At 44.8% G+C, this 101,448-nt stretch overlaps 1 long non-coding RNA gene across 1 annotated transcript; it reads left to right on the forward strand.

The window, feature by feature from the left end:
- Positions 1–16,931: 16,931 nt before the first annotated feature.
- On the forward strand, positions 16,932–84,918 carry LOC142600779 (uncharacterized). The gene is made up of 4 exons (XR_012834338.1): positions 16,932–17,001; positions 19,062–19,120; positions 73,739–73,840; positions 82,396–84,918. It is a non-coding gene; the product is annotated as an uncharacterized LOC142600779 (long non-coding RNA).
- The last annotated feature ends 16,530 nt before the right edge of the window (positions 84,919–101,448 follow it).

Raw genomic sequence — 101,448 nt, forward strand, 5'->3', positions numbered from 1 at the left:
CAGCAACGGGAGCAAAGCTGTTGAGAGCACTGCAGAGGGATGCTGCCCCATTTTTACCCCATTTATGCCGGCACTGTAGGTAAGCGTCGGGTGAAGTCCGTCACCACCGGTGGCCCTGGGCTCGGGCACGCTGAGGTGCTCCGTGCATGTGTACTGCGATCACTGAGGTGCTGGAGACAGGAGGTGGCATTGCAGCCCGTTGTGTGACGTTGGTCCCCGGGGACATTTTTAGCCGCTCAGTAGGACAAGTAGTTAGTAAATAGCATTTAGTAGTTAGTTGGGGATAGTAAAAAGCATGTCCTTGACACAAAGGTCTTGGCTGCAAAGGAATTGTCAGCCCCTACCTCGAAGCTTTCAAATTTCAGCTGAGCGATATACATTTTTCCCCAGCTTCATTCTGAGAAAAAAAAAATCAGTGAACAGTAAACATCCAGCACAGAAAGCTTTCCTGCAAATACTTAATACTTTCCTATGTTCAGAAAGGAATGTTTTATCCCAGAAAATACCAGCTCTTTTCAGTAAAAGATAATGACCCCAATGCCGTCTGTAATTCGAATCACTTCTGCAGTCCTAAATAGCCATTTTAAATAATATTTTCCAAGTAATTTTGATTGATTGAATAATGAGCCACATGCAGAAATCTAGAAAGATCAATGAAATAGTTGCTAAAGATTTGATATGCAATCCCGTGCCTGTGAGCAGGCGAGTGTGCCCTGTTTTGCAGCAGGAGGCCAACACCTTCCAGGAGCATCGCCTCAAAGTGATCATTAAAATCCTTTTCATCTGATATTTCATCTTACACCTTTCTTTTTACAAGTGGCTCACTGACCAACAACATTAAGTTGGATTTCCTGTAGACACAAGGCATGGACAGGTGCTGGCTTCATTGACGGGTTCCCTCTTGCCTTCCTAGTCCCCGATTTTCACATGGATTTGTAGAACCTACCTGCAAGATCTCTGGCAGATTTTTACCAGAAAAGGTTCAAAAGTTATCAGAGAGGGTAAATTGACACAGTAAGGTCACATACACTTTTATTAAGGAGATGGAGCTAGGAAGGTGTGTATAATCATCATATACGGAAGGGCACTGTATACAGAGCACAGCTGGAACAGCTGGAGCCGTGCCAGTTAACATGAGTTGAAGATTTTGCACGTATTGTGCATCCTGGCCTTTCATTTGCGTGGTGTGCGGAGAGTCCGAATGGCTTGCTTTGCTTAGAGCAGCGCGCCACTTGAAGTTGATTTCCAGGGCATAATTGCCGTAGCTACTCCATGTATTTATTATCTTCACACAATAACCGACTCCAAAGCTTAATAGAATGGGATATCATTTCTTGCACAATAGTGATGTCTTGTTAAATTATTCACATTATTTATTTGACAGATACTAATAACCGTTATTTGGTATTCAAGAGAGAGACAAAAATGACTATTTGTTACGTTCCTCCATTATCTAATATTCATAAAACGTATGTGATGTGAAATGTCTTTCTGATGGATGGCCATCTAGGATGTGTTTACATGTTTTGCTTTATTAACAGAGAAAACAGCTACTGAAACTTATTTACAACCGTCCCCCCTGGTGCCCAGGCCAGCAAACTGAATTTCTAACCACTGAACCTCCCCTCTTCCACGTTGAGAAAATGTCCCGATTTGGACCACATCCCACTCTCGCGCTCCCTGTGTGACTGCCAGCCCGCTCTCGCGTCTGCTAAAATGTGGGCAATGGATTCGTGCTGTGACCCCTCCGCACCGGACTGAGATCCCTCAGGAGGTCTCACTTATCCCGGAAGTAAATTGATGTTGACATTTGCCTTCAGAGATGAAAACCTATTATATGAGCATTGGCTGTGTTTCCCACCCCAGCCAATACCCCACCACAAAACCATACCATTCAGAGGCTCAATTCATATGACAGAACGGGCTGCAGGCAGGATTTATTTTCCTTTTGTCGGTTCCCATTGAGGCAAGGGGTATTTACATGTGTTAATAGACATTAGTCATGTAAATCCCCAGTTCAGCAATGGGAAAAAGGACCCTGAAATTTGTTAAATCTGATTTTCCAGAAGATTAGAAACAAGCCACACTTAATCGTAGGCTGCTATCACTACTCTTTTTTTTTGTTTGTTTTTAAGAATGTTATTCTGATTATTCAGACATAATGACCCAAATATATTCAGTTATGCAGAACAATGAAGGGAAATCAAGTGTCCTTGATTCCCTGACACGCTCCTATGGAAATAACTGATTAAATCTTTCAAAGCAACATATTTTCTCATCTTCCATTTTAATCGTCACATGACATACCACTACTGTTCAAATACCAAACCAGAAGTTTAGTTTTAAATGCACATCCAGCAGCTTCCTTGTTTGATTTAATCTTTTTAAACCCCACAAACAAGCTATCAGCTGATTCTATAACCTCGAGCAATGGGCTTGCACTCTAATTAGCAAACAGGAGCAAACAAATCCCAACAAAAAAGAACCGTTCCAAGTTTCCTTGCCAGTACAGCCATTCAGGGCACAGCAGCCAGGCTGTCAGCTCAAAAATGGGAATTCCTCATATTTTCATGAATAACTTAGACATTTATTTTACTTGCAGATAACCCCAAACTAAATGGGTTTACAATTTAAGATCAGAGTTCAAAACTGCCTCGGTAAACCTGGGATCCTTTCTCCAGCAGCAGATGCAATCCAATAAATACAAGAACAAAGTAGGAATAATCCACTGTACAAGCAAAAGGGCGGTCAGGCAGTGGTGCTGCAGAGAAGGATGTGGGCTTGAAGGGGTTTTCGACCCAAAGATTGGTCCCGGTGGTGTGCTCTGGAACAGCCGAGTCATGAAATCACCCCTCACAGAAGAACCAAATCCAGTCTTGGACACTGTTTGTACACCTCTACTGTATGTTGTCTTGGACTAAGAATTTGGGGGCAAGAACACATTTTTTTCTTTATTATTGTCTCTGTATATCACACAGCACAATGGGGTTCATGGTAAAGCTAAGGCACCCCGTCAGTGCCGAAGACGATGGTGGTATTTACTGACTCCACAGCCCCAGTAGGAGACCCAAGAGATGTTGAGGTTTAACCTACAAGTGGGAGCCCCTGCCACAGGGCAGGTGACTCTCCTCTCCCCCAGCCCCTGCAGAGCTCGGTCCAGCTCACACATGAGAATAAAACTCAGCACGTGTCATCCAAAACACTGCTACAGAGCCACATCTGCGTGCTTTCCTAAATATTAAGCAGACAGTTTGATGAAAGACCTGTCATCAGCTTTTGGGGAAGCCAAATACGCTGTGTCCAGAGGGTCATCCTCACCCACAGACCTACCGGCTCTTCTTTAGGACTCTAACAGACCTGCAATGCAGCGCATCCCTCCAGTATCAATCCAACCTATCTGTCCAGTCTTTTTTTCATCACACTGCCTGACAATTTGCTTGGTATGGAAGGCAGACAGACAAGACTGTGGTTTCCCAGAGCACTGTTTGTTGGGTTTTTTTAAAAAAGAGTATCCTATTTACCACCTCCACTTCCTGGCATATGACTGATGGAAGGCAGGGGTTACACATCGCAGTTGGTAGTTCAGCAGTCTTGTAATTGAGTCTCCTCTGGAGCCCAGGGTGAACCCCGACTGGACCCAGTGATTTGTTGCTATTCATTTCATCAACTTGCTCTAAAACTTCCCCTTCTGACAGCTCAATCTGAGGCAGCTTCTCGCTCATCCCCGGTAGGAAAACGCTGTGGCGTGGGAGGCTCCTCTCCAGCAAACGCCAGCACAGAGGGCTCGTCTGCCTTTGCTCGTACGGTCCTGCCATCTCTAAGTGCTCCCGTTACCCCATGGTCATCTGTTGGCCCTACATGGTGTAGTTGAAAAATATTTTCTTATTGTTTTTTATGCCCTTTAGTAAATTATTCCACAAAATCTGTTTTGGCTTCTTTTACATCTGATTGCAGAGCTCGTGCTCTTCTGCTTTCCCTGGTTTGGACACAACCTACACTTTTTAAGGCCATCTTTGACAGCCTTCTTTATCCAGCTGCATACCTTGTGCCTGTTTTACTTTCTTTCTAAAATATTTTCTGATAACTGGAAATACCCCTACTGTAACCCAGTAGTAAGGTGCCTTTTGAGATAACCTCCTCACCACCTGCAAGCATTTGACCCTCTTGGCTGTTGCTTTTAATTTCCTTTTAACAAGCTGCACACCCATATGTCACTGGTCCCTGTGTGAACTGTGGACACCAGTTTCTCTCGAGCATCCAGATGCTCTACAGGCTGCGTTATTGCTGCACCTGGTGGACACCTCCACCAAGTGCGATAACCCACCTGTCTGCTAAATGGGCTAAGGATGGGCACCACCACCTTCCCGCTGGCCTCCTTCCTTTGCTCTGCTGTTTCTGTAGTCCTTGAGGGAGGATTTGGAGAAGATGGGAGAAGACTCCATTTCTTGTTTACCTACCCTACTTCAATCCATCTGGTACGGACTCTGCAGAGTGAGGGGTTCTCCTTTTCTGGAGTTGGGGACTGACACTCATCTCACCCCCTTCTTCTCCATCGCCTCATCTGACTCAGCTGGAGCAAGCGAAGCAACCAAGGCTGCCCTGCAGCACTGTCCTGCTCCTCCATGGCTCCACACCACCACAACCCAACAAATGAATAAGCCAGCAAATCGCACCATGTATGGAAACCAGCCTGCTCGATTGCGAAGTCTGTGGTCAAAATGACCAATTACCTCTTCACGGCCTTTAGTTTTGAGTCCTGTAAATTCTTCTTTTATGATGCTTGCTCACTAAATATTAAAATTCAAAATGCAATGGCTCATCTCTTAATATGCATGTGACTGGACTCATCCCTGTCTGCAGGAGTGTTCAGTGGCTTCCTGTGCATTTCACAATCCAACAAAAAATCTGCTTCCCACTCTTAATGACTTTGTGATTTATCGACTTGCCCGTCTTTCCTCACTTCAGCTCACTGAGCTTTATTTATTCCTTTTGTACATCATTTCGAGGAAACAAACAGCACATGCATCTCCTTTGCAACCAAACAAATGCATGATGGTGTTACAACAACAAAATCATCATTAAGAAAAGTCCTTCCTTCCAGGTACTGACATTCACTACTTCTTTAGCAGCTTGCATAACCAGGCCTACTAAACACTGAGTAATTAGCCCTGCTCGGGATTTCTCCCTAATGTCATTACCCCTAATGGCACTGGCAAAGATTTTGCTTCATGTGTGGCCTTCATTGATTGTATAATCACTATGTTCACACAAATTGTCTCCTGGATTTTGGAAATCTTGGCATAAATTAATGGAATTTGAAAAGCTTTCAGCACAAAATTTCTTGAAATTTGCTCCCTTATTATCTCTTATGATTATCAACAAAGCAAACTATTCCTTGTTTCCTAAAAAGAGCTGAGCATCAATCCTCTCCAGCTATGATCCCAAGCCACACTCCCAATTATTTCCCTGAGACCCAAAGACCTAAACAGGTCTGCAGCCTACAATGAGTCATTCAGAGAAATCCAGGGACCCCAATGGCTAAAGAACAAAGGGCTATTTTGTAAAAAAAAAAAAAAAAAAGTAACTAAACACATCTGTACATGGCACTGGTGAAACCAAACTGGGAATGGTGACATCCATGTTACCAGAAGTATTTGGAAAAAGTCAGCAAGCACATAAAGAGACCCCCAAACCAACTGGACAACCGCCAGAGTGCTATTTCCTATCAATCTGTTTAGCTCATCAGAAAGAAGACCAAGGAATGATCTGACAGACAGCAGATAAACACTCTAAGGTAGGAAAAATACTGCGTATTAAAAAGATCTTTTAACCTCATGGAGGAAAGGGACATCAAGTATCAAAGACTGGATGGTGAGCTCAGACCGGTTCAAATCAGAAACGTGGCACACATTTTTAGTACAAGGGTTGATGGGCACTGGGAGAAAACTGCCACAGAAAGTTATGGATTTCCTCACCCTTAATTATTTCAATGAATTATTAAAGTCTTTCTGAAATATATGCTTCATACAGAGATAAGTGTGTTACACAGAGGGGCAGAGGAAGCAAGAAGAAATGAGAGTAGCCTTCTGGCCTTGGACACAACCCCCAAGACTAACCTCCTTCATGCTTTTAGGGGCCCTGGTTTCCCCCTCAGAGGAAGAAGACAGATTTTTCTGGCAAGTCAGACCTGGGATCCTGGTTCTGTCCTATACAGGGGGGCCCTGATGACTCTGCTCCTGGGCTTGCTTCAGTGCTTGAAGACCTTTGGCAGCAATGCAGAAGGCAGGAGACTCTTCTTTTTGTTTGCATTTTGGGTATTTGCAGAAATGCCTCTTCAAATAGTTTCCCCTTCTAACATACATCAAATCAGCGGCAACTGTTTGAATTATTGCCGTGTGGGTTTTATTTCCCTGTTTTCTATTAAATAATCCACCTCGTATCTTTGTCTCTGTGAAACCAACATTATTTTGTAGGACTTTTGGTGGTGTTTACTTGGTTACCCTTTAAAACTCTACTAACCATCAATACATGTCAAAACTGGTGTCCACACACTGCTCGCTGCTGTTGGATGCACTCAACAAACACTAGCTGGCAGCACCATGTTTGCTGCATACATTAGCATATTAACCTATAAAGTTATTCATACCAAAGTGTATTTCTGCTGTTCCGTTGAAATCCTATCATCTTTACCCTTGCAAGGCTTTTCTTGGCTGAAGATGCAGTTGTTTTTGTCATTTCCTTGCCAGGCACAACACAAAGGCTTTATTGACTATTCTTGCTTCAGTGAAGTAAGATACCAAGAAGAATTTTGCTTACCTTGTAGGCTCCGGTGCATGAAAGACTTACACTGATACCATTTTCAGCACAGTGGGAGCCAGGGCTGCTGAGAGCCTGGGTTATTCATATCAATTTTTAATTCTTTATTATTGCACCTAATACACTTTAGCCGTTGACAAAAGTAGTTCTTTGTACACACATTTTCTATCTTTTTATATCCACCTTTGGGCAGCCAGTGTCCACAACCCTGTGAATTGGGAACTGCCTCCAGGAACACAACTTTCCCCTTCTGAAAGACTGGGAAAGCTGAAACCATTACTCACCCATGCTGAGGAGGAACCTGGCAAAAGGTGTGCCAGAGCCGGGGCGCAAGGCAGCAGATGACTTGTGGATGCTCTCTGGGCTGAAACCCCAGAGAAGCCACCCCTCCTGCGTGGGAAGGATCATTTGCACTTAACTGCGAGCCCGCTTGAGGACGTCCCGCACCGCCCGGCAGCAGGCGTGCGCTGGGGACAACCCCGGCTACAGATCTCTGCTGCCTCTCAGATGTTGTCCCATACAACCTCCTGATGTATGTAGATAAAGTCCCCTGGATGAAGCTGGATGGCATTTCTAAGCCAGGCTGGTTGGTCTGGCCTGGGTGTCTGCTTCCAGCTGAGCTGGCGAAGATGCAGGTCATAAGCATGTGTCGTGCTGGTGCCGCAAACCCTGCGCAAGGATGGGTACAACTCCTCCCACGCTGAAGACAGGAGGGGAGAGAGGAGCCTAGCGCATGGCACCTGGGGCAATATGGGCTGTATCCTGACCATTTCTTGTCATTTGCTTACTGGCATGCAGCCAAGTGAAAATACTGTAACTTGGAGTAGGAAATTGCTGGTGTTAGCTCTGAGCATGAGGACGGGCACAACGGGTCAGAGGAAGCTCCCCATGGCTGACGGCAGAGGAGCAACGTAGGGTAGCGCTTCTCTGCTAGACACACTCAGCCTCCAGATACCGACAGCTCAGAGGGTACTTGAGGTTGAGGTGTTGCCTTCATATTTAGCAGCCTTTGTTGAGACGCCTTCCCATTAACCTACTTTGCAATCCATGTAATTTCAGAGGAGCCACATTCTGTGGTAACAGGTCCCTCGGTGCACCTGTGGGCTGCATGAGAAGCATCTCTCCCTCTTTGCATTGAATCTCCTTCTTAGGATTTCAATCAGTGCCCCCTAATTCTCCTGCTGGAAGAGCTACCACAGGCATAATTCTTGTTTTGGAGGCAAACCATACCACCAAGACCTTAAGTCATGATATAAATTACAGCCACCTTTGGCCCCTCCAATGAATGCCAGCGCCAGATGGCAGAGGAAAAGGAAATTGAGACTGGTCTCTGACACCCACCTTTATTCCCTTTGCTGAGCCGCCTCCAGCTTTGGCTGACAGTCAAGTCCTGCAGCACGAAAATCCCGAGACCTTGTACGCGTAGCTCGTGTGAGCAGCTCTTCCTACAGAAAAAGCCCCTTGCAAACCAGGGAGCTGGCTCAGGAATAGGTTTTCCTTTCATGAGAAAAGGTTGCAGGTTCAGGCTTTAATTTGTTTGATAATTTTTTTTATTGTGCTGGCCAACATGCTAAAAAAGAGATTTATTCATGAAAATGACAACGTCAGCATCTATTCCCTGTGCAAACAGATGAGGGAAAAAAAAAATATCTGTAAACAGCAGAAGTAAGAGAGAAAGCATGAAGAGCAGCATACTAAATTATCACTGCCATGCGGGTCACTTTGGAGCACTTTTTTATTATATTTATTAAATGGCTTCTACACAAAGTGTGTGTTTTGCTCGACTAAGGCATCGTACAGTGAATACTAAAATGATGCTATAGCTCTTAAGCGCTGGGGGCAAGGGGAGGGCGGAAACGCCCCTTTTATTCCTGGAGTTATTGTTTTATAAATAAAAGGTGCTGATGACACTGTGTGTACAACACAGATAGGGTGTAAAGAATTGCTGCAGTGGCTTGATAGGGATGATCTGTAGCTGAAAACCCATTAACACAGACCGTAGGTGAGGCAAATGTGCTGAAATGTCAGGATGTGGAATGCCAGGAGAACAACCCTTAAAATAGTTCCACCAAAAATAGCCTCTGTGGACAATAGGATGGGGGTTTGCCTTCATTTATTTCTATTACCAGTTCCTTGACGCGCTGTCCCTCGAGTGTTCCCAGTTGCAGAACGAGCAGGAGGCCAGGCAAAGGGCACGCTTTCATCCCATGCGTATGTGCCACTGCTGCAGTCCACATAGGGACGGGGAGCACCACCCAAAAAGCAAAGCCCACCGCCCCCAGCGTGCTGGGGTTGCCGCAGCCAGGGGAGGAAACAGCTGCCTTGAGCAGCTGGCAAACGCACCAAGTAAAACTACAGCTCCCCAAATGCTTCAGAGCAGCTCTCTGCAAACGGCAGCAGAGGAAACAGAGCCTGGAGGAAATAAATTGAACGGTGCCTGCGAGATGACAGGGTCTGCGCGAGAGGAGGGGACAAGCGCTGATGGGGTGGCTCTGATGGGGAAGTGGACTGCTACGCTCCGTCATGCTGAGCACAGCCCTATTCAATAACCTGCAAAAATCACCTCTTCCCAGCATATATGTTACCTGTAAAGCTGGACCAGCCCTCAGGGACTGCAGGTGGTGCCAACACAGTCTTCATTTCTCTGGGCAAGCACCGCTTATATGGTTTTGGAGGAAAAGCCATTGCTCAGGGTTAGAATAGCACAAAGCTTCAGGGTGACTCCGGAGATGCTGAGAGGTACCAGTGTGGCTTTAACAAAGGATAAAGGGAAGGACCAAGCAATGACTTTTGAGCTGGCAGGGACATACCCCAGCCACATCTCCCTGAGACCTAGAGCTCAACTCCATTCCCCTCAGCCCTGCTTTGGTTTCCGCAGGGAAAAAAGTCCAAAAAACAGATGTGTAGGAAAGAACCAAGTCACCACATGTCCCTGAGCACGATGGCTGGAGGACTAGTTCTGCCAGACTTAGGTCTTGGGGCACACTATAGGCATGACCCAAGGCAGGGAGGGGAAGCCTCCAAGGAAAAGAAAACCATAGAAGAAACTCACATTTTGGCACGTGGTGAAATACAGCTATGTCAGCAAAGTTTCATTCGCAATATGTGCAGTGAACATGGGTGGGAATTCAGCGCCTGGATTTGCAGCCGGCAGCCTGTGATTCAGCGTGATGACTCAGGACTTTCAGTTTCTCTGCAAGCAAAGGTTGCTCAGACCTTACTCAGGGAGGATTTCCATTTTTCATGACAAAAAGCCGTGTCTTGCTCTCCTAGCTCTTGTCTTGATAAAGCTAATATTGCTAAATCACAGCATTTCAGAAATTCTGTGCACGATCATCACCCTGAAAAGAGTTGTAACCATTGTTTGTTGGCTTTATAGTCAGCTTTTCTGTCCTTAAGGCAATGCTTTCACACTCATTTTGAAACCTGCTGATCTGATACTGTATCTGCCAGACCTCCCTGGGATCAGGAGGCGAAACAGTTTTTCCTGTACCCTTCTCCCTCAGGCACAGATGTTAAAGGTGACTCTTGCTCCTGATGTCAGTGTATTTCCCGTGCAGCATCACCCTATGCAAGTCCAAAGGGTCCAACCTCTCCTTGAAGCAGAGAGCATCCAATGCGTCCCACACCTCCAGTGCCTTACCTACCTCTAGGTGACAGCAGAAGATGAGGGTAAGATTTATACCTAGGTCAGGCGTCATTAAATAACACAGGATTTGGAATAAATTAAGTACAAACGATTCACTCCATGTGCTGGAGAGGACGAGGTGGAAGTTAATCTGAATGAAGCTTTGACTTTAGAAAGAGTTGAGGGAACACAGGCGTTGCAGCACTTGGGAAGGTATAGGAAGGAGGCAGACTGTAGCCTTCGGAAGCATAAATCATAGACCATATCTATCTTCTCCGGTCATTAGGAAAAAAAAATGAATGACAGAAAAAGAGAAAGGAGAGCAGGTCAACAGAGAAGGGTTAAAGGTTAATTTCCTGATTGCCAGGATATGAAAGGTAATGGCCTCAGATGCCTGTGAATTTCCTTGCAAAAGAGGCATCATCATTTAATGCACTCTTTTATTATCGCGCTCAAGTCAGCTTCCCCGTGTTCCAAAATGGTCTTTTCTTCTGCTATTAATATGATAACAGTTCACATACCGTGATCTTGTGATGGACCTTGACAGTTTTTGACATGTTAGGTAAGGGCAGTAAATCCATTAGAAATATAACCTGCTCCTGCTGAAGCCAACAGGAACTTTGCCACAGATGTCTATGGCAATGCGGAAGGTCCGATTCTGATGACTAACGGCTCCAAAAGCATTCCAGTAAGTCACATCTTTATTGGAACCTGTTGTTTATGAACAATTCCAAAATATTTGGTCAGAGAGCTTGGTTTAGATGCAAACACTGCCAGCTTGTACTCCATTTTATGATATCGGGAGCTCTCAAACTCTGGTGTGTGTCACCCGTAGTCTGCAGGCTGCCCGCTGCTCTCCTTTTAAGTGAGGGGTTTGCATTTTGGAGGGCAGGTAGCAGACAAGGGGCCTTTTCTTACAACAAACATTGTACAGCATGGAAAGCTGGAGAAGCAGTCTATGTCTTAGACCAAAGGTCACAAAGACGGTCAGAGGGCTGGAGCACTTCTCCTATGTAGACAGGCTGAGAGAGTTGGTGTTGCTCAGCCTGGAAGAGAGAAGGAAGGCTCCGGGGAAACCTTACAGCAGCCTTCCAGTACCTAAAAAAAAAGCCTATAAGAAAGCTGGAGAGGGACTGTTCACAAGGGTATGGAGTGATAGGACAAGGGGTAATGGCCTTAAGCTGAACGAGGGTAGAGTTAGATTAGATATAAGGAAGAAGTTCTTCACTGTGAGGGTGGTGAGACACTGGAATGAACAAGTTGCCCAGAGAGGTTGTGGATGCCCCATCCCTGGAAGTGTTCAAGGCCAGGTTGGATGAGGCTTTGGGCAACGTGGTCTAGTGGAGGGTGTCCCTGCCCGTGGCAGGGGGGGTTGGAACTAGATGATCTTTAAGGTCCTTTCCAACCCAAACCATTCTGTGATTCTGTGATTCAAGGTTGAAAGGTTACAAGCAGGTGGTGGGAGTCATGGTCCCTCTCTGTTCCTTTCCCATTGCTAAATGAATGGACAGTCCCATTGCAAAGGCTGAGTATCAACGCCTGAGATTCAGCCACTTCACTTCAGCCATCCCATAGAAATAATAAATTAAATTTTTGTAGACCCTTTGGTATGGGCAATGGCCTGAGCTTCATCATTGCCTGTCCCCTGGGCCACCCTGCAGCTATGCAGTCACACGTGGATTGGTACCTCTCCCTGGCTTTCCTAGATCCTGCCTCATAGAGGGTTGCTGGCCCCACACCCGTGGCAACAGGGTCCAAAAAAGGTCCTCTCTGGGGCTGAGGGAGGGAAGCGGGCGGGCTGTCTCCTTCCCAGGCTCTCTGGGCAGAGGGGCAGTAGCAACTAGCAAGCCTCTGAAGGTCTGAGCTGCAGTTTGCTGCTTTTAGGACTGCTCTCGCTCCAAGCATGCGGCCTCACGTGGATACTAGATGGGGAAATAGTTTGTGTTATGCCTTGACCTCTCAGCTATGCTCAGGGCCCCATTTTAAATTAGTTTGTGGTCACTTAAGTAGACATGGTAGAGGAAGGCAATATTACCTCTCTATTTGGTGACTGACAGGACAGCAAGGCAACGGTACCCACACCTTGGGATAGGAACTAAAACTGAATCTACAAAGTCTTGACCCCAACACAACCACAAGCTCACCCTTCCTCTTTGTACAGCTTTTCAAGTCAAGCTCCTCTGCTCAGAGATGAGAGAAAGAGTCCACAGTACTTACTATACTGGGTAAATGGGGTTTACCTGCTTCTAGCGGGGGTAATGTGGCACTTACCCTCTTCTCGTGTACAGTGAATAAACCAGAGTTGACCTGCTGCTTTTCGGAGAGGAGCTTGAAGCGCCTGGGTAATCAGAAGGCAGTTCTGAACACGTCCTGAGGGTTGCCTGATGGCTAAACTACCGCATCTGCCTGCCCTCAAAAGATGTCAAAAACTAATGTACAGATCCAGTTCATGCAGCTTATTCTTGTATTCTCCAACTATGCCAAAACAGTATTTCACCCTTCAGCAGAGTGCTAGGCTCTACGTAAATGGGCCACTAAACAGAATTACGTCGTATTGGCATTTCTCGGAACATCAGACACAGATATTGCCATTTTTGGGGATGTGGGATGTAAGATGAAAAGATTTCATACCATGACTTCCAAGCCTCCATACTGGGACTTCTGATCAACTGCCCTATTCACCACAGTTATGGCAGTTATTTATGTTAAATAGATTAAAGGCTGAGCAACTTAGATTTTCTCTGAGTGATGTGTTGTTTCAGCTTCTTTTATGTTAAAATGTGTTTGCATTAGTGAGGAAATACCATACTTGCCTTCCCCTGGGATAAAAATTTGCTCATGGAATCAAGTTTATCTATCATTAGAGTAGAAATGTCTTCTGGTGAGGGGCCAAACAGGCTGGTTCCTGGTGACCATTACTTATTAAAACACTTAGTTCTTTACACATCTTGGAAGGAGACGTCTATGGCAGAAGCAGTGGGAAAGACTGTCATCTCCTGTAAAAATAATTCTAACACATTTTTGGCCCAGGTCTTTTCCCATGGAAGTCACCAACTTATTTCCTAGAAATGTACCCTATCAGGCAACCAGTAGTTCTTTACGTACAATAAGGCTTTGGGCAACCTGGTCTAGTGGAGGGTGTCCCTGTCCATAACGGGGGTGGGGGTGGTGGAACTAGATGATCTTTGAGGTCCTTTCCAACCCAAACCATTCTGTGATTTTATGATTCTATGGTAAGCTGCAGGACTCAAAAGCAATCAACTCCTGTTATTCACAGCTTTGCTATTTATTGGGATTAGAGTCAGACTCTTTGGAAACACTTTCTAACACTGTTTAAGGACTTTCAATTTTCTGTTTTATGTAATGTAACCACTTGGAAGCTTTTGTTCCAAAATAACTCCACAAGTATTCTTCTACCGTAAGTATAATGGGATGATTACATTACTAAAAGAAATTCTGGAAATTTATACAAATATGATGACAAATCTTTCTTTGTTTGAGTCAGGCTGCTTATGCATGCTTTGTCTCCCCCCCCCCCCCCCCCCCCCCCCCCCCCATATTGATCTGTGCTACCGATGAATCGGTTCTTATTCTGGTACAATTACCAAAACTTCTGTTGTCCCTGTTGTAAGGATCCCTCAGGTAAGGAGGGAGAAGCTCCAGGGGTATCGTACTCAAGCAGGGATGCAGCCCTTGTTCTCCAGTGCCTTTGCCAGGCTACGGAGCCCTGTGTCCCCACCAAGGGCAGATGTTTACTTCTGTCAGCTCTGCAACCTGGCTGGGAACATCTGGCCGAGGGACAGGGAGAAGAGCTGGCAAAGGGATGTTTCAGGTGAAGGGGAGCCAGAGGCTTTAGCCAAGTAATGCCAGGAGCAAAAGGGAGCAGAGGTTTGCATTCTACTTCTTTTGTAACCTGCTTCTCCTGAGCTTTGCTGCTTCTTAGTAGCACTAAGGGTTTAGAGTATCTGTGCACCAGAAAGCTTTCCTAAATCAATAGTCTCCTGTTGCTACATAAATACCTAACTGGAGCAAAGATGTTTATTTTCAAAGTAGGAGATGTTGCTCCTGTGACAATGTTTTATTATAATGATTTTGATCCCGAACCTGCAATCTTTACACCGAGACAAGACTCCCCTTGATTTCAGTGCGAGCTTTGTCTGACTAAGGATTTCAGAATTAGCTCTTTGCTTTTATTTTTATTGAAAAACAAGCCTGTGCTTGACAAGGGAAAAACAGTAAGTGGATCACGTCAGGGAGACAAGTTCCTGTGAGAAATTTCTAGCAGGAAAAACACAGCTTTACGATTACATGGCAGTAAGTTACAAGGTTAAAGTTTTAAGAATTTTCCAGGAGAAAAAAAAAAAGTGAATACACTAATGAGAAGGGTACCTATTCCATCAGGGGGAAAGGCCCAATCCAGCACACGCCTCTAGTACCCCTTCATCAGAAACTACACTAATGAGTAAAGGTTGAGTAAGAAAATATATTCATGAAAATTTGAAAGATCCATGGAATTAAACACATTTTGACCTAAGGCTTTTTGAGGGAAGATTGCGCATCAGTCTGGCCATACTTTATGTGACCAAAGGGGCCCCAATCCCAAGGGGCCTATAAGCGTACCCGCTAGCAGCAGTCCTGCTGCTACTACCCAAAAATGTGCCATTTGCAGAGGGGGAGCCGCACAGCACCCAAACCCTGCAGGGATGGGGAGCACATAAAGAGCTGCAGTTAATAGTCATTGTAGAGGCTCGGAAATGGCAGCGGAGGGGCTGGGGTGGGCCTGCCCGGGGCGGGGGGCTGCCCACCAGCCCTGCTGTGCCATGCAGGCAGGCAAGAAGTACCGGGGGGAGCAGGGCAGGAGGCTGGGGGCACTTGGCGTGGGACAGGGCAAATGCAGAGTCAGGACTTCACTTGGTACCTGTCCCCCACGCCCCCAGCATCAGCGGACCCCAAAAAAGCCTGGGACAAAATGCCAGTGGGGTAGGGGCATCCCTTGGCTGGTCTGGCAAACAGGGGCAAATGGGATGTTTGGATGGGTTTGGAGTTTCCTCTGGGGGTGGGTTTGTTTTAAAATTCCCACCGGGAGCAAAGGGATGTGAGTGCATTGCTCAGCCCGCACCCGCTTGCTCAGCCCTGGAGCGTGTTTCGGTGCCTTGCTGAAGCAGGTGGTGCCCCCAGTAGTTCATCCCAGCTCTGGTTTCACCAAAAGTGGGGGATCAGCAGCGCTGCAGGCATGGACACAGCAGGGGGGAATGTGGGGATGCGTTCTCCGGAGGTGGATTGCTACATTAAAAAGCAGCAACCCCAGTGCCCAGATAAGGGGGTACAGGAGCCTGAATCAGGTAACTTTGCCATCTCAGGCACGCATTTCAAAGGCGGGGAGCAGTGGGGGGCGCGAGTCGGTGCAGGCAGCACCGTGTGTGGGTGCCCGGTGCGGGCAGCGGGCCGGGGGCAAGGCCCAGGGCAGGATCCCATCCCCCTGGCAGAGTGGGTTCCCCCCTCGGGGAGGAGGCTGCACCAAATACCGATCCTCAGAAGCGGAGGTGCACCAGCATCACTGGAAAAACGAGCGTTCAGCTCAGCCTTGCAGCAGGCTGCCAATCCCTTTCAATGGGATTTTGTAGCCCCCTTGATCCTGCTTTTTTAAAGAGAGAGAACACCGGGTCAATACGTATAATTAAACTCATTCCTTTATAGGCGTGAACCGCGGGCATCTTCCCTCCGGGAGCAAAACGGGCGGGTGCGGGTGCGGAGCCGGCTTCTCCCGGCGTGTGTGCCCCCCCCCCCCCGGGCCCCCGCTCCCCGCCGCGCCGCCCTCCCGCCGGTCACACACCCGCGGGACCCACCTGCCCACCTCACACCATCTTTTATTTCCCCGCCCCGCCACACGCCCGAGCCGCGGATGCCTCCGGCCACCGGGGAACTCACTGCGGCGCTATTAAACGATCGGTACCGACACCCGGGGGGGGGGTGTGACAGGGCAGGGCAGGGCCCCCACGGAGAGCGGTACCTCCGAAGGTGCGGGCCGGCAGGTTTGCCCGCGGGTCCGGCGGCGGCTGCACGGGGTCCCCCCGCGGGCGGGCGTACCGGCAGCTGTCTGCCCCGGGGCGGCGGCGCCGGGCGCGCGTGGAGGGAGGGACGCGATGAAAGGGGGGGGGTGTTGCCCACGGACCCGGCGCTCTAGAACGGAGCCGCTCCCGATCCCCCCCCCCTCCTCCCCCTCTAGAACCCCGCCCGTCCAGCGCGCGGCGGCGCGTGGCGTGGCGTGGCGCCCCCCCCCCATCCCCGCCCCCCCGCGGCCGCCGCCCGGCTCCGCAGTGTAGGGGGCTGCCCCGTCACCTGATCACCGCCGCGCGCGCGCGCGCGCACCGCCCCCCCCGCCTTCCCTTCCCCCCCCCCCCCCCCGCGAGCGCGCGCGGGGGCGGGGGTGCCCGGTATATACGTCCCCGCCGCCCCCGCCCCTGCCTGCCTCCTGCAGCAGGGGAGGCTGCGAGGCGCCGCCGCTGCGCCGGGCCCCGGCAGGTGGGCGAGCCGCGCCGCACCGGGGCTGCCACGGGGTGAGTGCGCGGGCGGCGGGTGTGGGGCTCCGGCCCCCCCCTCCCCCCCCTTCTCCCCTCCCGCTGGGGGGCGGGGGAGCGGCGCCACCGCCGCGGGAAGGTGCCGGGGGGCGGCGGCGGCCGCGGGGGGCTCGCCCGGGCGGTACCTGTTGCGGGGCTCGGGGGGCTGGGGGCGTGGGCGGCGGCGGCGGCGCCGCGGAGTTTGGGGGGGCGGCGGTCGGTAGCTCCCCGCGCCTTCGGGGTGGGGGCGCGTCGCGCCCGCCGAGCGAGCCCCGCGGACCCCCGGAGGTCCGGCCGGTCACCCGGCGCCCCCCCCCCCCCCCCCCCCCCCGCAGGGGAGCGGAGCGGCTTCGCGTTGCCCGGGGGTCGCGGTGGAGCGCGGGTGGCGGGGCGGCGGGGACAGCCTGCGCACGGCCGCACCTGCACTACGGCAGCCCGCGGGTACAGCCCCCGCCCCGGGCTCTTTCCGGAAAGTTTCTAGAACTCCTTAAAACGGGTCGTTACATTTAAAAAGCCAAAGCTCCCGGAGACCGGGCTCCCGTACCGCCACGGCCCGGTAAGGATGTTCGCGTGGAGGCTCGTCTTGGCGACCTGCCCTTCCCGCACCGCTGCGCACAGGCTGGCGTGTGTGCGCGCTGCTACAGAAAACACGCGTGGCCCTCCCTCAGCCTGCCGGCAGCTGTGCGGTCGGGTGTTGCAGACACCGAGTTAAGCTCTCCGTGCCGGGCACGCCGTGGTCGGAGCTGTACGGCAAAGGGTGGCACAGAGTCGCGTCCCTGCGAGTAGCTGTAGAGAAAATGGTTTTGCAATGCCTCGGTTGTTGGGGTGTGTGGTTTGGGATTTTGGTGGGGTTTTTTAGTTAAAATCCTGCCAAACTTCTGCAAGCATTGCGTTCTGGCCACCGTTTACCTCACGAGGATCAAGCAAAAACACAATTACTTTTAAAAAAATTTTGTTGGGAAATCCAGTGTATGAAAAAAATCCTATTCCAATTGTCGGTGCGTTGGGAAGAGCAGCCGCTCTCCAGGAGCGTGCCTTTGCCGGGCAGATTTTGGGATGCAGGTGCTGCGTGCTACGCTGATGTGTGCTGGAAGGTTCCAGAACGGTGCCGCCAGCCCTTCCCCCGGCAGGGTGGGCGCTGCCCGCTCTGCGGGAGCGCCCCAGAGCACCCATCTCGCTGGGGACTGCGCAAGGGGAATGAGCAATCGGGCTTCCACGCCGATACAGCACATCTCTGTAACCCAGAGGGGGGATGACAACGTAAAGCTTCTGCACTGGGTGTACGTGGTGAGGAGGAGAGCTCGGCTGCCCTCGTGCAGTCGTGGTTTGGTGACCAAGCCGTAGTCATCGTTAACAGGGAGCCACCAGAAAACACTTTTGCTGTGCTGCTTCTGCTGAAGTGGTTTTGAGAAGCCCAGGTTGCTACAACCTGGAAGAAGTTTGAAACGGCAATAGTCAATGATGCTCCCTTTTGACGAGCCCTCTCCTCCTGCAGTGGAGCACCAGCTCTCTGTAACACAGGCGTTAACATGCTTTATTGCAGCAGGATGGGTTCTCTTTGCTTTCTAACAAACTAGACCAATTACACAAAATCAGCTGAGAGGGGTGACCTACTTCGAGGGAGGAAAGGAAAAAGAGTTTTTGAGGAGACCTTGATTTAAAAAGAGTGTTTGAGGAGACCTTGATTTCAAACATCACCTTGCGGTGTCCTACCATTTGTCCTAACCAAGCAGGGCTATTAGCTCCTGAAGGTGTGAAACGCATGGCATAAAGGCTTGCCTTTTTATTTTCTTTTCCCCCCTTGCTGCTTTAGCAGGAAGGAAATAGTTATTCATAAACATGCATTTTAGGTGTTTCTTAAACATTCTTGTATTACAGCTGTAGTACCAAGAGGTTAAAATACCTAGAATGTTTCTCTCTAGCCCATCTCTCAAACAGTATTTTTAAAATTAGAGCGTCATTAGCAAAATCAGAGGTAGTTCTGGGGAAGTGGGGATGCTTTATGGTTGAAAGTCACAAAGCTGACAAATAACATCTTCACTAATACCTGGATCTTGCAGGTCTTCAACACGGTTGGCATTGCCACAGCTACCTTCCTGCCTGCGGCTCAGTGCAACGTGTAAGTACAAGAGGTGTTCCTATGAATTTTTGGGTGTGTGGATTTTGGGAGAATAAAGGTTTCTTCCCCTGTCTTTAAATAGGTGGGTTGATTGCGACAAATGGGGAACATAGCATATTGCAGATGTTTTTGGCTGGGAGGCATCATGGGTAATACCTAAGAGGTTCTGCTTTTTCATACAAAAAAAAAAGTAACTAGGAAAGAATTTGCCTATATTTCCAGTGCTCTTACCTATTCCCTGTGAAAGAATGAGATGTATTTTTCAATTAATTTGTGGCAATCTTAGGGCCTTTCTTGAGCCACTGAAATGTCGGAAGGTAGGTACCCCAAGGATTTCATTAATACCACTCAACAGTCAATGAATAGATGAAAACCACAAAGCAAAATGAAGGTATGGTGACAAATACAACTTATTTCATGTGAGAGTAGTGCTTTTAATGTAATAAGAATATAAACTGTCTTACCAGCATGAAACATCTACGTATTAAATGCCTGTTCAGAAGGGAAGAGTTGGCTGCATTTCACCACAGGTTAAGTAATTGTGGGTTAATAGCGTTCTGTCAAATACATGCTGGGAAATTATTAATATAAGAAGTAATGATTCTTCTTAATTTGCCTGCGTTTTACCTTGAAAAGAAGTCACATTTCTGAAAACTCAGTAGTGCATAGCTGCATGATGGCTGATGGAGATGTAAAATAGGTTTTAAAAAGATGGTATGGATGCTCATGAGATAGTTTTAGAAATAGAAGGAAGGGGGGGAATTGGGCCTTCCCGTGAGAACTGTGTCCTACCTGATTATTTTCCCTTTAATACATCAGGTTAAATGATGCTCCATTTTGGCTTGTGTTAACATAATATTGTTGTTGGCTAGTCTTAGTCAGGCTCGTGTTTTAAAAGATAGATGAAGGCTACAAGTTCTTTTTAATTAAACTGAGTGTACATAGCGAGACCTCGGAGAACATGATACTACCTAAAATTGTTTTGGAAACAGAAGATATTTTCTGTACTTTAGCAGTGTCTTCAGTATTTTCTCATAGTGTGTACTTGGTATTTAATGTTAAGGTACGGCTGCCTCAAATCGGTTACGTAAATAGTGATTAAGTAAATGGGACATTCTTTCATGAGAAACTTGTCATTTAGTATTCTTATAAATTAGGTGGTTAAATTCATGTGTTTATTGAAAATCTTATAACTGGGATTTAATAGTATAAAGTTTCGAACATTCTTTTCACATTGTGCACTTGTGTAGTGGTGTCAATACATGTGCAAGGAGAGGAAACTATTTACTTCATCTTATTTTACAGTTAATACATCATATGCAAATAGAGTGAGGTTGATGCAGGGTGTATGTGTGTAAAAAAAAAAAAAAAAATTTCCTTGTTCTCAAAATTTTTTTAGGATAAATAATTGACCAATATAGGCTTGTCAGGTTTTGGGGGAGAGTGGGTGCTTTGGAGAAGGGTTGTGGGTTTTGTTGGTTTTTTCCTGGTAATTTTTAATTTTTAAAGAATTGGTTTTCTAGTTTAAGAAACTGGCAAGGGAGGGAGAGATGCGAGACGTTATTACAGGAAAATGTCAGTACTGTCCTGTTCCTTCATTGTTTCATTCATGGGATTTTTCCTCCTCCTCTCTGACCAGCCAAAAGATTATTTGGGAGGGGAGGGAAAGAAGAGAGTGTGTTTTTTAAGGTAGACACATGTATCAGAGGGGATGCTTAATTAGAAAATTGTAATACAGCCCTACAGCCTAATGGAGTGAGAAGATGACAATTCTCAGCCAGCTGGGTGGGGCACAATGCAGTGCTAACTGTAAGCCTTTTGTCTAATAAAAATGTCTGAAACAAAGTGATTGTCTGGCAATCTGCATCCCGCTTGACCTTTTTAAAGGCAGCAAAACAAAGTTAACGAATGTATCATTCAGTGGCCACCCGGTACGTCGGGATTTTTGTGCGTTACTGGAGAGTCACGACTCTTGCTGCTTTGGTTCCTATCGCAGCATGGTTATTTGGAGTTTGAAAGATGATTTGTGAAATAGTGCCTGTTGAAATTATTAAAGCCTCGAGCGAAAGAAAAGCCCTGTATATAGCTGCTAAACTACTTTGCCTGACTGTTTTGGTTTTTTAAGATTTTGTTTCTTGTCAGTGCAATGAATTAACTTCACCAGAGTTTCACAGGGTTGCTGGAAAATACAAATCTTGCTGGTCCTAAGCTGCGCTTTAAGTCTCTTTATTACTGAATAGTTGGAATTACTAGATAATTACAGAAAACCTAGTGCATTATGTAAGTTAAATGTAGGCATTGTTTTAAAACCTTATTTTAATGAGATAAGGCATTCTTAAATGCTCTTGCTAGAAAAATGTATTTGAGCTTTTTTAATTGCTGAAAATACTGCATGGTCATTAAAGAACTTACAGCATTTCATAAGCAGGATACTTGCAAGGCGCTGTTGGGTTTTTTAAAGCTCTGTAACAATCCCGGATATGTATAAGCAGGTATTTATGTTTTGCTAAATTTGAAACAGTATAAAACATATAGCTTGTGCAAGACCCTATAAGCCTGAATCTATTGAAAACTGTGTTGTACAAGAATCTGATTGTTCTGATGCAGATCATCAGCAGTGTGAGGGGGATTTTTTTTTTTTATGGCTGTGAGATACCTCGGAAATAATAGAACTAATATTTGTGCTGGTTTGTTAGTCCATTAAATGCGTAATTACTTCCTTTGAACACAATTGAGGAGGTTCATTCACAAATTAATACTTGTTTTTAATGGTAGGTGACAGTATCACCACTGAAATGCAGAATTCTCTGTGGCTTAACGCTTTCTGTAGAGACAAACAATTTAATTTGCATGTATCGAAAAGGAAAATGGTGGCTTCTCATCTCTCGGTGAAGACCGAATAGAAAACTGATGTGGTGATGTCTTAATGCTGGGGCACTGTTTTGCAAAGAATAATGTATACGCTGAAGTATCATCATAAAATTAGATAAACTTTAAAATGAGCAGTGAACATTTTGAGATGCAGTCCCTTTCTGCTGCACTTAATATCCGAATGTTATAACGGACATCGGCGCTAACAGAACACACTCAGGCTTATGTATTGTATTATAGATAAAACAGGGAATAGGCTAAAGAGGGGAAATAAAGTGCTATCCAGGAACTGATTTTTCTTAAGCTTACTCTAGGATGTTCAAGGCTAAGATGAAAAAGTATAAATGGTAAACGGTACATATTTATCATCTGTGCAGTATTGATCTAGATGAAAAGGAAACAAGTAAAAATCAGCATTTTAAATAGAACTTAAAAATGAATCTCCAAGACTTCGAAACCTGTAATCAGTGTAAATTGGAGGGGAGGAGAAGGAAGGGATTGGGGGAATGGTTGCAGGAGTTAAGGCACATGCTCTACTTCTTCAGCTCTGTATAAGGAAGTAGGTATCATGATGGAGAACACAAAGCAACCACCTAAATTTACTGGATTTCAAATCAACTAGTAGCACTCATGAATTACACGGGGTGTTTCTGCAAATCAGTGTGTTGCGTCTGTGCTTTGTTGGAGCAGCAGACCTATTTGCAAAGCTGTTTGTCACACTGTCGTTTTTATTATAATAGGGCTTATATGGAAATATTCCTGCAATGCATGTAAAGAAAAGACAAATGGCAGCATTTATAGAAAGTGGCAGATTATACCGCAACGTGTGTGTAGGGAGGAGGGGGTTGGTGTTGTGTTGTTTCCCCCCCAGCCTCCTTACTAAAGAGGGATTGACGTTATTTTGTTTAAATATGGTGCATGTTACATTGGACTAATGTAAAGATTAACACAATAGGGCCCTTAACCTGGTTAAGGACTCTGGGTCCTGCCCCAAGGTAAATAATGAATACGGTTTTGTTTGCCCAGCGGGTCTTACTGTGTGGAAAAATAGCTGGGAGCCTGTTCTTTCTTTTTAACTGCTGGTCTCGCATATAAATCAATTAAAATTAGGGGTGTTTTGGAAGAAGTTTGGCCTTTCTAACAAGCTAAGAGACTTGGATTTTTTTGGTTTATTTCAGCTGAAGGGCTTGATCCCATTTTAATTTTTTTTTATACTTAAAGAGCAAAAACATCAATTTCAAGATAAAAAAGAAATCGTGACCTCTTTAGCTGATGTAAAGCAGCATTTGCACTTCTGGACTTGTGCTGTTCCTTCTCTGTAGTAAATGTGGTCCTTAGTAATTAGCAATATATTGTTAATTTTTGTGTAAATTTGGAATTTAATTTTTCTTAAAGCATTAGAGGGAAAAACATGAACAAGAAGGCAGAGATGAGGAAAAAAATAGTATTTTCTTTCTCATTGGGAAAGACCGCTTTTCCTGCTGAATAGATTTAATTTCTCTGCCTTCCCTACTAAGGGGTAGCATACAAAGGGATACAAGTGTTAGAGGATGATACAGGCTTTACATGCAGGAAGGTGCAAAGCTGGACCCAAGTTCCTTGGTGTCCTGATGGGTTGTACGTTCCCTCATGGACCCCACCTGGTGATGGGTAGCTCTGACTTTTTGGCTGCTCTTTGAAAACCAGTGTTCGTCATGGGGGCTGACAAATAAGAAATAGATTATTTTACAGATTTAGTAAAGTGCAAGTTTAAATTAGAATGCTTCTGAAGACAGATCTAGTCTACATTTAGACTGTAACTGAAAAAAGTTGTAAATTATTATTTTGGTTAACTATCAAGGTAATGATGCCATGGGCAATTTCAGAGCATGTTGAAGGAAAACGGCCGCTGCCAGTTGTCTCGGCTGTGCTTACAGCAGCAAGAGCTCTGTCTCAAGTCCTTCATCAGTGCTGGTTCACGGAGCCGTTAGCCAAGCTGAGAGCCCTTTGCTTTGAGATGCACCTTGCACTTCTTCCATCCTTGAACAGCTCTGTTAGCACAAGCTCCGTGTTTTCACTCAGCTTGCTGGTACGCTATGGACTCTCATCCTGAGCCGCTTCACTCAAGACCTCTTAAAACAAACACTCACAAGGTTGAGACAAAAAGCGCTGGCGTCCCTGCAGCCGGGGGAATGACGCTGTTGACTGCAGTTGAGTTGAGGTGTCATGTAGCGGCTGCACATCCCCTTCGCCTTGCACGGTGTCCTCCCAGAAACCAGCAGCAGGGAGGAGGGTCTGCAAAAGGCACCAGATAAGAGTGTCTCTTACCTCCTGCTTTCTAATTAAGAGTTAGATAACTTAGCAGGATTACTCTAGCCTAAAGAAAGAAAAAAAATCTGTCTAGCAGTCAGTGACATGTCGCATAGCTGCTTGGAGGTGATCAGCAGCCTCACCGAGTCAGAGCAGGTACTAGAGCTTAGGAACAGAAAGGAGATGCAAGTCACCCTTGAGGACTTGCGGGTTTACTGGAAGCCAGTGGAAACATTCTTGGCATGCTGTGGTAGGTATTGTGTTGGTGAAGGTGCTGGTGACTGTATCTTAAATCTCTGCTGTTGACTGATCACCAGGTCCGGGTGAGCCAAGGAAGGACCAGACAGAAAACTGGACAAAACCCAGGAACTCTTAGAGAGTTATGCCCTGCTTTCCCCCCACCCCAGTCCAGCTATGTTACTGGTCCTGAGAGCCATCGAGGACAGGCACACCATGGAGAGCTTGGAGCTGGCACAGCTGGGCAAAGCCTGCCCTTGGAGGGAAGGATGATGTTGCAGCTGATTCCAGAAGTACAGCCTCATCACATCTTCCAGTGGTTCTCTGGGCTGTTAAAAACAAACAAAACAAACCATCCATATTTTCCTTCAAAGCTTCTTTAAAAGTATAGAGGCACTGCCTGGTGACTAACTCTGGGATTGAAGGCTGGATGTACGGGAACTTAAGACAGCTCAATCTGTCACAGATGCCAAGCCTGACCTTGGACACATAGATAAGCTTCCCTTCAGCATTGCCTTTCTGGCAAAGAATTGGGTGAGGTGGTGGAAATGGCATTTATCGATTTCTTGCGAGCGTGCTGAGGTGTAATGTTTGTGAAGGTGTTTGTGATCCTTTGGGGAGAAGTGCAGTGTACTTCTTTGTAACCCCCTTCGTAGGGGCAAGGTGGGAAGCATGCTTTGAATCTCCTCTCCTCCAAACCTCCTCACCATGGGCTCCTTCAGAAAGTGAGCATGGCTTTCCTAGATAAAGAGGTTGATCCCGAGAGCATTTGAACGCGTTATCCAGCCGGCTGTCAGTATTGGAGCGTGAGGGGCTGCATGCAGCCCCGTTTTGGGGGAAGGAAGGGTTTTTTCCTCCTTTTGTGTTTTAAGTGAAGGTGATGTCTGCTGGCCAGAGAAGTGACTGGGAAGCGCTGCGCACTCTGTAGCCTGCAAAGGGGGCTTTGACGCTGCTTGGAGCTGAGCAACCGGAGCGTGGATGGGATTTACTGCTGTGAGTGATGTGCCCTCTTCCCTCTGTGGTGCGCTCAGCGGGAAGGCTCCGCATCTGCCTGCAGCTTTCGCCCCTGGACAGCATCACTTGCTGGATTATGGAAGCTGTCATTTATCATCACTGTCTCTGACTGTAAAAGACAGTCCAGTGCTCCTGACAAAGCAATGGGAGGATTGGCTGTGGTCGAGAAACAGCTTGCAGGGTTGGCAGGCTTTTTGTAAGTAGGAAAGTGACTTCAAAGGAAGAAAAGGAGATTGAGAGAGAGGGAACAACCCTCAAAGACCTACAGCAACAACTTTGTACTTGCATAGAGAGTTAAAATTTGCATGAGGAATGAAAAGTGTTAGAAATAAATGTGCCTGAGCACAAGTAGAGATAGGAATTTAAAAAAAAAAAAAGCAGGAGGGCATGTATTCAGAAGGGTCAGCAGGATTAAGATTCTTGATTGAGGGAAAGCCAATGGGAAGCCAGTAGAGTTTTCTGTGAGGGGAAAATGCAGCATCTATGAGAAAAGGGAATGGATGGATCACCTGGGTGCTGCAGGGTGCTTGCTGGGGCTTGCAAGCGCATCAGACGCAGGGGACCCGGGACCTCACTTCTCACCATCAGTGTGCCAAGAGGTTGGCGTCCAGCTGGACAACAAGCAGCCTGTTTGAGGGTGCAAAGGTTGAATGGTAATGGGATTAACAGCACATTTGCAATCTAAAAACTAACAAGTCCTGGTACTTACTAGCTTGATTCTATTCCCGTGAAAATCTACTAGATTTCTGCTTTTGATTTCAGCAGGTACAGCTACTACACTGAAAAAGTCACCTCGCAGTGGATAAACTGCACAGGCTCACCATTAGCCTCTCTTAGAAAGGTATTGAGCACTTGTGTACTACCTGTTTACACTGAGAGCTGTGGTGCCTTGTACTGCTTTTTTTATGGCTTGTCTACTCATGCAATGTCATGTCATGACAAAAAACCTCCCAGGTTTTTTTCAGGTACATTTTCAGCAATGTTAATGTGACCGTATAAAGCCCATTTGCCTAAACCTTGAGCGGGGTTGATCAGCTTAAAAGGTAATCCAACAGCGTTAGGAAAACAGGTGGGAGGCCACAAGGAAATTCAGCAAACCCTTCTATCAGAAACCAGAGTGCAAAGGGGCACCTGGCAGTGTGTTAATAGGCATTGGAAAGCCTCTGCTGCAGTCTGGTACCTGTACTGCCTCAGTAATACGTGCAGGACCTCCGGTCACTACTAGCAGTTGTAGGAGAGCAGCCGCTGACTTTGTGCCTTGTGTGTCCATGGTGCATTAAATCCTTGCAAGGCTTGGCTGAAACATGTGGCGACTTGCACTGGAGCAAGCCTGTGGAGTTGGGGCGCGAGTCCCTGCTCCTGCGCTCCGCTGCACTGCCCGCAGCGGCCTTAAGAGCCGCTGATCTGCTGCCTCGTAGAAAGTACATTTGGGGTTTTTCCTACTGACTGTCAGCTCCTGCCTAGTCACATCAGCGTCCCGTAACCTGCTGCCCGTGTGTTTCTCAGTTGCCATCTCAGTCTCGATGACTTCTCCTTGTAGCTCACCTTGTTCTTCCCTGGCTGCTGCCGTGCCCACAGCAGATCTGCGTCCTGTCACAGGCTGGCATCCTCATGCAGTGGTGCTGCAAATAGCAGATGGTGCAAGAACTCGTGTCTTCTATGCGTCCCAGAAGAGGTGCGGATGCAAGTTCAGGCTCCTTAGGAGCAGGGATTTCTCAAAACACGTATCCGATGAGCAGCAATGGCAGCAGCGGCAGTAGAAAGATTCAGTAGGTATCTCCACCCACACCCCGTTTCAAAATAGTAACGAGAACATTCAGCAGTTGGTAGCCTAATTTGTCCTGGGATATACAGATTTATTTTTTTTAAAGCTGGCTTTGCTGGTTATTCAAGAATCATGTGATCAAAAATTAAAGGGGTTTTATTTTTCTGCATCATGAAGGTTAAAGTGGCAACAGTTTCTTTGTGCTGTTTGACGCAGAGCCTAGCCACAGCCCTAGAGCACTGCGGCTTCCCTTCGGTGGTGCGTGGCTGGTGGATGATAACTTATCAAATACCAAGGAACGGCTGAACAAAAGCTCTTTTTAAAACAAACAAAAAAAGTCCTATGCCAAACGTCAGAGGCCACAGCATTGCTGGTTCTCAAACTGTTTTGCCCTGTTGGGCTGGGATTGGAAAGCACTTTAGATGCATGTGCTCTGTCAGGGAAACAGAAAAGACAGAGTAAACCCTCTACTGCTGCTTGCAAAGATAATCCAGGCTAAGTCTAGCCATTCCATAACCCACCTGTCCTGAAACTTGGGGGGAAAAAAACACCATTCCTGGTACGTTGATTAGGTCAGAAGGTGTAACTTTGATGCCTCAGGAAATGCAGAGGGAAAGGGCTGCCTTGCTGGCTGTAAGGATGCCTATGGCTTACCTGCTGTTATGGAGCTACCAAAAATGCAGCTGAGTTCTTGCTATAACCTCGTGAAAAAAGTCGGTGATGGTAGTATTAGAAGCTGTGGTGTTTGATTGCCTCCAGACTTTTGGGAATACAAAGTTGAGGTGATGCAGGAGATGTTTCTGACGGGCAGAAAAAGGGACACGGGTTGCTTTGCAGGTACCAGTTCTCACATTGTCTGCATCTTGCTTTACGTTGCTTGCTTATGTTATAAATAGATCAAGCCAGCAATACGCCTCATTTATACAAATCTGCAAAAAAACGCAGTATGCTTCTGGGTGTTGTGTAGCTAACCTACAAAGGTTTTTGTTCTTGTATCTGTTTCTGGAGGGGCCGGGCGCTGCGTGTGATCTGCAGCGCGAACGGGAGCGTAGGCGAGAAACGAGATGCAGAAGGGCCTTCGCGCAGGGCAGCGGGGGAACAACCTTTCTACGGCTCTCGCCCAGACTGAGAGGAGTTTAACCTTGCAAACTCCGAGCTGTCGGAGGATTTGAGTGGGCGAGATGGGGAGCGCATGGTTTGACAAATCGGCATTAGGGGTTAATGCTGCCTGGAGCATTTTGACCCCTGGGGCTGGTGGGAAGAGGAGCCCAACATGGGGCTTACCCTCTTACTTTTGCATTTGTCTGTGGGTTTTTTTTTCTTTTCCCTTGTCTGCCCTTGCACCCCAGGATTGATCAGCCACCGGTCTAAAACCATGCTCCGGAGGCTGTGCCCTCTCCCGTGGGGTGAGACCCCTCGTTTGCTGGCGGCATCCCAAGGGGGAGCACAGGGAGCCGGGCGGCGGGGTGCTGAGGCATCCCAACTTGGGGACTCCCCAGGCTATGGGAAACGCAGCTGTGCCCGCAGCTCTTCTCCCTCCCTTAAAAATAAACCCTCAGGGGATTCAATAAAAGGTGAAACCCAAAGTAGTAATTCTAGAGAATGGCTAATATTTTATTATGGGGAAGAAATCGTCCGTCTGTGTGAGCAGGAAAAAGGAAGATGTGAGAAAGAGCGTGTTCTGTAAGGACGACAGGGTGTGGCTCAAGCATCAGTAACAAATGCTGGAAGAAAAAATGCTCTTTGTTCTGCAGTCAGGTGGGTTGACAACTATTCTCACCCATCCCTGGCATGCATAACACCCAATGCAATTAAAAAATCGGGGAAGGCTTGACGTACTGAAACTGCTGCAAATGCAGCAAGCAGAGAGATTCAGCCTAGAATCTGCTGCTCTCTTTTTTTTTTCTCTTTTTAAACAAATACATTCCAAAGCTCATTCAGTGTATTTGTGTTTCATACAGCTGCACTGTTTTAATATCAGTGTTTTGTATGTTTAATGCTTCAAATAGTAAGTTAAAGCTCTCTAGCATTAAAATTTATACGGGCCTACATGTGACTAAATTGGACCAAAGTGTGCATTAAAGTGTATTAAAAATGTGTACATCCATATACACATGCAGTACAGCAAATCGACTCGTAATTACAGTCTTGTTAATTAGAAAATAATTTCAAAGCTATTCCTTTTAATCTGCCCTTGTTTGGCAGGTTTAATAACTTTTGTAAAAGATTAAATAAATAGAAAATAAAAATACGTTCACAGTTGCTTTTAGGTTGCTACAGGCTAAAGCAATATCTTGAGCTTAAAAAAAAAACCCTCTTATCCTCTTTTTTATGCTTTGTTCATTCTGCTGTAAGTTGGTGTGATTAAGTGACTAAAATGTTGGTGTCTTCCCCCCCCCGCCCCCAGTGTCAGAACTAAAACTCAGTCTCTGCAGTTGCTGGCAAGAAGTGAAATCCTTGCGTAAGTGAAATACTATGAACTTGTTTGTAGAAAAGCAAGCGGGACTGAACGTATAAAGCAATGAAAAGAGGATACAACTGATATGTATCTCCTCTCTTCCCATTTTAAGTAAATTCTTTTAAGTTCAGGGTCAGGAATATGGACAGTTACTACTTTTGCATGTCTGTATAAATATATGTGTATTTTCATATCTTCTAAAAATGTCGTCTTTCTTTTTCTGGGAGGAAGAGGAATCTACTTGCAAATTTACATCTTGTGACATTTCCTTACAACTGCACGCTGGCGTATGCACTGCTAGAGGCCAGCCCATCATTTCTTGGTAAAAAGAACCTTTCAGCTCGGTTACCTCCTGTAGAGAGCTAATTTTCCAGCAGTCAGGCTTGATCTGGATAAATAATTAGAGAGCGCGAGAGAGAGATGAAGATGATCACATCAGCGCTGTCTGTAATTCGGTTAATACAGCCAGACCCTGTGATTTCGCGTCTGCAGCGTACTTGCGTGGTCTCAAAAGCCGCAGAGGCGAGCAAGCAACAAAGCCAATCGGTTACATTTGTCTTGGAAGAATTAGCGGCACTTTTCATTCATTTGTCGAAAGCCAGCAAACAGCTGCAGCATGCATCTGCAACACGAGAAGGTGATTCTTGACACGTTCGCTCTCCCCGCCTGTCCTCCCCCCCATATGCAAAAATTTCATCACGCAATTAATGCTGGGGTATTGCCATCCTTAAGGATAGCTTTTTTCTTTGCAGTTTGAGACCTTGCGGTGTTTTTTTATTTGACTTAAAATTGGGATCTTGTATAGCGGGGTCAAAGCTGACTAGGTGAAGCCTACCATTTTGGCATTTCTTGATTTAATTTTTTTTTTATTTATTTCTTTTAAAAAGCTGTTCAAAATTATCTGATAGCAATACTAAACCGCAGAGATGATGTGCCTGGTTCTTTTAGTAAGCGGTAGCATTTCACATGACTCTTAACATCACTGGAAGAGATCCAGTTAAAGCAAACTATGTTCTTGTACAGTCTTTGAGGATACGTTTGTCGTTGATGCGAATTTGTTCCTCCTACATGCGGTGCTATAAAGGGGTTAAAAATACATCTTTGGTTCACTTTATTCCCAGTGGTAGCTCCATTGCGTTTATACATGGATCAGATTAAAATAGGTCAATATCTTTTGTGGAAGGTCTTTTGACACTTTGGTGCATGACTGCAGTACACCTACCTTGAGGATGAATGGACCCTGAGGAAATCCATGCATTAACAAAAACACAGCCTAGGGATACTTTAGGATCACATTCCTTTATTCATCAACTAAATCAAAGGCTTGACACAGGATACTTTGTCATTGAGTCAGTCTAAATAATACTTTTTGAGGTAACAGATGACTTCTGCCGAAGAAATAAACCGATGTGTTTAGATTGGCAAGAAACATCTGAATGGCGTGGGTTTATTCTGTTCTTTACTCTGCATCATTTGCATTAAAATATACATGTATATGCTCTAGCTGAAAATTTTCAGAACCTTATTAAAAAGAAAATTGTGTATTAAGGCATTGCCTTATGGCAGGAAGTCTTTGTCTGCCCGTTTGCTTTATTGCAGTTGTTTACTGCCTTGAATCGATTTTTGTCTACCAAATCAGTATATTGAGGATGGCTGGGGAAGGCAGGGTGGAGGGGCAGGGGGTTGCAGTTCTGCAGTTAGCAGGACCAAGAAGCTGTTTGCTGCCTCATGGTGTGTAGGGTTTTTGCTCTTTTAAAAAAAAAAAAAAAACCACCACCACCTTGGAATTTCCATATTATAAAGAGGAAGAGGCTTCTTTTCGATATAATGGCGCCATTAACATCTATTAATAATGCAGACAGGGTAAGTAGCTGGAGTTGGAGCTCCCTGGGGGCCTCGTAAAACAGATGTGCACTATATCTTCCCGGATTTGATAGCTGCTGGGGTCGAGGGGGTCGCTGTGGTTCCCCTTTATTTCCTCTGGCAGCGGTTTTCTAATTTAAGCACCTCTGTCTCCTGGCTACAGTTGCCTGCTGCGATGTGGAGGGGGTGTTCGCGCATTGTCATGCCTGCTGCCGGAAAAAGGGGCGCGAGCAGCGTCGCCCCTGCCTCCGTGCTGCCTGCCGGCTCGCTCGCTCTCAGCGCGGTCTTCTCAGATGTGATTTCTCTTCAAGGTGGTGGAGCCGGGCTCTTTTGTTGATTTTTTTTAATTATTATTATTTTCTTTTCCCAAAAAGAAATTAAGGTAAGCATTTCCTCCTCCTCACAGCTGCAGATTTTTATTTTTTTTTTGCATGGGAAGGAAGAAATATTTCGGCTTGCAAGAGCGTGTAAGATACCGCTTGAGGTGAGGTCTAGCCCCCAGTGGGAAATGTAGTTGCTGTATCCCCTTTTTCAAGATTACGCTTCTCAGTTTTAATTGAATATATTCACGGTGCTGCCTCTGAATAGATAGTGCTGCATGTTCTTTCTATAGCTGTCTGCATTTAACTCTGAGAGGGTGGGGTATACCAGCAGGACTTAAAATAATTCATTTTTTTATGCTGTTTCTTTAATGGCAGATTACTCCGCAAAAGTAGCTATAAAAATATTAGTGGTCACAGTGTATGGCAAAAAGTCTTTATAATCAGTATTGTATCAGATGCACTCGCATCACAGAGGTTTAGGATTGCCTTCGGTGAGATGTATGAGATGTAAACGTCTGTCCTTGTGTGCACTCGTATTGCAACACGGTCTTGCTGTATATGTTTAAATGTAGAGGTATGCACTTTTACTAGCTTGTAACAGATTGGGGGGGGGAGTCCTGATATTGATTCCAGATCACTTTCAGCTGCTTCTCCCAGCTGCCTATTGCAGTTAAAAGTTTTAGAAATGTGCAGAAAGGTAATGTAACTCCTTGGAAAGGAAGGAACAGACAGAACACTTATTTCTCCACCTCTTTTATTCTTCCATTACCATGTATGCAAATGACCATTAGTCTCTCGCTGCGAGGAATACTGTATTATATCGGGAAGCATAATTTCTGCTGTGTATGCTGCAGGAATACCCTCAGCTGAGAATTAGGTTGCATCTGTCTTTTCAGAAAGATAAAGATACATCGGGTAGAAGGAACCAGCAGAGGCATAAGCAGGATTTTTTCAGAAGTGCTGCATAAGCCAGTCTATGGGGATTCAGCAGGCAGCCTTCCAAACAGGGAGGATGGACCTTACTCTTCCCCCAAATTCATTGAAAACTTTAAAAAAAAAAAAAAAATTGTCTCTGACCTCTCATGTGCTTAAAAATCCTTTGCTGTACTGCTTTCTTCTTTCTATATACTGAGACGCTGTGCGTTGCTCGCCTGCCCTTGTGACTGTGTGCTGACATACCAGGCGCTTCGCTTAAAATGGTACTGTGTGATTGCTACCAGACCTGTATTAAATTGGGGTGCGAGTGGACGTGTTAACTTGACTACCTGGCATATTTTAAAAGCATAAATACTTATAATGTTTGTTTCTCAAATGTTTTCTTTCTCTAATAGTGTCCAAATCCAAAAGGTGGAAATTAAATAATTAAAAAATTGTATGTAAAACTTGGGTGAAAAAAGACTTAATAGCAAAACTACGCTTTTATATACAACTTTGTTATTTTTTTTCTTTTTTATTAGATCTGGGCTATACTTGCAAATAGTTGCCGCCTCTTAATATATTGATTGATCCTATTGCCTTTCTGATAGAAATACCAGTATACTGGTAATATTTGTTAGACTTCAAACATAAATATGCAGATTTTACAAAACACCTAAATTAAGTCATTAAATGTGTGTAACTTTAAAACGAGTGCATTCACAAATAACTTTTTAAACCAGCCATTTTTCTTGGGAAAGCTTGCTGGCTGTTACTTCTGGTAATTTTGTTTGCTGAATAACACAGAACATTTGCCCTCTCCTTACAGAAGAGGTCAATGGGGTTCATAACTGACAGGTTCAAAAGAATAAAATACCATGTGTTTTTAATCAGATACTTGAGTCAATGTTTTTTATTGATATTTTGCTAATTTATAGTCTGTTTGGTAAATTGTGATACAAATATTGTATAAATACATAACATTCAGCCCTTTTTTATGAAATCAGTGTATGAAGCTATGACTGCTGTTAGTACTTAATGATTCCTTTTCTCCTGGCTCTATAAAGTAATCCCTTCAGAATTAATTGAAGACCTAAACATTAATCAGCATAAGGAGAGGCTGTAGGACCAAACTATACATTTTGTAGTTTACCTATTGTTTGTTAAAACAAAACCAACAAACCTGAAACCATTTTTTTTGTTCGTGGCCTCAGTCACTTATTTAGGCCCCTTCTGGATTATCAATGGCAAATTTTACATCTGAAATCAGTTCAGATGCGTAATATTTGGTTGTTTAATATTTAATGACTGATTATGATTGAGATTATATATATATTATTCTTTGCCTTGGTAAGAGTTCCTCTGTGAAATGAAGACAGACTGTGGATTTTGTGGTGTTGGTGTACGTTTTCTCCTTATTTTTCCATAAGGGGAAAATACACACACACACATACACAATCAGTAATAGGAAACAGTAATTTTAATTACTTCTATACTATGATTGTGTCCTGGATGATCAAAACCTTTTTTTAAGGTAGAATAATAAACAAAGCTAGAAGCAAAATTGTCCACTTAGGGAACTTCACTGAATATAAAAATACATTGCTAGAAGTCAGGCGTCCGCATTCTTTGGGAAACAAAGGAAAGATCCTCTTTCCTTTGTTAATGGTATTTATCATCTTTAACTCATTAGTTGCTGAAGGCAGAGATGAAATGTTGGAGGGATTAGAGATGATCCAGTGATAAAATTCACATGGGTTCTTTGAGGAATGCCCGTGTACTGGTATTTTGCAGATAAAATACACACAAAAATACGTAAGCTGCAGGCATTGCTCCTCCTTAAAGAACACTGAATTTTTATCCCGTGTTGTTGTGTGTGTTTAATGCCTTCTAAAGAGGGACAATTGCAGAATTCCGTTTTATCTGAACTTCGGATGTGCCCTTAGGTAAAATGGAAATGCTTTGTGTGGCATCCATGAGAAGGGAACAAAGTAGAAGGACTGCTTTATATGACAAGCTGTGACTTGGCCTCTTCTGAAAATATATCATTGTAATTTTGGCTGAGCCAGTCTTAAAGGTTAACTTTTAAAAAAATTAAGTGCTTGTCTGCAAAGCAGGATCAATTATGAGTTTACATAGAGCAGTAGGTAAAATATAAATATATAGATATTTTCCTTTTATCTCCCTTTTCCTTTTTATTATATGTTGAGGGAAAGGATATGTCCAAAATGAGGGATATTTTTTCCTTTTCTACAGGTAGGTGTAGCACTTTCACATGATGCATACTCTTCACTTTTTCCACGTCCGGTGAGTTGTCCTCTAATGGCATTTTAAAGAACAGTGTTTCAGTGGATGCTTCATTACGTTGTGTTTTGCTTACAAACCCACAAATAATTTGCACAATTTTGTTCATTTATTCCCATTAAATCATATGTACATGAACTTTCTGTTAAGCGGAATAAAAAGTCTTCCTTTTATTGATTCTCTTATGTTTTTGTGGGAGATCTTGCAAACCTCTAACCAGGATCCTTACTGTAGCTGCTTATAACCTCCAGCATGTTGATGTGAGGGGAGGAGCAGAAATCTAACAGCTCACACTCCAGACACCCACGCTGATTGCAACAGAGGAAACTCTGTACAGCAGCAAAACAGAATAGTAAATATAGAGTAAGAAATCTTGAAAATGTGGCAAATTGTAATTACAAAGAAGGGACCTGCATCAAGCTGAATGCTTTTTTCTGTATATGACACAAGTAAGATTGTTTGCAGGGGAAAAATCCTCAAATTTATGTATTGTATGTATATTTCATAAATAAGTTTGTATCTCCTGACTTCTGCTTTTGAGGTCAGTCAATCAGGGCTTGCTCTTCTCCGGATTGTGGCTCTGGCTTCGTACTTTTAAGAGTCAGGACTGGGTGCGAAAAGATGTAGCGTTGGTGGTGAGAGCTGAAGAGCAGCAGTGATTCTCTGAGGATATCATTTTCCCCATCTTTCTCTTTTGTTCAAGTCAGATATACACAATCGTACATGTATTTCTGTGTGGCTTTGTACGCGTGGCAGAGTGGCTGTGAATGCACCTCGGAGTCTGCAGGGATTCAACGCGCAGGTACCAAGGATGTGCAGGGACAGTGCTTCCAGTACCCTTTTTGAGTTTCCCCATGCAGGAATTTGAATTACTTCTCCCAGAATATTCCATCAGGGAGAAGATTATTTGGATCGCAGAAGGATATAAATTAGTTATTTATCGAATGTGCCTGGAAAGACAGGAGGCTGCATTTGTGTACAGAATAGGAGACAACTACTGATTAATTATGCTATAAACCACACATGGCTTATAAATGTGCGCATGATAAATGTCTGTATCATACGCCCTTTTCCACTTTATCCGTTGACAACCCATTCATTCATCTCCCTGAGGACTGCTGCAAATATTCCAAACACCCATCCCTTTTAAAATAAAATAAAACCTGCCACCATAGTGGGGTGGTTTTTTTCCTTTCTCCTTGCTGAAATGGTGAATTTCCCTCTCTGCAGATTGTGCCTGTTTGTTGCTCAGAGGGGTTTGAAAGTGATTGGCATGTCATGAGCAGCCTGCCCTGAAGGAAGGGGGTGCAGGGACCCCCACGCTGGCTGCGGGGCACAGCCTTTGCCTCTGCAGGCGAGCCGAGCGCTGGGCTGTGCGTGGGGAAGGGCTGGGGACGATGCTTTGGGTAGAGCCCCTCATCTCCATCCCTTCCAAGGCCTCTGCTCTTGGTGCCCTAATGGGAAGGGGTTGAAGGAGTTAAGAAAATGTGACTTTGTACCAACTTGCCTTGCATGTCTGTGTTGACTAAACTTGCGGTTTTATTAAAAGGTAAGTCACTTTCCTGACACTGTAGCTGCTTTGCTCTGACCTTCTCTCAAGGACACCTGTTATCCCAAAGGTATGGCTTTCTTCCTTGAGGAAATACCATCGCTGTCCCTCCCTCCTGCTTGTTTTATGCCCAAGCACTTAATTTCTCTGAGACTCAACATATCTTCTTTGTGTGTTTAGACCATGAACGCTGCATAGGGAGATTAAACTACCGTGCATGACAATTATGTGTACATGAAACTCTTCATTAGCCTCTGTACTAAAGAAAGGAGAAAATAGATGTCACAGAAAAATTTCTGCCCAGTTTTGCTTCTGCAGCAGATGAGTGGGAGTGTTGAAGTACCTCTTCTGACTCCGGAGCAGCAGCGTGCGGGTTTTCAGGCAAACCTCATCTGCAGCACTAGAGGCACTGCGGCATGCAACCAGCCTGGTTGCGTGGCCAAACCGGGAGCCCGGGGTACCTCTCGAGTGAAGGAGGTGTCTCTGGGCCTGAGATCTCCGTGCATCTGCATCGCTTTGTCTATGACCCTGTGTTACCTACAAAACAAAGCAGCAGAGCCTGATCCTTTCTGAGACTTGAAGTGCTCAGCACTTGGTGAGAGAGGGTTCGGGTCTTGCGTTCATGTCGAGTCGATGCCCAAAGCTGTGCCAAAAAGCCCACCGTGGCTGGCAAGGCAACGCATTGCTTTCTGCTTGAACAGCAGAAGGGGTTTTCCTCAATGTCCTGCAGGCTCCTTGCTCTGTTGGAGTTGAACTTTTGAACCATTTTAAATTCATAAAACATCTAGGAATATGCAGATTTCTGTATCAAAAGTCAAATCCAAGAGCCTATTAAATACTATAAGTACTCTATAATTGGCTTGATTAGGCTAATATAAACTCCAAGTGACACTTCAGTGACATCAACTGTGACAACGGAAGTGACATTTCTGAATTGCCTTATTTTTAGGGAGAATGTTGATCATGGCTTTTTCAATTGTCACTGTGGCGTAATGCTCATAGACCAACGTATTTCTGGCAAGCGTGACGTGTCCCCTTGTCTCCAGTTGCAGGCATGTGGATGATTGGACTTGCTGCTCAGTAGGGTTCCTGCACTGACAAAATGTAGCAATGGCATTTCTGTCAACAGAAGCCCATGGATTTTTGTTCAACCTGTTCAGAATTAAAATATCTTGAGAAGCAGTTCTTGTAGATATCAGTCTTTTTTCTTCTTCCTTGTCTTAGTAAAAAAAGACTGACAATATTAATAGTAACGTCTACGAAGCAATGGCTTCAGTGGTCCAAGTGTATGATGAAAGAGCATCAACAGTGCAGCATCCTGTCTTTTTTTTTCTCCTCAGCGGTGGACTACATGTTTTTGATTCTGGTGTAGCTTTCAAAGGGTAACAGTTTCAAGTACTTGGCATCTAGAGAGGGGCAGTTCTTGCTACCGTCTGTATCACTGGTCCTCTGTAGTCTGCTGACTGCCAGGCTGATAGTAGATGTAGATAGTGATCTTCCCTGCAAAGTGCTAGGCAAGCATTTAAAGCCCAGTTTTAGATCTTGATGGTTGTGTTACCCTCAATAATATAGGCCCATGTTGTTCTTTGAGCTTATGTTCTGGCAGGCTTCATTCCCAACAGTCTATGAAGGCAATCTCTAAAAGTGTCCTCCAATCAAGAGCTAATAGCTGTAGGCAATCTTTTTATTGAGGGAAAATTGTATAGTTTGGGTGAAACTTATTCTTTTTTAATGGTTGTTTCACCTACGATTAAAATCATGCAGAAGATGGATGCCAAATCATTCTAATGAAAGAGAGCTAAACAATTAACTTCTCATCTTGGTAGATCACCATGATAGGGGTACCACTCCCTGAAAGATTCAATGCAAGATTTCTGGCTTGTCGTATAGGAGGTGCAACATGGATTGTAGCTAAGCAGATGGAGTGCTGTCATTGTCTCTTCTGTTTGAGTAGACATAACCATATCCACTGTTTTATTATTCTCTTCTCTTCACCTGCTAAGTCTTAGCTTTGAAGGCCCTTGAGATATAGGCTTGTACTTTCTCAGTCTGTTTGATGGACAATGGAGCCTTGGTTAGTTTGGCCAATGAATTCTGCTGTAACGTGTGTCATAAGTTGGGGAGACCTCAGCCTGGGTGGGAACCTAATTAAATTGGCCTGTGCTTCCCATCTTTCAATCATTGATTGGATTTTTATCCAATATCTTCTAAGTAACTTGAAGGAATGAAGGTGTCTGTACAGAACCTGTACTGCAATACAATACATATCCAGCTTCCAGTGTACCCAACTGTTTGTGTGATAACTTAGCTTCATGTCCAGATCTTAAATACATCTAATATATTTTATGCAAAACCAAACATTTAAACACTAATTATTTTCCCTATATATTCCTGCTGTATTTCCTTTCCAGTAGGCTTCCTGAACTCAAGCCCAGGGTAAGTCTGTCACTCCTGAAAACCAGAGATTTTTGTTTGTCATTCTCATGATTACATGAGACAAAATCTGTACGAGAGTCATTACAGATTTGGTCTAATCCAATTACTTGGCTTTGAAAATGGGACTTGTTTGTGCTTTCTGGCTTTTGTGGTCTTAAATTCTGATGTTGAACGTTGCTTGCCTCATCATCCTTGCTGATGGCAGGGGAAAAATGGTTTATTCCGAATTTAATATTTTCTATGTAAACATTCCAAAGCCACCTTATCCTTAATGCTTTGGATATGACAGGATGAAATCGCATGTGATTAACCAGGGTGGTGTGCCTTGTTGCACGCCTATCCAGTGACAGTGCCTATGTTCATCTAATATGTTGCAGCTCTGAGGCTAATTATCCAAGAGTAATAGTCACATTTAGTCTACTCGCATGTGATGCAGAGTCTATTCATTGTTGTTGCATCATCTTCCGGGAGGCCATTTACTATGATAACTTTGTAATTTAAAAATTGTTTAATGGTTATGTTCAAGTGAAAAGGAGCAAATAACCTGTTCTGTGTGTCCTACTTTATTTGAAATGTTTTTCTTGACTAATCAGTGAATTTATTTCATGTTCTAATGTAAGACTTTTCACAACAGTTTTCACCACAAAATTGTGAGGCTATGTCGTACTGTTTATAGCGGCCTGGATTACCTGCGCTTTTGGTGAATCCAGCTTTCCTTCCAAGCTTTACAGCGATCAGCTTTTATCAAGCTGAAACATCATTACAGCTGGAAATACTGTTACATTGCCGATGCTTGGAAATTTGTTTGCTATCCTTAAGTCAAGGGAATGTAGTTCATTGCAAGAAGAACCAAAAATAGGAAGTTTTTAGCATGGTTTAACATTGTAGTGGATCAGCAGTCTTTAGTTCGGATGTGTGTTGTTAGGTAGACGTGGTATATTCATCACTTGAGCTAAATCTTAAAGGATTTTGCATGCAGCTCTGTTTCTGTGTGTTCCTGGCAAAGGTCATTAGATAACAGCAAAGTTCACGTGTGGGATTGTCTGAGAGATAAGAGCACCTAGGAGTGACCACCGACCCAGCAGAAGGCTCTTGTGAACTTGGAAGAAGTTTTTTTTTGAGTTCCTATTTTCAGGACTGACCTGTGTTTGGATAATGAAAGGGTGCTGCTGGCTGAGTGACTGACAGGTGTAAACCCTGTACTGTGTGTCTCTCTTATCCAATTTAAAAATATATTTTAAGCACTGCCACCAAGGATCCTGCATAATTGTTTGTTTTTAAATAGCTGTAGAAAGGAGATAGGTCTTGTCTGTCTTTAAAATGACATGAAGAAGAGAGGGAGAATCACATGGATTAGTGGTCACCTGGACTGAACATCTGCTAGGTGATCAAATGAAGTGCTTTTCTGCTTATTTCCATTGCTCGGGGCTCACAAAGGGTTTTCTGTTCCAGCTGTAGGTCTGTAAAATGTCTGACTGTGCAGATGATCTCCTTAACGTATCTGGTCAGTTGTCCTGGTTTTGCTTACATCTGAGGAAGTCCTGTAGGAAATAGCAGTAGAGCTGAGCTCTGTGGTCATGCCCTAATACTTCACTCGCCGAATAATGCAAACCCTTAATTACAAACTCAGCCACATTTAAAAAATTGTTGAGGGCTGACATTTGTGCATGAATTAAGTGTGCAATGTGTTTGTTGTGGAGGCATGAGGTTGTAATTAGGGTTTTATGTGATATTGTAAAAGGAGATTAATGTATAGTGTGTTTCCTTATCAGCAGGAACCAGTTCCCTGTGACAGTGTGGAGCTGGTCCCTGTCCCCAGACGTGCGCCATGCAGGCACTTGCACGGGCTTGAGGAGCCCATCTAAAGGGTTTCCATTAAATAGAGTTTAAAAATACCGGAGAGGCAGAGGTTGGTAATGTAAGAGCCGGGAGTGCTTTTTGAGCTTAATTCCAGGATTTCCTAGTTTGCTGAAGTGGCAAAGTGCTCCCTGCCTGACCATGACATTCAGTGGGGCTGTCTGGGGGTACCTGGCCACCCTTCAGAGAGGACCCCAGCGCTGCTGTTGGTAGCCCTGTTCTCCAGGCTGCGATGGGGTCCGGCCCCGTTGGCGGATGCGGCAGGGTGGTCCAGCCGGCTCTTGGGCCAGTTGGGCAGCAAGCGTGGGCAGGCTGCGCTGCTCGTGTTAAACATCAGGAGCTGCCCGGGGGCACGACTGGGCGATGTCTGGTAACGTCTGTCTGTCTCTTCTCTTCAGGGATCTGCTGTGGTTCCCAAGTTTTGCAGCTCTGGCAAAGCTCACACAGAAATTTCTGTTTCAACCCCAAGCCATTACCAGCTAATTTTTCAAAGCAATTTGTTCGTACATCCGTCTCCCCCTTCCCACGCCTACACAAAAGTCTTTTATTGTTTTCTTCTTGCTGCCTTCTCCCAGCTTCTCCCTATACGAACTGAGCCACACAGCAAAGGTGGTTATGAAATCTTTCACATACGGCCAGGGTTGATGTTTTCTACATCTGTCCTTTATTGAGTCAGAATGATATTTTTAACTTCATCTGCAAGTCTTGCTTTTTATGCCCAACACAATGGATGGGACGGGCCCAGCCCTCCGTACGCGCTCTCTGCTATTCTTCCTCTCCTAGACGGGAAGCCCCCATTTCCCCATCTTGTTGACATAATTTCAGTATTCTTTAAAGCCACCCACACGTGTATGTAAGTGGTTTGCTGAGCTGTGCATAATGTGGTCACTTGAATGCTTCTGGAACGCATAGGTATCGTGTGAAGATAATGATCCATATAAATGCATTTCCTAGCAAGAGACTCATCTATAGATGGGGTGTGTGTGTAGGTTGCCTTAAGCGTTGGAGCCGCTTTTGCGTTTTGTTCCTCTCTCTGCTTGCTCAGCTTTAGATCCTTTTTTTCAGCTTTATATTTTTAAAAGGCTTTCTTCTGTTAGCTGCATTAGAGATACTAATTGTACTCATGGAAAGACACAGTTAGGTGCATATGTATCAAAAACCACTGTGCTCTTCATCTAGAGGAAATTGCAGATTGTTTTTCTTTAGTGATTTGAGTGGTTGGTTGCTGCTCAGTGAGAGAAGAAAGTAGGACTGTGTTTCATGCAATTTCTACTTTTTTTTTTTTTTGAGGAAAAGTGGCAGGTTTTTCACACATGGTTCATCCTGGTCTGCAGCCTTCAGAAAAGTTGTTCTGTTCTTAATGACTATAGAAACAAAAAACTATAGATTTGCAAAACTATTAATTAAAATTGGCTCCAAAATACATTTTTCTCTTCCTTTCTCAGTGAGACAACTGAGATAATTGACAATTTTAGGTGTTGGTTGGTGAGGGGTGGAACTTCCTTTTCCTGTCCGTATGTAGAAAAGCATGGCTTGTCTTTGATGTGCCAGAACCTCACAGTTGAGTCATCCCCGTGGCCCTCAGTCCTCTTACTCCCGAGACTGCACGTCACCCTTCCTCCTGCTGCACAGCCCCGTCGTGTCCTGCTGACGCTGTGAATCATGCCCGTCAGATGCCTGAAGCTGGAGAGCAATTTCTGCAATTAATGAGCAGAAAAACTAATATTGCCCTCACCGTGGCCATATGAAGACTGCGGTCTGGTGTCGTGAGTCAGGTCTTGGATTGGAAAGGAATCAGATCTTTGCTTCGTAGGGAGCGTAGATACCACCAGCGTGGTCTTTTTAGGGCTTCTTAGGCTGATCTTGCATTAACTGTCAACATCAAACACAGTCTCCATACTGAACTTCTGGGAAGCATGTCTTGACTTCTGCCTTTAGCCCTGTTTATTCACAAGGGCTGAAAGTTACCGACCCATCTGTCTGCAGATCCCACATTTTGGGTACTGAATGAAAACACATTAGCACTGCTTCTTGTTTATTAGATGTCATTAGTCTGAAAGTGCTTCATTTGAAGCATATTGAAAAAAAAAAAAATCCCCCAAATTAGACGAGTTCTTGGTTGGGAAATCCGTACCTTCTCTGACCTCATGGCAACAGGAGAGCTCATGACTTCTTATTTGTATGTTCTAAGAAAAATCTCACTAAAGACATGTGAACTGGAGAATAGGGTAAGATTTAAAATAATCTCCAGAAGGTATTTTCTCAGTTAAAATCAAAGAAAGCAAGTTGTGATTTTTTGATCAACATAGTCTTGCCTTCATTTTGGAACAACATTACCTGTGAAAACTAAGCCTGTTGGTCACAAAAAAAAATGCTTTCATAAATGATTAAATTTTTAAAAAAAGCATAAATATGCTCAGAAATGTGAACAATAACTCGATTTAGAGAACCACATTAACATTACTAATCAAAATACTGAAGACAGACTGCTGACAACACTGATCTGTGTGCAGCATATTAGTGAAACAAGGAATAAGGCTTGTACTCTGAGATCATCTTTATACTGCAAAGCCAGGATGGTATCCATCATGTCACTAAATGTCATTTATAATCCATTGTAGAATAAACTCCTGAGTTAACATTTTTGACCTGCAGACTGCCAGAAAAAGCAAGAAAGCTTTTTAACGCTGTTCATGATTTGAAAACATTCATAATTTGGGATCAACATAAAAATACTGATAGAGCATCCCTATCAGAGTCTATGAATGAAGAGGATGCACCCCAAGGGAGTCCCTGCTACACAGCAGATATTGGGTTTTCGGGAGAATAAATGGATAAGCTTTTCTCGTAGCCAGATAGCCGCTAAGGCATTCTTCCTGGGGCTGAAGTGGCATTGGCATGAAATCAGTTTGTAAATCACATTGTGCATCACAACGCTACCTCTCGTTATTATATGTATTCTAAATTCCAAATAATCTCTTTTCCAGAGCCTTCAAATACTGCCTTACCTAATCAAGCAAGAACCTTTTTTTTTAAATGATTCAGGACATTTACGTGTGTAAAAGGAAAGCTGTGACAGAGTTTTGTGGCTCCTGAGCGGGCGGTTTTTCTTCTACCAGTTGACCCAGGAACATGGAGCTGGTGAAATACTTAACCTTTCCTGCCTGGCAAACCCTGGCTGCGTTTGTTCTGGTGCTGCAACCTCAAACTTTTCGCTCCCTCTTGGAAATAAATGTAGCACTGGAAAAAGGTGCCTGCCAGGGAATGGTGGCAGGATTTTGATATCTTCCTCTGCCAAGAGGACAGGGAAGCCATGACAGCTTCTTCTAGTCTGTCATGCTCTAAAGAGACTGAAGGGACAAGGATTTCATCTCAAAACAAGCAGTCTTTGGCTTGTCTGCCAAGGTTGCCGGCGGTTTTAGGGGCAGGGGCAGACATCCCCTGCAAGAGCAGCGCTCATCCTGCTGCATACGATGAGCCACCAAACAGCTGCCGTGCACCGGTGACTTTTGGTTTCTAGCAAAGGGCAAGAACTGTACCTTGCCAGGTAAAAAGATGCTCAGTTGTCATCACTCTTTGCTTTTTCTTTACTAGTTCTGTAGGACATTTCTTAATGCAATCTGTGTGAAAAGCGATAGCTACTTGTCTTTGTTCTGTCTTGTCCCAGTATATTTATTATATCATACCATCCTATATTTATGTCATCAAACATGCTCCTCATTTTCATTTTGGTGTCTGGATTCAGAACAGAATTCTGTCTCCTTTTAGATTTGTTGCTAATTCCTTTAGTGAGCAAGTAAGACCACAAAATTCATGGTAAATGGTGTTATCAATAAATATTTGAAGGAAAACTTAAAATACTTGCCTTCGGAACACTTTTGGGACCCCTGTAAGAGACACAGTAATTTGTTCAGATGTACAAAAATGTTACTCAAATTATTGACATGTGATAAAGTACTTTAGCGAAAGATTCCTAAACCGATTCTCGTCACATCCACAGCAGTTTCCACGTGTCACTTGCAAAAGGACAAGCCCTGCAGTTAAGCGAAGTGTAGACAGAGAGGTGTGTTCGTGAGTTCTGGCTTGATACTTGTGTTTGACCGCGTAGTTTGGCCACTGCAGTGGCAGTGGGCTTCCACAAACCAGAGGTGGGAAACAAACGGGATCTCACGGAGATTAACTTACCTGAGCAAGCAGAGAAATGCAAGCACCAAAAGCCTTGTGCACTTGGGCAGTGTTTGCATTACAGCCAGAATATCTTCACAGGTTTCATTTTTATATGCTAATTAAGGAAATAGATCTTTTTCATGAACCAGATTTGGAGTCTGTGTCTGCTCCTGTTGAAGTCGATAGGGATTTTTCAGTTGACCTTGGGGCTGTGCCGGAAGAGATGAATCTGATGCCAAAGAGAATGCTTGGATTTACAGGGGGGGAAACTAGAAATTATCATTACCCCTTTTGGTGTAATGTTAAACCATAAGCAATAATTTCTGTGAATTGTTAGCATGGTTGAAGAAATCCACAACCATGTGAAGGTTAGCTAAAAATATGCTACCTGGCTTTTTTGCAATAGGTGTTAAGGTCCTAAGTTGTTTCTTTCTTTAAATGGTATTAAATTTGAGTTGTAATACTGCTTTGCGATAGGACAGATATTTGAAAACATGATTTCACTTTGCTTACATGCCACTGACCTAGGATTCGATGTCCCCTTTTACAGTTGGCTTCATCAATGTCGCTTAGGTCAAAACCCAGGCGTGCAGCCCCCATGTTATCTAGCTGCGACATCATTTTCAGTTGCAAAAGTAGTACAGAATCTGAAATGTAGGAGGAGGTGGACGGGACTGCAGGCTCTAGTCTATAATAGGGAATCTTTGCTTTTATTTGAAAATGTCTTAGCAGAATCTTTGTTTTTCATTTTTCCATATAAGTGGCTATATTCTCATTGTCTGCTGTTAAGAAGAATATTTTTAACAGCTATGGAAAGGTCCTTGGGGTTCATGTGTGTAATAATAATTTTTTACTTTTAAAGGAAATCATCTGTAAATCCCATTAGTTATCATTTTTCAATTTTCATCTTTCTAAGCATGATTTAACTTCAAGTGTTGCAGTTCTTAAATCTAATTAAAGAATCGCCTTCAGTTCCCATCAGAAAGTCGACCTACTGTAGATTGTTTGATTGAACGTCAGAGATGAACAAATTAAAGCCCATACCCATTGTGGTATGAAAGAGCTACGGGGATGTTCCTCGGGTGTAGAGCGGAGCTGAATGCGGCCGTCCTCCCCACGGGAGGCGCAGACCTGATCTCCATGCCAGCGGGTGGACCTGGTGGGACTGGCAGCGGGTGGATGGAGGAGGCACGCTTCCTTCCATCCAGCGCCGTTCTCCTGATGCTTTCCCGGGAGGTCATCCTTGCTGAGGGGAGAGGGCTGTGAAAGCAGCCTTACCTCTGCTCTTTGGGCAGGGTCCCGGCGGGCAGCGGTGGTCCCTCTCCCCATCGGCACAGTGTGTGGCCTCCCCCTCCCCCCGCTGCTGCAGCCCCACTTTGTGCTCTGCAATATCCAATAGCAGCATCCATGGAAACCGCCGCTGACGGTGGCTTGCGAAAGAATTTGTTAATTAAAATATGTTTAAAATTATAATAAAGTCGCTATCTTAAATCCAACGGGGATATCGCAAACAGTATCCCACTCTGCCATCGCTCTCCAGAGCTGAAACGCAGCTGGAGATGAAGTGCCCCTTCACACCCAGTTCTCATCTTCTGTTATTTTAGCACGCAGTCAGAAGGCATAGATTAGTATTAAAATTTCTACAGCTGCAGAGGTGAAGGCTTAACCCGACCCTGTGACTACCCGTAAACTCCATCATCTGCCCCCCAGTTTAGCACGGGGCGAGGGAGCGCGGGGTTTGTCCCAGTCCTTGGCGGAGGAGCCTCTGCAGCAGAGCCGTTCCCAGGAGCAAAGAGGAGACAAAAGCAGGGAGTGAGAAGGGAAGGAAACTCGATAGCCTGGAAAACAGAGCGGAATCGCTGTAAAATGAACCCGAGAGCAAAGATCAGACTAACTTTTCGCAGACCGAAGAGAAATAAAAAGCTGAAGTCTCATTAGAAATTTGCAGGTGATTGAGCTGAGGAAACGCTACGTGTGCTGAGTCTGGGGGTGTCTCACGGGAAGTGACCGAAATTGTCTTTGTGTTCGAGGGCTAGGTCTGTGCTACGCGTGAAACCGAACATCGTTTGCTGCCTTTGCGTGCAGGAATCACACAGTGCGGGAGGGTTGTGAACCTGAGAAGTTAGCAGTCTTCGCTAAAAGCAGCTCCAAGTGTCACGTAACTAGCACCTAGATGTTGTTCTTTAAGAAAAGATGATGTTCTCCCTGCGTGGAACAAAAGCGTGGAAAAGTAGAAGCCGATAAGGGATGGAATAGAAGAGTTGATGTGGTTTTAATATCAGGCTCTGGGTGATCACTTCCCTGGGGTAATTCACCGCGGCAGCCGTAAGGTTACGGGAGAGCCTGGGAGCGGATGGGCAGAAGTGTCGGCAAGGCAGCGCTTCCGCAGGAGCTCGCTCTTCCAGCGGGGTCCGTGAGGCGCGAGACTCCACGTAAACTCTGAGGAAAGGATATTTGGTGTTCTTATGGACGCACAGGCAGATGAGTTCAACCTCTGCTGTTTCAAGACTACTTTACTAACATTTTTTGGCAGTTTTCCCTTTCCATCGGTGAGTAGGCTGTGAGTCGTTCTTGCTAGCGTAAAGTAGCTCTGGTAGCTGATACTCAAATTTGAAAGACTAAATGTGTGGCATGCAGAATAAAGAGAATTAATTTGTTGGTGTTTTCTGTTCGGCAAGAAAGGACAAAAGACCCAGACACTGAAAATGGCCTTTTTGCTCTTACATTAGTTTCACATATAAAAGAGTGTAAAATAAAGGCTGTATCTAATTTTTTTCCAAGGAAGATGTTAACTTATTGTGAGGTCAAAACTTCTCAAATTCTTATCCTGTTACTTCATTCTAATTCTTATCACAAATTGATCTTTTCTCCCAGCAGGAATAATTGGTTCTGGCCAATAACAAATCCTCATCTCTATTTCATTGGCTTGTATATCGGGCAATACAAGAGACATTCTGTAATGGCTAAAATATCCCTACTGGATAATGTAAGTAGACCACCAAATTAATCCAATTAAACTTTTTAACCTTTCAAAGTTAAAACCAAGGGTTTGGACACTGCCCACAAACAGAACTGAACGTGCTCAAATCTTTGACTGTATATAATTTTTGCATATTAACATACACTTAAATGAATATGTAGTTATCTCTATTGGTTATTTCTGTTTACTATGTCACCGAGTAATTAATTTTATGGTTAAAGCGAATGTATTAAAATAGAGAACCACATCCAGCAACATACCTGCAGTTAAACAATATTACCCCTCTGTGTGTTGGGAATTTAAACCAGTCGATTGTAATTTGTTTCCTAATCTCCAGGAGGAACAAAATGAACTGTACAGAGAAAGAAAAAGAGCATAAATTGTATTAGCCTGTCTTGCTGAGTGAAGTGATGGATAAAGAGTAATTCTCTGTGAACAGCGCAACTTATTTTATTGCAGAATGAAACAACGTGCTCAGAAAATGGTTGCTCGCTCTCTGTCTCTCTGGCATGGTTGTTTCCACATCTAACGCCTACCAGTGCCACTCGCAAAGGTGGCAGCTGAAGTTGCATTAAGAGGAAGGAAAAGCATTCTGATAAGCAAACAAAATCCCTGGATCCTCTGACAATGGCACGTAAAAAGCACGTGTTTGTGTTACTCTTTTGCTAGTGACGTGAAGTAGGAGTGCAAGGGGGGTTTTTTTTTCCCACACCTTTTTGCCCCCCTCTTTGATGCGATGGCGAGTGGAGGAAGACGGCAGGGAGCTCCAGAGCAATGCCCTGTTTCATTCGGACCACTGCCAACTGCAGGTGCGGGACCCTCTTGTCATCTTCCCTATAAAAATGAAGCTCTTAATCAGTAACAAAATAGTCTCCAAAAGCATAAAAACAATGTGTTTGAATCAGTACGAGCGTATGTTGCTTTGACCTGATTTTATCAAACTAAACAGAGTTTTTGATTCCTTTTTCTAATATTTCATGTTTACTCAAGTCCTGTTCAGCAATGCTGTTTCAGGTATGAGATACAGCAGAGAACTATTTTGATACAGGCTCAGACCAGAGACTCCCTCAGCACCATGGCCTGAACAGGGGTTTGCTTTCCAAATTCACTGTGAAAGTCAGGTGCAAGTCAGCAGAAGAAAAAAAAAAAAAACCACCCAACCACCAAAAACCCCCACAAAAACCAACCATCTTTTTTTGCCAGCCGTCAAGGTTGTGTTTTGGGAAGAGCCATCCCTGACCACTCTGAAGAGCTTCCACTTCAAGCAGAGACCAAATCGCTTAGGTATCTCATTTTCTGGTCCCGGGAGAGATGCTGAGCTGTTTGGCGGGAAGCGGTTGCTTTGTGGTGAATGTTTCTGGGTTGTTTCAAGTCAGCAGCTGGGGGTCAGATTTGGGGGCCGGGCCTGTTTGTTTGTCTCCCAGCTGTGCTTGTGGTGGCTGCCAAAGATGGAGCAAGAGGCCAGTGGTGAAAGGTGGAGTTAAGCACTCCTTCGGAGCAGCCACTGCGGGAGAGGTGGCCCTACTGCTGTCTTCCAGTGACCATCACCAGTACTGGGCTTTCGCTGGGGACCATGCTCTCACGCAGGGCGCAGTGCCATGGACAAGTTGAAAAGGGTGGTATTTAGGCAGGGACAATTCACTGCCCTAGCAGGGGACACACTCCTAAGGGGTGTCTCTTCTGTAGTCTCAAAGTTAGAAAGTGTCATAAACTAGACGCAAGTCAACAGTGACGTACCGTTGCAAGAAGATGACTTGCTGGATGTGAATGGTGTTGCATGTAGGATGCCGTAATTCATCCTTTTGAGGTAGCTGATACCAATAAGGACTCAGCTGGAGTATTTGTGAGTCCACTTTGGGGCGCAGGACTTGAAGAAAGATATAAGAGAGGGCAAAGTTAACAACACGAACAATGAGGAATTTAGAAAATAGGATGTAGGACAGCGAGTTGAAATAACGCAAGCTGTCATCGGGTCTCTTGGCTGGGCTGTGTGACCCCTGGTAGGCGTAAAAGCCTGCCGCAGAGCGGGGGAGTAGCCTGTCATCTGTCTGCGGTGCACTGGATAAGGAGGAGTAAGTTGGAGCAAGGAAAATGTAGGTTAGATTTTTTTTTTTTAAGGGAAAAAACCTTTTGCAACAGAGAAGAGAGAAGCACCAGATAGTCTGCTTTGCAGCGGTACTGGGGTCTCTGGCACTGTGGGGGGGTTCAAGAAGAGCAGGACAAATGCTGGTCAGGAGGGGTCTAGGTCACCGGTACTGCCAACAGGAGATGGGTGGGGGGCTCCCCGCGGACTCTTTGAGCTATGTGGTTCTCTCCTCCTGTATTTTTTGTGATAGTTGATATGGAAAATTGTCACTGCAGATGTGAAAATTGGGAACGTACCTCTGTCTGGCAACTGGTCGGCACTGTGTGTGTGATGGGATGGAGGTGGGCGATTTGGGGAAGGTAGCTCTCCTAACCTGCTCCCCCCATCCTAGCAATTGCAGATCGCTGCATTAGTGGGTAGCTCTGCTTCTCCTGAAGACATCACCTTCTTTCCATGTTAATAATTTCTTAAATTTTTCCAATGCTTTTGATTATGGGATTTCTACTGATGGCCTAAGTAGTATTTTTGTATCTGATGTACGCTGCATAGAAATAAATCAGTGCATCTTCCAGCCTGGATTCTGCATTGCCTTGTTGGGTTTTTTTGTCATGTGTCAGGTCACTAACATCACTTCAGTAGGGTTTTATAATTGCATTTAATATTGTCACTTACTATGCATGCCTCATCTGATTTCTATGGTAATAATGAGATAATTTATCTTTGCTGGGTGCATAGTCAGTTGTGTGTTGATAACGCATTTAATTTTACCAAGTTACAAAAATCTTGGCTGATTTTAGAGGAGGGTCAAGCTGAAATAATTTTGTATTTTAGAATACTTATCAACTCCAAATCCTTAATGTTAGCTTTCTCTTTGTCTTTTCAGCCAGGGCAACCCCATCCTGAATTTTATTCAGAGAATTCTTAAAACTTCTGTCATTTAACTGATAAACACAATGAGAAAATCTGGGCTAATGGTTTATTAGCTGTTTTGGGCTCATCTTGGAGAGGGCGAAGATGAGGGGAGGCAGAGCCAGCTTTCCGATATCGGAGCTATCAAAACAGCAAGCCTTCCTACCTGTAGCAATAAAAGCACAGCAAACAAATTACTGGGTGGGGAAATATCTTCCATTACTTTTTTTTTTAATTTGACAAGAATCTCTGGAGCTGTGTTCTGTCATTTTTAGCCTGATCAAGGGATGTCACTTGTAGGAATAGTTTAGTTTTAGTCACTTTTTCAAGTACTGTATTTCACTCCCATACAACAGTTTGCTTGTGAAGTTAATTGCTCTTTTATTTTACAGTGACCTTGACTGTGTTTCATATCTGAAGAAAATGACATTTGGGTTTTCTAATTTAGAAGCACAAAAGAGGTTGAAAGAGACAGCGTTAGTACCTGATTCGCATGCCGAAAAAGGTGCCTGTGTTAAATTATAGGCTGCTGAAGCTGGGACCAAAGATAACATTATTAGACTTTTGCAATAAATATGATTAATGGGACAACAGGGCTATCATTTGGGCCACCTCTTGTGTATATACCTTATTTATTTTCATGAGTAGGATTTCGTCATTTAAATCAAATATGTGCATGCATGTATTTTTTTAATCTCTTGTTCTCCCTTTATTTGGAGGTTTAAAATGTTCCCTGTCTAAAATGTTCATGTTTTCTGAAGTCTACCCTGGCAGAATTTTTAGAAAAGGAGGAACCTCCCTCATATATCATCTCTTCCTCTGATTAAGATCTATGAGGTTTGGAAGAACACAGGTTATTCTTCGTAATGGAAAAAACTCGCCTGAGATGTGAAAAGAGTAGTCAATTAGAGACATGCCTTTTTTTTTTATAAGGCTATGAAAAGGTAGGATAAAAATGAGCACTCTGGCTCATGCTGAACTCGCTGGGAACAGCTGCCATGCAGGATTCCTCCTGAAAACCTTGTCCAAACAAATCATCATTTAAATACAGAATTGTTGCTTTACCAAAGCCTCAGTCTTGAAAGATCATTCACGTCTGTGCTTGAGATGGATGTATTGTATCGCAGAAGCCTACAATACATCTCTCAGTAGTCTCTTAACCTCTGTTTGTACGAGAGGAATCAAAGCTGAGGGCAACATCCAGCTCCTCGCTCATGTTTTGCAGTGGTTGGGTTTTGTCAAGCCTGTGAAGAAATTTGGAGTCAAGCAACGATGCTTCCCCCTGCATTGCCTCTCCAAGTATAGATACAGATTGTATAAATTTCCAACTACCTTTAAGACTGAGATAAAGGAAAAATATCCTTTCACAAAATGAAGAGGACTTTTTTTTTAACCTTTTAGAAGTACAGAGGTGGTAGGTACCAGACGGACAGTGGCATCAGTGTGATGGATTGGCACGATTCCCGTGACTCCCATGGGGTCAGCAGAAGTGTGCGTTATTCTGACACACTTTTTTGGGGGGGGAAGAAAATCTTTCAAAGCCTTAAATCATCTTTTGTGAGCAAAGATCAGAAAACATTACTCCAGCAGCTGAGCTGAACCTATCAGCTTTTTTTCCCCTTGAAGCACTGCAGTGCGCTTTGTTCCCCACTTCCTTGCCTTGACTTGAGTGTGCAGGACAGAGTGTTGTGGCTTCGTCTCGTATGTCTGGTTTTACACCAGCCTCCATCCTATCTGTGTTTTGAAAATCAGCGTGTCTGTCAACTCTCCCGTGGGAAAAAAGCTGAATCCTTCGTTTTGGCAAACCAAAATAAAAGCTGAAAACAGAGTAAGCACGTTTTTTGAATACCGGTATGACCTGATATGCTAAGAGTTTTTGTTTATGCTTATGTCTCTGACCAAAATGTTAGTCACCATCTCAGAAGCTGAAAATTAGTTAAAATAGCAAAAAAAGAGAGATTTGGCCCATCTGGAAGATGAAATATTAATGTTGCAGGTTTTTTCCCAAAGGGCCTGGAAACCCCTTAACTGTTAGCAAGATAAAATATTTTGAAAAGCATCCTAATATTTAACAAATGACCAAAAGCACTTAGGGTACTTTTCCTGCTGGTGAAAAACATACCTTTTAAGCCTGCGTGTCCAAAATATTTTCTGCCTGTAACCCTACTTGGAGGCGGTAATTGAACGTGGCCTGAGTTCTAGCAACAGTACGAGATGAAAGGAGGTGAACGTCCGTCATGCTCGCGATCCCTCTCTGAACAGCCGTGACCGCTGCGTTTGGGAGCTGGGGTTTCACGGGGAGCAGGGGCAAAGGCTGTTGCTGTCGGATAATGTGCAAAGTATTCTTCGCATTTGTAAAAGTCATTGGGGTTTTACTAAAATCGCTTTACCCCGGGATTTAGAGTGGTGCCAGGTGCCATTTCACCAACCGGTCAGCAAAGCTGTGTTTGGACACCAAACAGATTTTTGCTGAGGTGGTACATCAGCTCTAAACCCCTAAATGTCGGTCCCTTTTCCAGCCCTTTGTCCGCAGAGAGTAAAATAGGAAATGCAGCGTCTTATCTCTGTCATCCAAAGATGGACAAAATATGTTTTGAAGGCACGGGCTCCCTCCTAGTATGTCTGTTTGAAGTTGGTTTCCCTGCTGCAAAGCTGGCTGCCTTCCCCTTGGCTAAAATCCGCTGCCTGTTCAGGAATTCTGTTTGTAAAACCAGTTTTAATCTCCGCACGGCGTGTTAAACTGATGTCAGCGTGGCAAAGGGTCTGTCTCAAGTAGCGCAGCGGATTGCGATCCGTTCTGAAGCAAGCGCTGTCTTGTAGGCTCTTGCTTTTTAAGGGAATGATGCTGAATTTAAACAAGAGGCAGGAACAGCTTGGCTTTTTGATCCCTATGCTGAAAAACATCCTCATTTGAGGATCAAGGCAAGTCTGGAAATTCCTACATCTTGAGCGGTTAAACGATGTAAAAACCTCCAAATGAATATACATGCAGTGCAAAGGTGTTAGCTAAGTGCTGAAAGCAGCATAACTACGTCAGTCCGTGGCCGAGCCCAAATGCGTAAATTCAGCCCCAGGAGTTTTCCTGGCGGGTCTGAGCTGGCTGACGGCAGAGCTGACTGGGACCGTGCCGCTCGCCCTCCAGGTCTAGCAGAGCTTGTGCTCGGGCGTTTGCATTTATGGGCCTTTGCTGAGCCGAGACAGGTGCTGTGATTTACATCTGATATTTGAAGGGACTGTCTGTGGGGAAACCCTTTGGAGAAACACCAGGGTTGGGTCACATCTATTTCCAGTCTCCGCTGTCGTGTGTAAAGTGGCTTGCGGCTGATGGATGTGATGCTCAATGGCAGTGGTGAATGCCTGCGTATTTCCCAGGATGTCACTGGCGGGGGGGGGGGGGGGGAAGCTAAAACTACTGTGATTCAAAGAACGTGGCCCCCATGCTTGTTACTGTCACAAACATGCGCTTAAAAGGGAAACCTGCTGGGTATTTCTCTTTCCAGATACTAATGTGGTCCGGTACCATAGGAAAAAGGCTCAGATAACTCTCCATAAGTAACATCTATGTATTTGGGATTAGCCTTTTTTTCTTCCATCTTTTTTTCTTTAAAGAAGTGAAATATTTTTTATTAAACATCTTTATATTTCCTCATATTAACTGAGTGAGTAGGTATTTGCATCTGGCTGGTCTGCGGCTAGTTTAAGAAGTGTCATCACATAAAGAATTTATCTGGGAACCATATTTAGCTCTTGAGTGGATAAATATAGAAGAATGTTGGAATTTCCTGAAAACTGGTGCATGATGAAATTAAGGAAGAACAGGAGGAAGTTAAATTTCATTTCTGGCAGGTCAAGGTATAGAAATACTTACTTGTATGTGTCTTGCTTTGTAGCATCGAAAACATACAAATATTTTTCCTTATCTAGGATCCCTGTCAAATTATCAGCTTGGGAATTGAGATGTGCATCGAATTTTGACACCAGTGACAGCCCAAGGAAGGGATCGGTATGGTTTTGGTACCAGGTGACATGGCTGTACCATAGTTTAGCAGCTGGCTTAGTGATCTCCAGGGTAAGAATTTCTTCCACTTCATTGCCAGCATCCTCTTCCGAGGAAATCAGTGCAGACTTTTGCAAATAGCTTTGTCCTTTCTCCAATAGGCTGTGCTCTTAATAATCAAAAATGAGTTGCAGGCATTCCATTAATTGTCCAGATAATTAGCTTTAGGCAATCTGGCATTTCATCTTTGTCTCTGACTTAATCTCAGCTAGTTTTTGTTTCTGTCGCTGGCATGTGTAATTCCTCATCTATTTGACATTTCTTTGTCGCATTAGCATTCGTCATATTTCAATTCCTCTGGACCCGAACAAGCTTTAATCAATCGTACTGGTTTGCAACTTACTTATGCTACATAAAATGCATTTAGTTGTAACTTTTTGCGTCCGCCAATTTGATAAATGTGCGTTTTCTGTTCCTAACACATGCTCACAGTCATAGCTGGCTTGCCTTGTGTTTCTCATAGCACCTCCACGTAGTTGTTAAAATGTTCTGTGAGAATTCTCCTTCCCTGGGCCACGCATGTGATTATTTTAAACCTAACTTTGTTTTTATTAATCCCTAGAACGATGCCAGATGGTGAAACGCGAGGATATGCAATAGGGCTGCGTGTGTGCACACGCACACACGTTTTATCTCTGTGTGCATGAACGCACAGGGCGATTCAGTGCGATGGAAGGTTTTATTAGATGATAAAGCTGCATTTTAAGTTAGCAGGCCACTTCACGTGAGGACTGAAAAACGGTTTTATTTAGCTCTATGCTGTATATGGCTTCGTGGAAAAAGCTGTTTAGAAAGCTCTGCTATTACTGATTTGGAGCACTTATATTACCTTTCCCCAGAAGTTGGATGCCTTCTGCTGCTGGATCCGGATGGAAAAAAGAGAAGCCATTATTCTGTGTTCATCTGGAAAACTGTGAACCTCCTAGTTAGTCTTATTGGTCCCAAAGTGCTAGTCTGAAGCACTGCATGGGTATCGGGGGCTAGCCCTTAACTCTGTCACTGGTTCCCTGGGTGTTGCACGCTTTACATCTGAAAAACTAGTAACGAGGTGGAAAGATTTGGCAGTAAAGAAGAGGGAAGCTTCTTTCTGCTAAGTAGATTAGTCTTTTTTATTAGTTTTGAAACCGCTGAGAAATTCAGAATATTAGGAGGAAGACTTGGTGGAGAGGCGTTGTTGCGTGTGCAGAGGAAACAGAAGCGCGTTTCCTTATTAGAAAATTGGGGGGAACATATATACAATGAGTATACATTTCTGTCTGTGCCATATAGCAGACAGAAAAAAATGCTCTTTAAATAGTTCATTCACTCCGTTGTTCTAAGCCTTACTCAATTTCCTATCCTCAGTTTGCTTTTAAAGGGGAAACACTGTGGCTTTTTCCCCTGAGGCCAGAAGTTTCCCCTGGTGTTTTTTTTTTTGGTGGGTTTTTTGTTTGTTTTGTTGTTTTTTTCATTAAGGACAGGAGCAGTCAGGCAGAGAAAGCTTCCTCAAGATACAAATGTTTAGAAGGAGCTGCGTACCCTCGTGCAGCAACGTAGCGGTGCAGCAGCCACTGTCCTTCGGGCAGAGGACTCTTCTCACCGAGACGTACCCGTTGGGGTGGAAGCACCAGCGGCGCTGGGTCTGGCGTCCTGCAGCCACGGGAGCCCTCCTTCTCTGCACTCAGTGATACCTCCTCATCACTTTGCAGATTAATAGTTAAATGAAATCATTGAGACTATCGGGGTGCTACCTGACTCTCCAGAAAAATCATGTTTACGCCTTTCTAAGGAGCCCCGAGGATAAGTGCCCGGTGCACTGTTGGAAGTGCTGTACCAAACCAGGACCAAGTGCTGAGCATCTCAGCATCGCGCAAGCCCTTCAAGATCACGGTTTGTTTTTCTCGGTGATAATCTGAGTGCTTTGTGTCCATTTCTGTGCTGGAAACCTGCCTTGTACTGCTTTCGGAGGGAAAAGTCCAAGGGGCTTCAGAGCCGCTGCCTGTTTCGGCTGTGAAACGCAAGGCTGCGGCTCAGCAGCGAGGGGTTCACCTTCAAAGACGGCTGCTTCTCGGGAGGGCTGTCACATGCAAACACCAGTTCAAGGGAGGAATAACATACAGGGCGCTGATCTTGCACGTAAAGCACAGACAAATTCCTAACTTTGTGCACACAAGTAATCCTGCTTGAGTACGTTGTGAAGTTGGAACTTATAAAATCCCACGACTTCCTTGATACCTGCTTGCTATGTAAGTCCCCCTAAGCAGAGAGTAAGTGTGGTTATGCCTTTTTAAAGATCCAAGCCCCCTTTGGGTTGAGAAAGAACAGGCTGCCACAGCTTTTTTTTTTCTTTCTTTCCTTTTTTTTTTCTTTTTCCCCCTGCTGAACCTGATATGGTCTCTAGCCCAGGACACTGTGTGGTGGCTGGATTTTTCATGTTTACAGTTCATTTTTTGAAACACTGTGGTAGATTAGGTATTTGTAGCTTTTAGTAGAGTTAAATTAGGTTCATACTATAATCTGTTCCTCTTTACATATGATTTTCTCTTCAAATACACTGGTGTTTTATGGCAAGAGGTGTTGTAGTCTTTTAGAGCTCAGTACAAAACTGATCAAAAGTTCCAGGCTCGACGATTTTACTCATCTGATCTCTCTTTTCTAATGACTTAAATCTCTTACCCGCTAGCTTACATGGGGCTTTGGTTGATTGTTTTTTTTAAAAAAAAACAACATTTTTTTAAGGCCAAGTTGACTCTTCTTTTGGTAGAGGGATTTACCACCTGTGGTGCAATAGGTTTGTCTCCCTAACTAAGAGATTTTAAAGCCATAAGGGGCTATTAAATTATTTAGTCGGCGTGACACAAGCTATAAAACTTGATTTAAAGTAGGTATTTTCTGCAGCGAATCCCCCAAGTGGAAGTGGAAGCTGTTTCAGCCCCCTTGGCTGAAAAAGCATGTCCTCCTCCGGAGCAGCTTGGTCTCTCCTTGCGTTGACCGAAGGAAGGGAAACGGCCGAGGTTGCTCGTATACGCCTTTGGTAAATACACACGGTTTGTTTTTAATAAGGATGACTTTAAGTCGCGTGAATCCTTGTACTTGCGGATGACTCTTTCTCATCCTCCTCACACATTTCGCAGCCGTGGGAGGAAGTATTTGAACACAAACATGATTCGGGATTTATGGAGACCGCTCGTGTGAGTAGTTATTCATTTGCATTACTATTTGCTGGTGTAAGCTCATGCGTTCTGTTTTGCCTTTTATTTTCGCTCTGTGGATCCACTACCACCCTTCACTGCTGTGAACTTGGAGGGAAAAGTACAAGCATATGGTGGGATTTGGGTTCAAGCTCCAGCTCCAGCCAGGCTCCTATGCCCCTGCCTTTCAACATCTGGGCTAAGAGCTTTTCTCTGATTTATTGCAGGTGTTTCTGGAGTAAGAGGTGAGCTACTGCCTCTCCGCCGCATGTGCTGGCTGTAGATAGGCGTTTGTACAAGATTACCTGAGAAATGGGTTAGGGAAACTTTAAAGCCGCCGGCGCTAATCAGCATCCTGCACGCCGGGTCTATCAGGCACATCAGATTCATGGGAAGGACAGAAATACCGCGCACGGGAAATAAGGGTCAGCAGTGACGGGCGGGGAGGAGGAAGAGATACGTTTAAGAACCATCCAGCAAGAAAATGGAAAGAGTCAGAAATGCATTTGCTCTTGCTGCCTGTCAGAAATCAGAAGCTGATGCATGCTTATAAGCAGAGCCATTTTTTGCTGTAATATCTCAAATTGTAGATTGCTGTTTTTATTCTGCAGTGGCTGGGGAGAACGTAACACGGTGAGGTCCTGGGCTGTGAGTCTTTGGTGGTTGTCTTTGCAGTACTCTCTTAAATTATAGTAATAAATATAATAAATTAGAGTAATAAGATATACTACAACATTTTTTTTCTGGGTGTGACAACAACAATTTGCCTTTAATCAAGAAGTTATATCCTCCTGAAATTTCATTTATAGACTGTTTCCTAAAATTAGGAGAGTAGACTACTTCCTGTCGGTCTTAGTCTGCACTATTTCTCCTAAATTATTTAAAGGTATTAAAAATGCATAGCACATACACTGTATCAAGTTTAATGAAAGAAAAGATTGGTCCTGACTTTGCATGGAATTACACATTAGCCATTATTTATTGTTGCACTTTATTTCATTTGGGAAACAGGATTAGCTCAGATGAATACTTTCTGATAGACATTACTCAGTAATACCCCCTACATTATTTAAAATATTTTGTAGATCTATGCATTATGTTTCCAAAGAAAGCTCATTTTCCATTCAGATTGAAATGGCCAAAGTCATCTCTTTAAATTACAAGAATTAACCGTGATAAAATCTAGTTGGTTGTTTGTTTTGTTTTTTTTTAAATCATGTGTCTGTTTCTGTCTCCTGTCAGCCTGTAGGGAGTCAAATAAAAATTTAAGAAAAATCCCTTCTCCTTCTTCTCCTCTCTCTGTCAGTCTCCTCTGCAATATATTTATGTTTTAAGGATCTGGTTTTTTGCCTTGAAACTGTAGAAGAATGTCACCAGGAAGCTGCAACCTTGTTAAAATAGTAGGAAGTTAAATATGAGTCTCACGTCAATGGTTGGCTATTGTATTAGATTTCTCTGATACTTGGTACCTTTGACTGGAGAGTCTAAAAGGTTGGTAAATAGTAAAGCCGTTCCACTGGTAATTGGACATGTATTAGACTGGCTCGATACCTAAATACATTCTTGGAAGAGCATATTATATCAGTTACAGAAAGATGTAATACTTCTGTCCTGATGTCATCCGTGCAGATAGAGGCAAAGCTGGCAATGCTGGGGGCTGCGGCCTGAAGGCTCCAGTTGTCACGGCTGAGCTCTGGGCTGTGCGTCACGGTTACGGCGGGAGCATTGGCGTGGGCAGATGAACGCCGTTTGATGTGGCTCGTGTTTTCCTCTCCTGGGTACCAGCAAGGCTCATGGGCTGGTTGCGATCTTCTAAATCCAGCACTTTTTCAAGAGAGAAATAAGTCATTTAAACAACAAGGCTGTAGTTTTGTTGCTTAGGAGAAAGGCACCATATGAGGTTGGAGTTGTCCGGGTCTTTATTTCAGGCTTGCGAGATGCTATTTGTCAAGGGGTGTCTTATGTGACTTTTTTCTTAAAATCCGTCACCAGGAGTGCGACGGTCCCTTTCCCAGCCCAGTCGGTCCCCACGTCTCTCATTCAGCATCTTCTGGTGGTTGCTTGACTTAATTAGGGCCGATCTCCCCCGTTTGCTGGGGGATTCGTGTCTGCCTCCCTGCTGCGGTATCGCCCTCTCAGGCAGCTGAAGCCCTGGCGTTAGAAGCGGTCTGTCTTGGGGCAAGACATCGCCAGCCAACGCTGCTGGTCTCCCCCGAGAAAACCTCGGCCAAAACAAGGGAGTGACCTTGTCAGTTATGCCGGGTGCAGTAATTACGCGCGTTTGCATAAATGTCGCTAACATGTGCTATTGCTTCTGGATGAGCTGGTCCTCACTTAACAGTAGCACAGTACTAAGCCGTTAATTATAGGAGTTCAGAGGAGAGGTACCAGCTGCAGATGTGCCCCGTCAGGATTTATCAGGCTCCATTTGTAATCAATGGTTTATTTATTAAACCATCACAAATCGTGCATGCGCTCTAGCCATGGCCGGCCGCAGCTCTGCTCAGATATTTCATCTGAATCAATGGAAGCAATCATCTGCTTTACATCAGGTATTGAACCTGTGCAAGTCCTCAAGTGATAAATGACTTTATTGTCTGGGTGATTTGACTGGAGCTGATATCTGGAGCTGGGGGGTGGCAGTAAAAACACTGAATTCCTCCATAACTGGTGCTTTTGTGCTTTTTTCTTTTTTTTTTGGTGGTGGTCGGGTTTTTTTTTAATCTTGTTCTAGCTTCTGCCAAAGCAAATCAGAGTCTTTATCTCTGTGCGGCTGAATCTGATGCAATGAGGGGAGCGGCTCATGAGCTGGGGTGGAGAGGGACCATGCTGGAAAGCAGAAGGGAAAGGGGTTAGCTCACGCTTCGGATGCGGTAGAAGTCAAGGGGGTGACCAGAAGCAGTGGCCACTGCACTGGTCTCTGCTTCAGCCTGTCTGGAGCAGATGTCACACACAAATTGTTACAATGGGCTTTGGGGATGCCGTGGGCCCTTTGGCTTTTAGGTACTGCTGCAAAAAAAAGCAAATGAAATGCAGTCCCTAAACCCCTGAAAATACCTCCTCAGCCCTTCTCGCTATCATTGACAAGGCTGGGAAGTTGACACTAACGTCAACAGTTGATAGAATTTCAAAAGTGCAGTAGCAGTATCCTTTTTATTTTTCAATTAAGAAAAAAAACTGTACGGTGTTTCTTTGCACGTTTGTGGCAGTTGATTTGTTTGGGAGATGGCAGTGAGTGGCTTAGGTTCTGTGCACAGGGCTCTGCTTTTAACGGGTGACAGCATGTTCCCTAGATCCTCTGAAACATGGGGCTTTGAAGCTCAGAAGTTCTGTGTTCTTGTAGCCTTCATTTTTCTCTTACCTCTGGCCAGAGATCTGATGAAGAAGCCAGAGTTGCTCAGCTCTCATGACTCGCTCGGTGAGTCCCTTTAACGTAGAAAGAGACTACTCTCCTAAGGACATTTTGGTTGAAAAACTCGTTCCAAGGTCATCGTTCTTGCACTGTGTAGTCATTTCTGTTAGTGCAACAGCAGAGGCTCTTCCTTGACCAGTAATAGGATATGGTGAGTAACTTTGGTTAGGTGGCCCAAGATTGGAAAGAAGCCCCATTCGGGGTGCTTTTCACGAGGCCTGTGGAAGTCCGTAGAGGATGTCCTGTTGTCTGCGGTGAGCTCCGAGCCCATGGATGTTGTAGGAGAGAAATTTGATCTTAGTGTGAATCCCTTGCCTTTGCTTTGGGGATAATTTCAGGCCAGACCTGCGTTCTTGACAGCTAATTCACCCTTGCGCAGGCTGCTTTACAGGAGCTATACGATTTGCATGTTGCGTGGGGTCTGTTATTGACATGAGGGCTTTATTGGGTTTAAAGAGCTTGCTGCCAGAGCTAATGTTCAAAAGAATATATAGGTTTTATAAGCCTCCAAAACTAGCCTTTAAAGATCTGCGTTAATTATTTCACGCCCATTTATTTCAGGTATACTGTTCCTCCCTTATGACCAGTACGTACAGGAAGGTAGAGCATTGCTGGGGAGACATGTCCGCCTGTAAGACCTTGGTATCCAACGGTGTTATACAAAAGAAAAGTCTTGGGCCAGTGTATTATAAAAATACTGCGTTAAATAAGTATTTACAACCTGTATTTGCTAAATTATATCCATGATACGTCGTACTCAGTCTACCATCCTGAACGTAGAAAGGAGTGTGGGGAAGGTCATTTCATTTTCTCCTGGGAATAAAGTGATCTTGCGACTTTTCCAAATAGTGAAAGTCTCAGTAGGCTTCTGCACGGGCTGTTGTTTGGTGGTGTTAGACAGCAAAAAACCAAGGCGTTGAATACTCAGGTGCTTCCTCACCACGCACTCACTGTTAGAAGTTATATGCAAAACTTTAAACTAGCAATGTATCGCAAAAGAGCAAACCTGATACAGCTCCGCATCTGTTGGGAATGCCTTGTTGCATGGCCGTGCAACCCCGGTCCCCAACTTCCAGCACCTGTGCGTGCTGCTGCTTCTCGCAGCCTGCGCTGCCTGGGACCCAGGGTCGTGTGTACTCCTGGTTTCTGCTACTGCCTGCCGATTGATGCTGAGCAAGTCACTTAACATCAGCATGGCTGTCTTCCCCTTCTCAGGGCTTATTTAGTGATGCATAGCTGTAAACTCACAATGTGGAGTGGAAACTTTCCTGAGTAGGAGCAGGGGAGAGAATTAATTTCCCACCGGAGCTCACGGTTGATGCTGCGTGATGGGGTAGCACCCAGGGAGTGGGAGATAGATACATAGCCATCTGGCAGCCACAGCCCGCTCCCTCCATCTCTCTAACAGCTTCTTCGGAAGCGCTGCCTGGATCATATGAACTCGACCTGCAGGGTGGGAGGACGAGGGCAGTTACACACCTAAACCACACAGAGATAATACTCACCTGTCATCTTGGGCAGCTGTACAAAGAGCTGCTCCAAAGGGCAGCTCTGAGTAGGTACGAAGCAGCATTTTCAAGGATTTGCACAGATAAGGAAAAACAAAGCCTGAGTGTTTAATTCAAGACATCCAAGCAATGTCAGCAAAGAAACAGAAAAGCACAAATATACCTAGTCCTAGAGCTCTGCTCCTGCCATTAGCGGGTGGTCTGTTCTGGGGAGGAGGAGCACCAGTGCAACATGTGGGTGAAGAGGTTGGTTCCCGATGGTGCCCAGGCTTTTGGGGTGTATCCCTGAGAGTGGTAGCCTGAGCACACTTTTGCTCCTGCCTGGGCTGTCCCCTGGGAGCGGGTGAGGACCATGTTCAGCAGCTCGATTGATGCCAGTGGTGCCCCAGCAGTTGATGTCCACCAAGGAAGCTTTTCTGCAGCAGCTTCTGTCATCATGATGCTTTACTGCCGTTATACTTTCAAAAATGTTTCATAGCTGAAATTCAGCTTGGAGTAAGTCAAGCTATTTGATTTACAAAAGGGAGAGCTGCTATTTTTCACTCTAAACATACATCCTAGTCATTTTTTGTGCTGTATTATAGTGAGAATTTATGTACAAGACTGAGTTCCTAACTGGTGACCAATACAGTGATACCTTTCACCTGCATGTTTACTCTTAATGGTTTCCCCTCCAGTACTGCTAGTAATAAAACCTTAGTGAATATAAGAAATGTTTAAAGCTACAGATGTTGTATCTTCTTTCTATCAACCCATTTTCTGTATAAAAGAGGTCAAATCACATTAGGTTTTTACCATTGAGATCCCATGGCTTCAAACAGAGCCATGTGAATCTGCTCAATGGAAAATTAAACTAATGTGTGCTTATATTAACACACTGAACACACTGAAACTGGCACTGGTTTGTTTTTTCGGTTGGGCTTGGTTTTTTTTCTTTGCATTAGAGAAGTTAATTATCTGACCATAAAAATGTATGGTAAAAGATCATGAATGGAAATGATTACTCTTTTAAACATTTTGTTGGACAGCGAGTTACACAAAAAAGCAGAGATTGTTGCTTTCAGAGTTACTATCTTGCTCCTCACTTGGGTATTAAATGCATTCAAATTTATACTAGCCAGTTCTTTTGGTGTGCAATTTGTGTGCATGTGATAGGGTTTCAAAAGTGTTGGGGTTTTTTAACCCTCTGGGGGCTTTTTATGTGCAAGCCAAGTGCTTCTGCACGCATGATAGAGCAATTTCTTCGCTCTGGAAACTGCTGCTAGATAGAAATACGATAGCAGAGCAAACATTGACTTCCTCAGAATTGTTGCTTGTTCAAATAAGGATACCATAACAAAAATCTTACACGTGGTCAAAAGTGCTTGCCTCTGTACTGATATGAGAGATCTCTCTCAATTTTTGGTAGGTTTCCAAACAGAGGGCATAGTTAATTGAAAGTTGATGCACAATATAAAGAATGAGCTTATATGCACTCCTGATCTGGAAAAATCACTTAATTTTAACCTTAAATCTATTACCAAGTATTCTTCTAATGATTTAAGACTTGTTCCCTAGCTAGCGTAGATTGGCAGAGTTTTATCTTGGTGGAAGGACTCATACTGATTTACCCTCTTGGAAAATCTGAAGCTTGATGGAGATGTTTTCTTTTGTTTTTTAAATTTTAGCACTTCATCTCATTGGGATTATTTTAATGCAGTGCCAATGGAGCCTGGCATATAAAGGCATATATGTATATATTTTAATTATTTTTTATTTTATCTTATTAATTCCCTTATAAGAGGAAGAGGTATTAGTATACTCATTTTGTATACTAAAAATCTATCATGAAAATTTGAACCCAAGCATGTACACCACATATGCAGAGCCCATTTCAAGAGCAGATTCACAGCATATACTGATTTTAAGGGGAATAATATAGTCTGTGAATGATACATAGCAGCAGTGAGGGTTTGGAAATGGAGAAAACTTCAGTGAGAGGTGGAGGCTGTGTCCACACCGCAAATGGACTCATTGGGGCAGATTTTCTAATAGTGCAAACCAGCATGAGGTCTTTTCCCTTTCGAAAAGGGATACTGATATAAAACAATGGAGTATCTAGTTCAATCCATATAGTGCACAGATCTATTACCATTGCATATAAGTAACAATTTCATACTTGCATTTTAAACTATTATTCCCTTCTTAAACCATATGCTAATTTTCTTAAAGAGAAGTCTAATTGCTCTCTTTATATGCAGCTCCAAGTCAAAAGCTTAATTTATCCCTCCAGTTGGATAATTAAATCATACAATGTTCATCTCTTGTGACTCTTCCTGTCCCAGAAATCTTGAATTCTTCTTCTCTAGCTGTCTTCTGCAGAGCACAGCTCCTGACAAAGCCTTCACCTTTAATTACTTGTGCCAGTAAGACAGCAGTTTGTCTCCGTTCAGAACAAGGCTTCATTTTCCTTTCCTTGAGTTTCACTGGGTATTTTTTTCCTAGAAAATGAAACCCCATCTCTCCCACATGTACCTTTTTCAGGCATTACAAAACAGGATGTTTTATGGGTTTTTTTTTCCTGTTCTTCCCTGTGACCTGATTTTGCAAACCTGCAAGTACTCCCGTTTAAATCAGTAGCCTGGCTTGCATGGGTATGGTTTTGGGAATGCATTAACGTTAAAAAAAAAAAAAAAAAAAGCCATTGAGTTGCTGTGTAGTGCAATATGAGTCTTACAGTTTTGGGCTGTTAGAGCTGGAGCTGCAAGGGTGAGCTGCTGCACGGAAACAGATGATGATACACTGCTGCAGGGAAGTCCTGGGAGTCACTGATGCATAGCACCCCACAGCAGCAGGCTACAGAACTATAGACTTGTATTGGAAATAAATTGAAGGTCTAGAAGAGTTCACGCTTGGTGAGGCATTTCTATTAGAATTCCTTCCTTTGTAAGGTTCAGCTCCTTGCTTCATTTCTTTTCTTCAAAATACGAAGTTTTTGAAAGCTCAGCTGTGGATCGAGTAGAGCCGGGTTGGTGAGCAGGAGGACGTGCACACGCCAAGAGTGAAGGCCTGCCTGCATTCAGCCTTGCTCAGAGATTTTGCAAGATTGCATCCGATAAGAGGGATCTCTGCAGAGCCTTCCTGTGGTGTGCTTGTGGGGTTATAAGAGGTGGGTACGACAGTTTGTCAAGCGGCAATTCTGGTGTTGAAACGTTGGATGTGATATTATTTTCTTGGGTCTAACAGTCCCTATTACCTGCAGTTGGGTTAACTTTGGCCCATCACGCTCTTGGTGGAACTGCTGCGTTGGTGCACGGTAAGGCAAGGGTTTGGTGAAGCAAGAGAAGCTGACCCGAAAAATGCTAGCTAGGACTAGCTTTGTGCTTTGCTTTGTCTTAGGGTACTGGCTTGCTTCTGAGGTTTCACAGCGTAGGCATGTCTACTAGCAATGCTGAGTTTTCTTTACTGGAACTGCAGATCAGCATCTCATACTTTTCCCATTGATTTTTAAATGCTTCGTGTTTTCCAGTACATTTCATTCATGTCGCTATTCAACATCGGTATTTAAACATCGTTCAAATGACTACGCTGGTTAGCAGGTGCTGAGACACTGCTTGCTCTCCTTCACCATCTTCCCCCACATCAACCCTGTAGGATCTTCTGTCTCTGCTACCCCCCCTCCCAGCTGACTCAGGGGGACCCCACAGGAATTCCTGGTGGACAACAGCCAGGACATTTCCTAGTATTTTTAAATTAAAGTGGTGTTACTTGCCATGTGTCTGGTTTGGGTTAGGCAGCAGTCTATTCGTGGTGCAGTACCTTCTTGAAAAAAAGCCATCAGTGCTCCTGATGGTGTTTGCAGTGTTGACTTAACACTATAGAGCCCTGACTGCTTTTGGGCTTAAATGGGACATAGAAAGTGATCAAAATTTCACTCTCCTGCAACTGGCTGGAGTGCAGAGGTGGGAGGCAATCACAACTATGGATGTAGTTTTTTCCCTTGCCTTTGATCTCGAAATAGCGTCATTTGTCAGATTTCAGGTAACAGTCTTTGCTTTTGCAGAAGTTGTGTTCTTAAGTGAGGCACGTTTGATTGCAAAGATTCTTTTTTTTGTTGTCTGGTAAGGTGGCCTGGCACCTATGTAGGCATTCTTTAAGCATCACTAATGGTTCTGTAAGTGTTGTTTTATTTAAAACTTGTAGAAGAGTGATGCTTAAAGAATAGACTGTAGTTGAAAGAAGGGGCTGACTTGCCTGAACTAGTTTCCATGAATAGCGCACTACATGCTGTGGGTTCAGCTTTAGCATCTGCAAGTAGTGGGGTGGTGGTTTTTTTGTGTGTGTGTGTGCATGTTAGCCTTGAGACAGCAAGGAGCCACGCAGGAGGAAGCGCTGTGATATCGGGGCAGCGATTTTTGTCAGAGGTCTTGCGTGCATCTTGAAAGGTCTGCTCCTGAGATTACCCAGACTGCTGAAGTTGCGCAGAGATGCGGACAAGGAATCCCTTTGAACACCGACCTTTCGCTTTTCCCTTTTCAGCCATAAAATATTCAAGGCAGCAGAAAGTGACCCATTTTGTGCACTGCCTGTCAAAGCGAGCGGGAGAAGGAGAGTACACTAGGGCCCAGGTGGAACCCAGTGAATGCAAATGATTTTATGGATAGCTGCTTTAAGCATTTCCAATTACTTCTATCATCATCCAGTAGCATCTATTTATGGGTATGAGCTTCAACACATTGCCTAGAAGAAACGGATGGCGCAGGCAGCTGCGGGGCTGGTACGCACTCCAGCATCCTCTTGTCTCTCTGCTAACAGGGTATTTCCTAGTGACTTTCACAGGAAGAGAAGCCCTGCCAGGCAACCCCTTCGCTTCAGCTTGGCTTTTCCTCGCTGCACCACAGCTAAGCAAGCAAAGTTGTGTACTTGGTGCATCCTGGCTCAGAAATGCCTTGTCAGCCTTAACAGGATTTTTTTTTCTTTCTGGTAGGATGGAAAGGAAGGCAGTTCACCTGACCGAGCGCACGTGAGCAGGGAAGGTCCTTGATGTGGCAGTGGTTACACGAGTGTCTGCTCTTCCCATCCAGCCAGAAGCATCCCTGGGCTCTGCCTAGCTGAGGAGTGTCTCAGCACCTTTGTGAACCACAGCCACACCACCCCACCCCGTGCGGAAAAGTGGCAACCAGCTGGCTCAGGAGAGAGAGAGGAGGCTAAACTTATCTACAACACAGTCTTTTATTTCAAAAAAGGTGCCAGGGTATGTCTGGTGGTACACGTTCTCCAGGGGACTGTTTTAGAGTAACCTTATGTAAAAATGAATATTTAATTCCTCCTAGTTGTCAGAGGTTTCATCTGTGGTTAAAACAAACACCACCAAAAAAACCCCGAACAAAACCCCACCCAGAAAACAAACTAAAAGGGGGTGTTGGAACTAAACATCATCTTCAAACAGGAGGAGTTGCAAAAGGAGGAGGTGAGGTGGGAGCTGACAGAGTCTGAAGTTATCGAGAAACACCCAGCCAAAGGAATCAATCATCAAACCGCCCATCAGTGCCACATTTTACACTGTTGAAGGGGGGCTTGGCAGGTAGTTTGTGAAGTTGAACGGCTTGGGACACAGTGGAGCTTTTATAGGGCTTCAACTTCCGTAAGCAGCACAATTCACAGTCCTGAGGACGCTTGAAATTTTTTTTTTTTCCTCTGCAGTAACAAAAGCATGGCCATACGAAGAATGTATGTAATTACAAGTGATAGCAATAGACCAGCTAAAGATAGGACATTTGGATGCCACTTAAAGATGTTACAGGTATTCTGCCTTTATGCCAGAATTCTTGTTCGTTTCAGGAGTGAGAGCTACTTCAGGGCATCTCTTTATCTTCCGTGCCACTTTTTTTTTTTTTCTTTTTTTATTAAACTGTGTCCTATTTCTGTTTAATGCACCGAAGAGCAAGCATTACACCGATGACCTAGCTCTGATTCATTAGCGCATCTTTAGGAAATGAAAAGTGATCAAATTCCCTTGTCAAGGCAGACGCCGATTTAGAGATCCCTCTTTTCTTAAAAATACAACCTAGAGATAAAACTTTAAAAACCTCACAACCGAGATAGTAATTACGTGCATTTAAAATGTAAGCCGGGACAGTTGGTTATACAAAACCATTCGCAAGCAAATAGCCTCCGAAAGACCACTGTACTGTCTTCTCTTCACAGGCACCTAGGTCCTATCTAGTAACCGATTTATGAAATACAGTATGTCTGTTAACCAACAGAACTGAACTCTTCAGTTGCTTAGTAACTAATCCAATCCAAGGAGGAAATAAAAATAGCATACATAATTTTAGAACCTTTAGGACCCTTGCCAAGCAAAATATTCTCACTAGCAGCAGTCAGGTTTGTGATTTGAATAGGTTAGCTTAATAGAATAGATTCTATTTGTTTTATGTAGATAAATGGTACTTGCTTTTCAAATCTGATTAATTCGTATCCGGGCCATTAGGTCTTGTAGTTTCTGTACTCTTCCACAAGTTTATTTAACTAAAAATATAACATAACTAAATCTAATATAAATAAAAATGGAAAAATGTTTTAGTTGCCGGCTTCTTTTCAGCCTTAATCTGGTTAAAAAGCTGAAGACTGCAGTATAACTCGATAAATCACATTATATTGCCAGGAGGAATGTCATAAGCATCCTGCTTAATTCAAGTGTGGCTTTTTTTTTCTATACTCATCTGTAAAGCTTGTGAGAGGAAAAAAGGATATTATTTTTAAAAAGATATTATTGCCACCATGGTGGAAATTGCCATATGGTAACATAGCACCGCTTATTCTAGCAAGGTAGGAACCTGATACATTTAGTTTCTCTAAAAAGAATTCTTCAGCTGACAAAATATGTGTCTTGTTTTAAAATTGGTCTTCAAAGATTTAGTATTTGTCTGCATTTTTAGAGGCTTGCTCTGTTTTATGCACACTGCCCGTGCGTTTGACACGTTTCATACACAAGACTTTCGCAAATTACAGCAAGGATCTGCATTTTTTTCCCTGCAATTTTATCAGCGTGGCCACTGGATGGAGGATTTGCAGGACTAAATCCTAACGTGTGTGTGAATAGCGTCGCCGAAGTCAGCTCTCTTGCCCTTATTCCTGAATAAGGTAGGCGGTACGGGATCCAATATTCATGTAATGCATGTATTCTGAAGCAGTCACGGTGCATTGGGTTATCAAACAGATAGAGCACTCCTTTCGCAAAACAATTTGAATTACCAACTTCCGAGTACATGAATTCTGATTTAATTCCCCGCTCCTCTGAACCACGCATTCGGGAAGGTCTCAGGTATTCCTTAATCTCTTTCAGTTCAATAAGTGTTTTTAATGTAGGGCGAAAAGCACTCGGATGCAGTTTTACGTGGCTGGTACATTTTGCTTGAGGAAGAATTCATTTTTTTTAGATGTAGTGATTCAGCACGTTTTTCATTCCACTTTCGGATTATCATCCTGTAGGGTAAAAAGCTAAATATAGCAAATACGTGCCTTGCATAGTAGTTTTAATACTTTTTGCTTAATGCTTTTTTTTGCTGATGGAGTTTCAGGCGCTGCTGTTCTTATTTTCGCCGTTTTAATTTATTAATACGGCGAACAGGCTCGTCTGAAGCAAATTAAGATTTTTCATCATTGTGTGCTGAAAGAATAGCACGCCAAATCGAAGAGGAAGTTTCCACTGGAACATCGTTTGTAATTAGTTTACGTGCCTGAAACCAAGAGAGATGTAGTAGTTATGTCCGTGACTGAGAAACAGAGGCACAGGAGTTACCCTGCAAGTCCATCGCGTGGTCCACGAGATGCCCGGGAATGAAGTTTCTGGGGGCAGCGGCAGGAGACGCGGCGTGGTGCTCCGTCTTGGCGTTTGGGGTGAATCCAGCGGGAAGGGAACTCTTGCATGGAGCCAGCACTCATTTTCTGCCTGGAGCTCCTGGTCTTTGCTGCCCTGGCAGCTTGCCTGACCTCAGAGGTCTGCCTTGAAACGTTTGTATTTTATTGAGATAAAAAAATGCAAGGGCCTGTGGTAAAATGTAACTTGATACGGTACTAATTTTTTTTTCCCCTAAAGAAGTTCAGAAAACATTGCATTAATACAAGGATTTGTGGCCAAAATGTATTATGCAGTTAATTCAAGTAAATTGCAGTTACTCTGTAGCAAATAATTACCACCTGTTTCACATCTGCCTCAAATCCACTCAAAATACAGCAATCTAGTCATCATTCTTGTATTATTTATGTAGTTTTATTATTTGCAGTTAGACTTCTATTTACTACCCGATTCACAATTTTTTCATGCCTTCTGTACACAGAATGGTGAATTTAATAACCTCCTTTGGATTTGTTTATAAAACCTTTTCAAAATACGCTTGCAACGCGTGACAGGGCTCCCCGATACGCCGCAGGACACTCGGTGGCCTTTTTCATCATGAACTTGTGGTTCATGCGGTTGGGAGAGTGCCACTTGCTGCCCTCAGATCTCAACGCCACCGTTTCACCTTCAAAAATAGTTCCGCGTTAACCTGTCACACGTGTGGTCCTCTGAGCTTTTTTTTTCGAAGTCACATTTTTGCCCTGTTAAGACGGAGCTTCTGGGTTGCTTCTTCAAAGCATTGGGATGCTTTGATGTTGGGATGGACAGAAGGCAAATGAGGATTTTAGTAAGAACCATCACCTCCTGCGAGGGTGGCCAGGTATGACAGAAATGCAAAGGAAAGACAGGGACAAAAGCCAACTGTACGCTGCTTTAAAATACTCAAAACGGGTCTGCAAGCAGGGATTGGACTTCCCATGCTTTGTGCCGATCGTTCTCGCTCGCAGCAGACGTGCCATCGTGGTTTCTTTCGATATTACACTTCACAACAAAACGGCGAGTGCGGGAAGGAGTGCGAGGGGTTAATTCCTTGCAGCACATCTAGGCCATCCCCTGAAATCACAGAGGCGAAGCCAGCTGAGTGGTGAGTCAGGCCACCCTTCCTCTCCGGCACAGGAATAGCAAGAATTAGAAATTTTGCCCTCAGCTGTGCTGGTGTGCAGGGCTGTGGAGGAAAGGCACGGGGAAATACAACCGGTTACTCGCCTCTGAGTTTCAGATCTTTTCCATTACACCCAACTGGTATGTATGGTTTTGCAGCTCCGAATTGAGAGCAAAACGTGGTCCCCCATACTTTCAGTCTGAGTTTAGGGTGATTTGCCTCCCAGGATGCATTTCTGTGGCAACACCCCATCTCCCCTTCAATTTTCCACCTTAGGTAGGAATTGCTTTTCCATACGGGCATCTCCATTCATTTCTATAGTGCCTTCTTTACGTTAACCTCTCTCACAGCAGGAACGGCATTCCCTCCACTATAAGCATCTCTGCTCGGTTGTGATGTAGCGCTCGTGCACAGCGCGTGCAGACGCGGGAAACCTGGATGCGCGTTTCTGTTCTGACACGCTTCCTTGGGAGGGGAGGGCAGCGATGGGCTGGGATCTCCAAATATTTGTTGAAGGTGGAGGAAAAAAAAAAATTATAGCTAATAAAAGTTAAGCTCAGAGGATTCCGGGGGAACGAGTCGCAAACTCAGCAGCACTATTGCACGTCTTTGTGATACCTCTCAAAACTGCCTGTCAAAATTTCCCATTAAGGAGAATCGCAGATTAGTAATTATGCGCATCTATTAGCTAAGCATCCATTCTTTCTCTCAAACGCTTTGTGGCAATATCTCTCCAAAGAAGCGCATATCTCATCTCGGTGTCTGCTAGATGGCCGTAACACCTCCCCAAGGGAGATGCCTCTGATAACACTATATTAAAGGCAGGGCTTGGTTTTGTCTTTTAAACCGCTATCACACAAGCCAGCGCACAAGGAAAGACACCTATTATAATTTTGTAGACAAATGCTAACAAAAGCTGCCTGCACACGCGCGCACACCAAGAAAAATTCAACGTTCACATTGCAGGAGGCTGCGATGATGACAGGAGTACTTTTATTGTCAGCTCTGCTGGGGAAGGAAAAAAACCCCGCAAACCTTATTTGTGCAAATAACCCAAGCTTAGCTTCATTCCCGAGCGTCCTATTTGCACGTGTGAGCGTGTTTTGTCAGCTATGTCTTCAGGTACAGATTCTCATCTTCAAATGCTCGTGCTTGTTTGTGTTAAACAGATTAGTGTCATAATAACGCACACCCCCGTAGAGACATGGATACTGTATAGTAGGAATCCCAAATACATGGTGGTCTTGGGGTTTTGTTGTGGGTTCGTTGGTTGGTTTTTTTCCCCAGAAAATGCTTAATTAAGCTCTCTTATGCATAGTTTTCGTGATTGTATTTTGTTCATTAATGGAGAGCAAGTCTGAAAAAGAACTAAGAGCAAAACTGGAGGCAAAAGATAATAAAATCCATTGCTATTAATTAAGCTGAGATCCTGAAACATGCCTCCTTCCAACTTGTATCTTCCAGATCCTAGATTACTTCATTCTTTCAGTGACTACTGCTAGACAGACGCATCCTGTTGTGATAAAGGAGACCAGCTGGATTTAGGACTGTGGCTTCGCGTTTGTGGTACGACTGACCATATGTGATTCTCTGTCAAGTTTGCAGCTTTAATGGGAAATCTCTGAAGTATTTGCGCTTTGATTCATGGGGTTTTTTTTTCACTGGTTTGGTAACAAAAGAGGGGATGGCTTTGTGCAGCCGGCTTGCACTAACGTAGATCGCGCCACGGTCTCTGCAAAGGAAAGGGAAAACTCTTGCATACTTACCCTTAAGAGTTGCTTTGGGATGGGTTTTTTTTTTGTTTTGGTTTGTTTGGGGATGTTTAGGTTTTAGTTGGGTTTGGGTTTTTTTTTTTTTTTTAGGAAAAAATAGCTGGGACCAGAAACTACATTTCATTAGGGATATAATTTTGAATGCTTATGCTGATCGTGGTTTTTATCTGGCTTCAACAGAACTGAGTAATTTTGTTAATTTTTACTGTCTTCCTGCCTGCTTTGAGAACTGTGCATTTCCAGCCTCTGCAGGTCAGTGAACAGAAGGGTGGCTACTTGTGAAAGAATTATAACAAACAGTAGATAGAATTTGGTAGGTTGGGGTCTTTTTTTTTTTTCCTTAGAAGGAGCACTATCAGACCCCTGGTCAACTTTTCTGATATTCTGATCTCAGCATAATTTACTTGAAAGTGTGTACAGGATGTGCTTTCCATCCTTTTATCCATGTAAGGCTCAACCATGAATGTCTAACGCCCTTTGCTAAAAAGACTATCTAAGTTCGTAGACCTGAATTTCTCATTTATGTTTTTTTGATGCATATATGTTGTTTTCTTGCTCAAATGGTATTGAAGAGCTGGTATCTCTGGCTGTAGGGAGAAATGGTACATTGTGCAAACCTTGCCCACTAAACTCTGCTCGTGCGTCTCCGTCCTGACCTACAACACCCTTGCTGATCTCTGAGATCCTGTCCTGGATGCCGAATATCCTTCCCGTCCACTGAAGACTGTAGCAGTGTTCCCTTAGGAGAGGCACTGTGCCACAACACTGAAGAAAATCTGAAATTCCTACAGGTTTATTAGACCTTCTGTTAACCTGGCTGTCACGTTATGTTAGCTCTCCCTATCCCCAAACTATGACTTGGCCATTAAAGGTGTGGTGGACAAGAGCTGAAGGTAGGAATAGGAAAATTCCCTTCCTTTTGCACTCTACACAAGTTTTACTCAGAACGTGCAGGGAGTGTATTATCATTTTTAATGGGTTACTTTCATCTCTGTTCTGTCTGCTCCTCTGAGCTCTCTGGGTTTCAGCCAGAAAAGTCAAATGCCACAGGAAAATCTCATCTTCTGAGATTTGCAGCCTGAAGGCAATTGGCGAGGCATCAAAACTTCCAAGTCAGCCAAGTGTCTCAAGTCCCCTGTTAAACAGGCACAGAGAGAAAGCGAAGGCTAATACTCAGTACCCAGCCCTGGGCTTACCGTTTTCCCCTTAGTCGAATACTTACCACGTTTGATTTTTATATTGCTGGTGGCTTCTGGCCGGACTGCATCTTCTCCGCATCTTCTCAAACACTGAACGTTTGAACAGTACCTTAATTTTAGCAACTGGTGTTTGCAAACAGCATCTTTTAAGAGAGGGGGTTTTGTTGTTTTGGTTTTTTTTTTTTCACCCAGGACTGTCAAAACCCAGGGATTGAGCAAAGTAGGCAAAGCAAGGAGCAGCTCCCTCCTCCATCAGTGAGGATGATGCTCAGTAGCGCTGGGTTACAGAAGATGGGGGGGGGTGGGATGCTTCTTACTGAATTGCTGCACCTTTATGCTTTTCATCCAGGGTTTTCATGATGAAGGAGGGGCAGAGAGGAGGCATCCAAGGAGTGATGCGGGCATCTGAGTCTCTGCTCACCTCGCGGCTGTGGAAATCTCCATGCGGGTGGTGAGGGAGCATGCTCTGCGCTGTGGTCAGGAGGCAGGAAGAGGCAAGTGGCTGGGTGCCCGAATGCTCTTCCTGAAATATCCATCATTTCAGGTTAGGCACCAGCGCCATCGGTCCAGATCGGAAAAGATTTGTCACTTGGTTTTTGCTGCTAATTCCTCTAAACAATAAATCCAGTAATAGGCTGTAGATTTCCCAGGTGAAAGCCAGCTTGTTATCACGTAGATGTGAGTATTTTCCAATAAAGGGTTTCTAAAATGGAGGCATTGGCATCCAATTCTTTATGAAAATCATATATATATCTAAGTGAAGGCTGCATTATTTAAGTACACTGAAAGAAAATAGTACACAAGTATTTTGTGCATATTTTAGATCCTTTTTCCTTTGAGGCAAAACTATTTTTTCCAGAGCTAAAAGATATTTAAATTAAAAAGGAACAGTACAAGATAGATCAGCCTCTGTCCCCAACGAGGCCATACCACAGCAGAGCGTTTAGTGAGGACCATGTTGTTACCTGCCCCAATGGTGGGATGCTGATGGGCAGAAGGATACTTCCAGGTCTTCACAGGCCCTGTGGATGTGGCTGTAATGTTGGCGATCAGGCAGATAATGCCTGCATTTTATTTTAAAGTGCTGTTTTACTTGCGCCATTCTCTATTGTTGTAAATCAGTTTCCTAAAATGTATGGGTTGCTGGGGTTTTTTCCTCCTCTCAGATGTACAGTTCAATACTTCTGAATATTTGATCATATAAGCATTAGACCCTGATCTCCACGCCTGTAAAGCAGGTTGTGTGAAGTACCACAGAGTGAGCCCTGTCATGAATAGTAGCAGCCCTCTCCTGCTGCTACTCGGATAATGGGGGAAAGGCTCTGACTTGTCTCAATATTGCGTTCAGCAAGCGGATCTTCCTATTACTCCTTTAAATCAAAATGGGCTGTGACGCCCTAGACTAGTACGGTGCCTATCAGAACTGTACGTTTCATCTAAACGTGTCTCAGAGACTATTTATTTTCTCATTATAAAGAATATGCTGGCCTGATGTAAATGTCAGTGAGCTTAATGCGTTGTCTGCAATGAAACAAATCTAAACCAGTCACAAGAGTCAGGCCTGGGTCCTAGGAACTGCTGAAGAGGGCTTGCTTTCCCTTTGATTTTGAAGCACTCTGGGTTTGAGTCGTCCTGCCCGCCAGTTTGCGTCTCGGTCGACCTCAGAAACTTTGCACACACCTCTTTATCTCAGATGCTTTGTGGCAAGAAGCTATTCGTCGTTAACGTAGATGATCTAGCAGGTTGTGGTGTGTGAGGGGGTTGGTTTGTTTTTTAACAAATATTTCCTCGGTTTGGGTTTTAAACATTCCCATACACAGTAAGGAAAATGTGAACGAGACGTCCTTCGTGAACAGATGTGTTGGTGGGAAGGAGTCTCCCATGCGCAAGCAGGACAGTGTACAAACCATGTGATGTTCAGTTTTGTTGTCTCCAGTCGGTAGCAAGAGACAGTAAAGCATCTGGAAGATGATTTTGAAGTACATGTGTATTGTTTTGGTGAAAATGGCAGAAAAAAAGCCAGAAAATCCTTTTGGATTTCACCGTGATGAAGCAAAGTCCCTCTATCAGGACATCTAAAAGTAATCCTGAAGTCTTCAGTGTTAATGATCAACATTGATTACAAGGTGATTTTTTCCAACAGAGAATCGGCTCACTAAAAAAAGCATCTTGCTGTGCATATATAGCATGTACCAGCCTCTATTAAGGGATCAGCTGATTATTATTCTGCTACCGGTTTTATTTTCTTCTTCTACTCCCTGTCTTGCAGGAAGGCTGCATACAAATATAGCAATCGATTGAGAGGAGATGTTCTTCCTTTACGAGATTAATTACAAACATAGGGATGCTGTGTCTAGCCCGCGTGTATGATTGATCTTGTAGGAGGAAATGCAATAGGAAACTAATGCTTCCTTTTTATCCAGTAAGCAAAGTTCAGAGATGTTTACATTCTGCTAGGTAAGCATAGCTGTCTAAAGACGTGAAGACGGATGGACTGTCCTGTCAGCACAAATTCATGCTGAGGTAACAGGCTACACGCTGTCTCTCTGCGGACCTCTCTCCGGCCAGAAGGCTGTAGGGCCAGAATCGCTAGTTTAGCAAACAGCTTAATTGTTTCACATTTTAATTAGCGGGGAGATGCAGGCAGAGTCGATGTGCTACAAGGGGGAGCAAGGGGAAGGTAGTGGTGGACCGCGCCTGTGGGCCCGTGGGGCGAGGAGGAGGAAGGCTCCTGGTGATGCTGAGCACGGCGCGGCCGTCACGGGGCAGTTCTTTGGAAATTGCAGGGGTTTGTCAGTTGCTTTTTTTTTTTCTTTAAATCCTGGCTGGTGTAAGGAGCGATCTGCGTATTCGCTCTCAGTGGCTCACAGCGCGTAGCCGTGGAAGCATCGGCAAGAAGTGCGGCGCTTAGCTGCCCTTGTTTCTATTTGTATATAAATATAATCTTATGAGCCCTGGGTTTAGCTCAGGGTCCTTCTGAAAAGGTTCATTTCATTCTCGGGCACAGGCTGGCACTTGTGTTTAGGCTGAGAAACAGTGTCAAAGGTGACGGATCGAGCTTAGTGACTCAGCCTTTCTCCCTCGCAGTATTTTAAATAACGGATGTGCTACTGCTGATATTTAACTCCTGCCAGAGCTGCTGAAATATACGGTGGGTTTTAAAATACCAACGCAACATCGAATGTCTCCTCAGGCAGAGGAGGAGATCTCCACCTGGGACTGGTTTTCTCAAAAAGAAAAGAAATCAGAGGGAGGAGGAGAGGGGAGCCCAAGCCATAACATCCAGTAACAGTGTAAAAATGCCCTTCACCTGAGGCAGCAAAGCAGTCAGCTCTAGCAGCGTGTCGACGGAGAATCCTGAAATCGATGCTGCAGCCTGCGTTGTATTTATACGAGCATATGCACTGCGCTGATGACGGGGTAGAGAAAGGGCTGTTCCCTGCGTTAAAATAATTAGTGTAATAAATACAGCCTGGCGAGCGCCAGAGGAAGTAGGGATCCCTTTGTTCACATCTCGCCACTTAGAGCTGGGTAAGCAAGTCTTGTGGAGTTAAGCTCAGAATTATACTCACCCTTTTATTCTCTGCCTAGAGGTCTCGAGCAGGATGCTCTGCTGAGGCCAGAATTAACAAGCGATGCTCGATCTCTGCTGCCTCAGGAGCAACGTTGAGGATTTGGGGGGGTCTTTGCTTTTTCTTCTTTCTGTCCATGCAAATCCCGCCTGATAAACATGGATCCCTTTGCTGTTCAGCAGTCAGTTTGCTAGGCTTGACAAAGGTTATTGCAATAATTGATGTTCCTCTTCTAATAATTAATGTTAATGAGTCCACTAAACAGTAAACAAGACAACAAAGAACTGTTAATGAGACAGTCTTTACTCATTTGTTTAATCTTTTAGTAAGATAATGGGCGATAAATAATAATCAGCCATCTTCAAGTCCTTAATGCGTGGAGAGTGTTTTAAAAAGAGATTTGAGCTGATTTTTTACACTTGCATTTAGTAAATTCAGCTGACTGGGTAGGTGGGGCGCCTGAAAGAATTGGGAGACCTATATAATTAAGTGCCTTGACATTCTGCTTCTGAAGGACATTGGCGGATATCCAAATGCTATGTTCTGCTCTCAAACCATTTAATTGAAACCATACAAAAAAAAGGGGGGGGGGGGGGAGGGAGCAAAAGAGAGGGAGATCTTGGCAAAAACCTTATGTGCAGTTTTTCACTATTGGATTGACCAGACAGGGCAACAAAGCTGATAAAACAGGATTAGCAAAATTGCATTGTTGGATATTATATGCTGTGTGACATGTACTACAGCAAAGGAATTTGGCAGGATTAACCTGCAGAGGATAAAGATGTACCAGACAAGAGGGCTGAATTAATAGACTGCTGTGACCAAAGCAAGGAAATCTATTTGCATGGGATATTAAGGGGGGTAATAACCTTGCGGGGTAGGGTTGCGGTTGATGTCCCAAGTCCTGCGTCAACCCCACGCCTGGGTCCCACTCACCGCCTGGAAACTCAGCTCACTGGCATGATTTCTCATTACACTCTTCTGTTTCTAAATATATTTAAAAAAAAAAAAAAAGCGCTAATTCCTATGCAGGATTATCTGCATTATTGGGGTTTTTTTTGTGTTGGTGTGGGGTTTTTTCCTCAAACTGAATTTATTTTCCTATTTATAGATGAGATTCTTCTCCTAATGCACTAGTGTCATCCTAAAGTAAATATTTGGTTTCGGTGGTTTTCCTCAAGGCTTCTAGGCCCAGCCAGCTGGATGGCATGGGGAATGCAGTTCCCTAGCTGCTGGTTACTCAGCTGTTTAGATTGTACACTTACAGATGCGGAACCTAGCTGAAATCGTAAGAAAGGTTTCAGACCACGCAGCATTAAAGGACATGAAAGCTACTGCCAGTAGATGACTGAATAAAATCATACTAAGTAAAAATGGGAGGAGATTAAAATTTCAGCTCACATGTACTCTAAGACTACGTCGGAGTATTTGACCAAGGGGGTAAAGAAGCAGAAAACCAACTTCCATCTCTGATACATTAAGGGGAGAGAAAATAGATTAAGTGTTCATTTCTCACTTGTACGACATATAATACTGTTTTTTTTTACTTGAAAAGCCTTTAAAATTGGCTTCTTCCAGGGAGCAAGCAATGCATATACAGTAGCCTGCTTTTTTTAAGTAGTCTGATATACTTTAGCGCAGATTGCATGAAAGGTTTCAGAAGGATTTAAACAACCTTGAAAAAGGCTCATATCATTTGTTTTCCTTTTCCCACCCACAGTACTAGTGGCAGACTTTAGTGTTCCCAGGGAACAGAGAACGTACAAAAAGTATTTGGCGTTACTCCGCGTGTGACACAACGTGCTTTGTCAAGTGTGCTCAGTGCCACCACACGCGATGAAAGATCTGCTCAGGGGAGACGATTCACCTTCACCCGCCATTATTGTGTCAGCATTGATCAGCAACAGCCACAACACAAGTTCAGCTTTCAGGCTCTTCCTTTCAGGGTTGAAGGCTGAATAATAGATACGCATAAAATATAAATACATTAGGTTTTTTCCAACATGTTAAAATTCCAGAAACTGCTCTTTAAATAAAAGCTCTGTTAGTACAACATGACTGAGACTTTACAAGTGTGCGCACATGCACGGGTGTCAAGACATTTAGCTTCATTTCCTGCAGCAACCAAATTGCATAACCTGTCTTTCTGCGATACCTTCTGTTAGCGCGTATGGTTATCGCTCTTCTGCCCAGGGACTAAGCGTGACCACGTCTCCCTTCTCTGCAGGGGAAAGACAATGCATGAAGTTTCCTTTGGATTAAATTGGGCAGTGGGCATGGATGGGGGGGGATGCTTCCTTCATCAGCAAGATCAGAAGTTTTGCCTCCACATCTGACCCGTTTCAGGAGAACTATGAAAAACCAGCAGTTTCTCCCTGGAGGTTTGCTAGGCTTCGCATCGCTTGCTTTTTGTCTGGTTTGCTTAAGGACTCTTGCAACGGGAGTTGCAGGGACTCCCAGGGACAGTCCCAAGCTGATTCACAGATACTCTGCTTTCTTTTGGGTTTTGGTTGCTGAGGAAACTCTATAATACACAGGATGTTTATTATTTGCTTATTTTCACATGTGCCTAGAGGAATTAGCCCAATAAGTTGTTGGTAACCCCTTAAAAATGACCTATTTCAACCAAGTCGCTGTACCACCCCTGCAGCATTTTGAAGGGAATCAGGGAGAAGCCTGTGTTCGTTTCCACATTTTTTTTTTGCCTGCTTGAAAAGCTGCAGGACTCCCTGGACCTGTGCTCTCCCCCCCGGCCGTTCCTGTAGTGCTGCAGCATTGCAACATGGAACTCTCGTGCTGCCCGAGAGATGCTGCGTGTGGGCCACGATGGTCAGCGTGCTCACCAGCGTCAGCCCTACGCAGGCAAGGGAGATTTCTTTTTCCCTTGAGCAATACAAAAGCCCCAGAATCTGTAACTCCCTGCGTGGCTTTAAAAGAAGATCAGCTTTCCTGGTCATCAGCAGGGTTGTCCCCCTCAGCTTCCGCGAGCTCCCGAGGGATGGGCAACTCGAAGGGGAATGAAGGGCTGCAGACTCGGACATTCTCAGGTCCCAGCAGGACTTCTGTGGGGTGGGAGCGCCCTCCTGAAAGCCAACGCATTGGGCAGCTTCTGGGAACGGACCACGCGTGCGCCGGTGTCTCGCCTACCTCAGAGGAATAGACGGGGCGCGGGCGTGAGGGTTAATTGTGGCGTCACGGTCGGGAAGCCATGAAGTCCCTGGGGCACCCCTCTCCTTCTGACAACACCCTGGGATCTGTGAAAAAGCAGCCTGTTTCTCCTGTGTCTGAGGGCTTGGTGGAGTTTCCAGGTTGCTTCCCCCACCTGCAAGCCTCCATCCCCCCGAGATGAGCGCAGGAAATGAATAGCTGGGACGCAGCTCTGCGTGTTAACCACCATCGCAGTGCAGTGCCCACCTCTACAAAGCAGGAGATCTTGAGTGCGGAGCCGGTTTACCGCTTTTATTTCTTTTAGTTTTTTTCCTTGGAGACATACACCCTTCACGCTTCCATATTTTAAACAGGCAGGGATATATAACTCTTGGGATCGATGGACCTAACCCTGTTACTTTGTTTTCCAGCACGCGGAGGGATGGAAGATGGACTCCGGAGGAGGGCAGAGCGTGGAGGAGCCCGGCCGGGGGGCCCCCTCGGGTGCCGTGCAGCAGCTGGTGTTGTGAATCAGGCCGTCACCAGTCAGAGAACGGCTACTTCACAACACCAGGGTCGCACCGCACCACGGTTCGACCGCTGGCCGGAGAGGAGCGGAGGGTCCCGCGGGCTGGCAGGGGACAGGGAGCAGCTCCTGGCTGCCTCCGCCCGAGCCCAGACCTGCAAAGGTAATCAGGTGCTCAACTCCTATTTAGGCACCGGCCTCCCACTGAAGTCTGAAATAGAAGTTAGGCCCCTAAATATCTCTGTGGGTCTGGCCCCGAGAGCCTGCCTTGCTGTGCAGTGCAGAGCAGTGCTCCGGCAGGCACGGGGCAGTGCTGTCAGCCGCGCAGTCACTGCCTGTTTGCATGCTGTGTGCATGTTAACGAATGGTTAACTTTTATTAAGCCATGGGAGGGGAAAAAAACAAACAAACAAACAAGGCTCTGCATGCTCCGTATGTAGTTCTTCCTGACAGTTTTGTCTGTGGTCCTTGCTTATGACTAGTCCTGATCCCTTCCCTATCTAGACACGTAGACACATTACCTGTAAACGATGCTGTATGTACCAGGAAAGAAGCCAGGGTCCTTAGAAATGGCACTAAAACAGCCCTAGGTATGCTGTAATGAATGAAAAAGCACCTGAAATTAACAGTGAGGTTGCCCAGAAGTCATACTAACAGCTGCTGTCCTTAAAATAGAGAAAAATGTTAGATTTTGCATTGCTTAAGCAACCCCTCATAAATTATTAGGACTAGAGGGGCAGCAAATCACACTCAAACCCACCCTGTCCGGAGTGGCCCTGTAACACGTGCCATGTGTTTCTGGTCTGAAATGCAAGCTCTTCCATGCCACCTCCCTCGTACCCAAATGCCAGTGTGATGTTAGTTTGAGGGGTTACAGCAGAGTGCTTTCCACCCGAAAACGAGTTGCGTTCGTGGAGGTCAACACAAAGCTGATGGCCGTATACAGTCCCGTAAGTCAAACTGAAATGCTGTTCAGTTGTGATCTCTAACAGCAGCCATTCGCTCTCGGTCTCAGGAGGATGTTTTCTCTGGTGGGTTTTCCCAAGTCTGGTGGGTTTTACCTTGCTCCCACTCTGCAAGATAGGCTGGCTACATGCTCTTAGGTTTTGGCTGGCTGTTCTCTTGTAGGTCATAAACCACTGCATATGTCTAAAGCTAAGAATGGAGAAATGCAGAGAGCAAGTAAGCAATCAAGGTAACATAGAACTGATGAGGGATTTTTTGAAACTTTTCTTTGTTATCCTAACTCATCTGATTGAAGCCGGCAGTAAAAATTACTTAAATCCCACCGAGGGATTGCTGGCAGGGAGATAGATGTAGGAGAGAGTCAGGATATATGCAAGATCAGAAATAGCATGGTACAGCTGGAATTGCACGTGAAAAGAGACAAAGGTGGTTACAGTAGACCCATCCTAATTTTTCTGTTCAAGTAGGCTTCCTACAGGAGTAACCCTGAGTTCCTTTCATAGCAAAAAGTCCACAACCAAACTGTGAACAACGTGAGAGATGTATGGGAGGCTCACTCGTACATTAGGAAGGGGCAACCTGTTGATGCAGGCTAGCATTGGCTTTTTTTTTCATTGGTCAGAGGAAAAGCAAGACCATGTTTCTAGTTCAGGCACCACGGCAAGGAGGAGTGTGAATGTGTCAACCTGACATGCGAGAAGTCTGTTTTATTAAACTTGTTCTTTGCTAACACATACCGTGTGCTCTGTGTGGTAGTCTCATTGTTCATTATAACCTCGTTTTAAAGCTTGATACCTTTTACTGCAGGGTTTGTTTCATGAGGTACAATACACAATTCTTTAGAAACAGGAGGCAACAATGAAATAGCCCCAATAACCTTTGCTCACACGCACAGATTTACATGAGCAGCTATTCATATACAGAACTAAACACCATTTCATCATTTATTGTGAACCAGAAACCCGTTTGACCTATTCAGCTTCTATCAGTAAATACGCATAACATTTGAAATGGGTTAATGCTTAATATCCGCTGGCGGGTGACCTGATAGACTGTCTCCATACTTCTCTGAGTGTGGTGTGTGGAGCCAGGCCATTTTCAGTTCCCTTTGTTAAAGAATTTCTCGGGAACGTCACACTTTGGAGGTACCTTTGGGGCATTTATTGTACTCCCTGTTTCTAACTTGAATCCATCACACTTTATGCTCTTCTAAAGTGATTTCCTAGCAACTTAATGCATGCCATAATGTAACGCCGCTGCAGAAAATCAAGCACTCCTGCTTGTCATTGTGGGGCCTGATTGTGTCATCTCGTGGGGTGGATTGCAAGCCGGCTAGCTGACCGTCAGCTTCGGGTGATGGAAGGAATTTCTGTTTGCTCCTTTCAGCACTTAGAAGTACTTGATGTTAGCACGTGCCGCAGTGAAAGGTGAATGCACAAAATAAATAGTTTAATGTGGGTTTTAAATTTGTGTGAGTGTTATTCTTAAATAAGTGCCTACGGTTTGTGTTCATGTCAACCCCAGTTCTGGCTGCTGAGCTGGAAGAAGAGGGGCTTGCTGGGTTTTTGGGTAGCCCCCAAAACGGGAGGCCCTGGCAGTCTGTGGGTATGCCTGGAGAGCTTTCTGGTGCTTTCCAGATACTTTTTCCTATTTGCGTACTGTTATCAAAAATGGTAGTTTACTCCCCCAAAAATACCCCATTAGAATTGTTGAAAGGCCTAATTTTATAATCTTAATAAAACACTATGCGCAGAAAAAAAAAAAAAGAGCAAAGTTTATCAAAGCTGAAATGCTGGGCTGTAATCTCTTATGGGATTTTTTTTATTTGTAAGGGGCTGTTATTCTAAAAGCACTTTTTGTTCTTAAGCAAATAATATTTCATTTCACCCTTGAATCCTTTAAAATCTAAATCTGATGGGTTTATTTTCTTAGCGCATCCACTTAGTACTACGACTGTTCTTCAATTATTTTGAATGACTGTCTTTGTTTCCTTCCCAGGCTCACCAGCAGTGCACATAGCACTTCAGAGAGGAGCATCCTTGTAAATTTTGTTCTCTTTCCCCTGCATGCAGAGGCCAAGCTGACAGGCACAGTAGGGCTCAGCATCTCTCACTTCTGTGTTCGCACGCAAGCTGCTTTGTTATCATGGGGTTCCTCATGAAACGTGCCATTAACGGATTTCCTTTTCGTCTCTTTAATTGGGCTTCCTCTTTGGCAAACAACTAATATGAAATTAAAATGATATTTCAGGCGGCGTTGCAAAACAAACAGTAGGTGGGACTGAATTCTGGTACCCACAAACCTGAGTCAGGTTTTATTTCAGTGCCGTAACAGCATCTCAATAGGAGGGGGGAAATACAGAAACAGTCTTCAAGCATCTTCACGCAGTGAGCAAGAGGTGATGCTAAGGAGGAAGAAAAGGGGCTTGTTCATGGCTACTGTTTTAAAAACCAAAGGAGGATTTCGATAGGAAGGCCAATCAGGTTAAATAACCTGTGAAACTCCCATCGGTTTATTCTGTGTTTGGTACTTGGAAATCATTCCTGTAGGACTTGTGCTTTATCCAGCACGTGGCAAAAAGATGGCTGGTGGCAAAGCAAGCAGGACAACAGAAAAAAAGGCAAAATGAACAAACAAAAAGGAATTGGTAGGGAAGGGGACGGCATCCGTGCAGCAGACATTGAGGCTGTCGGGCTGTTCTGCCTCCTCTCAGCCACCCACCCCAGCAGCAGCAGCAGCAGGGAAGGCAATGCCAAAGCCGTGAGCTGGGGAGCAAGTGCCGCTCAGCTGACGGCACCAAGCGGGCGATGGTGTGGTCGAGGTGGGTGTGAAATGCAGGTCTGAGGCAGCAGAGACGTCGTGCTACTTCAGCGCTTGATTTCCATCACCCTGTATGCGTTGCTGTAAGGTGATTGCTCTGCGGTGCAGCGTGCCTGGTGATGCCCAGCTCTGTCGCCCTGTAGTAAATAATTGACCAATTTTTACAGTTCCCAAATGCAAGTGTATATATATTAGATATGTTTGGGGTTTTTTTAAAGTCAGAGTCTTCCCAGTATATAGTCAGGCCTCAAGCATGCACATAAAAGGGGCCAGAACATCCCCATTGTGCAATGAAGTGGCACCACAAAGAGCATAAAAATCACAAAGTAAGACTAAATAACCATTTCACTCAAAGCTTGATGTAAACAACAGAAGAGAGTAAGCAGTCTCTGAAGATCACATAGACTACTCAGAGAAGTTTTATAACCCATCTTCTGAGGAGATTCTCCCTGCTTAAAAGGCAAAGCAACAAAGACTTTGCTGTGTCATACTCCTTTATGTATATGGGAAATTCTAAAAATTATTCTGCTGCTTTGCCAAACAGTTGCCTCTGTTCTTTAACAAGACTAACTATATGTGCCTCAATAAATGAGTTTTTACGTTGCATTTGATGAGACGTAGTCCTCCAACCACGCGTTAGCAGGAAGGAGCCGCCTATGCATGCAAGCTTAGTGCACGCAGCTCTCGCCATCACAGAGACCATTTTGAAAAAGATGTGCAAAACAGCCCAGTCAGCCGCCCTCCGATGCCTGCTTCATGCCAGGAAAACTCCTCCGCTCCCAGGGGGCAGGGGCACAGTGCCGGGTGCCAGGAGGGAGGCTGGGACCGGGCGCCCACCCCCATGCCACCGCAGCTTTGTCCCCCGCTGCTCCATCTGCAGAGCCCAGGGCAGGGGCTGGGGACCAGCTCAGGACGAGGTTTGTTTCTGGGCTAAGACAGCACAAAAAAGCAGAACTGGGAAGAGGCCTGAGGCTTCTATTAATATTTTGAGTAAGTGGCATCTTGATGATTCAGCTAAAAGTTTTGGTGGTTTGGGAAGCAAAGCCCAATTCTGGAGGAGAACTCTTGGGCGTATGTCAAAACCTCAATATCCAAATACATTGGCCCCTGTATGCCTTTAGTGAAGTGGTTATTAAGAGAACTAAACCTGTATTTTAATTCCTTCGTTCGCGCAGGGGTCTCATGTCCTGAACTCTTTCCACCCCGGTCGCCTTGCCTCCTTGCCGTTTGGGATGTGTGGCCGCAGTAGCACTCCCTGTTCCCAGGCTCTCCGGAAGAGCTGGCAGCTCCTCCGTGTGAATAGCAGCCACGGACTGAAGCGTCTGATAATGTTACAAATCACATTTAATTTTCAAAGCTCTGGCTGAATTTCATAGCCACAGAGATGGCAGAAATGGTGGAGGTGCTTTCCCCGTATGCACGACAGCCCAATTCCGTGGCGAATGGCAAAAGGCTTTAGTGCTGACAACCTACAGAGGTTTTACATGACTAATTTTTATGATGTAAAAATACTGGTTTCCATAGTAACAGCCACATGGGCCGGCACTTACCCCAACTCTGGAGATAACGCTGCAGAAGACTTGGAGAATAAAAATCCCCACGTGTCTTGGGAACTGCTGCACATCAGCAGGGTGTTTCCAGGGGAAGCACTCCTGCTCTCCATAACCTCTCCTTTCGCTAGATTTCAATGTATCATCTAGTTTATTATTTTATTGTTCTGAATAAACCCTTGGTGGTGTTCTCCCTTAGGGACCTCCAGAGAGACCCGTAACACAATGGCAGCATCTCCCACGTCGGCTGCAGCATGTGATAACTCTCTGGTGAGAAGCAGCAGCTCTTTTCCTCCAGGAATGGTTTTTGATCTCTTCCCACTTTCAGCTCATCTAAACCCAAAAGTATTGAATCACATTCTGGTGGCTGCGTTGCAGAAAAAGCCCTTCTAGTTTTATTACTTGAATTAAAAGCATACTGTCTTCAAGCCTTGCATTCAAAATGGCAATGTCTTTGCTGCTTAATGACAAGATAAGGGAAGCGGAGCTGGTGACTGCTCCCAACAGCGCGTGCCGAGGGAACAGCATCGCTCATCCTGTCATGAGGGAGAAGTGTCTGCTGTCAGGGAAAAGTAACTTAGAACCCCCGCCCTCGGCAATGCGTCGGTGAGCGTGCAGGCAGCTGCCTGCAGTGGGAAGTGGTGGATGCCCCGGTGCCCAGGCGAGAATAACCCCAGGGCTGAGCTTTCCATGCTCTGGGCTGCAACAGGCGGCTCAGTCCTGGGCAGCTTTGGGTGAAGTTGGCTTGTTTCAACCCATGTGAAAGAAAGCCCACTTAGTCATAGTTGTGCTGGGGAAAAGAGAGGGAGATGTTCACCAAAAAGCCTCTCCGTCCCTGCCAGGATGAGCAAGCAGGTTTCCAACCCTTAACAGAAATGCTCGGCCCCTGCCCCTGGCTGCCCGTGTCCCAGGCACGTCACAAATTCAGGCACCTTCACCAGGGCTGCGGTTTCATTTATAGGAGCTGAAGAATTATTCCCTCAAAGCCAAGACCCAGAAAAGTAGCAGACTGCAAAATACAGATGTTTCATAGAGTGAAACACTCAGTGACCAAGAAAACCCTCACATGAGCTTTCTTTTTTAATAAAGCAAACTGCACTGCCTTGTCATGTGAATTAATATCCCCGCAGCATGGCTTTGTGTATTTATTCCTTGCTGATGTTGCTTTTGATCACTACTAGATGAAATGAAATCTTGGATGCTCCGGGGCTGCTGTTAGGACAGATTCAATGAGATGAAAACGCATTTCAGGAAATACCACTGAAGCCAGTTTTTGTTTTAATTTCCAGGGACACGCAGGGCTCCAATTCCCCGGAGACAGGAGGAATTGCAGTCGAAGAAAGGCACACTGAAAACACACATCAAAAGTCTGTCTCTCCAACCGCAGAAGCAAATGTCATTTAGAGGCATTGCTGTTATTCCCCTCAATCACAAGACTCTTCCTTTTGAGGGCAATATTTGGGGAATCCAAGTCCCTTTCTTTACAGGCTTTTTGAAGATGACACGGTCCCTGAGCACGGACGGCAGCCAGGGCGATAGCACCCCGGCACACTCTACGTGCCGGTCCCACAGCCTCTGTCCGTCAGTCCGTCAGTCTGCCCCATCAGTCCTGTCTCCAGGTTACTCAAAACCCCACTTTGGTGACTGACATTCTGCATGTCTCGTGGCTTTGCAGGCAGGTCCCCAGCTGAAGGCATCACCCCTTGCTTGGGAAGCACGGGAAGCTTACACTCTCCCCGCTAAGGTCCTCTTCTCACTCTAATAGGGCATAACCTTTTTCTTCTTGAGTTTCTACCCACACGTCTCCGCCTGGGAGGGGTACCTGGTTGGGGAGGTGGTACGAACATCAGATAACATCCTGTTACTCAACACTTGTAATTACACAACCAGCCTAAGGCAAATAGTGCCAGACCAGATGATTTACGCTGTGTAAATCACTGCTTTTCACAATCATCTGCTTAGTTCAAACCCCACACGAATCAGTTTAACCTACGTCTGAAGAATCAGGTCTCTTATAATTTAAGCACATGACTGGAGTCCGCCAAGTCACATAGTTAGATCTGGTCAGGAAAAAAATTTTACTTTTCCCCATACATTCATAGAAGGAAAAATCCATATTTGGAAACAGTTTAATTGAAAAAGTCAGACACTCTGTTATTGAAGGTAGCCCAGATTAACAGTGACAAACTCTGGAATTTTCTCAGAGGGAAAAAAAAATCTGAACCACTTCAAAATGAAATTTTTCCTATAAAAATTAGCATTAAGTGGAGGCCCAAGCAGGCCTCCCCCCACAGCGCAGTGGGAAGGGGCTGGGTGCCCCGAGTCTCCCCTGCAAGAGCGTAGCGAGGTCAGGCACGGCTCTCCTCCTGCAGCTCCTGCTGTGGAAAGCCAGGAAATTCAGCCCCCTTCAGATTTTCTTTCAGCATTTCCCCAGCTTTATCTGTATATGCATCGCACGTAACGCAATGGGGTTATGACACACAGCAGGGTTTTCTAAACACTCATACAAGTAATAATAAAAAGCCCTGAGCATCCCCATCTGGGTATCTCTCAGAAACAGATTTAAAGACCTCATGGTCTACAGACGGGGACAGAGCCTGCAACAATGCTGACAAAATCCCACTGCCCCATTGCGAGGCGGGGAGGAGACCTCTGTGGCTCTACAGGGCCCTGTTTCTACCCAGAGACCACCATCGGTCGTCTGCAGTATGAATATAATGGTACAAATATACTGGGGAAACGATTCAGGAATTAAGGGATAAAAAAATCTTGTACCTTCCTCCTGTCCAAAACTGTAGGCTGGGGAGGGGAGGAGATAGCTGAGAAGAGTCCCAATGCCTTTGGGAAGCGAAAAAAGTTGTAGTGTGTTCATTTTAATTACCCTGTGAGGGAGCACAGCAGCCTGGGTGAGCCTCTCGCTATCCCACGGCAGGGTGTTGTTTCAGCACGGAAAAATACAGCAGGGCAAATACCAACCCAGACGGGAGTTTCTGAAACTCTCCATCAAGTCTTTCCCCAGACAACCCGAGCTCTCTTAGATGGCCACGACACAGTCATTTCACCTTCGTTTAGAGCAGAAGATACTGAAATGGAAACTCAGGGAGGGGGGAAACCCTTCTAGATTGAAATCAAAACAAATCACCTTTTTGCATATTAATAAGGCTCCTGATTGAAAGTGTTCTAGCTGTTTACAGAGGAATATCAACAGTACATGCTGCTAATTTAAGCCTGGCTAATTAAAAGCAAAAAGAAAAAAAATCGCTCCCCTAGAAACAGCCGCGTGCAAGACGCACTCACCCAGCACATTTCACCAAGCTCCGCTTATTGTATCTGGGTTTAGGGAAACAATCCCGTGGCTTTTTTTGGCTCTTACTGGGTGGGGTTTTCCCACTGCACGCGTCCTCCAGCACCTTGTCCCTCTGCGGAGCCAGCAGCAGTGACTGGTGGGACCCGCAGGGACGTCTGTGGCTGCAAATTTTTTGGGGCTTCCAAGTGTGACGTCACCAATGGCGTGGGGCATTAGAGGCAGCTGAGCTGGGACCGTTCCCGCAGCAGAGCCTGGAAAGATTGACAGCTGCCAGAACGCCATTGGGAACTTGTCACAGATGTGCTCTGACCCTTGCCTAGCTCACTGGTAAAAATATTAAACTGTGCCAGCCCTAGAACTGACCCCCTAACAACCAAACCACATCTCACCAATCTGGCTACAAGGATACTGTGGGATATTGTGGCAAAAAAAAAAAAAAGCTAAAGTAGGGACCAATGGCATCCACCGCCATCCCCCCGGCCACCAAGGCGGTCATCTCACCACAGCAAGCCATCTGGTCGGGCACGATCCTGCTTCCCATCCCCCTTACCGATTACAGATCAGTAATTTCATTTGGAAACAGCATGCACAAATGCTGCAAAAAGTCGGGGGGGGGGGGGGGGAATAATGCAGACAAAGTGTAGGAGGAAGGAGGGCCGTATCCTTGACTGCAGAGCTGCTCTGCGAGGCGGCAGCCAGCCAGACCCATTTTCTCGCTACCCCTTCAGCAAGCATCCCTCTTCTCCCTGCGTGGGGTCTGGGCTCTGCAGCCCAAGTGGGGAGGAGAAATGTCTCCGCGAGTCTGCTGTCAAGCAGCACATTTGCACTGAAATGGGAAGAGGGGGTTTGTTCTCCTTCTCCTTTTTTTTTTTTTTTTAATGTTATGGTTATTTATTGTGCCTCTTTGAATTTGCATCCCAAGGGCTTCTGTATGACAGAATGTAATAGTATTAGTCACCATTTTACACATTAGGGAACATAATATTTAGCACTTACAACAATTTCCAGCTTCAAAGTGCCACACAAACATTAAAAATATACTGTATTTTCCCCTGTTTTTTTCAGGGATAGCTTGTTCTTGCCTGAAGCTGTACAACTTCTCTTTGTATTATCCCTCATGAGAAATGGGGCTTTTCTGTCACCGCCTCTGTCACGCCACAGGATGCCAGTTTTCTGGCCTCTCACTCAAAGCAGCTCTGAATAAAAGGGACTTCCCTAGCTCCCCCTTCTCCCCACCCATCCACAGCTCCCGTGCACCCACCATATTCCTGTCTACTGAAGTCCAAGTCCGGCATTGGACAGCACCAGCAGCGGTCAATCAGTCTTTCCTTCGGCAGCTTGTCCTGTTGCCTGTAGGGTAAAAACTACAAGATGTTAAATTTCTTTCTTTGCTCGTGCTGCCAATAAGCTCGTTCTCTGTATAGGACCAGAGATGTTGTGTCATAACCCACCTCATTGCCCCGTGGTTTGAATCGTGACGATGACCCAGGTGACTTGCAACAGGCACGTTGGAACAGTGGAGGTCTGCAGAGCTCATGGAGGTAACGGTGAGGCTGCCCCACATCATTCTGGGGATCAAAAGGACCTTGTCTAGAAAATCTGTACCCTGAGAGGAATGCTGAATGCATCTAACGGAGAAGAAGTAATATCTATCACCTTTATGTGGGAATATCCAACTTGTGATACATTCTCATAACATTCACTTGTATATTTGTTAGACTGGAAGAAATGCAATTTATATAATCGGTGACATAACGTTTACATGCTATGACATATTATGACTTCTTGGTCCCATACAGCAGTATATGAAAAGTGGTTAAGACTTTAAAATCTGTTCTCTTAACACCAGTGATTTTTCCACCTGCAAGAGTCTGAAGCTGTTGCAGGATCTATGAAGTTCCTCCAAGAGTCCTTCAAAAGAGGACTAATATAAATGAGCTTGTCTGTTATTCAGTACATGTCTGCATATGTTATATTTCTAAAGGGCTCTGCACCTCTGCCGGAAAACATTTGGGATCGCCAAATCAAAAAACACCTCTTAATGTTATGTCTCAAGAAACATTTTTCTGATACTTCACGTAACAGGTCTTAATCTTGCCTTCAATTTTACTGCGTTTAGACAACTGAGAAAGGAGGATTAAAAATACTGTCTCAGTTGGAGACATCACACAGGATTTGTATTCATTCCCCAACTAGGATTTGTAGCATGATGAATTCTCAAGAAATATCTTAGCTTGGCAAGTGTGTTCCTGGAAAAGAATGATTCAGGCTGGATGGGATGTCTCTTGGGTCATCCAGCCTATCACCCAGTAGTCATGGCTATGCATTGGTTGCTTTTAAAGGTCTTCAGTGAAAGAAAAACGAATAAAAGTCTGTCGTGGTATGTGTGTCACACACTAGATTTGACAAACAGAAAATCCCAAATCTAAGAACAATGAAGCATATAAATATGCCAATTTAGGAGTCATAACAGTCCACAGTTTCCACAAATTGCACACATTTTTCTTCCACCAGCCCCAGCCTTACATGCCTCGTGCATTTTAATGCACACTTGCAATGCAAATGAGTTTCAAATAACTCCTGTTTGTCAACTGAACAAAACCCAAAAGTCTCAACCACAAAAAGTTTCTCCAGATGCAACAGATGATCAGCTGCGCTTCCAGCCTCAGCCTCTGCGGACGAGCCGATGCCTGAGCTTTGGGGAAGAGGAGGCTGGGACACTGGTCCTCAAGCTCACTGCTTTGGGAGGGAGGAAATACTCGCGACTGGGAGTTTGTTCTCTCAAATTAAGCTGAAGGAGGGTCAATTTAGATTAGATGTTAGAAAGAAATTCTTGACTGTTAGAGTGGTGAGGCACTGGAACAGGTTGTCCAGAGAGGTTGTGGAGGCCCCATCCCTGGAAGTGTTCAAGGCCAGGTTGGATGAGGCTTTGGGCAACGTGGTCTAGTGGAGGGTGTCCCTGCCCACAGCAGGGGGGTTGGAACTAGATGATCTTTGAGGTCCCTTCCAACCCAAGCCATTCTATGATTCTATGAAATTAATTTCCCTGCCTTTGTGCAATTGCCAGGTGAAAGTGAATTCTGTAGCCCACTTCCAGAGAGGAATAAAACATGCCGCCTGTCAAAACACCTCAGAAGCACACGTAGTTTCTACAGTGCTCAACTGCAAGTCTGCAGACATCTCAGCTGTGCAGGAACCAGGGACCTCTGTAAGCCCACGTTCCTGCCCTCACCCTGCGCCCCGGACCCTCGCCTCGTTCCTTAGTGCAGGCAGCCAGCAGCCAGGTCCTTCCCACAGTATTTCAGCTGGTGTCTTCTGCCACTCCCTTAATCTTATTTCATGATGGGTGAGGAAAAAACGTCAGGGCTTATATTTCACAGAGTGCTTCATACAATCACTCATCTGCGGCAGGTGTAAGCACGAATGGATTCTGTACAACTTCTTAGCCACACATGAAAAATTCCCCAGCCTGATCATAGAAGCATCGAGTTTCATACATCCATGTGCACATCCCTCCTCTTTTCCCGGTTCTCCACAGGGACGGACCCTACGACGTGTCATCATCACCCTCCTGCAGTCTCCAGGGCTCAGCCACCCACCAGAAGCTGCCTGTAACTTGCCCCGATAAGGCTGGTACCCGCTCTCAAACTCTCTTTTCTCCTGTCAGATATAAGCGGTGTCTTGTCAAATGAATACATGTGTTTGATCACCTGCAAGGGGAGAATAAGGCTATAGGAAGGAAAAGACACCTCAAGGTTAGTTTTCATAGACTACCATGAAGTGCACATCAGCGTGCACTGGTGTAACACACAGCAGGACCAGTCCAGGGTGCAAACCAGCTGTATGCTGGGTCTTCATGGGGCTCTGCTTCTGAACCTGCAAAGCTGCAAGCTCTGTGTTGCAAGATGATTGAGCTTACCATCATAGGAGATAAAAATGTTTTGGTGCAAATTATGCCCTCCATTCTCCTTGTTTAAACTGGTTTTTATCACAGCTCCTACTACAGAGCTGCCTCCAGCCTAACTAGCCAGTGGTCTTTCTTCCCAGGCTGGAGGAGATGTGGCAAAGTCAAGTCTCCAGACTGGGAACAGGAGGCCCGTCGCAAGATCATAGTTTTGAACAGTCTTACCAGCTGGGCTTGCACGGTCTTCTCCCAAACCAGTCATGGAGTCTCTAAGATTTTACAGGGCTAGGCATTACTTGCTGATATTTCGTTGGAGATCTTTAACATATTTGTTCATTTGCAACAGGTCACGGGTGAAATAGGGCAGATAGATAGATAGATACTAAAACACAAATCTGAGACTGCTCCACTTTTGGGACAGGCATTTTCTAAAGACCTATCTGGATGCCTGCACCCACTCGGTACCCAGCATTCTCCATATTAACATTTGTAAATGACGCTTTGAAGCGTTCCAGCTCTTTTAGGGTAGAGGGATTTCTCCGAAAGGACAACCAAGTGAGCTATGATGCATTGCTCTGCCTCTTCCCTTAGCAGCTCTCTGCAGAATCTGGATGTCGCACTGACAGGCAGCTGGTGAACCACAGACAGAAGTAACAGTTTATAAGTAGCACAGGTTGCCAATTCCAGTATGCAAAAAGTGGGTGCATGGAGGCACCTCGGATGTAATACGAGGTTAAACTGGGCTCCTAACCTTGCCCAGGCTCACAGCAGAAGCAGGTAATCCAAGTTCATTGTCAAGAGGCTTTGCTCCATGCACACACTGCTAGAGCAGCTGGGAGGGGGCGAATCTTCCCGGGTGCTGGCTCCTCTGCGTAACACAGCATCAAGGTTGTCCGGGTTTACGCTGCACCTCTTCAACTTCTCTTTCTCCGCCCAGCCCACAAACCTAAAATAGACTCTGGATAAAGCCATGGCCTCGTGACCCCCTCTTGTGCAAACTGAATTAAAGCTATTGGTGAAGGTGTCCTATTGGCAAAGCTAAACGGCTATACATACTGCCTTGGGACAATGCAAAGAACTGATAAAAGGCACTGAATAGCTTTAGAACTATTAGAAGATGTCACCTTCTTCTCCATCTGAAGAAGGAGGCATTCAACCAGAGCCTGTTCATTCACTGACCCAAAAACCAGACGCAGGGCCGCTAACTGAGCAAACCGAGCAGAAGTAGGCAGCACAGAGAATTTGGAGTGACTGAAGATCAGAACAGGGAGAGAGGTCATAAAATAAATAACGAGATAAGGAGCCAGATGTGAAGCAGAGACATCACGCAGAGCATCAAAATGAGCAATTGCCAGTGGGCAGCGCATCCATCACAAAGACATAGTACGTTGGAGGAATCTCACAGGTGACCAGGGAAAAAAAAAGTGGAAAAAAGCCCTGTGCTCCTACAGGACCCGCTCCAGGCAGGGGGGCTGTCACCCCTCCAGCAGAAAATAGGACTATAGGTGAGCATGAGCAGTCTCAGCCTTTTTCTGGGAGTCAGTTAATTTAATGCTGCTCACAGCATAACTGCAGCAAGATTGCAGAATTTCAAGTGTCAAGTAAGTAAATTTGTATTAAAGTAACTGCAATTATACACAGCCTGCACTCACTCCCCCGGGAGGCTGTGGCAGGTTTGTGATGGACTTCACTGGAAGCGGAATTAGGATGATAATCGATACAAGCACAGCCATCATTTTGCATTTTCTTGTAGCTGCCAAAGCCTACGATAGTAAAAAGCAAAGGGCTTTTTAGATTACAGAGCAAAGGCCTGCAGAGATTTCAGCTACTCTCTGAATAATGGCATGTGATCAAGTCCTTTTGTGAACAAAAAAAAAAAAGAGAATTTCCCGCTACGTGCATGTAATTCCAATGCTGTGATAAGTTATTTGTTTCACCGCTAGTTAGATTGCTGCAGAGTGTTCAGTGGCACAGAAGGTTTTGGTCAATCAATGCATTTTTCATCTTTCATATAAATACTGGTTTGTACCCTAAATGTGTTAGCAGCAAATGGATCTCTGGTCTAACAAAAGCAAAACTAATTTTAGCGCTGTGAATAACCCCCTGTGCTCAAAAATTAACCACTTCCTTCAATTACACACAAAACCAGGTAGCTGAAAAAGTCATTCAGTATATTATGAGTTTGATTGCTTTTTTTTTTAAAAAAAAAAAAGGTAATAACAGAAAGAACAGCAGTTTGCCCATCCAAATGGTGGGGGGCCAGAGGAGATTAATGGGAAGCAACCAGTGCTGCGGCTGGGTACCGAAGGTTGCTCCTTTGGTGCACCTGAAGTTGGATGGGAAGAGAAAGGCTTGCTGAGCACCACTACCACAGAAAAGCTGAGGGCTGCGAGACTGAAGATGGGATTACACCGATGAGAGGCCAGTGCAAACTATGATCGGCTCTTCCTGGATAACTGCGGCTTATTGCACACTTCTGCTCTGAAGATTGTGGCAGGAAAATCTTCATTTGGCTGCCATGCCTGGCTAACCTAAAGAAATAACAAGTCCTCTAAACAGAATTTATTTTCCAAGCAGGTAACTCAACTTGCTTCAAGGCAAGGCCGGACAATTCCCACTCAAGGTGGACTCACTCACCATCCCCTCCAAGAGCCCACCCACCTCGGAGCAACCTGATATCCCCAGAAGAAACAGATGGGAGAAAGGGAAGCGCAAAGCACCTGCTATTTTTCCTGGGACACTAACTTTCTATTGATGAGACCTCTAGATTTCAGAGGGTACCTACCGAAGTGTAGTGAGAATGACTTGCAAGGAGCCAGAAGCCCTCTCGGGGTGTGCGCTGCCAGCCCACCGCTACCTCCGTGTATTCCCTTCACAGCAGGCTCGGGTAGTGCCGGTGTTTTGGTGGGGAGCAATACACAGGGCACGCTTTGGCTTTCGTCTGCTCTGAGAGAAGTTCAAAGATCCGAAGGAGCCTGAAACGGAGAAGAGGCTCTATCCACTGGCAGGACATGCTGACTGCCAGCCCCAGCCAGGGTTAAAATCCATTTTGTACAGGGCTGGAATTAGAAAAATACATTTGCACGTACACGAAGTATCTCTTGGAGAGATTGGCCAAGAGCAGGTGGAGATGGGGTGAGGACATGGGAAAGATGGTTGGCAGAGAAACTCCTCATCTTAAGCTGCCATGCGGAAACTGTTCAAAAAGAAGGGAAGGGCGGTAATGATGATGACATGAGACTGCAGGCTGGGGAATTAGTAGATTTTTTTTTACCTCTGCTGTATGTTGAAGCTCATGGGAGCTGCCATCCTGCTCCTTGCTGCCCATTGGGCTTATGGGCGCACACGGGTGAGGAGTCAGAGAGTGGACCTTCATGGTGGCACTTCATGACGACAGGGAGCGGGAGACAGAAAAGGGGGATCCAGCTCCCTGGTTTCCTGCCGGTGCAAGGCAATCACCCTGCCCTCTAACGAGCAAAAAACTTGACGGGATCTCTGTGGTTTTTACAATCTTTGGGTTCCCTATATAGTCTTGGGGAGAATTACTGTCCTTTTCCTAAACAAACCTCCTCTCTGCACAGTCTCCTTCTCCACTGGCTGTAGAGCAAACCGTGCCTCTTTCCCCTGCAGCCCAACTTAGAGGGGGTCACTGCCCCCTTGGCGGCAGAGAGCAGAACGGGACACGTCCTCCCTTGCTTCTGCACCTTCTTGAATTTCTCCTGGGAAGATGGAGATGAGCAGCAAGAGCTGCTTGAGCTCACTTTTTCCCTGACCTGTGAGGGTGCAACACTAAGATGCAGGGCTGAGACACTTGCAACTTGTCCTGAACTTTGTTCCTCTGCCACAAAAATGCCAGAGCTTGGGAAGGTGCACTTTTCTTCCTTCCCCATCTGCTTTCACCTGCATGCAGTCAGGAGGAAGGATATATCTGAAAAATGGTTGTACAGTTCTCTTAGTAGCAAGTCCAGCTACTATTCAGCATGATCGCTGGGATTAAAAGGGTTTCAATTTTCAGTCCTTTCCTCTGTGTATGCTCTCTTTTGACAGCGCAATGTCCTATTGCAGCTATTTTGCAAATCTTTCGGCTATCTGGGAGAGAGGGGTAGCGGACAGATTCGGCTATTGCCTTGTGCTCTCAGACAGGGCACACGGATAAGGGGGGTCATAGCCGACCTCTACCTTGCCCCGGTTGCGCTGGGGTCAGCCAGATTTAATGCCTGCGGCTTGTTTGATCCATTCGCCACACTATCAGCATCACCCAAGACAACATGGGTGACATTTGTTGTGAGCTGGCCCCTTTTTCATTAAGAATTGGCCTAAATCCACACACATTTAATGGTAATTGCTAGGCAGGCAGCACAGAGCAAATACCTTTTATTTCAAATCCAAGACAAGTCAGCGCTGGCTGATAGTTTGTTGGCGCTTTCCTACATTAATTAAGTACCTCTCATCTAATATTACACGCAGTCTTTCTGAAAACCTCTAGTGAAAAGTCTATTTGTTAAAAGTGCCAGTTGAAGTCAAAACAACGTCCAATATTGCAAATTAGGATTCCAGATTCCAGGATGAGATCTATTAGTCTTTCCCTGTTTAACTAATTAAAAACATGGAGGGACAGAATTTGTTTTGTCATTCTTCTGTCCGTAGGACTCCTTACAGTAGCTAAGAAAAGAAAACAAAATTCCCTTCATTTATCTTAAGATATCAGCTGGCTTACCCATCTGTGAGCAAAGAATGTTTTTGCTTAGCTTGCTTAACTAAATGAATCTTGGTTCACTTGCTTGCAGCTGAAGACAAATTAGGCTGATTATATACAAAAGGGCATACAGTACATCTAGGAATTAAACTGTGACTGGGTATTTAGAATGAATGAAATGAATAGGCAGGAACAGCTTTGCGTTGCTCTGAACAATCAACAGTCCCCTTCTCTCGCAATCTTTTTAAAGCACTTTCAAAATAATCCTCGGTGTTATTCTTGTGTGTAAGTTGCTGGTTTGCAAGTATGGATTTGTAAAGAAACAAAAAAATCCCCGTGCAAACTTTTTCCCCTTCGGTATGGGAAGCGTTACCAAGCTCAGCAGCTCGCTGCGATGCTGCCTTTCGTACCTCAGCTGAGGAATTCCTGCCACACCACGCCACGCTGCTGGGCTGCTCTGTGTACAAATCGCAGAGGCAAGCAATAGCATCGCATCCTCCAGCACTTTTATTTTCCCCATCTCTCTTACTCCATAGGATGCCACAGAACGTATATTGTATCTCCTGCAAGTGCTTGACAGGTGGTATTTCACATTCACTGCTCTTGGTGGTATAGGGAGTAGGCTGAAATACTGAGTTCTTCACGTGTCGATGGTTTTCAGTAATTAGCATATTTCAGCCCAAATCACAAACATCCTCCCTTGAAAAGAATGATAATTGGTGACAAAATCCATGGCATGCAGTTTCATCAAATGCAAATTTGGGCTAATAAGACAGACACTAGGCTTCACTAGGAGAATAAAATGCACCATAATTTTGGTAAAAAAGTAATTTTTGCTAACATTTCGGGCATAATGATTTTTGAGAAGACATCTGTAATCTTAGTGTTTCCGTGATAAAAGTGGGGATTTGAAACATGTCTTATAGGAGAGTGTTCTTATAGCACGCCATTGAGGTGAGCTCATCCCCTGTACAACTGCTTCTCAGGATGAGCACGAAAACGCCACGCATGTCAAACAAACTGGAGCTTTATGATGCTCTCTGAGACACACGTCCTCATTTGTGTCTTTCCAGGTACTTGTTGAGATGCAGTAATTCCAGTTTTGTGCTCTCTCCCCTCAGTATGGATTCAAAACAGAGGCGGAAGGCCACCTCTCTGGTTGGGTGAGTCCACACAGGTTTAGGATGGTGCTAGCTCCTTCGCAGTGCTGGTTTTGCAGCTTCACAACCCAAGCATGGGGTCAGGAAGATGTTTGCTCCTGTGATTGATGTCAATAGGAGAAAGAAAAGCAATTCCTCTAGCAACAGAAAACACACATTTCTTGAATAATGGGTGTTGCCCGTACACTGAAATCAGATGAAAACTCTAAGGCAAATATTTGTGCCAGAGCAGGACAAACCTCTCTTCTGAAAGGAACAGACAGCTTCTGGGAAAGGTGGTAGAGGCTTGAACTGGCTAGAATTCTGCCAGGGAAATTCCCAGGGAAAAATCTCTAAAGAAAGAACTACGCTAAGGTGTTTGGAGTGTGTAGACCAAAAGTCTTTCTATATTATTGTGTTGGGTTTGCATGGCAAGGTTTTGGTAGCGGGTGGGGCTACAGGCGTGGCTTCTGTGAGAAGCTGCTAGAAGCTTCCCCTGTGTCTGACAGAGCCAATGCCAGCCGGCTCCAAGATGGACCCACCGCTGGCCAAGGCCGAGCCCATCAGCGCCTCTGT

This window comes from Balearica regulorum, chromosome 2 (assembly GCF_011004875.1).
Source record: "Balearica regulorum gibbericeps isolate bBalReg1 chromosome 2, bBalReg1.pri, whole genome shotgun sequence".
NCBI lineage: Eukaryota > Metazoa > Chordata > Aves > Gruiformes > Gruidae > Balearica > Balearica regulorum.